The following is a 144179-nucleotide window of genomic DNA, read 5'->3' as shown; positions in this document are numbered from 1 at the left end:
CCATCTACGATAAAAGATCCCTAAGTTCTGTAGTATGGGAAATTTTCCAAGTGGCTGTTTATGTAGCCCTTTAATTACTAGGAATGTAGTTAGAAGCCCATTTTAAATTTAAATGTATGTTTTCTAATATTGATAGTTTCCGTTGGTAACTCTTTATCATCATAACAAAGTTGTCGACGCATGGTATCACAATGACGAGTCTGTTAATGACTTTCTAAGATAACTTAAATAAACTGGCAATTTCTCTTATGTTTACACTAAACAAACGTTTGCCCGCGTATATCATTTAAATCTGTTACTCTTATCAAACGAGGGCTGTACAAAATTTATTTGAAACAAAAAATACCGCCTATAGTCTAAATACAAGTTAACTACAATTATGTGCAGCATGTCCTTTGCAAGATAGACGTTATATCCAAGCCCAATTCACGAATAATTCTATTCTGAGTTCACCATACAAGCAACGAGGTAGCAAACTTGTATTTTAGTGGTAAAAATATTTTCTAAAACCGTTTGACTGCCACTCCAACATTCTAGCGATCAGATAGCTTTGAATGTAACTGATTGAAGCATTAATAGCATAAACCACTATCGCATAATTTATTTTATAATTTGGTGTTATTTTAGAGAAGTCCATAAGCTTCAAATCTATTCGAAAAGCTCTCTATAATGATTGGTAATCGGGGCTGCAATGGCCCCGCGGAGGATACATTACATGTGACCAACTTAGTATTTTATGTTACAAACTAAATACATCTACCTATACTTATATAATAAAGCGTAAACACACATTTCTTTATAACTCAAGATCGTAGCAATAATTATTTTTATAATAAAACTTACGACACATTTTACGCTATATCTTCACGCCATTACATTTAGAGGGTGAGTAAATTGAAACAGTTTGTTATGCGAGACAATAACTGCAAGCCAATAGGCTTCTACTGGCTTTGCTTAAAGATGGTCGCCATTGAAACTGGAATTCTTAGCTAATAACGTAGGCCTTCGTTGTCATTATAGAATTAAAATTTTGACATTTGTAATGGAAAGCTTTACGCTATTATACTAATGTTATGAATGTGAAAATTTAGAAGGATGGATGGATGTTTGTTTGAAGGTATCTCCGGAATGTATCAACGGATCTTGATGAAATGTGGCACAAATGTTTTAAGTTATTTTTTTTCAACGCAGACGGAGTCACGGGCAAAAGCTAGTGTTAACAATAATACAAAGTTTTTTCTGTGCAACAAAATGAATAGAATTTCATGCGGATAAGTCGCCCGGGAATAGCTAGTAAGAAAATATGAGTCTACACATTCTTACATAAGAGGTGAAAATTATTGAAACACGACCCTGCGTTTCCTTGCAGCAACATTGTAAGGCATGTAATAACAAAATTAGCTTCAGTTGAAACAGTTTATTCTGTGTGCAAATGTATGCGACAATAGTTTGTGTAGACAACGCGTTTGTTATATGACAGATGTATTTACAAAATACAGGATGTTATAAATTTATTTTTTCTAACTTGATAAGATACTTTTGAATACATAATGTAGAAAGCAAAGTAAACGAATACCTGGAAATGTAAGTATCTAACTTAGTTTTTTGTTTCTAAATATTACTGGTTAAAATTTGAAATTATTTCTCTTTATTCATTGAGCTTTTAAGACCCATTTTGATGATTTGGAATTCATACAAAATATTGACACAAATATTTACACATCATCAATATTTCATCATCAATTTCGCTATAAATGTACTCTGTAAAGAAAGGGCATCCTTATGGGTATTTTAATTATAAATAAACACTCTCTATAATAATACAAATTATCATTTTGATTAGCAGTTTAAGTTAGATATGATAATTTTCCTTACAATAATGTTACAATGTTTATGAATTACAACAGTTATCATGTCACTCGTTTGTTGTGTTGATTGTGCGCCTATTTTAAGATTTATTAATCAACCTGAAGCTGAAATTTTTTGATTTTTTTTTTAATAACAATAAACATTATTTGGCTTTTAATAATAATAAGAAACGACTTAAAGACCAATACGACCAGAATCTTACATCCAGACCGAACGTTATCATGTCTTATAAACAAATTCTGTGGTTACGACTTACTATAGCCAGTTATTTGCCTGTCAATTTTAAAATACTTTATAAAATTATCAACAAAACATGAACGAAAATAATGTAGTTCTTTAAAGAATCAGCGGAACGTCTAACTCAATGTCTGAATTTTGTGACTCCTAAATCGAGGGCGTGTAAATAATGTAATAAAAATGTGGTCACAATGCAATATCAGTTTATGCTCTACCTTTTGAATAAACAATACATTTAGTAATTTAAAGAAAACTAGAACAAGCAATGTTTACATATCCAAACGGCCCCGTCAATCTTACTCAAACAATCATAACATTTCGTCGCTGAGACAACAAGATATGGTGTTATTACGAAAAAAGGTTAACCCACAAGTCTACTAAAGGTATAGACTGACTTACTTATCTCACCCGGTGGAAAGTAACACTAATTGAAAATAACTCATTAGTGTCCCCGTAAATGTCAAAAAAGAGTGACAATATCCTTGTAGCTGTCTTTCTTTTCATTTATGTCATTACATACACCGAGAATGATTTCATATTTACTGACAGAAATAACCGCAATAGCGTCTTACCGGACCAGATTTGTTTGTCGGACTATATATGTGTACCGTGGGTTCATATCTCCAAAACATGCGTTTTAAAGCATATTGTTATTTCAGTTTTTGTAAAGGTGAGAGGGATGGGGGAATTCATCATCAGCTCACTATACATCTCCGTACAGAAAGACTCAGAGCCTACCCTAAGAAAATTGTGACTAGGCCATAGCCAACCACGCTGGCCCAGTGCGGGTTTATTGACTATAAACATAAGTTTAAATTTCTTCCCCGATATGATCTGGTTACATCATAATGTTTAACTTCATAGAAAGAACGTCGGATAAATGTTCTTATGAAATTCGGAAATCGAACAATGCATTGGAACATGGGATTGAACCTGGATGTATATAGTTAAGTAATAGTCCGGTTCGGTCAAGCTCTTAACAACTGCGCCACCGTTACTCTATGGGAATTCTGGTACAGAAAGTATGTGAGCGACGAAAAATAATATGATTACACTTAATATAGTGTTAAGGGTGTCGAGAGGTTGATTAAGGCACCTCTTACACAAACAACATAAATCTACGTTCCAGCGATTTTTGTCCCTAAGCGACTTACGGAATACAATGTCATAGAAGTTCGTACACAGGCACACTTCGCTAATATTTTGTTCTTTAGTCGCTTAATCCAGTCGCTCACTACCTATTTACCAAGATCGTCATAAGAAAAGTCGCTGCGATTTATACGACGCCGTCGCAAACCTTTACAGTTGACATATACTTGCTATTTCTGTAGTGACCGAATAGACGACTCGAGTCGACATTCAACGTTGTGTGTACGGAACACGCGCTACGCGATATTCGCGACGCAAGGATACAATATTGGTTTCGAAGATTTACTTTGTTTTGTAAATGAAGGGCGCTACTGATAGAGATAGTTTAAATTTATCTAAAACAAATAATCTTACTTATTGTAAATGTCTGTGAGCAATAGTCACTTCGCTTTTTTTTTCGTTATCAGCTGACTGCTGGATAGTTTGTTAACATTTTTAATTACAAAAAAAAATTAAAAACTATTCCGCTAAAAAATTGCTCATAAAATAATTTATCGTTATCTAATTCGCTTCTGAAATAAATGATAATAATTAAATATATCTTTTAACAGCAATCTAGTACGAATTGTGAAATGCAGCACATATTAGGGCAAAGCAAATATGTTTTTGTTGAGTCAATATTTATGAACTAATTACATCTTTTAACTGTAAAAATAATTTGAATTTTAAAAAACATTAATAGAATAAGTTATCTATCTATATTTAAATATAGAAACAGACACAAGATAACAAAAAATTCACAATACAAAAAAAAAACAAATACTAAAAAATTTATCTTCATTATTAACCAACTGACTCGAAAAGTTTTTCGTGCATATGCATGTTTTTATGCATGAAGGTTTATATATACATCAATCCATTGTGACCATCTGCGTAAAAGCCTAGCCTCAAACATATTTCACTTCAATAAAGAAGGACCTCTTCTTTATTCAATTTGGCTGTATTTGTAAACATTATATGAAACTTTGTCAGAGCTTTGGTTACATGCGTTAAGCACTAAACATCCAAAGACCACCCAAACCAAACCTGTGTGTGAGCTAGGAGTGACGTAATTCGCGTCACTTCACCTGATAAGCCCGCTCTAATCCCATAGCTTTTGTTGTCCGTCTCTGGATTCGTTTGTTCTAAACAGGGCTTCTTAAGTGTGTAAGAATTTGAAAACTAGTGGTTCATTATTAAATTAACTCTGTGTAATTTAACGATGTTTGAAAAAATATATGTGATATTAGAAATCAATATCCTAAATAAGCCTACCCTACCTACCCTATTTAAAATAAAAAAACTATACCTGTATATATATTAGAATCTAATGGAATTAGTAATAATTAGTATATTTTTAAAGATGTTTTAGAAGATGAAACAACATTTTGATATCTTAAGTTCGATGCTATGAGAAACATAAGTTATTGTTTATATTAAAACTAGCTGCCGTCCGCGACTCCGTCCGCGCGCATTTAATAAAAAACTTAATAGAGGTATATAAAGTAGATAGTAGCCGATTCTCAGACCTACTGAATATGCATACAAAATTTCATAAAAATCGGTCAAGCCGTTTCATAGGAGTATGATAACTAACATTGTGATAAGAGAATTTTATGTATAAGATACGAAACGTTGATATAGTGTAAATGCATGGTAATAAAGAATATGGGAGCATTTCGAACTTTAAAATCATATCTGTAAGATATTCTAATATTGCGGGCCGCGGTTGTGTACACCTGTCCGGACAGTATGCTGTCCCGCACACGTAGTAGCATGGTGGAGGTGCAGCTTTATTTTGTCAGTGTCTTAACTCAGATAATCCTAAAGAAATCTTCACACGTACAAGTGGATAAGATCAACAGCTATTGAACAAAATGGGTAATTAAGCTTCCTCAAAAATATAAAAATCATCTAAGAAAATACTTAGTTTAGCCAAAATTTGTAAAGATTATCAGCACGAAAAACCACGACCACACATAAGACAGACGTAATTCCGCGTTTCGTCTGATGAGTGTGGCTTAAATGGAGTCCCCTTCCCTTCCCACCCGTTTTCTTATCAGGGAAAGAATGGAAATAGGATGAGGATTTGTCGGAGGAGGGGACGCATAGTAAGGAGAAATTCTCTTTCTGTCCGTCTCCTCCTCCGTCGATGCGGTAGGCAACGCATCTGCAATTACGGATGTCCATGTTGCTTCGCTATCACAGCGAAACGGGTGGTCGCTTGCTCGGTTGCCATCTTATAATATAAAGAAAAGAGATTCTGATGTTTACTGTAGAATTGGTAAGCTTTAGTTACAATGAGCAGGACATAACTACTTATTGCTTATAGATAGAAATATATAAAAAACCTACAGAATTTACAACTAAGTACTATATTTAAAATTTGAGGTTAAATTCACCGAGCATCAAAGATTCAAATATTATACGCGCAATTGAATCACAACTGTCACCGCCTTGGTTAATTTATACAATACAAAGCTTCTTTTTTAAATTGTGCAAAGATTATGTAGCCAGTAAACTTTAAGTAAAATACTACGCATACATTGAATCTTCCACTATTCATACTAGGTAAATGCCAAAGTTACTGTTGGTTTTCCATCGTCGAAACAAACAACAAAATGTTTTAATACAAGTTTTAAGGCTGGAATTACAAGGTAAGAATTTACTCTTTATAAAAAACTTAACTAAGTATAAATTTTTCATAAGACTCTGAAACTATATTGGAAATAAACATTGTTCTTAGCAGTAAAATTGTAGTTGTCTCTGAGAGACAGGTAACACCAAGGTACAAAGTATTGTAGTTTAGAGATTCGGTGTACAACCCCCTGCTGGGTAGCCCCCATGGTTTTTCCATGACAATTAAACAATCTCAATGCGCAAATGTAACGTGTCCATATTATGACGGGTGCATTGGTGTTGAGTGGACGTACTCGAACACATGCGTCGACGATTCAATTCTTATTGAATTTGTTGAAGATGTTTTGTCGGTGTTTTTTTTCGAGAGTACTCACCCTTGTGTAATTGTATGCAATTTTATATTTGACATGTATAATAGAGTTCTTTTGCTTTGTAGTGGTTTTCGTAAACTATTCATAGTTATAGAGAAATTTTCATGTTTAAGATCGACTCAACCATGAAAATATTATGCTATTGAAGAATAAGTATATAGTAGTTGTTAACGTCTTATTTTTCATTAATAACGCCTGTCAATTCAACGGAATATTGCTGAGATTTATAAATAGAAAAAATTTGATTGTTCACACAATATAGTACCTACTTCTTTTTACGTATTTATAAATGAATGAAATAAATAATGAAAAAATAATAATGATATTCATTACCTTTCTTATTAAAGACCGTACTTAAGCATTGAATCAAAGTAGACTCTATAAGTACTTTGATTGAGAAAAAAAGTTAAGGAATTTCTTAGTCTAAGTCAAAATAACGCAGAGCAAGTGAATGGTATTCTAATAAGAAATTATTTAAAGGACTCCGAGCTTTAGGACGGAATCAAAGCCTTCTTAAATTGTTTTCCGAATGTCCGCCTTCGGGTTGGTTTATTAGATTCACAAAGGACAAGGGTCTTTGTGAGCCTTTATGTATTGTCTGTGTGTACCAACCGTCTTCATTTTGATTGGACTTCAATATTTTGATTTATTCGAAAAAATTCAAAATAAGAACACGAGCGAACAATGCAGGATCTATAGTTTTACACAGAGATTACAGATCCATATTTTTTGCTCTTACATTTATTATTAAACCTTTATTGCCGATACTAAATATTTTAGAAAACAGTTTTATTTTCTATCTTAAGTAGTCGGCGTGCCTCGTAGAACATAGGGATCTTCCATCTTGTTCTTTTTACAACAGATTACGCTTTGGAAATAGTTAATTTTGTCTGCATTAATACATTTACGTAAATATTTATCTTCAGATTTGTTTTTATGAAATGTTTTATAACAGTTTATTTAGTTACTATTTGCAGTAGAAGATTGTTGCCTCTCAAATATCTCCCTATGCTTCTACTTACATTTAGGCATGTTGAGACGTTACGTTAAATTACAATGAAAATTAAGAGTCCCTGTGACAATGCGAACGAATTAAATGAATCTCACTTACCCCTTATTCATTTTTACTATGCACAGATAACGTTATACGAAATGTAACTCTAGTCCCTTGTATTAAAATAGTTTTTCGTATTAAAATCATCATTGACAATGGACCTCCGTTTGATCGTGGCATTATCCTCACAATAGTGCTTCGCATTGAAGCCACGTTGACAAAACTTTGTTCATGGATTTTGTGCTTTAATTTAAAGTAGTAAAGATGATTTTTGTTTTGCTCGTGTAATAATATCACCACAGGGGTCGAAAAAATCCAGCCCTCGACAGCGACGCCCCGCGTCGAGTGCGCTATGATCTGTTTCTATACTGTCTCGTTGCAAGCAAATTTGAAACTCAGGCTATAGTGTAAATTACTATATACGTATGAAAATAGTTAATATATTATATAAAACGTGTATTCGCCACTTTCAAGTTTAACTTTTGTGACAAACTTATATCTTTCTCAAAATCCAATTTTTTGACATATATCAAAATAACTAAAGAGAAGTTGTGATGATATTTTGTTGTTATTCTATGGCTAATAGTCATCTTTGCAAAACGTGTTGTTCAATGATTTAATTTTCTGTTATTATAAATATTAACTAAAAAGAGATTACATTTATTAGGGATTTTTTATTTTACTCCAGTCCTCTCTGTTGCAGATGTGAGTGCTTCTACATCTTACTAATATTATAAATTAATGCATGCAAAATTCTGAAGTATAAAAAAACCATGTACAAAATTTCACATTAACTGCAACACAGATTAGTGCCCATGAATAGGAGTAATGAAATAAATATTTTGCCGGTGGGGTAAATTCGATAACGCCCGGCTGCGCAAACCCCCAATTTGTCGCAACCCGGCCATTTCGCACAACGGCTGAATTGTCTGCGGTAAAGCACCGTGAATGATTTCCACCGCATCACATTGGCCGGAAGAGAACTACTGCTTTTTAAAAAGTTAAAGGCAATTGTATGTGATTGATACATCCGAGCTTTATAAAAGTTACTGTTGCGTAAACACGTAGTCATCGTTATGGTGGCCTTTTTTATTCTTTTTTTAAAATTTCTTAACATAAGGTTAAAGTTCTATGTTATCATAACTTGTGAAATTTTAAAATAAAAGTTTTATTAAAAAATTTAAAGTTATAAAAATGTTATTAATTTTAAATCAGCTAAGTACTACGATAGAAGTGCTTACTTTGTTATGCTAATACATGCTTTATACCGAATATTTTATAATTCTTGGTCGTGTAAAATTATAGGCTGAAACTTCAAGGTTCATAAAACCTTGTGTGCCGACCCCACTTGAGTGGGAAAAGGCCACGGAGATGATGATATAAAATCATAGGCTGAATCTCTTTTTAATATTGCAGTTTTTACTTACTTAAACAAATTAGTGGCCCATCGACTGTATTTACGTCAACTGATCGCTCAACTGATTGCTCGAATAAACGTGACTGAATCACTTCGAATTGAAGAATAGAAACCGACCATTGTACTTCCCTAAATGACAATTTACAATCAAATCCCTAATTAATCTTAACCATTAAATGTTTATAATTTCAAATATTATGGTCATCGTGTGGTTATAATGTCACAGTAATTTATCGCTTTGTAATATTAAAAGTGCGCCCCCTAATCCTTTTCCAATACGGAGCTTAACCCCCAAATGACAGAGTATTTCCCATAGCCCTACGCCGCGGGCACTCATTTAAATCTTATTTGTAGTTTTTAGTTTACAAAGTCAACAGTTTAGGAGCACAGAGAGGGAGGCGTTCGAGCCAGAAATTAGACGGATACTGTGGGAAGCTACACATTGGGACGTAATTAAAATTTTAAAGGTCTTTGATTTATTTTCGACGAATAGGGTCACATTAATGTGATCGTTCTTTGTGTTGTGAAGGCACTGTCTCCCGAAACACAGTTTTTACTAGTTCAAGAGACACAGCCGCACCAATATTGTGAAAAATTGTTTTTTGTCCAATATAAAATTATTCTATACTCCATTTCACATAAACTAAACTAAACTTAAAACTAAACCTAAACTTTGCAAAGTATTATAGGTAGCTATGTAATTTATGATTATGTTAGAAATGTTGTAGTTAATTGTCGGAAAGACAGTGTAACTTAAAATATTATAAATTAAAGTTAGAGACTGGTATTTTGGAATTAACATATTTCATATTAATTGAAGTAACTTTTTTTATTTATAAGAGAAGGGGGCAAACGAGCGGCGGGAACACCAAAGTGATCATCGACGCCCATGGACATCCACAACACTAGGAGAATTGCAGATGCATTGCCGGCCTTTAAGAAAGATATACGCTCGCTTCAGTTTACAATACTTAAGTTCTGTTTTGTATCGATTTTTTTTTTTTTTAATTTAATTATTGTTTTAGGCCAGTGAACTATGTCGTACAATATTCTGAAGAAAAAAAAAACTCAAAGGGCTAGATTGAAAATCGGCTAAAGTAACAGCTAAAGAGAAGTTATCGCGTTGTTTGTCCATCTGATTTCCACCCCGCCGAGATCCACTGAGAACCGCCGCATCTGGAGTAAGCCTAACAGTAAACAGGTCTCTTGTCACAACCCCCTTTGAGGGGTGAGTGTTTTGTGCGAGGACATATAAACTTAAAAGATTATAGAATTCCTATACTGAAAACATTAAGTAAATAACCTGTCTTTACTTGATTTTGCTTAAAAACATTTTCGTAAACTTAATGCATATGTATTAATAAATTTGAGTGTCTGTATGTAATATCGAATAAAAAAATTTCGTACATGTATTTGCGTAACTGTTAACAAAAACATGATTTTTTAAATTTTTGTCTGTGTTTGTATGTCTGTTCGCAAGGACGGTTTGTTCCCGGTAATCTCTGGAACGACTGATTTTGATGGGACCTGGACGGGAAGGTGGCTGATGCACCCGGGCATATTATATCCTTTTTACTATCGTTACATATAAAAAAAACTTACTAATATTATAAATGCGAATGTTTGAAGGTATCTTCAGAATTGATCAACGGATCTTGATGAATCAAAGAATCAACGAATTTGGCACAGATATAGATCATAGTCTGGAAGAACAGATAGGCTACTTATTGTTTTATTTTCTTTAATTCCGCGCGGACGGAGTCGCGGTCGACAGTTAATATATCATATTTACTCTTTTAGGATATTCGCGGACGGAAAAATTGACATCGGCATCTTATACCTAGTAATTTGTACACATATAAATGGTGTAAAATCACCTTAAGAAATTAAATTATTTAAGTTATATCATAGCAATTGAACGCCTAAATTATATTAAACAATATACCTGCAGTATCTTAGATTTATTCGACAAATAAAATATCTTTATTCATATTCCATTTTATACGTAATATTTCATAAAGAGTACACAGGCGTACATAGAAAAGCTTCAGTCGTATATAAAGCAAAAATAAATATATACGCTGTGTTTGATACAGCGGAGGCAGACGGTGACATGATCCCTCTCAAGTATTGTGTCCACACAATATAAGCGCAAATAAACCGGATCTCTTCCCGCGCGGATATTCCGGCCTATAGTTGGCGCATTGCGAATTGACCCGTTTTAATTTTTTTCTGACGATAAGTAACCTGTCTCCCATTTCTGCTTTCGTATATTTCTAATTGATTATGTCATACAATTTGTCATTGTTGCAATATCGTGCCACGTCAGGTAAACAATCTATATAGCAATTGAATACTTGAATACATTGCTTTGTTATTTTTTAACACTGCACAATTTTCCATACATTTCAATGTTTAACAGTGGTAGATGACAGCAACATCAGTTGCACGAATGGGCAGGTTGGTCTGCTGCAATACCACGACCACGACGACAGGCGTCAAGTGGAAGTAATTCCGCGTTTCGCTTGATTTTATTCCTCTTTCCCTTCCTGTCATTCTCTTATAAGAAAAGGACGGGACACGGAAGTGGATTTAACGGAGGGGGAAATATTATCTTTCTGCTAGTTCCCTCCTCCGTCGATTAAAGGTAGCCAACGCATCTGCAATTGCGGATGTCTATAGGCTGCGGTCACTTCGCTATTTCGGCGAATTTAGGTGCACTTGCTCGTTTAAACCTTATGATATAAAAAACCTTTATTTCTTTTTGTATAGATCCGTTAACACCTTTTACATGACTCAGGATACTGCTTAACATTACTTTACTTAGTTTCAAATTGAAATGAAATAATGAAAAAAATTGAATTGAGCCAATATAAATGGTGAGTACTATACAAGTATGAAAATAGTGCCTTTCAGTCTGATGACACATTTTCAAGTAGACTTTGAGCTCAGTACAAGTGAGATTAAGCCAGGCAGCGGTTTCACGTTGTTGTCTGTGTTACTGTGTTCATATATACATGTATGACATATTTCTCTCTTCACACTTACCTAATGCTGCGAGATTGCGAGATTATTTGAGTAAAATGTTCTATTGCAAAATAGGATATAATTTTTTGCTTTATTTAATTTTGGTTTTAGACTACAATATCCGTAGTAATATAGGTTCTAGACTTTTGTATTCTCTTCTGATAATTTCCAGAAAGTCGATGCGTAGATAGGGCCTTAAGATTTATAGATAATCTGTTGAAATTGGGACAGTTTATATGATATCGTTTAATTGATCCTAACGTAGACATGTCTTTAATTTCAAGCGTTTCAACTGCCGAAACAATCAAATAAAAATATAGTGATGTCTCATTTATTATAAAAAGAGCTCTCGATAAAATATTTCGTAGTTATGATGACAATGAACCTTCAAAATATTTTTATTTATAGTATTGTGCTATTAGAAAAGTGACATTTGACAACTCTATCTCAATGAATATGAAAATATTAACATACAACCCTCCTTCGTGATTCGTTAACCACGTTACAAGTGTAAGTTGTATGTTCTCACTACAAGTGATCGAATCTAATCAGTGTTTCCAACAAAAGGCGTGAGGTGCGACGCGTGGCGCTAGTGTCGACATCAAACGTGCCACGCGCCCACTCTAAAAGTTTCACGCTCACTGGTCAGATCGTGTATTGATATTGCTATAGCAATAAAGTGTAAATTGTTTTATAAATCATTTATACACTACTGATCATTTTGTTTGTTTTTTATAACTGACAAGAGTGGCGATTCAAGCCAAAGTGGATCTTTGCCTCGAACGGTTATAGTCACTTTCGTGATAACACGCCACCTGAGTCCAGTTTAGGATTTGGAGCTTCATAAAATACCTAGAGTGGTCCAAGTATCGCGTTACACATGCACTGCTAAGACTCCGAATAACCTTTGTAATTTTTATTTTTTATTTTATCCAAGCATGGAGTCTAAATTTTGATGAAAAGTGAAAATGGATTGCTTGATCTGATCTTTGGACATATCACAATTGTTATTCAAGTAACTTTCGCAGGAAACGCGATATTACAAAAACGTACTAACGAAGTTTATACATTTATTTATATAATTACAACTCTCATAAATTAAGTTTACCTGTTCTGTGAAAATTTGCGCGTGTACAATCGCTTACAAAATTTGAGTAAAATACCTTTTCTATTTAAGTATACGTTAAATTGTAACAGTAAAAAAGTGAATATCCATTTATGGCGCTACAGACTACAAAACTGGCTCTATTAAGATTATTTCTATGTAAATTCAACAAAAAAATAGTGTAGATTTTTTATTTAATAGGTGTCAAATTTTACTTTTATATTTTAGAACAAAATACGATTGTAAATTTATTACGTAAGTAAATTTTACTTTCTTTTGATACAAAGTGTAGTTGATATTGTATTTTCTAAACGACTGTACTACAAACGTAAAGTACTCCGGTCAACTGAGATTGCAACAATTACAAGGGGTCGCTTGGCTTACTCCTGAGTTTGCTTGAGTATAATAATCGTATCTTACTGTACTATACAATTTAACATCATGAAATAAAATGTTTGCTAACTTTTCAATTATACCCTATTTAGAATGAAAGGGTAAATATGTTAGAATGAGACAGGGAGTATCAAACACGTGTCATTGTAGTGCGAAATTTAAACAACCCTGAGGCGCCACGCTTCTGGTTTAATGAAAGATATTTAATGTATTTCTATTTGTTAAATAATATGTCAATGTAATATTTCTAAACGTATACACAGATATTTCTTAAACGTGTTTTCTGTTACAATAATGATCGTGAAATAATAGCAGCTAAAGTGATTCTAAAATGTTATTAATTTACATTAAACAACTTCGAATCGAGACTATTGTACCTACTTATAAAGTAAAATAATATTTATTTCGCAGAATTTTCATATTAGCGTGAGTTTAATTCAGTCTTTGAAATGACAACACCTGTTTTAAAAGTGTGTGGACAGTTGAAGTCTACGGTCAGAAAGAATTTTAGTTTAGTTCATTAATTAAAAACGAAAAGATCATTTGTATACCAATATTAGTAAATATTTGTCTGTCTGACATCGTCTTATTCCGCTTACTTATCCGCGGTACGGTTTTTAATTAAATTACGAAGCCGGTGCAACATTACCGTTGGGAATAAATTAAGCTCCGTCGACGGGGAACTATTAAACGAGCCGCGCTGAGTGTTAACTCTCCAATAATGAATATTATTCGTCCCCCCAACCGCCTTATACCCGTCGCACACAGACAAATTATTTTTTAATTCGCAACTTTTTATGGTGAATGTTGCCAGGGTTAAATATATGGTTAAGAATTTTAATTCGTTGTTTAAAAAGATTTCTTTTGTGACTAATTTCTTTTTAAACCATATTCTAAAGTGACAAAAATAACAGCATTGTTTTAAAGACTTATTGTCTAGATTATTAATTATGAAGGACAACTTATTAATAAGGATTGGGGCAAATAAATAATCAACTATTGGTATGTTTTATTTGTACATAACATCTATACAAATAAAGATATCTGTTTAATTATTGTTAAAAACGTACAAATTTATTTAAAATTCAATGTTGTTTCCACAGCCAACCCACAAAGCACTAACAGGAATTTAAAAGTAAATTAACGCGGCAAATGAAGCAGTTTCTTCCCAGTTCTAAAATTGATATATTTATAATTGTACGTTTCACTGCGGGTTGTTCGTTGTCCGTGAAAAATTAAAATGGAGCGATGCCGCTGAAGCAATTATTGTTTGCGTTCCGACGCGAAGCTTTACACTGAAATGGCGGCATTTTAGCGCTCCCTAGTATATTTGTGTGTATAGTTTGTATTTTTAAGTAGCCATATATTTTATGAGAGAGTCGGTAGCTCAGGGGTTAAGCAATTTATTTGTAATCTACAGGTCCTAGGTTCCAGCCATGTACCAATATGTTTTTCAATTTTCGATTTATATATGTACATCTATCCGACGTTCTTACAGCGAAGTAAAACATTGTGATGCAACCTGCACATACCTGCAAAGAAATTTAAACATATGTGTGAAGTCAACCTGGCCTTGGCCAGTTGTTGAACCATATTTTACATTTTTCAACTAGTACGCTGTTAAAAGTAGCTTTAATTGAATTGCGAATGAGTAAAATACGACGAAATGTATGAGAATAAATAATTGGGCACGAACGATACGGATTGAATCCCGTCCGTCCGTTCGATAGCATTAATAATGCATTTGTTGCATCCGCTGCAGTTTTGAACTGCGATCAGATCGCGCTCTCTGACTATTAATTATTCTATGTATTTCTATTCAAAGCCCAATCAATTATTACGCGCATTAATAAAATATTTCTTCATCATTTCTACGTCGATGAATAGATAAAGATTAAAAAAATATAATATTTGAATCCATTTGACTTGTAATTGTAATTTAAACAAATTAAAAGAAATTAACAATTAAAAATTGGTGTAAAGATTTGTAGCTGTTAATTCTAATAACAGTTAAAATCCATATGGCCTCTGTATAAGGAAGTCCCTTTGATAAGGGCGACAAATATATATCGTAGAACCTTAGGCAATAACTTAATAAGGCTTGGAATAAACTTAGTTAGGATTCTAATCTATACTAATATTATAAAAAAAAGATTTGATTGCTTGTTTTTTTGTTTGCATTGAAAACGTTGCGAAATTAGTGAATCTCGTTACCGTTATTTTTAGTTCCACGCAGACGAAGTCTCGTGCAAATGCTATTGACAAAAAATATTTCATGCTGAAAATGAATTCAAATTATTTAACTTTCATGTAAGTATTATTTTTATTGTGGATAACTGGTGATATATAAAAGAGACAAAAAATATAAAAGATTGAAAACAAAAGGCGTTCGAAAGAAGTTCAGAAATGGACATTCTTCATTACAAAAGTGGACGGCGCCAAAGAATGTGAGCTCTTTTCTTTCAAGTGCGTCGCAGCCGCGAATAAAGACTTAATGAAATACCTTTTTGATGAACTCCGGATCGCTGTTTTTTTTTTTCTTTCATAAGGCGAAGGAAAAACGTGCGCGGTCCAGTGAAACAATTGACCTCTCTATATTGTCGTAATATTAAGCAAAGTGATATAATTAATTATTTTTCTTTATTATCTTAAAATTACGTTTAGATATATCAAAGATAGCTGAATTATATTTATTGCAATGAACTTTACAAATATAAAATAATTTTTACTTATCAACTTCAACAATGCAATCTTTTTTTCTATTGACTAATCGAAAAAGTATCCAAATAATTTGCCACTCTGAAGAGCAATATCCGACAAACACGAGGAACAAATGAACTACAAATATAATCGTACTAGAACGTTACTCAGATAATATTGAAAATCACCTTTAAGTCCATTGAAACAAGGTCTAGAACATCAAGTAATTTTGTTTCCAGAGTGTTAAAGTATATTTGAAATGTCGTATGTTGACAAGTTCACCGAGCGTTTAGGCAAATAAAAAACTAATATCCGCACGCGGCGCCACGTGCGCAGAGGTCCAATATTGATGGTGTCACCATAAATTGATGCTTAATTTTGTTACATTATAGAGGGTGTTTGTAATTGAAAAACAGTTTACAGGATAAAAATAAATATGGTGGTTCTCACTCCAATTTTCTTAAAGTTTGGCTTACTGCCTTCGTGCACAAGGCAACGTAAATCTTTAACTAATACCTTGCGTCGCGGGTATCATGTTGCACACTCCGTACACAATATCAGTAGAGGAATCAAGACTTCATGCTATATAGATTTGCTCCGTGAGCTTGAAAATAGCGGCGACTTTTACGCGAAAAACAGGTTGCGAACGACTTGCTTTGGTGTCTACGACGCGTGCCTGTGTAACCCACGCCTAATTTCAAATCCGTTGAGCCGTTCGTGATATACCAGCTAACAAACATTCACCCAACCATTTATACTTCTAAACATTCGTATTTATAATATTAGTAAGATAATAAGATGTTTTCTCTTGCCGAAATATTTGTATTATTTTACCACAGATATGAGAGGGGTAAAAAAATGTATGTATTCAATTGTTTCGAGAGTTGAAATCCACCTATAATATAATCATGTTTCGAACACTGAATATACATAAAAATATTTATGTTAGAAAACATACGAGTATTAAACACCTACTAAAGTATACTACAGTGTATACTTAATTTATTGCACACACTTTAAAAGTTATGTCAATGCTGCGAAAAAGACTCGACGTGACCTAGTTCGCTAGATCACAAAATTTAATTTCCAGCTTTTATTTAAGACATTTTATTAGTTTTATTTAGTTTTTAAAGATAATTGTTTTCATGATTTTACAGATTTAAAAAAAAAATGTTAATTAACTTTATTATTTTTGACAAAAAATAACAACACATTTAAGCTATGTATGTAGTACTCTACATTACCTTTTTTCAGGTAATTAACAAATAACCGTGTATATAAAGCATATTTTTATTGGATTATGATACTTTAGTGTAAAACACACATATAAAAATAACTAAGATATGATTGAACAACTTGGTTAATGTATTTGGGAAATGTAATATATAATCTTACCTATCTCATAGTACATAACTGACATGCACATTATGTACTATATAACAATAACGATCTGAATGGGGACAACACCCCGCTAAGTGTTTTGTCCGCTAGCTTGCATTATTGATGGCACGGTCGAGTCGAATCTCGTCTCACCCCAACTCTAGTATAAGGGTGTTCGAAATAATATCGTTTTTCTTATAATTAAATTTTCGCGGGAAATATAACCTCTTTTATACACCCCTATTAGGTTATGTACAACTATTTATTGTTGAAATACTATGTTTTAATCTGTAAAGCGTTAGATCTATCTTACTCCTTATTGATATTATGAATGCGAAAGTTCAGATGAATGGATGATGGATGTTTGTTAGAAGGTATCTCCAGAATGGCTAAAGAAATCTCAATGAAATTTGGCACATGTAATACATGGAAGAACACATGGGCTACTAGTTTTTTTTTTTTAATTCTGCCATACAGGTATAAAATATGTTGTTATTTCTTTAAATTTGTGGACAAACAAGGATAATATTTTGTTGTTACACAGGATTTCGGTGGTGGAAACTAACGGCAATATTCGAATTGGCACGTGATATATTTGCGTTGCTAACAACGAAAAAACTATTAACTAAAATTTTTGTAGGTCTGTCTGTGTGTCTGTCCGCAAGACCGCGTTTATTCCGGATAATCTCCGGAACGGCTGGATCGATTTTGACGGGACTTGGACGGGAAGCTGATGCAAGCGGGCATATCATAGGTATTTTTTTTTTAATTCAGCGCTGACGAAGTCGCGGTCGATTGCTAGTTCTGTATAAATTTCTACTTGACTCGGTACAATGGCTAATCCGCTCTTTCCGATCAGTAAATAGATCCTTATCCGACTTATCTAACAGATTGAATTGACTTAGTGCGCAGTGTTCCAAGTTAGCGGCAATGTCTTGCAACTTACCACATCCGCGCGCGGTTCAAGTCTTGCAACTCGATTCAATTTGAATCAGAAACAAGAGGGGGGTAGGCTGTGGGAGATTTAAGGGGTGCGACTGACGACGGAGCGCTGATGGCTAAATCGTGTTCGACTCGCACCTGAATGGCATTTGACGGTTATAAAAATGCTCTACTTTAAAGAAAAATGCTATTTTTATCGTTCGATCGCATTTGTGAGCTCTTGATTGATGTAAAAATATTTTGTTTGGAAGTGATAAACAACCTTACAAGTCATGTTTAGAATTAGAAACCAACTTAATTCAGAGAACTACATTAATTACTCTATATTTAGACGTTTAGCTGTAATGTAAAAACTTTACCTATATATATTTTATTAGTGATTTCCGAATTTTGTTATGCACATACAAATGAAAAGAACGTATTTTAAAAAGTGACGTCACTGGACGTTGATGATGCTTTTGATATGTATACCGGTACTAAAGTACAGAATTAATTATAAATACTAAAGGAAAGATTGAAAGACATTGCTAAAAGTTAAGTAGAGCCACATTAAGAGTGCGGGACGACGTCAGTCGACACGGCGGACCGCAAAATGTTCGTCTCGCGAACTCCACGCCGCCGCAACTCGCGCCAGCTGACTTGCCGGCGAACTCACACTTTTTGTTCCATTTCCAGGTCAATACTGATACTTTTCTCTGCATCTCTATACTATGCTAGAAGTTACCACCAGCTGTTCTGTGCATAACAGATTGATATTTTAAATTAGGTTATATTCGCATAAAGTAAAATGTTTGCTACAAGTGTGCTACAAAGTTCTACAAAGTGCTACAATTGCTACAAGCGTAGAAGAAATATTTACTGATAAAAAATATTACAATAATACACAGTGTTTCGTCTTAATTTTAATATAGTCAGAATAATTCTTTTGGGTGACATGTTTTGAATCGGAGGTTTAAAAAAGGCTAACAAAAAGTAAACATAATATTTTAGTAATCCATTTTCATATAACTTAAAGTGTACTTAAACTTGTATTTAAGTTATGATTACCTAAATTTTAAAGCTTTCATTTTTATGTACCTAAACAAAATATTAATTGTTCATCTTAATTGGTAGAAAAAGGTTGGAATTATTAAATAAAACATCAATAATTTATTACGCTGTTGTTGACTTGTATTCATGTATGAAAACCGAAGCCAGACAATGCATTCTGGTACTCTTTTACAACTTAATGGAAAGAACGAATTTTAAACAATTAAATTGTCATAGCATATTATTTTGCTCAAAAAGAAATCATTATCCGTTTACGCTTTCGCTGGCAATTATTTTAATCCTATAGCTGGCGCGGCCCGATGCGGAATGAAATAATTTAACAGCCCCCTCCAGCTACCCCGATTTCAAGATGGCGGCGGGGCGGGGCAGGGGGTGGGGCACGCCGCCTCATTTGAATTTCGAACGCGAGCCTTCCGAACGTGTGTTCAATTCCGAAACGGGTTTTCGGCCAATTAACTTCGGTTAACTGCATAATTCGGTTTCTACAGAACGCTGCACAATACACCATTGTTGTTTAATTGCTTATAATATGATGCGTTGTCTATAGAAAGGCCCTATAGTTTGTCGTCCTAATGAATTTAATGTTAGATTAATTTATTTATTTCGTCTAACCAAATATTATAGAAGAAAATATAATGTAAGAATTTACACTACTATCCTACGAAATGGTTTTAATTTTTAAATAAACTTTCAATAAGTCAATAAAATTTGTGACTTCTTATGTTTTTTTTGTAAAATTTGATATTTTTGGTTTTAATCCTAAACTAAATACAATGTTTCTGAGAACTCAAATTAAATATCTTTATGATTGATCGATCGATTGGAAACCGTCCACATTGATCATTGCTCCAAAATGAGCAACTGACAGTAAAGCATTTAAGATCGTTTTCTCAATACATTTATACTCAAAATTATAAATTATCATTCGAATACATTGGTATTGTATTACATTAGAATATATGTATTGACATAACAAAACCATGACCTCTCCATAAAAAAACAAGGTAGACATATACACAATAGTATGTTAAATTTATATTGAATTTGTATATCGAATAAACTCTTATGTTAATAACCTAAAGTTGTCACTCCTTCATTGTCTACAAAATAACTGAAGGCGTTATACAACTCGAAACAAAGTACAAAGCAAACACGAAACAGCCGTCATTTAAACTTCACAAAACTAATCAGCAGCCGACGCCGCGAGCTCAAAGATTGCCAAGTCTATTTCCCTATAAAAAGAAGAGAAGAGCCGTAATACCTACGCGGAGGCAAACAGTGTATTGTGAGAACTTTCACAATATTATGTAGAGTGGTGTAATGCCGTCACAAAGGAAGCCCCCGCCACCGCCCCCCGTGCCCCGCACCCCTCGCACTCGGTAAATAACGCTTTGTTCTACGAAGCCAAATTTTGACAATCACTAGCTCACTCCTCTGTAGACACGCAGACAGGGTGGATGTCAAAGATTATAACCAGACGAGACATTGTTAAAAAAAGAACGATTTTTACCTAAGATTACAACTTATGGACTACTTTTAGAACTTGTACTATTTAAATTTTTAATATCTTTATTTGCCCTCCACTTAGGCATATTAGTTTATAAACTCTTATAAAGACTTTACTTAACATATTATTGCTATTAGTAAAGCTAAAAAATAATATTAAAGTAGCATTCTTTATACGTATAAAAAAACCTCCAAAAATTACCATCGTCTGTTTAATCTCTGACGCATTTCTTTGTGTGTGTGAGGGGGAGCTCCCTTTGAGGGTAGCGGAGTGGGGACGCCAGTCCAATGTTGACAATTGATGGATGTCTCTTGTCTTGTGAAGGCAGGATTAATGGCTCACTGCAACAATGGTGTCGACTCCTGAAGGATTACGCACTCGTAGTACTGAAGATGCGTCGCTTTCGATGAATAGAATTTCCTACGGACATTGACTGACGGTATTTTGAAATTTTCGGGTCTTTAAGTAAAAAGACATCGGAGAAGAAATGAATTTACGTAGTTTAGAAGATTTTTGGTCTTCGCTACGCGTGATGGAGGATTTCGTAGACGAGCGTAGATATCGTAGCTATTCGCTACGAGTCTTAGGATGCAGAAACGCGAACTTAGTGGTTATGATTTCCAAAGTCATAAGTGTAAAATCATTAAACTAAGTCAATTAATAAGCAAGCATACCGATAATTTGGTTTATAGAGATAGTCAAATGCCTAGTCTAATTGGGTGTTGCTAACTAAGTTTTATAGTTAGTCAAAGAAAACTATTTTCTAGTAAAAATGCAAATTATGTCATTTATAACTCTTTAAATATATGTCCAACGCATTTCTATTGCTATCATTTATGGTACTCCTAAGACATCTAACGTAAAATGTTCCCATCAGCATACCAACAACGCAATAAGCGCAGAAAGTCCGCAAATCACGCAATTCGGCCATCGAGCTGCGAGCCAACATTATGGTTGACACCGTTTATGGCCATCCACGATATATACACAAATATTCTGTTGTCCGGCCTCGGTCCGTACAACTGAACATTATTGACTCGTCCAATAAACGTGCGAGGGCCGCGCGCCTTTTGTCGGCTCCTTGCGCAATAAGTATGGAGAAGGATCCCAATTTAAGGTGTTATTTAGACGATTCTAAAGTGCACTTATTTATTATTATTTGTAAAACTTAAATAAAATACTACCTAAAAGAGTTGCTAAAGAAGGCAAAAGGGCCAGTAGCCTCCCAAGAGAGACGAAAAAATATAAAATCAACATAAAAATCATTACAAATCTCTACAATTCCTAGAATCAAATTGATAACTCAAAATTAATTGACAATATTTCACTAAAAAAAAATAGAAAAAAATAGACCTAAATTTGATAATCGTTACGTAACGCCTGTTGATACTACCCTTAATATTTAGTTACAATATCATCGATATATGTATGAGACATGAGACGGAATATCTGTCTCTAGGAAGTTGTACCATTTTGTTCTCTGGGCAAAATTAACCAAAATTAGAGATTCTCATTAAATTTCTAGACAAATTGTCTGGAATGTAAACAACTAAATAAATATCTGTCACATATATTTTTAACACAAATAAAGTTATTTTTAAAAATCCATCTCCATAGTTTGAAACGTTAACGACCTCTATACCGGCACATTCCGTCGCGTGATTAAATGAGCCGGCGGGCATCGCTATATTGCCGACAATCTCTCCGCGTGAGGATTGCCTTACGCTGTCCTACACTGCCCTAAACCACCCTATACGCTGCCCTTAACCAGTGTATACTGCCCTACGCCCAGCCCATTCACAAAATCGATAACACGCAGTTTGTCTTTATATATTGTCCTAGAAAACATCTCCAACTATATTTAATTATCGAATTTTAATCCGGATATTGCCTTTTCGAAGTTTCCGTGTCCAAAATGTAAAAAAACCTTATTGTTTAGAGAGAAAACTGATCAGAGTTTTAAATAAATACATATATTTTGTAGTTCTCGAAATCTATATGAATTCGAATTATTATAAATGTAATATTTTGAAATAACATAATAAGAACCTCAGTTTAAGCTTTCAGCTACATGAATATATAAAGATTTATTTATTATAAAGGCAAACATTTGAGAGTACAAAGTAGAAGACGCGACGCGGCCGAGGGAACATTTTTCCGAGTAACAAAGCGAATATTGGAGAGCTCACCGCAAAAGCCACCCGCCGGCGAACGCACACTAGTGATGCGATTTACAATAATTATGCTATCGATACAAACGATAAAATTCTACCATCGGCATAATTGATAAAGATTTTCACTAATATATGTTAAAAATATTAAATAGAGAGTATTGTATCTCATAAACTTCAAATATAGTAGACCACGTTACAGCGGGAGTCAGTCTCGAGTTATTAAAAAATGAATTGAAATCATGTATTATCTAGAAAGAAAGAGTAAAAAAATCTTATATCTCATAGGGTATTTAATTTAATTTCTATTACCAATAAATTTGTATTTGTTTTAGTATATTTATAACTAAATAACATTCAGTAAGTTGTAGATGAGGCGTGGAATTTAATCTTAAAATAATTTTATCGATACTTAACATGCACATCTCTAGAAACTGACTCAGCGGTAGCAAGTGCCTCATAGTTACATACGTAGGTGTAATTGTCTGTAAGTACATTTTTCTTTGAGGTTACTCTCTATTAAACGCTCAAAGTCAAATGAGACGCAATGGGCTCAAACCACAAAGGTGTACGGGATGAAAGGGGACGTTAATTGTTCCTCAAATTATTATGAATTTGATACACGACGGAGTCAAAGGGCTGACGGCTATTACACGGCCGAGTTTTCACTACTTGTGGACTCTACACGCTTGTTGCGCTCCGTTAAACTTTGAGAAGCACGCCCACTCACTCGCTGGGAATTTGATACTTTGTGTAAATGAGTCTTTGATGTTTTCATTTCTTTTTGATATAAAATTAAAATATGAGCAACTACAGTTATCTACACCGCTTTGAGGGGTTGACTTAATTAAACTAAAGACTCTAGAAACTTCGAAGTCTTGGCATCACCCCTATTAACGTAGCTATAACCATAATTTTTTTCATCTTTCATGCTAGGTCCTAATTTGTGAAGTAATAATGAATTCAACGATAAAAGTAAGTATGAAGAATGCAATATCCTGCTAAAGAGTTGTAAATTTAATATCATCACTCTAAAAAACTGAGGGAACTAACCTAACCTAACATGCGTACATACTTACGACTTATTAATTTTTATGTTTGTTTATATGCCGTCGAATATAACCCCTCATTTGTAAGCTAGTGATGAGAGAGTTTCTCACAATAAAACTCCGGTAATCTCCGCTAAGACGAGGACGGATTACGGCCATTGTAAATATTTACAGAACGTCATCTGTCTACGGATATCTTGAGAGATTATGGATTTAGTCGATTCTGGAGCAACTGTCCGTTTAGAAATTATGTAAATCCAGTATCAATTTCTAATACTAACATGGATATTCCTGTGCAAAAATATTTCATACTATGTAAAATGCTTCTTAGATAATTGCGTTTTGACTTACCGTTGGTCTCTGAGACCAAAATCTATGTATAAAATATATCGACATCCCTCTCATTTTCTTTAACGAAATAGAGATAACAATATATTTTAAACGGGGATTTTAGTCTTAGAAACCCACGATATATCGAACATATTATAACAGTTCTAAACACCATGGCTAAGGAAAGAAAAGATTCGTTGAAGTAATAATTACTTACTTAGAAATATAATTACATACACATTAAGAACAAAATATGTAAGAAATAAGCTTTTAACGCTCTCATATTAAGATTTCCCATAAGATTCCCATATGGGTAATAACGCAGTCAAATATCGGGTCAATTATAAAACAAACAAAATTTTATTGCTCATAAAGTATACTTGTGTATACATCGATTTGAATTCACTGCCGATATTCATAGGGCATTAGAGTGTGGTATTATCCAGCCCGCGCCATCTGTCGACAAAACATGGAAATATTATTTACATGAAATTTATGCTGTTCGGAAAGCATGAATTACTTAAAAGTGAACTTTATCATGGTGCAGTAAGAGTCATCTGAAACTTGTATAATGGTATAAAAAATTGGTTATATTTTAAAGTCAAATAGTAGGGCCAGGAGCTTCAGCCTCGCGGGTGGCCATTACCAGCTGCGGAGACAACAAGATGAGCTCTAAAATGTTCTATGCACTATTGAGAGTTTTTATTTTTAAGCAGATCCTTACTGAAATTTTGAAGATGTTATTTTTTTTAATATAAGCCTTACGCACAATGATTCAAGAACTGTGTATAAATTTTATATTAATTTAGGTTTTGAATTAGTAAAATATTACGAAGTTCTTGTTGATAGAAATTGAAGTTGTAAACCGATTTTTATTGTGGACTAAGTTAAAGCGTAAGTGAGATGTTTAAGATTCAGTAAATTGAAGTACACTCTCAAAACTGAATTCTAAAACCGTTGCAACGATCACACAAAAATTATTTGAAAGCTATAAATTTGGTATTAATTAAGATTAACGTAAAAACATTTATCTTACTTTATAACGAATTATCCTTATTACCGCAAATGCCGTGCAACATTTTAGCGCTCCCCGAAAACGTTAACTACAGGAATCGAATAGATCGTTATAATCTGATTCATTAAACACTTGCACAGACAAGTGTTCAGCCTCGCAATAGCTTATAGGATTAGCTGTTTTGTCGAAGCAGATTCACTGATACTGTGACTTCTGCATCATTTGTTACAGAGGCAGGCAAAATAAGATAATATCTCTGTTTATAATCTACTCTGTGACAGTTAATTTTTAATTTGTAAAATAAAAAAATCGAGTTTACGATGTTCTATTTTCAATGACTTTCGATTCTTATTAAAGGATGTCCGGAAAAGATGTGTCTAACCGAAAGTTACAAATTCTATGGCCAAAAATCTTCTTGAATCTGTTGTCTTCGGTTATTCAAGTCCAAGTCTTTTCTTAACATCCCGTATAAAAGTGTTAAAATTAATTTTAAAAAATCTTTTTTTTTTTATTCAAATAGGTACTTAAAGTCCGACAACTCGTTAACAGTGTTAAAATTAATTTTAAAAAATCTTTTTTTTTTTTATTCAAATAGGTACTTAAAGTCCGACAACTCGTTAACAGTGTTAAAATTAATTTAAAAAAATCTTTTTTTTTTTAAATACTTAAAGTCCGACAACGCATTTACTGTTTTACAGTCTACAGGATTTTTTTATTCATTATCTGCAAAACAACTAACAGAACAAATTAAAAGTGAGTTTCTTTTAGATAAAAATATAATTAAAAGACAAAACGATAATTTTCCGTATTAATTCAACTGACTTTTGAATAAGCAATAAAAATCATAATAATCCCCTAACATTCTGTATTATCACGCCCTAACCATTTGGTGACAGACAATTCGTGGCGAATTAAACGCTTGCATATTTCGATGTCACCGCAAACCATAAATCATAGTATTAGGTGATATCCATCGTTATTGGTACGCATTTGAATTTGTACCACTGCTGGTGTCTGTGACATATGGCTTAATAGTTAATTTTATGGTCACTATGGATTTTGAATTAATTTCCAATAGATATAATACTTAAATATTTGACTTATGATGTTTAGTAATAAAATTTAATAAATATAAATAAATACAGAAGCGATATATTCAGTGTAACTAAAATATTTTAGGTTAGGTATGTATATCGTCATGGTTGTCGTCAGGGGGGAGTAGGGAGCCCTTCCCCTCTAGAGAGTTTAAAAATGTGAAATAGACCTACTTCCTACCTATTATAAAACTACTTCGAATAAGACTATATCAATGTTACCTACCCATCCCTAGATCTAGATCAGCTGGTGACATACATGATGTCCGTCTATGTAATATGTTAGAATTTTTTGTAACTACATACGAATTGCATTTTTGAATAAAATAAATCGAATTCTAAATAATTCTGACTATTTCTTTGTAATCCATTTAGTAATAAATTTATGGCTACTCATTGTGGTCAGTGTGAGAAAGATGATATAGTCATTATGTTCCCCTCGTGATTTTAGATTCTTACGATCGTTTTGCAATAATAACTTTAGCAAAAGAGATGATCAGCGTTTTCTTCAACGCTGGTTAACTTTGGAAGATATTATGTAGATTATGGTCAGTTGACATATTAATTATCCAATATTAGACACTTCACTTAAATTCACAAGTATATGGCATTTAACATTCCTCTGTTTAGACATAGTAAGATCCAAAGATTACTTAGGCTTTCAATGAGAATGAAACAAAGTAATTCATTGAAAAAATCAATATATCTACATCTAAGAAGTGCTTTAGAAAATCTTCACCGCCCTAATAGAACTTTAAATGGCATAAAATCAAATATAAAACTGGCATATACAAATAATTGCGTAATGCTCGCGCCACTTGAGTTAAACAATGGGTAGTATTGGCGCGAAATCGGGGCCCGCACTCCACTCGGCCATCTGTTTGATTTTCGAATAAAAACCGACCAAGGAGTATTTAAGTTTTCGTAGTATATTGTTATGGAAATTAGAAATTGTACCGCGGTTGAGTTTTCTACATTTAATTGTTAAAAAACTTACGTCCATGTGCCCAAAGAATGTAGTTATTGTGCTGTATATATTCCTGCATATTCCATTCCATGATAAACAATAACATTATTAGCCATCTTGAATAGAAAATAACAATAAAATGTAGAATAGTCGTGAGCGTGAATGTGTCTATAGGTTTAGAACTAAAGTAAAATGATCATGTGTGTGTGGTTTAATGAGCTTAATAAAATAAAGCGGAATTTAATAAATCCATCAAATCAAAGTAATCTATAAATCAGAAACCACCGACGGCTACACATTTATCGGTCTGTTTTGTTTTGCAGTTTAATAGTATTGTATGGCCATCTAGCGGCCAATGTGATATACTAACAATTTTAAATAATTTTTGGCAATGTTGTTGTTTGCTATAAAATGAACCAACAATTTTTATTTGATTCAGGAGAATCAAGTGGAAGAAAAAACAAGAAAAGAAGATTGCTATAGTTTTAGGTAGGAAGAATTTGTTTAAATTATTTGTGAAACATTTTCACCGTTTTTGCATATTCTTTGACTTTAAATTTCCTTCAAGTGTCAAATTGATACCGACAGTTTGACATTTGACAGAAAACAGTTAGTTGACGTTTACCTTTGCTGTACGATTAATTTCATTTATTTTTTTGTATTTCCATGAAAAATTAAGTGAAGTTATGTGTAAAGAGAAAGTATGAAATACGCCGATTGTTGATATATTTAAAATATGTGGCAATTACTTCAAACACCTTGTACTCAGTTATTACGACAAAGGTAAAAACTTAACCAATGCCATACTAATTCGGTGTTATTTAACATAGTAATGAGAAAAATTGACATAACTAATTTATTTTCAGGCATCTTTTAGTGAAAAGCAATGGATACTTTATCAATATAGTAAAAAATAAACCGGGTTTTACAACAAAACATTTGTTTACTTCTGCCCAAAAGAGTACAGAGAAAGCAAACACTTTTTTAATTTTTAGCCCTTGGAAATTGTGTACAGGCATAAGTTTAGGGTTGGGAGCACGCTTATTATATAATAATACTGCATTTTGTAAAGCTAATGTTACAAGGACTATCCAAAGAAGACCAAACCTACATGATGACAGTGCAAAGTTTGATTGGAAGAGGTTTTTCGAGTATTTATTGCCACATAAATGGTTATTAGCGGCTGCTGTTGCAGTAAGAATCGATTATTTTTTTCTTCACCACTTTATAAATATAAGTCAGTTATGTTTGTCCCCTTTTAGTTCTTAAAGAACTCTACAAATTTATATGTAGGACCAGAAGAATCTATTATGTGTACAAGTACTAAATATGTCATAGCAAAATTTCCTAATAAAATATTGTTTAGGTAGACATTAATAACAAATAAATAAAATCCTGATTTTGTTTTTCTTTAATGTATAATTTCTTTTCAGTCAGCATTGGCAGTTGCATTTCTAAATGTATATATACCAGCCATGCTGGGTGTCATAGTGAATATCTTAGCCAGTATGAAACATAACCCTAGTACAGATTTTATTGATGAGATTAAAATGCCTGCATTAAAAATGATATCATTATATATTGGACAGGTAAGGTTTATTTTTTTATTAGCTTTGGCCAGTGACTTCATCTGCATAGAATAAAAAAGTGAAAAGTATCTAATGTGTTATTGAGACTATGTTCTTTATCTGTGATATATCAAGTAAATAAAGTTTCATTATTTACTTTTAAATATTGTATGTGTTTTTTGACCATGAAATCTAAGCTGCGCTTTAGTAATACTTCCTGTTAGTAGTATACATTTAAGGTAAATAACAATCTGAAATGTTTTCATATGCTTATTCCAGGCTATTTTTACATTTTTCTATATACATCTGCTGGCCCAAGTTGGGGAGCGTGTCGCAGCACAAATGAAACAAGATCTGTTTGTGTCAATTCTTAATCAGGATATGGCATTCTTTGATAGAGAGAGAACTGGGGAATTAGTAAATAGGTATTTTTGCTAATTGTTAGTTTTTTTTTTTTATTTAACAAACCTAGATGATGTATACTAAATATATAACTTTCTAGAACATCTTTCAAAAAGTACATCTTTACTGTCGCCCATGACTCCGTCCACGTGGAATTAATAAAAAAAAAATTATGTGTTCTAGACTATGTTCTACATCTGTGCCAAATTTATTCAAAATCCTTTGAGTCGTTCTGGAGATACCTTCTAAAAAACATGTATTCATCCATCCATCTATTAAAACCTTTATAGTATTAGTAAGATTAAAATTTGTCTTAATTTTTAAGGATAACAGTAGATGTTCAAGATTTTAAAAGCTCATTCAAACAAACTATCTCCGGAGGATTGAGAGCCATTACACAAGTAAGTACCACGTTTGTAGACATAGAATTTTTACAATTTATTGTATGACCATGTTATTTCTCCAGATATAATTATTTATATGTCTAGGTAGTGGGTTCAGCTGTCAGTCTGCTAGTTATATCTCCACATTTAACTGGGCTAACGTTGATATGTATACCTTCTGTTGTCATCGGAGGTACTTTCATTGGATCCTTATTGAGGAAGTTGTCAAGAGAAGCTCAAGCTCAGGTAAGTTGATAAGATTAAGTTGATAATGGTAATGAAATGTTTTCAAATGGATTCTGTAAAAATTATATTTAACGTATGTTGGAGGTTATTTAAAAGTGGTGATAAATCTTAATTTTTACTATGGTGCATGTTTGGATGGATGGATATATGTTTGTTACATGTTATCTTCAGAACAGCTTCACGGATCTGGATGAAATTTAGTATAAATTTAGAACAGTTTCTGAAAGATAGATACCGTCTAACAGACATCCATCCAAACTTACGTATTTGTAATATACTAGTTGTCACCCGCTACTCCATCCGCGCGGATTAAATAAAAACATAATAAGTAGCCTATGTGTTCTTCCAGACTATGTTCTACATCTATGCTAAAATTTAATCAAGATCTGTTGATTCCGGAGATACCTTCTAACATCCATCCATTCATGTAAACTTTCGAATTTACAATCTTAGTAAGATTGTAATTTGGCAGAGATGTAGAAATTCTAATATATTTTTTTTTAAATTTCAGATAGAGAAGACAACTTTGGTAGCTGAAGAGGCGATATCAAATATGCGAACAGTGCGTGCGTTCGCTGGTGAGGCTGAAGAAGCGCGGGCGTTCGCGAACGAATGCGAGACCGCTGCAGAGCTCAGTATGGAGCTCGGCCTAGGTGTTGGCATGTTCCAAGCTGGTACCAATCTATTCCTCAATGGGTAAGACTCTCACATATGTACAAATATCATTCCGATGAATGCACAATGTTTTGAACGAGTATAATATTCAAATAAAGCCCAGTTTCACAATGTGCGATTAAATCCTAAATAAGTTATTTGGAACTTATTTGTCTAATAGAATAGGATTATTATGACATTCTTATGTATTAGTTAATTTACTTGTTAGTTTTTCTGATCCATTGAAGTCAATTGATTTGAACAATACAGAGAGATAAACGGAGGCTATGATTTTTCACGACGTGATATTAGCTAACTTCTCTTTCATTACAAATCTAGATAATTTTTATATGAATTTTAGACTTTTTTATATATTAAATGGTGGGAAACGAGCAAACGGCCATCTGCCGAAATGGCGTTGCTGGCGAATCATCCGTAATTACAAATGCGTTGTCTACCTTTAATCAACATTTATGTCTTATCAAAGCCACTTTCCCTTCCCATCCTTTACATATAAGAAAAGGGAAAGAGGATTAAAATAAGTCCTCTGGTACCCGCACTCATCAGACAACACCTGAAATTACTTACACTTGACACATGTCTTATACATTGCCGGTGTATGATGTTGCTTGAATAATGCCACAAATACTATCGATAGAGTAATTTTATAACTCTCGGCCAACTGTATTAAGTTTTAAAAAAATAGAAAGCATGTTATATCGAGGGGTGAAAGGCTATTTGTTTTAAGCGACATTTTTTGCGATATTGACTTATATATATATTCAGAATCAGGGAATTTTTCTGTTATATATATATATATAATATAAGTAAATATCGCAAAAAATATCGCTTAAAACAAATTTCACCCCTCGATATGTTCAGTATGGTGCTGGCGACGATGTTCCTTGGCGGGCACTTGATGTCCACTGGTCAGATGTCTGCTGGTGATGTGATGGCGTTCCTGGTGAACGCGCAGACAGTGCAGCGCTCCGTAGCGCAGCTCTCTTTGCTCTTCGGCTCAGTGGTGAAGGGGCTCAGTGCGGGGGGACGCGTGTTTGAGGTTGGTGATGACACTAGACAAGCAAATGGCAAATAAGAAAGTAACAAAAAATGTTTTTTTTCCTGTTGAATCAACTTTAGGTTGTCGGTGGAGAGATTTAAAAAAATGGGATTTTTTTTTAACATAAAAATCTACATATTAAATCTTTTTGATGGTTATTTTTTTATTAGTTAATTAATTTTGTTTTCCTATATCCAGTATATTAATAAAGAGCCTCAAATGGACACATCGGGTAATAAAGTGATCAAGTACCATGAGTTTCACGGAGATATTGAGTTCAAAGATGTCGCCTTCGCGTATCCAACACGACCTGAAGCTGTAAGTTAACTCCTTATATATAAAAGTAATTCACCTAATTAATATATAAATATACCGGTATATAAGCATAGAAAACTAATACAAATAAACTAATACAAAAACTAGTGATCGCCCGCGACTTCGTTAGCATAGAGAAAATAGTTACCTTTTAATCATAGTTCCGTCAAAATTGGACCAGTCGTTTCTAATATCACCTAGATTATTACCAGAATTGAGGACAGACAGACAAAAATAAAAAAGTAGTTTTTAGTTGTAAGCAACACAAATACATCATTTGTATCGCGAAATGTGTTTTTTTTATATTACTTACAGACACAATTGCAAATTATGTTATGGAATTCATTACTGTTTGAATGTTGTTAAAACATTTTTATTGTTGAAAACAAAAGTTAACTTTTTATTAATTAAAATAATTTATCTAATATCACACAAATCTTGTTAAATCTATGTTTTTATTTATTAGGTTGTTTTAAAGAATTTCAATTTGAAGATACCAGCTGGTAAGACGGTGGCCATTGTTGGTACATCGGGTAATGGGAAGTCAACTATAGCTGCTTTACTAGAAAGGTATGTTAAAACAACATTACAACTATAAGTTTCCACTAACTGTAAAAAGTAGGGGGGTGGGGGGAGGTACACTGCAATTCAAAGCTGACTTTGAGTCAGAGACAAGTATCTTTGTCATTTTTTATATAACCATGAGGGGCGCTAGTGTGCTATAATAGTTACACATTTGTCCGCTGAGTCTGAAGTTTATTGGTTTATAAATGTTTTTTGCAGGTTTTATGATGTTAATGAAGGCTCGGTGACAATAGATGGCGTTGATGTGAGAGAGATGGACTGCAAATGGCTGCGGGGCAGAGCGCTAGGGCTCATCAGTCAGGAGCCCGTGCTCTTTGCCACTACTGTTAAGGAAAATATAAGATATGGGAAACCTGATGCTACTGATGATGAGGTAAGTTGTACAGTATTATTTTCTCTAACCGATTTTGAAATTTAACAAATATTAGAAACTAGCTTTTCCCGCGACTCCGTCCGCGCGGAATAAAAAAAAAAAAGAAAGAAAACCGGGTAAAAATTATCCTATGTCCTATTCCTGGTTCTAAGCTACCTGCCCACCAATTTTCAGTCAAATCGATTCAGCCGTTCTTGAGTTATAAATGGCGTAACTAACACAACTTTCTTTTATATATATAGATTAATAACAAGTTAGCTTATTACGGTATTGAAGACCATATACAATGTTCTAGTAAGTCATGGAGACATGAAAATATACTTCTGTAGTGCGCAAATATACTAAAAGATGGCGTTTTATAATAAATGAGTTCAGTTAACGTTCAAGAAGAAAATAAAAAAAAAGCCTTAAGAAGAAAATTAAAAGAAAGTTAACTCAATATGTTTTATCTGATAAAGTTTAAAGTAAATAAAATATACTTTAGGTCTATCAAGCTGCTATGACGTCCAATGCTCATGACTTTATCACGGGCTTTCCTGAAGGTTATAACACTTTGGTAGGAGAGAGAGGAATGGCGTTATCTGGAGGACAGAAACAAAGAATTGCTATCGCACGAGCTGTACTGAAAAACCCACCAATTATGATACTAGATGAAGCTACAAGGTTATTAGAAATAGTAGTTATTATTAACATTAATATTACTATTTTAACAGTGGAAAATTCCAGCCACAACATCTGTTGCACTAATTGGCCTCGTCTCTGAAATACCACGACCACACAGAAGACAGACGTCAAGTGGAAGTAATTCCAAGTACAGTCTGATGAGTGTGGTACCGGAGGACTAATTTTAGTCCTCTTCACACTCTTTTCTTATTAGGAAAGGATGAGAAGGGTAGCGGATTTGGTGTAAGACGGGATGCATAGGAAGGGGAAATATTCTCTTTCTGTGTGTCCCTTTCACCGTTGATTAAATGTTGATTCCGGAGAAAATGCAGATGCATTGCCTACCTGTCTATCTGCCTGTCTACTTGTCTGTACCTTTTGCGTTGTCTATGGGCAACGGTCGTCTCGCTATTTTGGCGAATCCAGGTTCAAAAACTCTATAATGACTTACAGGTTTCTAGTTTTTTGTAGTAGATAATAAATATTTAGATTTAGCGCCATCTATTGTGTACTTTAAAATCTTATTTTTATGTTACAGTGCTTTAGACTCTGCCAGTGAGAAGGTTGTACAAAGTGCACTAGAGGGCGTGTCGCGCGGCCGCACCGTACTTGTTATTGCACATCGTCTCTCTACCATCATGAACGCTGATATTATTGTTGTACTCAACAAAGGAAATATTGTAGAGGTACGTAGTCTGTGTTCTCTTTTTCCATTAGTCAGTGGTAAATCAACTGAAATTGGTGACCTGCAAATCAACTCATGGTGAATCGATTCATAGTTCAGCTCAATTTGTACTTGGATAGAGTTATGATATGCGTTTCGAATTGTGAGCCACCAGGCGGTTCATGATTTCTTCACAAAGTACATTGCGATGAGCCGTGAGCTGTTAATTTAGTTGTTGAGTCGCAGCTCAACGGTTCAAATCTATGTAACCTGAACTTTTGAACCGGTTCAGAGCTGATTTACACACGTCTCTTTCTTCATACTGGTCTAAATAAAGCGTCGTATTTTTTGTAATGCTTTTAAGTTATTATTTTATATTTCAACTGTCTAGTGTGTGTTTTAAATGCAGCAACGGCGTCATTTAAAATATTTGAATAATAGTGTTAAAAGTGACGTATAGATGGCGCTGATATTTTTTTTAAAATTGGAAGATAGATGGCGCTGTTTTACATTTTTGAAATTACAGATGGGTACACACGAACAGTTAAAGAAACAAAAGGGCTTCTACTGGAATCTTATAAAACAGCAAGATCAAGATCCAGAAGGAACCAGAACTCTATAAATATAGAACTAGTTAGTTAAATATTTTATTTATTTGTGACGTGTTTAATTCCAGAATTGTACATTTTTTTTATTAAATGTTCCTGTAGTTGTGAAATATTCACAATGGCTTTTAGACTACCTCACAATTTCGTTACACAGCCATCAAATTTTTATTAAAAAGTACAGATGACAAAAAAATCTTAAACTTTTATCTCGGCGATCCAAATTCAAAAATGTGTTTTATTTAAAAATCTGTTTTGCTGACCATACTTTTTATCTACGATGTAGGACTTAGTATGTACTAAAGCTATACAATAGTAGTCAATTTAAAAAAAAAAAACGCTTTATCATTGTTTTACAAAATAAAGAAATATCTATGGTTGAATTAAAAAAAAATCGGAGTTTATTAGTATTAATTGGTGTTCTAGGGTTTGTCCTTTGTCTTATGTGATGGTATATATTTGTTTTAAAATGTTTTGTCTTTATTGTTACTATATCATATCTGTGATCCATTAATAAATCAATGTAGAGACCAAATAAATGACATATGTTTAGTAAATTCACATAGTACATAAGTAAAGGTATAATAAATTAATTTATTTATATTCTTTGTTTATTTTAATAATTATAATTTACCAGTGGACCTAGTACGAATATTTGTGATATCATTGTAACATTACGAGAAAATTTGTGTAAACCAAAGATCTCATACTTACTAATATTATAATCTAGCTTTTACCCGCGACTCCGTCCGCGCGGAATAAAAAATAGAAAACGGGGTAAAAATTATCCTATGTCCGTTTCCTGGTTCTAAGCTACTTGCCCACCAATTTTCAGTCAAATCGATTCAGCCGTTCTCGAGTTATAAATAGTGTAACTAACACGACTTTCTTTTATATATATAGATGCGAAAGTTTAGATCAGTGTTTCCCAAAGTGGTCGATATCAAATTTAAAGCATTGCTAATTCTCACTCTTCTATTCTATTGACTTAAGTCAGAATGAATTAATAATAATAATTGATCTTAAAAGTAGATAATTAGGCCAAGGGGTTCCTTGTCCAAAATAGTTTGGGAATCCCTGGTTTAGATGGATGGATGTTTGTTTGAAGGTATCTTTGGAACGGCTCATCTCATCTTGATGAAATTTGGCACAGATGTAGAACATAGTCTGGAAGAACACATAGGCTACTTATTAAGTTTTTTTTTTTTAATTCCGCTCGGTCGGAGTCGCGAGCGACAGCTAGTTTTGACCTAATTGACGAATTGACTGGGTCAGCGTGGTGCTTATCACCCCTAACTTGGGGTAGGCTCCGGGTTGGGGACGTATAGTGAGAATAAATTATAATAAAATAGTATAAATAAGTGTTTTTTTTAAAGGATAATAATTAGGTTAGTAACGGTTTAAACTAACATTTAAAATTTAACAATGACTGTTTTATTGTTGAATCTGAAGATTTCTACTCTATGGCTAGATAAAATTGGACTTTAATAACTAAGGAAACTTTTAAAAATAAAATTACAATCATCCGAAGAAGTATTTATTGCATATTAGGATCACCAAAATTATTTGTACAGTATGTAATTTTTGAACAACACTGACAAGTTATTTACAATACCTAGCGGCAGATACATTCTACCTTTTGAATTTAGTTACAATTTATATTTACATAGAATAACAAATTTTTTAGAATTAGACAATATTTATCTTAGAATTCAAGTATACTGATCGTACATTACTGTAGCTTTACTTAATCTATGTTTTACCATCGACTACAATCTATGATCTTGTCATAGACTAAATGATTCACAGAGCTGACTTGTCTTTGATCTTTGTCATAAAATGTTTTTAAAAACACTCTGCGTAACAAGTTCAACCTTTTTAAATTCTATTGATAACTTTGGGCCTCATTAAATGCTTATAAAGGGAAGATTCCAGATTATAGCTGTTAAATGTTTACCTCAGGGTCCCTTAGCAAGGAATTTCCTCCGACTCAGCGGTTGTAAATATTAGATCCAGCACATTATAGCGCGGCAGTTGTCAAGTCAGCTTTGTTGTATTAAAATTCCAAGAAATCTAATTTTAATTCCTCAGAATTTATTACATAATTATTTCATTATTTCAACACACACATTAACAATAATTATGATTTGAACTAAAAGGAAATAGTGAATTTACATTAACTAGATATTTGAGCTATTTTTTCTTAGTATTTATATGAATTTATATGCAAGTGTAACGAAAACACAATAAATTGGAGATATTTTTTATATGTTCCAATTAAACACATAAAAATAGTCTATGCTATCATTGGTCTAATATCTGCTTTGGGCTGTGTATTATATACGACATTGTAAAAACATTGTTCTACACTCATATATATAATTGACACTACGGCATAATAAGAATGCACTGAATTAACACTGAAAACGTAATTTTCACATTTCCAGCAATAAAGAAATTGTAATGAACTGAAAATAATTTTAAAAAGATTGTCGTATCTGTCATAACTTAGTCTTTGACATAATATTATGACATTTTATTCTTATTATAATTGATAATAATTTTATACTTTTACCTAAAATCTTAGACAAGGACAGCAAGATGTTTTTTTAATGAATTGTTTAGAATATTTCTTTACTATGACATCAATAATTATGTTTTTAATGATTTCAAAGTTTACTTTAACCTACTACATCGATATTAATACGAGTATATTAAATATTAACTATACAGTACACATGTATCAAACTATAATTATATAGTGCGACAACATTATCTGACCCGGTGTTAGTTTTGGCAGAAAATATATATAATATATGAAAATATAAACAGCTACAGTACAATTTTGTGACAGTTTTTTGACGTTGACAGAGGGCTATAAAGAGCTATTGTATTTCCCACCGGGTCAGATAAGTTCGTCGGTCTATACTTAATAACAATGAAGACAATGGAATTAATATAGATAAAAGAAACTGTGAAATTATTTACAAATTCATCTTCTAGAATTCTTGGATCCCTGAACTGTCTATTGATATTTATGATCTGTGACATTTGCGTTTATTAAATTGTTGCCTTTAGAAATAATGTAAAATAATGCTTGGGCCGTGGAAAACCCAAGGTTAAATTATAAAGAAAATGTGACTAATAACTATAAACATAAAAAGCACACCCTGTTTTACAGTTTTGGTGCTCTCAAAAAAAAGTCTTTTAACCAATTAATTATAATTTAAAAAGTGACAAAGATTAAGAATAGACTTCTCAATTTTAAGTAGTTACTCTATGTTATTTACGAACCAACTTACGAAGCTTATTATAACTCGACTAGAATGAAATGGTATGTAAATATTGTATTTGGTACTGTATAATCAAGTTTATAAATCCTTATCATTCCTATTATAAATTTGTACGGTTATACGTATATCAGCTTCAAGTCTTACTGTTAATTAAATAAAGGTAAAACGACTTTGGTGTTCTCTCACAAGGATAATTTGAAAAACCTCGCCGGTTTTGTTGGGTTGGAGGTAGATGAGGGGAGGGTAGTTGGTTGCAATCTCTTACCAGTTTCGGAACCGCTCCGAAGTTTTTGGATTGACTTGGATTGGATAACAAGGTCGCTTTGATTACCCTGAATAACCCTCTGTATGTATGTATCCTTATCTGTTCATTTAAGTAGATAATACATCGATTACTAGTTGGAAATATCTACAGGCTACAGGGCCGACGTCAGGGTAGGATGCTGTATAAATTCTGTGAATTACACACTCTCACATTACCCTGTCACCCCCTTCCCCTCTCCCCAAGGAAATCTTGCCCAGGTCGTCAGTACAGTTAAAATCGTTACTGATGGGCTGCGTGCGGTTCGCTATTATAGCTATTTTGACAGATGCCACCCTACATTACAAAAATAAAAACAGAGAGCATCGCTCGTGACTAGTAATAACTGTGACATCGGCTGGTAAGTCAGGTTTTTGATTATTTAACATGAAGTAACAATGCGATAAACTTGTTTACAGTACCAAATCCTTAACTATCTTGATCTTAATATCACCGTCATCGTAGGCCGAAATGAACCATCACTGAGGAGAGTAGCAATAGGCAGGTGACGCTCGACGTGATGCCGTGTATCGCACTGGTGTTGCGACGCAGGATCGCCGCCATCTTGTTGCCTGGAATTACGCAAAATGGCGGCTGAATTTTTACCCTCCACTGAATGATAATATAACATTTACGCATTTAAATAGTAATTAACAGATAGAATTCTTTTCAAGTAATAATATCGAAATAAAAGTAGTAATGTAAATTCATTTTTTAGCAGACTTCAAAATGTAGGAGGTTGTCAATTCGACTGTTTTTTCTTAATGTGTGTTACCGCGAAGCTCCACCTCTGGTGCTCCGAATTTGATGAAAATTATTTTAATCGAATGAAAGTGCTTGCAGATGGGTCCCATTTTTTTTAAAATAACTAGTAGATTTTATCTTAGCTTCAAAATGTGTTGCGAAAATTAGGGACATTTTTGCTTTCAGCGCTTACGTAGGCTAAACTATAGGACCTACATAAAAATGATGTATTGAAGAAATGTATCTCTTTAAATGTGCTAAATAAAAGTTCGAGATAGCATATATCTATCTTTTATAGTTTTCTCACAATAACCTTTTTTTTCTTTAGAAACATCAATTAAATATATGCTCTATTTTTAAAAATATAGTCATTTAAAAAGGAATTTAAAAGGTTGCTCTCCCAATATCGATTCATGTACTACCAATAATTTAATTTGAAATAAACAAACTGTTTAAATTTTCTTTTGAATATTGTACAATACTTTAATTTCATTGATGCAAATTATTTTCAACAACAAACGGATAAAATGAAATTATTGGAATTAACAGTCGCATTATACATTCGATTGGTTTCGTCTTTCAATTTAACAATTAAAAATATATGAATGTAAACCAATCTGTACAGCTTTCCATTGTTTGCAATTCATGTTCATGTCTCTGTGGTATTGTTATCTGTATATTTAATTAATTTATTTTATTTATTTATAATAAACTTATTTTTTTCATGTTTCACACGTTTCGGAGAAGTTCTACGACACGTTATTCTGCTACAATTTGATTCTTTCGCAAAAAAAAGTACTTTCTGCTTTTAGAGATAAACATTACTGAACAGACTTAATGCTTTTAGAGACGAATACATGTATAGAGATAAAAAAATAAATATCTTCAGAGAAGAATACATGCATGGAGACCAAAACTTACTGCCTTGTGTGAGAACTACATGTATAGAATTGGAAAATTTACTGACTTAGAGATGATTTGTGGGTAACTTACTGCCTTCAGAGACGAACACGTGTATGGATGCGGGCTCGGTGTTGCTTGCGCTGCACGTGTAGTTGCCGGAATCTTTTAGTGTAGCGCCTCGTACTGTGAGCCGTGACTGCGTGCGCGCACCCGGCTCCGTTTCCACCGTGATGCCGCCGCGCGTCGCATCGTAGTTTATCATGCGGTCGTTGTGGTACCAAAATACGTATTGCGGCGGCGTCGGACTCTGGGAATTGTGAAATAGTTACATAATACTGAAAATATTTAGAGCTAAGTAGAAATTGGGTGTGTTAATTTAATTTCAAAAATATCCGTTTTATTGGTAGAATGTAAGAGTGGTACTTTTAACTTAATTCCATTGTTTTACAGCTTTTTAAGGCTACAATTTCAATAAGCCGATCGACAGTAACATCGCCTAAAACGTCGCGCAGAAATCAAAAGTCTTTAACTCATTTCTACTTTATCGATAATAATTCTGTCTCAGTCAACAAATATATCATAAAAACATATCAACGTGTGTGTTCTGTTTTAGAATAGAAACAAAATTTTACCGCGGTATTTACAGCAGTCGTATATTGTATCGTTAGGGCTGCTACCTATCAATAAACGTAGACCCGAACACTGGCGGAAAAAAAACACGACGTGCATTAAGAAACAAAAAAAGATGGGGTAACCTTGCTCGCTCGAGGACGATGAAAAAATTATATATCTAGTGACTTGTTTCACACACTCTTGACGTCGTCTCATCTGTAGCCTGACTATGCACCATGCACCCCTAATACTTCGAGTTTGACCTGTGGTGGCAGCCCTAGGTACCGTTGGTCAGCGAGCCAGCGAATTTACGGCCACCATAGCGATAGTCGTTAACCCGTAACAGTGAGAATACCATTAGTGACCAATAAAAGTTAGGAATGATCTCATCGCTATAACAATAGTAGCTTTTACGCGTCCAATTCCCGAATATATATGTATACGCATGTACATGGAGGGATATATCCGCGGCATTAAATGGAAGATATTGTCTGGGGATTACGAAATTTAGTTCGCAACTAATGTACCTACAATTTTGTTTGAATGTTGGACAACGAAAATAACTGAACGGTTAATTTGATGTTATAGCAGTTCTAAATGTTGAGCTATTTATATAAATTGACTTTATTATATTCAACATTACAACTACAATCTCCATTAAGAAAAGTAAGTTAATGATTTCTCATATTGTTAGCTATAACCAGTCTGACCGTGATTTCCGCAGCCAAAACACCAGAAACAAATCCATGATCACAAAGAACACACACACAACTCACGGACCTCTATTTGGTGTGGCCAAATGAACCTCCGCAATCCACTTTTTGCCATTTCGGGAGAGGGAACGTGACGGGTGGCGAGCAGAGTCGCCGTCTTTCTCTTCCGGGAATTCACACATATGTGCGGGTTGCATCAAGATGTTTTCCTTCACCGTACGAACGTCGGATAAATGTACATACATATGTTAATCGAAAAGCACATTGGTACATGACGGGATTCGAACCCAGGACCTGCAGATTGCAAGTCAAGTGCTTAACCCTTGAGCCACCGACGCTCATTACATTGTATACGAAGAAGTTGCAAATTAAATCTATTTAAACATATTGACTGTCACTTTCTCAACAATACAGAATTGGCTATGTTACTTACTTTCTCAACAATGCAGATGAGATGTATGACGCTGCCGAGGTCGACGTGGTGCTCGCCGGAGCCCAGGATAAAGGCTTCGGGCACCACTATCTGTAGCCGCACGTAGTGTGACACGATACCAGTGCGAGTTGATACCTGAAGATATAAACATATTTAAGATTGAATCTTGGAAATGTAACGAGTTTTAATATTATATCTTGGAAATGAGATTCTAATCTCACGCAGACACAGACTCTCGTCTTAGAGATTAGTGTCATATTTCTCCTTGTATAATATATTATGTATGCAGGCGTTACGATGTCTTGGGTGTACATTAATAAAACTGTAATTTCTACATAAGACACACAACTAAACAGTCTCATTGGGCGTACGTAAGGTACACTATTAGCACCAGAGCTGGGCATTAACTCGTTAATCCGTTAATCGTTAATTAACGAAGTTAACATTTTGCTTAACGGATTAACTTTTAAGTTAACTTCAAAAAGTGTTAACGCTTTTGTTAACTTCCGTTAAACTCAACTTCCGTTAATAAAAGTCCGTTAATCGTTAAATTAGAAACTTGGAGACGTGCTGTCATTTTGTTTAAATAACGTGCCACGCCACGCTCGTAAGTTCAACTATGTTGGGCGACTGTCGGCGACTCGAATGGTGAACCAACGAGTTGATAATTGATATATGTGAAGTTCGCGTGCAAGTGTGATGCATCAGAGCATCCGGGAAAGACGTGACCAACAGGACCAAAACAAAAGAAGGTTCGAAATAGTATATTTCATTACGAGTATATAAAAGCATGAGTATGTAATAGCCCACATTCCGAACGCTCTTCGCCCCTGCAATACGCCACTTTTTGAGCAACTGTATTAAAACACTTTTTACTCGCGCCTTCTCTTTCCCAACTGTAAAAATGATGTCTATTAAAAAGAAAAAACCAACCACGAAGTTTTTACAAAAAAAAAAAAACATTGAAGTTTTTATGATTCATGCAAATATTTCTAAAAAGAAGCTCCTAATTTGTTACAATATCAGATTTAATGATTTGATTCAATGAATTAGGTTAGGTTTCATTTTATTTCATCTCATTAAATTTCATTTTCATTTCATATCAATAAAAATAATCTACTGAAATCTTTGTTTGTATTCTTTTACGGTTTGCGCCATTTTTCAAACATTTTAGTTAGTTGAGTTTATTGTGTTTTTAGCCGACTTCAAAAAGAAGGAGGTTATCAATTCGACTGTATTTTTTTTTATTATTCTAATAAATTGCTGAATTTTTTCGCAACCGTATTAAAACAGTTGTTTAGTACACGTGCGGAACTGTCATTACAACTGGTTCCTACTGTCAACCCTCACCTTCGGCTGCGCCTCGGCTCGGGTAGACATTTGTCGGAACTCTTTGCAATGACAGGCTTTCCGCACTCGTAATGAAATATACTATAATGCATTCATACTTGTCTCTAATACTAATGTGTTATAGAATGTACAGTCAAATTACTATTTTAAACAAGTGTCGCCACAATAAGTGCGAAATTAGTATGTATAATTTTGGTATGGTTAACTGTTAACGATTAACTTTAACTTGCGTTAAATTTTCGAGAATTTAACGCTTTAACGATTAACGAAGTTAATTTTTTAATTAACGGATTAACGATTAACGAAGTTAACTTTTCGATTAACTGTGCCCACCTGTGATTAGCACTTTAAAACGCCAGTTCATTAATTCATACAATTTTAAATTTATTTCAACCAAAATTTGCGTTAGTTAATTCAGATTTAGGCCTTTTAAAAACGCTATGTCTAAAAGCATTCTATCACGTTTTTGTACGTCATTCCGCGAACGCATTTGCAGTTTAATGAAACGTTTGAGTGCCTGCAGCGCGTGGAATTAGCTGCTTAATCAGAGCTCTGTAGCTAGCACTGACGCGGAGGTCTTTTGTTTCCAGCACCAAACCACCGGTGAAATGTTTTACTTGCTCGAATATCTTTTGTATTGCGTTTACATAGCTCTCTTTGACTTTAGATTTTGAGATTGTATTGTGTTTAAATTGAAATATGAAATAATTTTTTACGATTTTGTAGTTTTGAAGTACAAAGACAAATTGTAATTGAACCTAGTTTTAAATGACTAGAGTAAAGTAAATTGATTTACTTTAATATTGAACCTTTTCATCGCGTTCATAAAAATGAAATCGTTTTTATATTAAATGAATAAAATATGAATTGTTCAATCAAAACTAACAGACGAATCCAGTTTTAAAAATTTATCAAAAGAAAATTAAATTAAAGTAGATCAATTTAAGCGAATCATTTTATTTTTTTATTTAATCAAAGGGCAAAGAAATATAAATAAACATTTTTAAAACTCTTATTGAAGTAACTTTTGACATCAATTTAAATCGTTGAATGTACAGAGATAAATTAAATTACATTTTTCAATGCTCCAAAATAATTATTTTACTGTTAATATAATTTTGAAATGAATAACCAAACTATTAAGTCTTTTTGAGTTTTATATTTAAAATATTCTTTTTAAAGCCTTGAGTAATATTATGATTAAAACAAATAAATTGGTTGTAGTGCATAGTCTGGAAGAACACATAGGCAATTATGTTTTTTTTTAATCCGTGCGGACAGAGTCGCAGGCGACAGCTAGTAATATTAAATCAGAATCATTGGTATCATTAAATCAGAATAATTCTCATAATTATATTATATTATAAGAAACGTGCTTCTTTAAGAAGCTGTACTTGTGATCGTAAAACGTTATGACGTCATAAAATAAGAACATCAACTAAATAAGATTTAATATTCGGTACTCGGCTTATTTATTTTATCGTATATTTTTATATCGCCTGTTATTGACACATGAAGCTTCATCTCAATTCTCGTTAACGTAACATCTCGAACAGATGCTCCCAGATAAATAGCTAATCTTAATAATACATAATCTTTTCGTTTTTAAAATAATCTTACTAATATTAAAAATGCGAATGCTTGGATGGATGGATGGATGGATGTTTGAAAGCATCTTCAGAACGGATCAACGGATCTCGAAGAAATTTGGCACAGAGGAAGATAGATGAAGAAGATAGAAGAGAAGAAATGAAGTCTAGAACAACACATAGGCTACTTATTGTGTATTTATAAATGTATTATAAATTGTGTATTTATAGTTAACCGACTGACAGATGGATTTCTTTTGGGAATTTGTACTTAGTATGAAGTACTAGCTATGCCCGCGACTTCGTCCGCCTGAAATACTGTCTTCGGGTAGCATTTATTCGCGTTAGAAGTAGCCTATGTCCTTTCTCAGGGTCTAGACTATCTGTGTACCAAATGCCATTTAAATCGGTTCAGTAGTTTTGCCGTGAAAGCGAGACAGATAGACAGAGTTGCTTTCGCAATTATAATATTAGTAAGGATTGTGTATGTTTTATTGTTACCTGTAGCTTAAGGTTTACTATTTTGAAGTGTTACAAGTGCACTCCGATAAAAAATTATTTCATATCTAATAATATAGGTTAGTGTGTAATTGTGACTACCAAATTTATACTTAAAAGCGTGAGTGTTTACTTCCTACAATTTAGGTAATAACATGTTATCCATAATTTAGATTATTAATTTGGCTGGAAGTTAGAATTGCTAAAATAACATTTAACTGGAATTTAGTTCCGCATTCGATGTGGGTATTATTAATTCAAAGCTTAGCATTTATCGACATCAGCCCGTATGCATCTGTCAGTATTAGGTTTATATAAGGCCGTTATGTATTTAAGTTATTGGAATTTCCTGAATATTGAATAGTAAATTATTTTTGCATTTGAAATTAGAATTTCGTTGTTATTTAATTAGTCTTGTGATTGTTTAATTTAGTAGAGTTTATCTTACTGTTGGTTTCTAATGTCGAGACATTTTTATCGACTCATATTGTTGTTTTTGTTTTTTCAAAGAGATTGTGAGGGATAACGCTATGTATCTATGCAAGTTACTGTAGTCGAAGACCACAGTAAGTGTTTTTCTATACTTACAAAGTTTAATTATAACATCGTAAGCCTATCGGTTATAGCATTTGTTAGCTGCCTCGTCTGCGCCGAATTAAAAAATATACTATCGAATATAACCTATGTTACTCAGTGAAAATGTAGCTTTCTAATGATGTAAAAATTAGTGAAATCAGTCCAGCAGTTAGTAAATTTTTTACAACTCTTTGTATTGTTAAAACTATTATTGTAAAATTCATATGTCGAAATCTCGTAGCTTTGTAACTTATTCATGTTACACTGTAACTGTTTCAAAAGCCTTAGCGATGATTAAGTTACGTACCGGAAGATCACGTCTTTTACCTTTCATCTCCGTCCATTCTTAAGTTGAAAAGTGCTCTACATAAAGTTACATCTGTAGAATATTATTACGACAGGATACTATTGTGTAACTAAAATACTTACGACCCTCTTCCGGTTGTGTTTTGACTTTTAAAAGGTACGAGTTCTTACTTTTCGATCAAACCTAATGCCTTTTTATAAAGCTTCCTCCCATACGAATAATAATATCTCTACAAAAAGTTGGTAACTAATTCACATATTTTATTTATTAATCAAAACACATATGGCCTAGCCAAAAAAAAACTTAGACCGTGTTTCAAATACATTTTAGTTTAAACATACGTCAACCCTTTTATATTGTGACTCTAGTGCCCGATGGAACAGATTTTTGATAAAATTTGCGCTTCGTCGCCTCCACGATGAATTCTGCCGTGCCGAATTCGGACCGCTGCAAATTTGCCTGCAGGGTCCGATAGAAGGCATATAATCACATTGACCTCGAGTTAAAAAACGTTTTTAACCAAATAGTGTCTAATTAAATTTATTGTGGTAATACAGAAAAAAATATTTCACGGCTTAATTAATAATTTCTAAAGTCAGTCGCAATGATAAAAAAATCATTCATTAAGGGATATGTGTCGGGAATGTGTCCTGCCGCTTAGTTCATATGTTATATTTGAGCTAATACATTTATATATAACAGTATTGTTTCCGTTTGTATGACCTCACTGTGAATATAAAATAAACAGTACTTTCATAAAAGTTAATGAACTGTCACAGAAAATATTTAAATATGACAAAATATAAAAAGAAAGTTTTGTCACGAGATATCTTGGAATATTTTAAGGCATGTTGTCACTTCCTTGTGTTTGTGTTTGTTCGTTATTATAAAGGATTGTTGTCTTTTACAACGCTACAATGATGACGTGCGTCAGATCACGCGAACATCCAATTTGTTTATAACAAAACAAATTGTTACCACCCTTTGTTTTTGTCTTCCGACAAGTTATTCTTTTAAAGCCGTATTTTCATTATAAATGTGCTTTTGTTTCGTACGCGAATGCTAAGTCATTACAAGTTCTATGTAAAAGCATTTTGTTTACGATGCGTTACTATTCACAGACATGGGATATACGTATGTATGTACTTGTAATTTGTAGGTATAATACTCTACGATTATATTCTAATTACCTAACCTAACCTGAACTCGACGTAATGGTGAAGCGACTGTAGCCTATAGACCGTAATTGCAGGTGCGTTGCTTACCTTTAATCAGAAAAAGGGACTGACAAATAGAGAATGTTTCCCCTTTCTATGCGCGCCCTCCACCATAAAATCCATTTCCTTTCCGTCCTTTCTTTATAAAAAGAAAGAGGACTAAAATTAGGCGTCCGGAACGCACAATCATGCGAAGAAACGCGGAATTTCTTCCACTTCACTCCTGTCTTCTGTGTGGTCGTGATATTGCACTAGGCGTGCAACATATGTTGTTGTTGCTGGAGTTTACCTCTGTTAAACTCTTAATAAATTTGCACAAAGGGAGTTTGGTAGCCACTGATCTACTAGAATTAGTGATTTGAAGATTAAATGTCAGAGTTGAAACTAAGCTTTCTAGATATTTCGTCGGTTGAAAAGGATTACTTCGAAAACAATATCTGTTAATTTATTCCATCAGCTGGCAACCTTAGCGCCATCTCGTGCCGAGAACTCGATACACGAATCATTTTCTTTATGTAAATGAAAAGATTCCATTTGCATACAACTTTGCCCTTTTCTTTTAAAGATTCAGCACCCATTCCCGTTTCTTTCCCTTTGTCTCGAGTAGAGGACGATAGACTTAATGAACCAAATACGCTTTTTTTATTACACGTATACTTCAAATATTTACCAATATTCAATTTCTTTTTTCCATATAAGCGCTTTGTCGAAACTTATTTGATGACCTTTTTATTAACATCATTATTAAAAAGGATTTCGGGCAGCTCCTCGCATGAAAAGACTATTAGTGAGAAAGTTCTCGTAGCGTTATTGACAAAAATTGTGTTAGAATTTGTGCACTGGGCGTAAAGTACACCAACAAATCTGATACAAAATTTGTCGATGACGTTACGAATACGTCAACGCAATAGTTACCCAAATATTCATGTTAGACCCTTAAGTCACCATAGAATTGATCCAACATATTAACTGCAAGAATGTTATCTTCCTGTCAATCGAAAAATGGTCAGAATAAAATAAATATTTTTGCCATGTCTGTACCCGACACATCTGTGTTACGTATAAAGGCTTTGACTATGAGCAAACACGCTTCTGACCTGTTCAATAGTCGTCTTTTCGCCAAGATATGTGCCGACATAAAAATGTAACGTGAGAATAGAAGCGAATTGCTATCTCGCACAACGAGTTGTTAAAGCAAATAGTCTTTTATAACAACGTGAAAATATAAGTGATATTTTATGCTATGAATACTTCTTATGTGTTTATAATAAATATATTTATATTTAAATTATATTTACATAGCTGCTTGATAGCTATGTAAATATCACTGATCATTGATACGAATGCATTAAAATAAATACTCAAAACCCTAAGATCAGGAATTATGAAAAATTTTAAATTTCAGTGACGAAGACTGGTTTTTTACTTTATTAAGCTTTTTTCGTAGTCTCGGAGCAATGTTTTCTGTAGCACATTGCTACGCGTTGTGTTTCCTCCGTTGTACTGTATCATGAAGAACATAGCAATGTTTATTCGTAGCAAAAAAGCTACGTATCTTCATACCTATGTATCCCTGTAGCAATGTTGCGTGACCTCCACGGTAAAACCATTGAACCGTAGCTACGTAGCTCCAACAATCGTAGCTATTCCTTGTTACGAGCAGCGCTATATAGCCCACTTTTCATATAATAATATTTCTCTCAAATATAATGCTTGCCACTTGTCGCCTCCAGATGCTTATGACGTATGTAGCCTTATGGAAATGAAACTTAAAAATGGGAGTGATATATTTTCTTAAAAATAAATCAATTTTGTAATGTTGTTTAAATAATGAATATTGGTGTTTTCTAAAACCCATCAAACTTACTTTACGTTGGTGAAAAATTGATCAATTGATTGGTTATTTCACAAAAACAATGCGAAAAATTAAATTAACAGCAAAATGAAAAACACACCTTATTCAATTTGATTATAACAAAGCTGTGAACCGTCGGATAAAGGATTTGTTCGAGATTTATTGAAATGTAAAACAATCAACGTTGATAATTTAACGCCAGTTGATGACTCTTGATATAAAATTTATAATTTAAATTGATGTAGATAAAGCTCTTTAAGAATATTTTCATTTAATTTTCCTACTTTACAGTTCTTGAGAACCAGTATTAAAATGTTTGTCTTAATGTCTGAGTTTCCAGGCTTTTATTTCAGGTTATTATTACATACAATTAGGGCTTTGAAAAGGAATTGTGGGGAACCCAGCGTGTTCTGGTAACAATCCATTAATCTATTCATCCGTTTGCCTCCTTGTAAAACAAAAAAAAAAAACTATTAACTGGCGTATTTTCACATAGCTTATTAGTAGGTTATATGTGGAATGAACTCAAAATGAATACACTATGTAGATCATTAACAGTGCTATTTCAGTTCAAAGTAATTGAGCACATGGTTGCGCCCAGTGAAATGGAAATCCGACAGTTTCAATTTCGTATAAAGACATTCAGAGCATCCGTAGTACTCAATAAACGCCAAAACAACGCCGACGTGTTCAGACCATTAAGTTTCCCATTTCCCGAATTCGACACGAAACGAAAAGTAGAAAAAGGTTAAACGTTGAATTTTTAAGCGCGTTAAGAACATTGTATGCAGATGAAATCGTTGTGAATAGAACGAAAATGATTTTGTGTACAAACTATATTTTTGTGTACACAACCCATAAGTTGTATGAAAAACTCTTATGCCTGTCTTTCGGGATTATCGGGTTATTATGATTTATTACTGTGTACTAACTTAGGTAGAGATTTAATCTAATACGAGACATTACACAGAAGAAAAATTATTTCGTAATAGGTATATGAAATATTAGAAACAGCTAGAAGTTAAATAACTTCACAATTTATTGTTTATACTTCAGCAGTTACATTTTGCTATGAAAAATCCTTAATAAATACCTTAATTATCAAAGTAACTTACAAAAGAAAAACACTTTTAATAATTGTTGAACTGTTTTTAATAGAAACGTAGGAAACAAAAGCCGCAAATGTAGGTAATATATTACTCTCAGAAGCCAAAGTTTTACGGAACTTGGAGTGCGTTCTTTTTTAACCTGATGGAGCGTAAAATGCTCTAAGCCAGCTGAATTTCACCGCAACTTTCTCACAGAGGCTATTTTATTTAAGCCGTTTTAACAGCCTTTATTTCTCGTTCTATTTTTATTATTCCTTAGTAGAGTGGTTTGAAAAATCTTGAGTTATTTTTTTTTTGTAAACGTTGATCCACTGGAGCTGGATTCAAGAAGTTGTGTACTAAAGAAAATTCTTATGTCGAATGTACAATTTAAATTCAATAATCCTAACAGATTTAACTATAGGTTGATTTCCTTCTATTAAGTTGCGATTATATTTGTTTATAAATTTTGTCACATAAATTAGACTCTGCTCGCTGTCAGATTTTTCTCAATTTTGGTGCACACATTAGCCTTTTTTATATTTAGAGTCATTGTAAATCCAAGATAGGATAAAGATACGACATATTTTTGCAGAGCGCCCCCGACATGGCATGGGTATCAAATAAAAAGATTTAACTAGTAGAAATGAATAAAAATAATTTGATAAAAGTATTACTTGGCTTAAAATATCTTTTAACATTACTAGCTTTTGTTAAATACAAAAGATAAAGAACTAGAATTTATGTCTCTGTTGTTGTTACGTATCTGTTTTATTGAGTCGGAATCCTTGTGTTTAATTTTTAAATAATTTCTAAGAAATAATAATACGAAATTCGTTTGTTCTTTATGTTTAAAGTATACAGTAATTTGTATTACGATTTTTAACTATTTTTTTTTACTTTTATAGTAAAGGAAGGCTTAAAAAATGTCTTTGTGAAAGGTTTTTATTTAATTTTGACGTTATATAATCCCCTCGAGAAGTCCGGAGTTTACAAAGTGTCAGCGCCTTAAAAATGTTAAATTTAACTTCGAGTTTTATTCCATTTAAAAGTTGGGACTTTAACTCGGGTTTTTTTAACTTCTAGTTTTTTTTAGCTTGGTTATAAAATTTTTGTAAATTTATTATAGAAAATCTAGTAATTTCATTTTTTAGGTACATCATTAAAAATATTATATTGCAAAACGTTTTTAATAATTTTTTCATTGTCTTTAGTTTTTATTTATTTAAATAAACATTTTGTTGAATTAAGTAAATATTAAAATGTATAATTAAAAAGAAAAAACAAACCAATGTATCTTCTAAAGAAGCGAAGAATCCATTAATGATTTCTCATGTTTTACAAACATTTTAAGTGAAAATTTTCAGTAGAGTTTCACTTGGTTGCAGCGTGCACTCTGACAGCTTAATGGCTATCGTTCATTAACTCCTTAATTATAAAGCGCACTTTAATTAAACACGTCAGTTCACTCGCCAATTAAATGCTTAATTAAACAAAATTAATAATCTAAACAACAACTATGTAGGGATAATCTAATTAAATAAAACATATAAATTTTGGGAGAACTTAATTGTAAAAAAAATTATACTTTTATTTATTTCTAATTACAAAAATAGAATTGATTAATATTAATAAAAGAATATAAGAAAAAGGCCCTTATTTAATTTGATATTAAAACTCGTCATTTATAAGACGACTTAAGTCTAGAAAAATCTTAAATCTGATAGTATACCGGAGGCATGAAAACTTCAGCATTAAAAATAATAGCATCTACTGCGCGCAGACGTTCTGGCTTTCATAACTCTGGCCCATCGACTTAAACGGCACTTAACATTACTAGCAGCTAGAAGTTGCTAGGATACGAGATTTACGAGATTTTTCCGACCTCCTAGGCAATGCTTGGAGCTATTTTTACTCTTTTATTGTGACGTCATAAGATATATATAAAGGAAGTTTAATTTGTATGTAATAAAAGAAGCATTTATAATTATTACGTCATTTATAATATATCTACTGCGTATTTTTTTTATTACTTGATCATATAGTAAAAAGAACAGATTTAATTATTTGTTCACGGTGAATAAACTTCTGAATAAAACTTATAGGGAGTGTTAAGTCAATAATTTAGAAGATTATTTGTTAACGGTTAGACTCTAACCTATATAGGAAAATATTTTACCTTCAACCCTATCTATATTATTTGGGATAAGTACCTATGTTGAGGTTAGTAATATACTTTAAGTGGAGTTTGTAAGTTATTTAGTATATAAGGCGGTTAAGGTATTAATAAACCTTGTTTATAATAAACATGAATCATAGTTCAGACGCCATTAGAGTGTTACTAACTAGATCTTGGGCAAGTTTATCCTTTAGGGAACGTAATCCAAGCTTCATAACTTATCAAACAAAACTTTCAACGATGGCTGAAGCCTATAACTTTATTAAAGCGAGAATAAATTGTATTATAACTTGTTGAGTAACTTTCGATTGGTAATTGATGTAATATTGTATCAAATTCGAAAATTGAACACAATATTGCTATTAATCTGTTGTTTAGTAACTATTATTAAACTTAGTAACTATTGTTAAGTTTAGTAATTTCTATTATTAAATTAAGTAACAGAATTTTATTGAATTTTCATTTTATATGCTTTTAAAAGTAAATGAAAATCTTATTTTTCTGTAATCGTTTGTAATTTGTATAATATCTCGGCATTTATTTTTCCGCTACATTCATTTGTCTTTTTTTGTAAACTAGCTTTTGCTTGCGACTTCGGCCGCGGGAAAAATAAAAATCGTAGCAAGTTAGTTCTTCCAGATTATGTTCTACATCTTAGCCAAATTTCATCGAAATCCGTTTAACCGTTTTGGAGATCGTAACAAACATCCATCCAAATTTTCTGATTTATTATATTAGTAACAAGTTCTGATGCTCTATGTATGTTCTAAATGAAAATTCGAATTTCACTATTAGCAAATACTTGGAAACACGTACGGAACGTCTGGATGGGTCTTAAAGGCATCCGTTCTTTCGACAATAGCTTTAACATAGTACTAAGAGTCGTAGCTGAGGCAACGGTCCGCTGGGCAATAATAAGCGGCTTACAACGCTTGTGTGCACAGAACTTAACAATGGAGTAGAATAGACGCTTCTAATAGAAAATAACGACTGAATTTGAATAGTAAAATTGAATATGAGCATACCTTAAATGTAAAGAAAACGTGTGCAGGTATTGTGTTTAAATAAATATATATGTTCGATAATAATTGCGGCACTCAGAGTTTTATAAGGGTTATTTAAACAGTCGCTAAGTGTAAGGACGGAAACACATCTATGGCTCTTCTGGTGGAAGTACATGGGCGGCGGATCAATTAATATTACTAGAAAGCTGCTCTTTATTCCTTTTTTCCTATAAAAGTCTCATGTTAAATTTTAGATACTTAATTACCTCTTGATGATTCTGAGTACGAATTATGAGTTTTTGTTTCCCGTCATATATTAAGGGATAGCAGAAAAAAAATTAGGATAAGTGACATTAAATTTAATGTATTATATATACGTAGAAATATCCATATTAATGCTCTGCTTCATTGCCACGTAAAACTTTTTCAATTTATTTTCGATAGCTGACATCATCTCCATGTTCTAAAATAATAAACATTTTAAATAAGTTATGAGATTTTCTAAGTAAGTTGATGTTTGTACACGGAAAGAGTCGCTTGGAGATTCGCGAAGGTAAGTTTACAACTTTAATTAGATTTAGATCGATGTTATTCCTGGTGAGGGTGTAATTTAACTTTGAAATTTAAATTATTAGTATCGTGATGAAATATTTAGGCATATGATCTAGTTAGCAGTTTTAGGAAACTGTAAAAGAGTATAAATTGGTAATCAGGCAAATTGTCTCACTGAACACCACGATGCTACTAGCTCCATCTATATTCTGTGAACAGACACTGTCTTAGCCAAGTCGTCATGTGTAGTGTGTAAATATTATTTTTAAAGAATATGAATGACTATTTAATACCAACTATTTTAATATTTTTATTTGTTGACGTAAATATAAAAAACTTTAATTTTTTTATAACATTTCTTAGTGCTTAGCAATTTGTATTAAACTAAAAATAAATTAAATAAGTGTTAGGTGATTATGTCGGTAAACAAATCTTGTCTGGCTCGAATAAAAAAACGGTGACGGCGAGACATGAATACAACATGAAAGTGCAGAGGGTGTGCCTCAACCGCCCTCCGCGTCTCAAGTGCCAAATAATTTAGTTCGACGCCAGCAGGAAATGTAATGAATATTTCAGAGTATACAGGGGGATACAAAATATGTTTAACATATATAGATTAAAATTACATGTTAATCAGACGTTTATTCCGCTTTAAATAACTTACTCTTAATAAAGAGCTATTTTATAATTGATTTATGTTATATTAGCTGAAGTCGCAATGCCAAGGCGGAAAAATAAAGTCGAAAATATGTGAAAAGTTCAAATATACCCGATAGATATTTTATTTTATTAAATATTTTTAGGGCACAGTCTTGCTAGTGGATTAGTCCCAGTCCTATTAGAAAAATATTGTCTTTTATTTATATAGAAGATTAAGATAATATATGGTACTACTAAATATTTGAAAACACAATATTTATTTAATTCTAAGTCACTATTAAAATGTTAAAATTGTATTCATTTCAGTTTGTACAGAGTCTGCAGAAAGCTGCCGCCATTTCCATCTATATTTCAGTACACAAAGAAGGCTTTGTTGATCATAGCGCTGCAGGCTTTACGCTTCAGGAGGATTACCTGCTGCCTTTCTTCAAAAATTCTTTTCGCCAAGGAAGGTAAACTTTACAAGAAAATTTATACAACTTTTAAGTCCCTTTAAATTGTAAATATGACAAGAATAAGATTTATACTAACTGTAACGTTTAAAAGACATTAAAATGTTACTGCAATTGACAATTCTAGACTGGTTTTGCAAGATAAATTTATGTTTACTAGTTTTATATTAAAAGACCTATACTTCTTCTTGATTAATAAACATGAGTTACGTAGCAGTGTGTTCACACAACTAAGACCATGTTTGTCTTCCGTAGCGCTGCTACGTGTTAACGCTACGGAAGCTGCGGCGCTCGGCGCTTTGTTTAATTTGTTACGCGAACTTCTGAAAGCTTAAAGCTCTTTTATTACACAACCTACTTTATGAGAATTATATTTAAACGAAATTTGAATGAATTTTTAAGTACGACGGATTTTTTGCGAATATATTTGGTTAGAAAAACTTTGATCATTATAAAAGTACAGCCGGTTTATTAAAGATTTTTTTTTAATATAATATATGGTCATTTCTAATTTGTTTCCTTGTAATGACGTCCATGTTATGAAACGCCTATAATGAAGTACTGATTGATGTTGTGGCTCTATCTATCGGTGGATTAATGCATTTCAATTATATGCAAATGCATTCGAGCAAATTTATTCGTATGCTTGCAATAGAATATGTATGTATTGTTACGTATGTCATAACATTAGTTCTAAGAACCTTTTTCCACTTGCGCGTCTAATATCTATTTGGCTAAGATGTTGCCTACTTTTATCAATTAATAACATCAATAACCGTAGGTTAAATAGAGATAAATACAAAGATAACTTTATACTTTAAATGGTGATCTTGGTCTCAGAAACTCACGATTACGTAGTTATTTAAACTGTAATTGTTTTTTTATGTCGAAAGTCGACAAACGTGCAAACGGCTACCTGAGGTGACCGTTGCCCATAAATAAAATTGTAAAATGCTATCAGCTCCATCAAGGGGCATGAGTCTACCTACATGCACTTACAATGCTTTTTTTTTATTCCACGCGGACGAAGTCGCGGACGACAGCTACGAGATTAATAAAACATCGTTGGATTTTTTTTATAATCTTTAGTATATGTACATATTGTTAGGACTGTTGAGGGTAGTCTCAAAAAAGGTTTTATAAGGAAGCGTGCGCTGCTGCTCGAGGCAGTCTCTTTCCATTCGTCATTGCGGAACGTCTGACATTTTTGTTAATTTACGTTCGGTTTGAGTTTATACTACAGCGAGGATTATTATGAAGTAGAGTTAAATTCACTGTTTCGCTGTTAGTTTAATTCTTTTAAAATACTTTTGCATCAAATATCTTACATCAGAAGTGGGATAGGATCCACGTGATTCTATCCACTTTTGCTCACTCTGTGTTTGTGTTTGCATTTTCGTGAAAATAAATGCAAAGAGAAAAATGTCAGATCGTTACCGTGATAATTGTTGTAGTCGTAGCAAGTTGAGTCGATATCAAAGTCGTACCAGTGTTCGCGAAACATGGGTAGCGTGGACCAAGCCGTTTATTCTGCATGGGAATATGTGAGTAGTGAGGCTCACGCGCTGTCTGTGTATTTCACAGCAGACAGGATTGTGGACGCGATCTATTCAATTTGTACTGCGGTAAGATTGAACCAATATTTTTATATTTCAAGTTTTGATGCCAAATAAGTCAACATCAGACTTTTTCAATTAATTTAAATATGTGTTCTTTACTAAAGACTGAAATTGAATACCTCGATCAGTTTATTAGTGAGGGTCAGGTAAAGCCGAGTCGTGGCAAGATTTAACACATTACATGTCAACATGATTTTTTCATTTTAAAGTGAACTTGTAAGGCTAGTCGGTTGCGCTGAGCGTGTTAAGTCCTACCTGAGTCAGACGTATGTCATTATGTCATAATAGTCATTGATGCCCTTTATTAGTTCAGTTTGCTTTGTCCATGTATTGTCGAGATGCTCTGCGTTGCGTAGACTGCGGGATACCCAACTGCAGAAGTGAGATTGTGAACGGAATGTAAGACGTTCTGTATCAGGAGATGCTTCTAGGGTATTTTCAGGACTGACAAACTGCGGGTTGCCATTAATATCATGTAGAGGACGGACTGCGGGACGCTTGCCCTACATGGTGCCACGGTGAGGGGAGTGGACTCCCGAGACATGCTCTGCTTTTTTTTTTAACGGTGAGACATCTTATGTTCGTATGACACGCAAACGTCGTGCCTATGTTATACGAACGATTGTGTGATACTACTTGCGTATAAAAAGCGAACGTCGTGCCTATGTTATACGAGTAGTTATGTATCTGACATGTGTGTAATAAGCGAACGTCGTGCCTATGTTATGCACATGTAGATGACACATGATATGCGAACGTCGTGCCTATGTCATGTGCTGAAGTCATTTGTGTAGATGAACTATGCAAACGTCGTGCCTATGGTTCACTATGTTGTTGTAAACGAACTATGCAAACGTCGTGCCTATGGTTCACTATGTTGTTGTAAACGAACTATGCAAACGTCGTGCCTATGGTTCGCAAAGTTGCAAAGAAGTACAGGAGGACGAGGACGTCCTCCAGTCAGGAGAGGCCGTGTTAGGACTGTTGAGGGTAGTCTCAAAAAAGGTTTTATAAGGAAGCGTGCGCTGCTGCTCGAGGCAGTCTCTTTCCATTCGTCATTGCGGAACGTCTGACATTTTTGTTAATTTACGTTCGGTTTGAGTTTATACTACAGCGAGGATTATTATGAAGTAGAGTTAAATTCACTGTTTCGCTGTTAGTTTAATTCTTTTAAAATACTTTTGCATCAAATATCTTACAATATACTATTACGTATTGTAGTGCAATTTTATTTAATTCAGGCAAAATCCGCACCTGCGTAGTGTTGCCGCTTGTATAAATAATAGCTGTTTAAACATTCGTTAATCAAAACAAATTCGTATTCGCGTATTACTGTTTTAGTGTTCATAAATCATTATCATTATACCCTATTTTAAATTCATGTTAAATTTATGTCTTACTAATATTATGAATGTGGGAATTTAGGTGGATGTTCATTAGTATCTCCGGAACAGCTCAATAAAGAAATTGGGCACAAGTGTAGAACATAGTCTAGAACACATAGGCTACTATTTTTTTTTTTTAATTCCGCGCGAACGGAGTCGTGTTTGACAGCTAGTTTAATATAAAACTTAATAGAATACAGCACTTACCTGACACTCGTATGTGCCGTTGTCTCTTTTCTGCACAAACTTGATCTGTAAAGTCCAATCCTCTGAGCCCTCACCGTGTAGGACCTGGAAGGAGATATTATTTACGTTATACAACTTAAAACCATTTCTTTATAAGTTCAAATTATTTATACCATTGAAAATTCTTTGGGCAGGAATAACTCTCGGCCCTCCTTAGATGAACAGTTTTATCATACTTTGAACATTAATTTACGCATGTATCGATAATAATCAAACGTTGATTATCGATTGTATTACTTTTTAACAAATAGTGGACCTCTGGATATCGAATAGTTGCCAATAAAGTAAATGAAATCGTTGTTTAATCGCCGGCCATTAGAGCTACGGAAGCATCTCTATCGATGAGCAAAAACGTAGCAAATCGTTCTCGCGGCGATTTCATTTTAAACTATCTTAAAGCAAGCACGCGGATGTTGAATCAAATAGTTTCCCGATCAATTGACCAGTCGTTAGCTAGCGTCGACAATTTCTCGTCTAAATTAGACCGCATTAAATTACATATTCATTAGCTTTGGTCCAATGTTCATTTAAACTGTAACATTTGTAACAAACTGCCCATCCGTAATTATGTTTATTGACGTCGTTTTAATTAATACTAAAAAGTGGTTAACGCAATGCAAATTTACTGGTCCGCTATGATAAACATTGGTGTGTCAGCACCCGTACCAAACATTATTTTGTTTCGATAGGTTTAAATTTTTTTCTTTTCTTTCGAATTTAATAGAAATGAGATATTATGAAAATAACTACATAACCCGGAATGGTAGGCAGAGACTATGATCCTCCATTTGGTGAGGTTCTGACACACCTCTTGTACTTCTTCTTCATACAAACCTATCTAAACAACTTTACTTTTATAATTCTTTAATCAAAGACTTATTATAAATATATATGTTTGTATCATGAATTTAAACTTTGTAGCATTCCAAAATAAATCCATATAAAATAAATGACATTGTCAGCCAGTGACATGTATATATGGCATTTCTTATTTCTATTGAATTCTACTATAGTCGTATTTGCGTGCTGTTTTGATTTATTTCCTGATGATAACTGTCGTTGTAAATAAGGGATTGTTATTTACATGCATTTTTGTAATACTGTTATATATAAAATAATGGTCTACATAGACGATTAAACGTAGTTGTTAAAATTAAACTTTATTTACCTGGAATCGTTCGTCGTTTGTGTATGTAAATTTTCCGGAACTGAGAATGTGCCAGTCGCGTTTTCTAATCCACGACACTTGCTGGAAAAACAACACAACCTTACAATTACATTATACCGCTGTAACAACACCGATAAGCTATGCTATGAATTTTTTTTTCAATATTTGCTGTTTCATAACATAGCAGACGTTAAATAACTCTATGAAATCTATTAAATTGTAACAAGTAAATGTAAACTATAAATGCATCTCTTAAATCTCAAAAATATAATAGACGGCGAGTAGAGTACGATTGCCTTCTTGGGCTCACTCAAAGCAGGGATAACAGTCAAATAGTGAAATCTGATAAAAGTTAAAAAAAAAACTAATTCCAGATACAAAAAATACTTACCCCTCGTTCGTTCAAGTGACCGACGAGACAATGCAAGTAGGCTGTGCCACCAAGTTGCGCAGTGACATTGCTCACTGAGTTGTTGGCTGTCACATCTGACGACGGCTGCGCTCGCCAGCCGCGCGACCGTGACGTGCCGTGGTGTCCTGAAACATGTTCATTTTACTAGAAATTGAAAGAAAGGAAAATGGCAACTAATGGCCGATAATAATCCATCTAGATCAATTATTCTTGTCTAAGGCATTTTTTAAGGCTTTCAATCGATTTGATTCGGATTTAACCGGTGTCTGGATCGCAACAGTGACAGAAATACTTGAGTGCAATCCATTTTTGTATACCTTCCTATACAAAGTAAATGAATAATCGTCAGATCCATATAAAGTCTAGATTTTTGGATTCGGCCGTTAATGTCTTACATATAACTCCGTCACTGGTGATTTCATCGTTTTGTAAAAATATTAAAGTCATTTTAAAATTCCATATTCGTTTTAAACAATACAAACAATTGTCGCGCCAAAAGCCTTTCTAAAACTCCGGTTAGATTAATATGTGTGGGCGTGTAGAAAATATAATCAAGCTTTACATACAGGGTGTTGCTAAGAGCGTAATACGCGCCTAGATTAAGGCTGCGGGCTGCGGTCAGCGGTTAGTTTACGGTCTCTTGTCGCCGCGATTACGAGCGCGTCTGATATTTGCTCGAACTCCAAATTACATGTACATTTTCCTTTTTTATACAACTGATATTGCTCGGGTCCGGGGTAATATGGATAATGTTGGGAATAAAATTATTTTGTTTGTTTAGGTTATATTTCATAGTTTCTTTTGTTTTTACAAAGGTTTACAAGACCAGGGGCATAGCACGAAAATTCTCGTGTTAGGTCTCAGTTTTTTTTAGGACGATTGAATGGAGGCCAGAAACTTCTATTGTTTTTCTTACGTTGATTTACTCAACTTTATTATAGTAATTTTATTGAGAATGAGTTTACAAAAATGTGGTATCTATTTTAAATTTTCTTAAAGTTTATAGTTACATAGTCAAATATTTTCTTTATTTCTCCCGTGTATAGATCGTGGCTCGTAAAAATGCAAATAAGGGTTGTATTTCCTCGCATAATACAAATTTATACTCTCCAACGATACAGTATAGAGTCCCGCAATGCGTACGTTATGTGTGTATTAACGTTACGTAAATTCTTATTTATATAAATCGTTAAAGTTTTTTTCTGATACAAGAAAACAAATGAATGTGTATCCCTGATCATAACTAAATGACGTTACTGACATTCACTGCAATCAAAAGAGTTACATCGCTACGTATATTATCAGATATCTATAGATAAGGAATAAGAGAAGGCGAATAATCTGGGAGCGGGGGGAGGATTAGAAATAATTTGTAGTAATTGTAAATTTTAGAGCATCGGTAGCTCAGGGGTTAAGCACTTGACTTGCAATCAGCAGGTCGTGGGTTCGAATCCCGCCATGTACCAACCAATGTGTTTTTCGATTTTCGATTTACATATGTACATTCGACGTTCGTACGGTGAAGGAAAACATCCTGATGCAATCCACACATATGTGTGAATTCCCAGGAGAAAATGATGGCGACAGAACCACCCGTCACGTTCCGTCTCCTGATATGGCGAAAAGTGGATTGCGTAGGTTTATTTGGCCACACCAATTGGAGGTCCGTGATCTCTGCCTACCCCTCTGAGTTACAAGCGTGAGTTGTGTGTGTAAATTTGAACACACTTCATCTCTATGTTCTGTAAGGACTATGAATTTCTAAAGGCTGTTTTTGTTTGTGATATGTTGTGAGGTACTCTATCCAGTTGCTGATTCATTTCAAATACTACTTAATAAAAAAATATATTATGTGTGAACGCAGCAAATCTTTAACATTAACATTTTTGAAATATATAATACATCAAGCACATAATTATTGTTTTAAACCATCTTCATAGTACGAGCGTAGTAATTTCAAATGTAACGTGCATCTAGATTAGGGGTGCGGTAAAGCTTGGCTTTAGTGGCACTTGTCGGCGCGTTTACGACCGCGGCAAGGCTTTGGCTCGCTGCGGCGGTGTGTTTGTCTTTTTCAATTGTAATTATCTAAAGCGTATACTCTTCGCTTTAATTAAATATCTAATATAAGGAATATACTCAGTTTGTAAGAATAGAAAATAGAAACATACGAAAATTTTATGAAAAAAACGTTATCCTTTGTTGTTGAAAACATGATTAAATTCATCAATAGACAGATAGGTGTTATTTAAAGTGTTTTTTATATATGAAAAAATAAAATTATTTTCACAGTAAAGAATGTTGAGAATTAATAAAATTTTTCGACATTACTATACTATGATTTGACCGTCGGTTTCTGAGACCAAAATATCTGTCTAAAACATATTGTTATGTTTGTTTTGTCAAAGATAAAGACAAGGATGGTGATATGTTTTATACAGATATTTTGGTCTCAGAAACCAACGATAAGTCATAGTTTTAAAAATAATCTTCTATGTATAAATCTAGGTGAACTTACAATGAAAATCCTGTTTTATTTATTTGAACGTTATTTCGTTCTTTGCTCGATAATTTGGTTAAATTACCTTTGCTTCAATCCACTTTTTACAGAGCTTTATGAACGAAAAGAGTTTCTAAAATATAGTTGATCTGACAGTATACTTGTGGATTTATGATTAAGGATTTTTCTTTTCCCAATGTTAAGTTTTTTAAAATGTTTATATGGCTTGTGTAAAAAGATTATTTAAAGAAGAATTATAAATCATTCGTCATTTTCGTCATAGAGAAAAACAAAACAAACAAACATACTTATTTCAATGTTTTGTTTTATATGTCAAAAGATGGTTTATGTTAAAAATTATTGAAGAAATCGAACCAAAAACCTTTATATTAAGTTTTATAATTTAATAAAATACATATATCAATAAATACGAATAACACTGAGCGATATTATATTATTTTTAAGATCTTATCACATTACTTTATACATTTTATCTGGAATAAAATGTTTACGGCAAAATGTTTGATTTAATATTCTTATCGTAAGTATTCTTATGCAGAGGCCGCGATGCGCACTTCAGACGTACGAGTACAAAGTACGGATTTACTTTTTACGTCACCCTGTTTAGATTGGCTGAGACTTTGACGATAATAAAATTGTCTAGAGTTGTTTTTTAAGAAATCTGAAAAAAACTACAACATTAAATTTAAAATAAGATACAGTGAAACTTGGTTAAGTGGGACCTGGATAAGTGAGAAACCTCCATAACTGGAACTCATGCTGAGGTCCCAACACTTTGGCACTGAATTACCTCTGTTAGTGGGACGAGGTAAACCTCTATATCTGAGATTTGTTCTTTCGATTTATCATCATAGTTACCTCTATAACTGAGACAGCGAGTAAATTTTATATGCATAAACCTCTGTAACTGAGATAACATTGTTTGTTTACTCATTCTTATTCTACCCACAATTTCCACACGTAATTCCAAGTACGTAAGTACAAATTTTGAGCTTCGATTACCTTCAGTTTTAGTTTCGCTTTACTATCATACAGATGTTTATTTGAAAAATGTCAAACTGAAATAACTGAAATAACCTGTATTCTCACCTCTATTAATGGAACCCTATGTAAATGAGACAGATATTTATTTATACCTGTATATCTGAGACACTGGGTAAGTGGAATATCTCTATAAGTGAAACGACATCGCAGGTCCCTTGATGTCTCACTTAACCAGGTTTCACTGTACATACAATTTAAAATATATTTTCACAATTTTTTAAATAAATGTCTGTGTTCAATTGAAACAGATATTTTTTGAATTTTATAATGAATTCTAGGATTTAAATAGAGGCTTAAATTATTTTAATGAATTCAAAATTCGGCTATTGAAAGTTACGTAGAATTTTCAATTAAAATTTTACTGAGACATAATTTTGTCAGTCAAATTCAAGACTCGTTAATAAGAATTTGTTTACATTAAACTTATTATTATGTGCAGTCATAGAAATCTAATAAAAGTAGAAAATAAATATTCACGTATTAAAAATTCTGTGTGCGGTTAATTTTAATTATAATCTTTCAAATGAAAGATGCCATCTCTTAACAAGCAATCTAATGTAGCGAGCGTATATTTAAATTAGTCGCAGCAATTTGTTATTACGATAGTAGAAAATACCCGCCGCATAAATCGTAATTGACTTATGCACCAACTTAAATGGAATTTGTATTTGCTCTAAAAGAAAGCGGGCCTAAGAAATTTAGGAAATGTTTCATTTTTTATGAGAAAAGTTTAAATTCGAGGTGAATCTTGCGAGTGGCCAGACAAATAAAAGTAATATTGGTCTGAGAAAACATAGTTTTTTAACACTGTAATGTGAAATAAAATATGTCAAACTTAGCTATATTTTTAGTTTACATCAGATTTCGTTCGATGAATAAATACGATTCCATTCTAAATCTTCATTTCTATTTGGCTAAAGTCTATACAAAGTTTGTCTATGTATCTAGAGTACACTAAAGATTTAATTGTATTAAAGAAATAGAGAATCAACGATGTAGGTGTGTTGCCACATTACTACAAAACATCATGAGGTATTGTTCTTAAGCGTGTGTGAGAAAATACTATAAAAAAATATATGGATATAACTTCATGCAACCGAAGTCATCTTTATCAATGAATTTTTCAATATCTAATAGTATATAGTTTATATGTTTATTCTAACATTTTACTCTTACAATAAAATACAGATAAAATGGGTTACAATTAAAAAACAACAACGTTTTCTGTAGCTTTATTGTTTTTGTAAATTACTCGTACGTATTCTCAAAGCGGTGAATACTACATTTTAATTGAGTTCTGTTTGTATTAACTAGGTCTTTGTTGATATAGAATGGATACAAACAGATATATTATGAAAAAATATATCTAATTATTTAAAAACATTGAGTAATGTATAAGTTCTGTAAAAGTTCTGTAATAAGTAAGCTCTTGAATATTACCTTGCTTGTGTATACAAATAAAGGATCCACTGACTTTTTTTATTTAATTTTATTTGTTGTTAAAAATACTTTTTGTATTTCAGATGTCAATAATTCCAAATACACATGTTTTTATAACATCTGGTGAAAAACAAAAAAACGGAACGTTTTCTATAAACTCCCTAAGAAGTTGTAACGGCCTACCTTTTCTAGAATTTATAGGAACAAAAACATCCCACGCTAACCTTTAGTTTCAGCGTACGGTGTCATAAGTTAACCCCTTGTCACATTTGGCACTTTAGGCTTACATGAAATATGGAAACCAATATCCATTATCCCTGTTTACCCTATTTTATGTAAAGAAACTAGATTGAAGGTGAAATTCAAGATTATAAAATGACCCAATACTTTATTTTGAAAATATAAATATTCTAATAGTTTAAAGTATAGATGTAATTTCTTTAATACAGATAAAAAAAACTACGTATATAAAAGTATTTAGTAGGAAAAGCTGGAATGTAGTAATTACCAACAAACTTCCTAACATTCGTAAAACTGGAAAAAAAATTAATCAAAGGTTTGAATTGTTTCGTAATAAAAGCAGGGGCCGTAGTTCAGTTTTAATCCAGGATTTTCGATTGAACAAACAAATTGCTGTATAGTAACGGACAGATTGTGTTTTTCGTTTGGCAGGTTATTAATTATTTAAACTGCTACATTATTTAAAGCCAACAACGTTTTTAAACGACGGCTTTTATTTGATACGATGTTATTTTTTTATATAATCGCTCAACTCATGACCACAATTGTATTTATAGATGTTTGTAAAATTTCATCTAAATCCCTTTTGGAGGAGCACCACCCTGCCTATATTACTCGTAAGTAAGTGCGAAAGTGTTCTACATTTGCTTTATAAGTAACTTGACGCAGACCTAATCCAAATTAGATGGAATTCTGACTCAAATTGCGTTTCGAATACGACCGCACATGCTCCGCGGTTTAGGGGTACTAAGTACTTTATATATTTCATTAATCTTGAAGATTTTTATTTATAAACGGGACTAGCTGTCGCCCGCGACTCCGTCCGAGCGGAATTAAAAAATCTTAATTAGCCTATGTGTTCTTCCAGACTGTGTTTTACATCTATACCAAATTCCATCAAAATCTATGCAGCTATGATGGAGATACCTTGTAAAATATATACATTCATCTAAAGTTTGAACATTCGCATTTATAATATTATTAAGAAGTAAGATTAACTTATATAGGAACGGCTAAAACACTCACGTATATATATCCGGTGTCGTCACCGACTAGTTTCGAGCCCATCGGGGGCCCTTCAGTCACATTTCACCTTCAGGGCTCTAAACTAGTCGGTGCCGACACCGGATATATACACGTGAGTGTTTTAGCCGTTTCTATATAAGTTAATGATAATGTCTCACGAAAGGTTGAATAATTTAAGTAAGTTTAATTACTAGCTTTCATTTAGTTTAACTTGTCCCGATGTTTGTCATCAAATAATACAAATTAAATTTGAAGCACTTCCCGGTTACACAATGCAATATTATAATGACAGAGTGCTGATCTGATGATGGATTTAAAAGATGGCCACAGTAACTTTGCAATGAAGCAACACATCATCGAGTTTGGGCTCGTTTAAATCATCATGACGAATAGTTCTTCTGTTGAATTTTGATTTATTTTAATTACTTACTAATTATTATAAACATGTTTGAAGGCATCTGCACAAGAGCTCAACAGATCTCGATGAAGTTTGGCATAGACGTACAACATGGTTAGTAAGAACACATAGGCAAAGTCTCTGGCCACAGCTAGTGTTTCTATAAATTTAGGTAAACCTCTGTGTCAATCAGACTCAATGTAAAATAAAAGAAGATTACATTTTGTTTAACTTATAACTTTTTGTCACGTGGTATGAAAAAAATCACCGTATTCGAGAGAGAATTAGCGGATTCGTAGGAGCGTAAAATTAAAATTGTACCCGCTATTTGTTTGTGTAATGTTTGATATTCATTTCCACAAATAATTCGAATTTCGAATATTAAAAAAATAAATCTAATAAAAATGTTGATGAGAACGCAAAAATGTATCTTAGAATATATACGTACAACAACGTACAAACGAACGTGTATTAGATGTAATATTGAAAGCATAATTTTATAATTTTAGGTACAGAAAAATGTTATTAAATATACTTCACGTTCAAACAGTGATTTGAAACTTATTTTAGTGTTAATGAAATTTGTCCGCGTCTTTGTCCATCTGGAATTAAAAAAAAAAAACTAACAAATATAGCCTATGTTACTCAGTGATGTAATGGCAAAGGAATTATTTTAATCAGTCCATTAGTTTCTGAGTTAATTCGTTACATACAAAAATACAAATCTTTTCTCTTTATAATATTAGTAAAAAAGTATACATATAAACTTTATTTAACCCTATTTGTACGTGTGTGTTGTCAGCCATGCATTGCCGGTCTGCAAGAATTACGTACGCTCGTCCATGAACTAACCCGTTCATGGAGCGAGCGTATGTATTTCTTTTAGAGCAAGCAAGTTTATTTTTGATTCAAAAAGATGATTTCTTGGAAACGTCTTGGAAACGATGTCTAGCATGTGCATAATATCATTATCCGGCAGAAACCGCTTTAATAAACGGAGGAAGAGCTGGCATCGAGGGGGCACAGCTGCATCTAATGATTATGTATAAATTGAGTCGTGTTTTCTGTTTTTATTGGTACGTAATAAAGCTTAAATATTTTTGGAAGTAAAACATGTGCGTGTAAATAACGGTTTAAATTAAGGTTCGGTTTACGTGGACATTATCGTCCGTTTACGATTTGCGAAGCAAACATTGTATGTTTGTTTTTTTTTTCGAGTTTTATAACCATATCCTATTTGCTTAGGTTACGAGATTTTGTTTTATGTTTATATTTTTTTGTTTTCGGAGCTTATTACAATTTTTTACTGTCTTACTTTTGTTCTTACATTACGAGTATTGTGCTTAGTTCAGGATGTTAGTTTGTTCCTGACAATTATAACGGTAAAGGTTAAACTTTTCAGATATAGTAAAAACAACTCAGTTTATTTTCAGAAGACAGGTTTTATGAAACGATATATTACGTATCGGTTACACATTAAATTATTGGATAAACCTTTTAAAAGTTTCGAAGTTCTTTGGTACTTTTAAAAAACTCATTTCGTTCAACGCTTCAAAGACGCTGCTTCTGTTTTTTCTCTGACGTCATAAATGAGAATCGCCTCTTTTTGTTACGAAAAGTTTAAGTCATTACGGATTCATGCTGGTTAAGTTGAAGTTGCGTACGGGGCAGCATTACGTATATTACTTAGAAATGTGATTTTTATTTGTCGTACTTTTTCTCTCTTCAAGTGACAGGGGTAGCTTTACTTTAATTGTTACTTATAAAAAGTCCATTAAGGAATATAAATTAGCGTCGAATTTGTGAAAGTATTGATTTTGAATCTTGAAAGAAGTCAAGTAAAGAATGTATAATTTCAATGTGGCAACCCCCTAGGGTTTTGCAGAGTGCGATACTCTTTGTTTTTAATCTGTGTTTTAAGAGTAGAAAAATGATTATTATATAAGTGGGTATCTTAGGAGAAAAGTTTTGTATTAAAGTAGTTAAATATTAATTGACTTTTATTTAGTAGTTAGTTAGTAGTTGGGGCTCAGTATTCCGCAACTCCATGACAAGCGCGTATTTTGCGTGACGGCAGGCTGTGGGTTACTCCAGCCAGCCCAGCTCGCCAAAGAACCCCAGCAGTCCCTTAATGTTGCTGGTGATCTCTGGCGGCAACCTCGGCGGACCGAGGTATCTGGCCCAAATTATTTAGTAAAATAAAGATAACATTCGAAACAGTACAGGTTACTACATCTAATTCCCCTGAAAATAACACTATGAAAGTTCTAACATTCTTGTTAGTTTTGTACAATCGCGCCGAAAACAATAGCGTTCACTGTTTTCCTTCACCGTAAGAACGTCGGATAAATGTACATATGGAAATCGAAAATCGAAACACACACAGTACATGGCGGAATTCTAACCCAGGACCTGCGATTTCAAATCAAGTGCTTAACCCCTGAGCCGCCGACGCCTTAAAGATTTGTTGGTGTGAAAATATTTTTTGACCTGCAAACATTACGATATAATCAATCACTTTAACTTTGCTGGCTTGACCGTCCGGAAATGTGGATAGATTTCAAAGGCAAGGAAGCATATCTAGGTCGTACGATCGTGCGATGGCCGCTCGGGTGCCCTAGATTTAGTCAAATGTGCATAAAAGGCAAGCGATCGGACTAACGGACCTACTCTGAATGAATTGAAAGAATGAAAATAGAAAGATTAATGATAGAAAATTTATTCTCTTAAATATTACATTGAAATTCTGCATTTCAGTAAACGAATGCTTTTTTAAACAGCTAAAGTTTGAGTATTCATTTGTTTTGGACAAGATTTAATTTCGAAAATTAATTTAAGCTAAATTAATTACTTTTCTTAAGTACAGTTATTTGGTTTCTTAGTTTGTTTGTCTATTAGTGTGGTAACATTTTAATATCGAATCTCTCGATCTAATTGTATACCTTGTTAGAAGCCGTAATACGTGTTAGGTAACAAATTAATTAAATCAGATTAAGCCACGATTAAAGAGGCATCGGACGAAGCGTTGGGATCTGAATAATAAACAAGAAGTACGCCTTTTATATAAAGAAATATATGGACATAAGAAATTGTAAATAAATTGAATAGTTAAGTTGTTGTACATATGATGTAATATTTTATGTTACGTTCAAAAAAATCAATTAAAAGTTTGATTTATTGTTTTTGTTAAACAACGTATTATACATTAAAAATATAAATTCAAACATCACAATCTTAAAAAATAAACACCTCTCACCTTTACCTTTGTTGTACAAAATATTTAATTACTCGATTGTCAAAGTGAATACATAAGTGGAACTTACTGATATCCCCAGTGGACGAGGTGATGAGTGGCAGCATGAAGAAGATGGCAGCGGCGAGCGGCGCGCCCACGCCACCCGCGACACGCCATCTCATCTGGAACAATAGGATTTATTACTAGCTGTTTCCTGGGGCTTTACTCAAATATATCCGAGCCAGTGTCACTTACGAAGGTTAACAATATTTATTGGGTGCACGAATCCGTATCGACCAGTGTAGTACCACGTCCACACAGAAAACAGGCGTAAAGTGGAAGTAGTTCCGCGTTTCGTCTGATAAGTGTGGTGCGGGATGCCTAATTTGAGTCCCCTTTCCCTTCCCACCCTTTTCTTATTAGGAAAGGATGGGAAGGGGAAGTGGATTTGGCGGAAGAAGGGACGCATAGGAAGGGTAAATATTCTCTTTCTGTGCGTCCTCTTCTCTGTTGATTAAAGGTATGCAACGCTTCTGCATTCTGCATTCTGCAGCAACGGTCGCCGCTATTTCGGCAAATTTAGGTGGCCGTTTGCTTGTTTTATATAAAAAAAAAATACAAATTCACAGACTCAGCTTTCAGTTCAGGGCATCTATAAAGTTAAAGTTGGTCGCATAATTATCCTCTATCACGTCCGGACCCTCATTATTGTTATTGTAAATGTTTTAAACTTTTATAATAACCGTATTGCTATTAACGCAACCTCGCAGTTTCCTGCGAAAAATTATACAAATCCCGAGCATTTAGTTCAACTTTGTAATTAGTTTTTATTTTACTGTTATTACTGTTTGTAACGTTCAAGAAGCAGTTTGTGTAGCTTTTGACTTAGTAATTTGATGTTTAATAAGAATTCTAAGGTATTAAACTTCTTGCAAAAATAGCAGAATTATAAAAATTTATTCTTCATCTAAATTTTAAAGACTAACTGTCAGTGACCTTGTCTGCACGAAATTAAAAAAGTTATATTACTATACTATTATAAAGTAGTCACATTTTAAACCTGTGCCAAATTTCAATACTTAATTGAATTAATTTAATCCATTGCAGAGGAAGCTGTTTAATATGTAAAAAACAAAACAAACATATACTACGGTAACTTTACATATTTTCAGGATCATAGAAAGTGTTTTTTTTTTCAGATAATGTTCTATATTTATACCAAATTTAAACCAGATCCATGAAGCCGTTCTGGAGATATGCCGTAACAAACATCCATCCATCTAACCAAACATTCGCATTTATAATATTACTAAGATAGTTAGTAGAAAGGTTATTTATGTCAATTGGTTTTTCAAAGTTAAGAGTTAACAAAGTTAAGGGAATAATCTTCTTCAACAAATCAAAAGTTATAACTTGTAACAAGCACAAAGTATACTGGAATGTAAACTTTTCAACTGATCCCTGGGAATAATGGGACGGCAACTGATCCCTGGGAATAATGGGACGGCAACTGATTTCGGAGTCAGTTACAGATGTTCTACTCAAGGGAAATATTGCGTCGACTGTGTAACTCAGCTGTCAAAACTGTGTTGAATGAAGTCAGTACTTCATTTGGCAGTGATGTAGAGACGTGATCTATCTAGAGTACTGTTATCATTCACTAACAAGTGTGATTATAAACTGTCGCACTCTGAATCGTTTAGCGGTCTCCCTTAGTGAGGATTTAAAGAATCTACACTTTGATTAGTTATGGACTATGTTGTAGTAGTGTTGTGTAACACTCGATAATTAACAAGAATATCGCCACAGCTTCGTCTGGGAAGACGAATAGACGAACGATGTTAAAACATATTTTTACTTGTAGATCTTTCTGCGGGAAACAACTTTATAATTTTCTATTATTGTGTAATACTTAAAGTAGACAATTAATTCAATTTTTTTCTGTAAAAATCACCCAACTTGGATAAGCGAGAAGCCTCCATAAGCGAAAGTTCCGACTGACGGTTTCCTTAAGCGAGAAACTCTGATTAGATACCTCTTTATGTAAGAATAATATCGCGGTCATTTAGACTCTCACTTTCCACTGGTTCGACTGCATTAGGGTTGATTTTAAAAGACCTCTTCATATGTGTATATTTAGAAATAACATTTGCAAAGATTAATCATAACCGACTAAAATGAATATGCATTTAGAATTAAAAGATTTTTAAGATAGTGACTACTTTTCAAGAAAGATAAGATGCAGATTGTGTAATATTTTATTCAGTAGCTAGCTACTTTAAAAAGAAACTTCAAACAAGTTTCGTAACCATCTCCCGTGTTTTAGATTGTGACCTAGTTGAACTTGGAACACTTGCTTAGGCAAATTTCTTAAAACTACATTCGTATTCAGCAAGCCGCTTCAAATTCTAACAATCTAAGTTCGCACTTTACAATTTCATATTCATGTTAATTTCTCTCATTCGAAGAAGAATAACTTTGCACATTAATTAAAAATAAATGGATTAAGATTAAAGGATTAAATAAAGATATTAAAATTATAAATATAAAAGTTTGGGTGAATGTTATCACTTAACTTAGGAATGACTGAACGGATTTAGATGAAATTTGGTACAGAGATAGATTACAGAATGGGATAGCGTTACTGAGCGTTTTTATATTCCATGCAGACGAATCCGCAATCGTCGACTAGTGAAAATGTAAAGGTTACACCGTTTTAGATTATGTCCTTATCATTAGTGAATCACTTGGTTTATTTTGATTATCTCTAGAACGGATCAACGGATCTCGATGAATTGGCACAGATGTAGAACATAGTATGGAAGAGCATACAGACCTATTATCCTGGAAATGTAATTAGTTTCCGTGGGATATGTTTGATTAACATGTTTACTCGATAATTCAGCAATGTTTCGACATATTGAAATATGGCACTGGTATAGAAAATAGTCTTAAATAGCACATAGTACTATTACTCATCCTGTTTTTTTTTTAATTCCAGGCGGAATTCGAACTACAGTAACTTGAGTGAATGAATGAACAGCTCTAATATTGTGGTTTTACTTCAAATGTTTAGTTCAAATATCTTGGATAATTGTGAGTTTTAAAGTGTACTTAGGGGAAATATAAATGGCACTGCAACCTTACTAAAGGATTTTATACGTATTTCTCTTGAGAACTGATGGAACTTGTAGTTAAGAGATGAGTTATATTTATGTTTCACATAATCGTGTTACGAAATATTAGATTCCTGGGCAAATAATCGTATATTTGAAATGCAAACTTTAATTACGCCGCATGTAATAGCTTTTTACTATAGACAACAGAACTCTACGATTATTACATTTTTACTAGGTGTCGCCCGCGACTCCGTCCGCGCGCAGTTAAAAAAAAACTTAATAGCGGTATGAAAAATAGATGTTGGCCGATTCTCAGACCTACTCAATATGCTCACAAAATTTCATGAGAATCGGTCGAGCCGTTTCGGAGGAGTACGGGAACGAAAACTGTGACACGAGAATTTTATATATTAGATTTTACTTTACAGATTTAAAAATAATTATAAAAAAAATTGTGCAAATGACAAAATTATGGTATAAGACTATATGCGTAATCACTATTTGTTTTTTTCCAATTATCTCGTTTCAATAAATTACTTTTTGTATTAATATGAACAAAGATTTTTTTGTTTTTTGTCTAGTTTTTATATATTACTAGCTTTCACCCGTGACTCCGTCTATGCGAAATTAAAAAAAAAATATTAGTAGCCTTTGTATTCCATACTATGTTTTTCATCTAAATCCGTTTAGCCGATCTGAAAATGTCTTCTAACAAATTCCCATCGATATTTTCACATTAATAATATTAGTAAGAAGTAAGATAATTGTAGCACTATTGTATTCATAGTTTAATTACTCAACTGTTATATTGTTTGAGAGACAGAGGGAAGATCGATAGACGTCCGTCGACTTGTCACCGTTGACAAACAGGCCACTTACTGCCGGCGCGACACTTGGACATTTCCTTATAAATGTAATGAACAAAGCCAATAGTTACTTTGTCGTTGGATCATTGTTTAATAACTTAAAGTAATTGGCATTTACTTTACTTATATTAACTTATATCCTTGCCAAATTTCAGGGACATCCGTTGATCCATTCTGGAGATATGTAATAATAAAATATCCATCCATAAAACTTTCGCATTTATCAATTTTTTAAATGAAAGGGGGCATAATACATATTTTTAGGGTTTATAAAAGGTTTTTACTATCCATCAAAATTAGTACACAAGCGAAAATATTTTCTTTGTAGGTAAATTAAATATAAAAACATCAGTTTTTAACTATTTTTATTTACCGTAAACGTTGCTCAAATAACTTACAGTTCCAAAACCGGGTCACTTTGTAAACTTAACAAGTCTTTTTTCAACAGATTCGTAATTTATTCTTTGTAACAGTAAAAACTTTTAACCGAGCTCCGTTCCTAATAATAAGCATTTCAAGCATCGTACCGGAGTTTCTTTTCAACGGCGGACGTTTGTTGGAGGTCAGTTTTTAACTCCCGAGTTCTATTATAGTCCCGCTAGCATTCATCGACCACTTCAAGTACTGACAATAGTTCCTATTGAGTTTAGTTAAGCGTTGCATTCAGTGTTCGGTGAGATTGTTGGGTGGATCTTTTATCTATTTATTTCAATAATTGAGATACAATATATAAAAAAAAACTGCCTAATCAAAACTACTAGACTTGATATATTTCATAGAGATTTCTGTTGTGTCTAAGAATGGTTTGAAAATTCTGATACGGACGGAGCCGCGGGCGTTAGCCAGTTGTTCTGAAAAGTCTTTATAACTTTGTAGGCTAAATTAGCTTCATTAATATACCCAAAGGACATGTGTAAAAACAAATTTATTCCTTTTACCAAAACTTTTTCAATATGTTTACTCATTTGAAAGGTTCAATTCCCTAGTTCCTAGATATAATATAAGAAGAAATTCAGAGAATTTTATTTTAAATACGACAAATAAACATATTTAAGTCAACACTTCGCGAGCAGTGATCGTTAATGGGGCATCAAATTGAAAGTTATTTTTCCCCCGAGTAAGTGATGGGAATACTATGAGAGGTTTTCAGTTAAAAATACACTGGGAGTGTTTCCAAACAATTTTTACGTGAAATATTATTGAAATGTTTACATAAGCTTTTCACGTTTTGGCATCGCATAGATTATAAAATATCTATATATATAACATGATCTTTATAACTGGGTAAGTCATTACTTGAAAATGACAGCATTTGTTTTGTTAGAACTTAAACGCGTCTGTTGATGTTATTGACAGTTAATTCAATCCTTATTATTAGTTCGAATTCTCACCACCGCTATATACTGCTGCCGTCAGCGCCAAAATGGCGAATATGAAATATAGGCATAAAATAGCATGTCTAATATCCTGTCTATTTGTATGTAATGTAAGATATTTGAAAACATATTCATAATTATAACACACTAGCTGTCACCCGCGACTCCGTCCGCGTACAATAAAAGCTAATTAGTTATCTAGCCTTCCAAACTATGTTCTATATCTATGCCAAATTTCCATATCTTCAAATATCCATCCATCCAAACATTTGCATTTATAATATTAGTAAGATTTGTTTTTCGGACCTGGTATCTTTTGATAAATTATGTGTGAAAAAACACAGACGTGTAGCGAACCTTCTTCTTTGTCAGTTAATATGTCTGGGTATATATTTAAAATCTAGATAATGTTGATTTCTAAACTGTACAAACAAACAAATTGATTTTCTTTATATTCAAATGAATATTCAATTTAGATTTAAGCTTCAATTCCTCTTAACCTATTGGGATATTACGCTACACTTAGCTCCTAAAGTCAATAACTTACTTGCGATTCACTTAAGATCCAGTTAATGTTTATGCAAATATATGTAGAAATTTCGATAGCTTGATTACATATTTAATATAGCTACAAATATTGTTCACAGACTAGCTGTGCCATACGGTTTCACTCGTCTTGCGGTATTAACAGCAATCTATTATTAATTTGGAGTCTTAAAATGGAACGTCAGATTCTTTGTCTAAATAAACTTTTAAAGAATAATATTTTTTTATTTTGATCGTGTTTGTGGCTCTAGTCCTCTTCCTCTTAGCAAAATATTCGAGTAAGCACATGATTAGAATGGGACGTGGAATGGCAGGTACGAAGATGGATAAGAAGAGGAAATACTCGTACGTTCTCTTCTGTTCCCAGATTGGTATGTATGTACTCGTAATCTACTTATTTTTAATATAAAAAAAATTGATTGGGCAGTACATTAAATGTGGTTTTGTAAACTATTACCTGGCTAAATTTTGTATAAAAGGTCATGATTATGGTGCAGAAGTTTAAAAGATGTTGGTTAACGACGACCATGAGAGTTAAAAGTGTATACTTATCTTCAAGATCTTTGTAGTTAAGTAAACATGTTTTAAAGTTTCGACCAGAATCTTATTTAAAACCGGGCTTCTCTTGAAAGAGTAGTGAATAAAATATCATTTTTCTATTTATATTTTAAGTAGAAATTTCTTAATGCAAATAAATGAAAATAGTCAATTCTTTATGTTTCTACAATTACTTAACGTAACAGTAGATTTCTTCTGTATTTAAATTACAATATTTTGCGCTAAGTCTTTCTCTCATATTAGTTACACTTGTTATAAAAAAACAATGCCTACAGCGATGTTAAATCAAACCAGCGACATTTCATCCTCACACAATGAGTCAATAGGTGTGCTACCGGTGGCGTTCAAAGTAAAACAAATTTGTAACATAAATTGTCGCGACTAAAGTTTACCGGACGACCCAATAGTTTTGCTCGGTCGCTACGTGGTCAATTCATTAAAATAACCGGACTCGAAAACGATCAAAACTTTTACTTACAGTAATTAAGAAGTTATTTAAACATATAAAATATCATAAATTTCCATTGGTAAATTTTTAACATTATAATTGGCCATGTTTGGCAATGTATGGATGGATGTTCCTTATCAGGTAACTACGAAAGGACTTCAAGGATCAGTGGTCCTAAGAGGAATATTTATGAAAATCACCTTCGTCAATTATGTCAAAATTAGTATGAGATTTTTGGTGTACTTTATGCGCGACAGGGGGCGCTGTACAGATTTTAATATTTATTTTATCGATTATGGCGATTGTCATGTTCGTGCTAGGCCCACAGAAGCTCAAGCAGGTGACATGCTGACAGGAATTACGCTGAATTTCTACAAATTTGTCGATACAACTTATCGACAAATTTGTATGAGATTTGTGCAGCGCCTCAATCGGGCGTAAAAGTAACCAAGAAACTTACGACCAAAACACGTATACATGTTTCGAAAGTTGCGAATTTCATATTTCGAAAGTTTTACATTTATCGAAAAATGGATAGTAGCCGCCAGAATTTGCTTTAACGTACATCATTATGGGGTAATTGTCACTCTTTTTTATTTAATTCTGCGCAAACAAAGTCGCTGGCAAAAGCTAGTAATTAATTAAAAATTACTTTGTAAAAGACAAAGAAATCGATTCGTTTTATTCCGTAACAATAAGAGCTCAGTTAAAAATACAGTAGAATTATAATGGAACAAAGCGCAAAGGAACCCGGATGGAAGATATAGAAATTCCAGAATTTCCTTTTAACACAACCTTCGTCTTGTTCTCAGCAAATACCTTTTTAATGTAAATACCTGAGTGTTTAAGAAAAGCGAGAAACATTACAATGTTTGCTTTTGAAAATTAACCTTTTTAAGACTACCCTATTGTTTTACTGTATTCATAAGGATTCATTATAAAAATAACACAATGTTTTCTTTGTATAATTAATAACAATCGCTTAATTTCGAAAACAATTTCAATGTTAGTCCAAACCATACAGTTATACACTATTTTGATAAACACGTTAACCCTTTGACTACCGATGATTGATATTTTGGACGTCAACGTAGATAATGAGTATTTTTTACTTTAAAAAAAAACTTTGTTATTTATTTATCACTAGCGACCCGCCCCGGCTTCGCACGGGTGCAATGCAAAATATACCTACTACAGAATAAATGCACAATTTATTTAAGGTACTTAAATGGATAAGGATTAATGCTGTATTGTTTAAAATCACTTCGTAAAAGAATAAAAATGGTTATGCTGGGTTATCCCTAAGAGATAGACTTATACCATCGCGGACTTTTTTGTTGAACTTTTTAAGGTGAACAATACTGTAGTACATTATTTTGGTCTATCTCGTAGGGTTCAGCCAGCGTTTGCAATATAAGCGCAAAAAAACGTGCTTATTTACGACATCACATTAGAAAACTTTAAATTTATCAGTGTTTCTCTACTATATTATGAATTTATTATACATACAAACCTTCCTTAAGAATCACTCTATCTATTAAAAAAAACCGCGTCAAAATCCGTTGCGTAGTTTTAAAGATCTAAGCATACATACGGACATACAGCGAAAGCGACTTTGTTTTATACTATGTATTGAAGATCGCATTTCAGAAGCCTACTTAAACATATTTGAATAATCATGATTTCTAATATTGTCTAATGTCAGCGTTAGATAAAGGGATCGATGATTGATGATTGATATATGTTTAAACTAAGGTGTAATTGAAATACTGTCTACTATTTCATGATGAGGCCTTTTAAAGCCGTTTTTAAGTTAACAGTTTCATTTTCTTAGTACTGGAAATTATTTTTACTACAACACAAATATGAACTTGTTTAATAAATATACTTAATAATATACTTAAAAAACATTTTCATCAACCATGGTGACATGATTAAGGTGAGAGAGACGACTGAAATCACGAAAGAAATTATAGTTCTTAGTCTTCTTGGAGGCTCTCTAGAGAATTTCGGGCGAGTGCAGAACACAATTTTAAGTTTAGTTTAGCTTAGCAGGATTCTGGGGGAAGGCATTCAGCGATCCCATGTCCTTTGGCCACTAAAATATATAACAAGAAATTTCCCCGATTTGAAGGACTAGAATCTGATGATCAGTGTACCTTATTCGAATGCAATAAGGAGAAGAATATGATGACTGTGTCACTGCTACGCTCAAAATTCAACTTTTAAGTTAAACAACTCAATCCATTCTGAACCAATGAGATGTAATTTAATATACAAAGCCCTAGAGCAGTGATTGTCAAACTTATTTTCTTTCACCGCCCCCTTTGGAAATCAATTATATTTCAGAGCCCCCTAATTTTTAATCAGCCCTAAAACTTAAAAACCTTAATTTCATTACTTTAATTAATTTCAGTGCCCCCCATTTTTTGAGCCCCTTATCGCCCCCTCCTAGGTTTCAAACGCCTCCAAGGGGGCGTTTTCTCCCACTTTGGGAAACACTGCCCTAGAGGATAATAACGTTTATTGATAAATGCGGATAAGTTAACAAGTTATAATTCTATTACTGTGGGTTTGATCCCCCGCACACTATCTAAGCTGCTAAGACGATCTTACAAATTCGACAAACTTTTAGCTTTGAACTATCTTCCTTTATTGTCTTCGATGTCGCTTGTTCTTAACTTGCGGTCAAACCCAATAATCGATCTCGAACCGTTTTTACTTAACTAACACTATAAACGTCCTTGCAGGGACATTCGTATTAATACATATTGTCATTTCTTTGATTCTCTTTACCGGAGACCACAATATGTGTCACAAGTGTCATTGTAGTCATAACCTACATTTTATAACATTTTCTGAAGTTTTTAAGCAAATTTAACGAAATGAATGATCAGAGCAACCGAAGACTTAATTCATCATTTAGATGGCGATCGATCCATTGTAGTACTGCCTCATAAACCTTTTAATTAAAATTACCTTCTGATCTAATTAGTTATTCGAGCGTTCATTTAAGATTTCGCTAATAATACTTACTAAGACCATGACAAAGGTTTTTGACAGGATTTTGATTTGCCATCGGAGAATTATTTAATACTAGCTGTTGCCCGTAACTTCGTCTGCGCGGTGTTTAAAAATTTAAAAAACGTAAATAAGTAGCCTATATGTTCTTCCAGACTATGTTCTACATCTGTGCCAAATTTCATCAAGATACTTTGAGCCGTTTCGGAGATACCTTCAATTAAACATCCATCCATCTATCTTAACTTTCGCATTTATAATATAAGTAAGATAGTCAGGTGGATTAAAGGTTTTTAAAATAATCATTACTTATTTAAAAGTAAAATTATCTGTTTCAAAGAAAAGAAAACACTTTAAAAAGCATTCCATGCGCTTTTTTAGCAAGACCATTTATTACTTGGAACCTCTATAAGTTTTAAAATGTTTTCGAGTCTCAAGTTTTTCTCGAACTGAGATCGTTTGTAAAGGTCACTCTCAAAGTTAAGGTTGCATTCAGTGAACACTTGAATTATCGTCATTACGTCTCTTTAACTTTTTTTAGATTACAAATGTTTATTTTATAATTAAATATCTTTTGTGTTCAATTGATTTCACTTTTAGGTTTGAAAAAATAAGTTAATTACTAGCTTGGGTCCAATGATAGAAGAGAAATAGTCTATTCTCTATCTCGTATAGTATTGACCTTTCTACATCATCATCATTACCATCATCATTATCATCATTATCATCAACAGCCTTTATCTGCCCACTGCTGAGCATAGGCCTTTCCCAATGCCTTCCATAGTAAGTAATAATTTCTACATAGTTTGTTTATTTAAGACGCTCAGTGTAATATAATTATTGAAATTACACTACTTGTTGATTGATTGATCAGTTTGGTACATTTTTACATCTAAGAACAGTAGAATATTACATAAATACTTTTTGATTTTTAAAATAAGAAAGAATAATTGCAACTCAGAAACGTTATTTTAGTAAAGACACATTCGTGAAATATATGATTTTTATTAGGATGTACAGTCAACTGCATAAATATGTATACATTCTTTAAAATTCATAAATTTATACTGCCTTCAGTTTCAAAAATCTGTATGCTCCATTCGTATGCTTTCATCTATGAATACATATAATACGTGTATGCGTATTTTTAAAACGAAAAGCCTACACGAGTTTCTAAAGTTTTTTAAATGTAAATATATATTTCTGCAGATGATTGTACAATTCTTAAAACTTAACATACTCACATTATAAAGTTTGTTTTAAAATTTTGTATAAAGTTTGGATATTGCTTCAACAATTTATATCAATTACACAATGTAACGGTTAAATATTTTAATGTAATTAAAAAATTAAAATAACTGCTCGTACGTTTTCAGTACACTCTTTTTCACTGAGCTTTTATTTTTCTCACTTTTAATTTGTTATTGTTTATTCAAGCTGCCAGTTATTTCTTTCGCTTTGATAGAGAGGAAAAATATTAATGCTCTAAATTTTTCCTACAAAACATTTTTTTTTTTACATAAAGTGAGTGGAATTTTTAATTCCAAATTTGAATAATGTTTGTGTTGAATGCTCGAATAGTAAATAAATAACTCAAATAGATAAGTCATCTTCTAATTAAATGAATGTTTTCATTTAATTTATTACAACTCGTATCAATTTAAATTTAATTAGTAATGGAAAACTGAATCGTAAGTAAGTTAATTTTGTGTTCTCGCCGTGAAAATTATGAATTAATGAAACTCTAAAACTTCATCAATTAAATTAGATTTCAAAATGTGAAATCGAAATTATGAAATTCATATGTCTCTCATTATATATTAGGCAAGTTATATGCTAAGTCTAAGTAGTATTCACACCTTAGGTTAAGGCCTTTCGTACACAAGGTAACGTGAACCTTCGAAATTAATATTGTATGGTTGCATACCGAGAAAGGCGATACGTGAAACAAAAGATGAAAGACAATAGTGAATCGTCGACGTAAGTCGTCTATTCGATTAGTACAGGATACGACTACATGTCATATAGATTTGTTCCGCCATCTTGAAAATCGTAGCGACTTTTCTCACGACGATCTTGACAAACGGGTTGCGAGCGACTGGCTTGGTGATGACAGATGATTCGAAGATTTGCGTTGTCTTGTGTACGAAGGCGTTAGTATATTTTTCAAAGAACATATCTGTGAGCGAATACTGTTAATGATAAAATAAAATTGTGCTTGTCACACACACTCTAATTATGAAAAATGGAATGTAATTAATATAATTATTCAAGTAAATTAGTACAACAATTTCACGGTTATGAGAGCAATGATTTACAGAAGCGGCCCTCTTAAATCACAGCCTCTTAGTAATTTACAGCGAACGTCTTTCCAGACCAAGTCTATATGAAGGTAATTTATTTCAATGATTTTCTTACCTCTATTAAACGAGTGATTTACTTTTACGAGAGATATGCTTGTTGTTCACAGTTTCGAAAGCGAAACTAAAGCGATGAAACGCAATGAATTAAATCAGAACGTAGAGTTTCTTTTCATATAAGATTCGTTTCCACGTTGTGAAACTCTAATTGGAACTAAATTCTTGCCAGTTACATACCAGTTCGTTTTGGTTTCGCTTCGCTTCGCCTTCATAGCTGTGTATAACAGGCATTAACGATGTATTGCTGTCACGTAGGTGGTCGTAATGAGTTTGGGAGTATACTAAACCGTCTTTAAATATGTACTAAATTGAGATTTCGTTCCGTACAAGCGTTATTTAAGTGCCTTTTAATTATTTCCACCACGACATATTATTTACTAATTAGGTTAGTATGGGTCTGAATTAATTTATAATCGATAATTTTTCAAGGATATATTATGCTGTAGTGTCATGACTCTAATATTTATGATGTTTAAAAAAATGTCTAGTAATTATAGGAATTAGAGCGTCGGTGGCTCAGGAGAACGTCGGTGACTCAGGGGTTAAGCACTTGACTTGCAATCTGCAGGTCCTGGGTTCGAATCCCGCCATATGCCCAATGTGTTTTTCGATTTTCGATTTACATATGTACATTTGTCCGACGTTCTTTCGGTTAAGGAAAACATTGTGATGCAACTTGCACATATCAGAGAAGAAATTCAATGATATATGTGAAGTCAACCAACCTGCCTAGTCACTCCTAACTTGAGGTAGGCTCCTAGCCACTACAGAAAAACACATTGGTAAATGGCGGGATTCGAACCCAGAACCTGCAGATTGCAAGTCATGTGCTTAACCCCTGAGCCACCGACGCTCTAGCTGATGATACTGACAGAAATTAAGTTTTAGTAGACTGAAAACTGAAATCCATGTCTCTATAATTCCATTTAAAAAGACGTCAAAACTTAAAATACGATTTTGTCTATTATCTATTCATGAATGGAAGTCTGACTTAAATTGCAAGCTTAATGACACCAAAAGCTTCCGACACGTGCTCTATTCATAAAACTACTTCGTGGAAAATGACCGAAAGTTCAACTGGATAATTAACGTCGAGGTATCGATTTTCCTTGTTTCAACATTTGTAACACGTGATATTTAGTTTGTAATTATTGAGGTGAGCTTTTGAAACCTAATGTAAAATGCCGTGAAGTATATTTGATGTGTGTTAGCTTTATTGATTGACGTTTTCCTTTTCAATTTGGTACATTAATGATAATAATTGTCGTTTTACTTTTGTTTTGGTATTTCATCATCATCATCATCATCATCAGCTCACTATACGTCCCCACCGAGGGGCTCGGAGCCTACCCCAATTTAGGGGTGACTAGGCCATAGTCAACCACGCTGGCCAAGTGCGTCTTGGTTGACTTCACACATATCATTGAATTTCTTCTCAGATATGTGCAGGTTGCATCACGATGTTTTCCTTCACCGTAAGAACGTCGGATAAATGTACATATGTAAATCGAAAATCGAAAAACACATTGGTACATGGCGGGATTCGAACCCAGGACCTGCAGATTGCAAGTCCAGTGCTTAACCCCTGAGCCACCGACGCCCCGACGTTTTGGTATTTGAATGGGATTTATATTTGAAATTAGAATTATTTAATTGTAATTACTTAACTAGTTTGTTTTACAATATAAATAAAATACCTATTTAATAATATCAAGGTATACTATGAGTTTCAAGTAAGAATGTAATTGATCTTTCAATAATATCTAGTTATATAAATATAGTTTTTAAATAAAAAAAAAATTGCGCAAATACTTTTTTGAAAAGTTTAGAAATCCAGATTAAAAAAATCTTTAGTATTTTTAGTAATACCGTTTTTTTATTTTTTTATATATTGTCGTATACCGCACCGCACATTCTTATTTTAAATGTGTTATTACATTAATTTTATAATTTTACCCTGGGCATAGAGTTTTAAATTACGAATTAATTTGAAATAAACATCTTATTGAATTTCGGGTTGCGAAGCTTTAAGGAGAAAGTCGAAAGTGAAAGTAACTCGTTGGAGTTATATAAAATATTAATTAAACACGAATTCAACCTCAAATCGACGACGAAAGTAATTTCGTGTTCAAATAGAAGCTGCAGTTCATGTTAATAAGGAATCGTCGTCTTTACTTTGATTTGGATACGTGAGCAGCCATCAAACAATGAGTTACACGAAGCGTATTTTGACTCTATACGTAAGTACACTAGACAATATAGCATTATGGATACTATAGAGTATTCTATTTCTGTACCATAGAGATATTTGAAGTATAGAAATTGTACCCAGCATTTGAATTGACACTGCGCGCAGAAGACTACTTTTGTTTCATTTCACATGGCACATCGGGAACCAGAGTAATCTTCTGTACAATGTGTCAACTCAAATGCTGGATAATTTAACTTTTATTTATTTAGTTTATAATACTAAGTAATTACCTAAGACCCAGATAATGAGTTAAATAAGCGTTGTATTGAGGCATTTCGTATACTAGTATTATAGTAAAATTTCTAACTCCTGGTATTTTCAAGCACAAATGCTCGTTAATCCGATATCACCAATACTGTCAATTTTTACGTTGTAATAAATCTGTTCGCTGTCACTTGCTTCGTTATCGGGGGCATTACAGAGCCGGAAGATAAACAGCGAATATTTTATTAAATTTATTGCTGAAAATCTGCAGCGGCATTATTTTGTCTCGCTCGAGTTTACAAGATTTATGGCTGCTTACGTTTTAATATTATTAATGAAATTCGATCGTCGTTTTCGGCTTCATTAGATCCGTTTGTATACCCTCGAATTTTGTGCTTTGTTTCAATAAATTGTAAATGAAGAAAATGCAAATGATGGGACGGGAAAAAATACGCTACTTAATAATTCACAGGTTTTGGTAGCTAGGATTTCACAGTCAATTTTAATTTAAGCTTGAATTTAATTGGTCAGTATCGACTGTTTGAAGTTGTCTATGTAATTCGATCGTTAGATTTATCAAAGTTGTAAGAATCTAAGATACTTTGATCGCTTCTTGTATTTATTTTGTTAGTAAATAGATTTCGATAAAGTGAGGTAACTGAGGTAATTCAAACAAATCAAAAGTTTGTTGAGTTCCTTAGATCCGCTTATCAGCTTAAGCAAAGCCTCTATGCCGCGTCAAACAAATTGATTGAAACCACAACTTAAGCAATCGTTACGAACAAAATGTTATGAAAGTGATAGAGAGTGTTCCAATTTTAACGAATGTTTAATCAATAAAAAATCTATTACTAAACTAAATTAAATAATTGATAACTGTTGTTGTAAAAAAAAAGGAATGAGAAAAGAGAAAAGGAGTTTTACAACAATGGTAGAGTCAGCAATAAGATCTGTTGAACGATAGATGAAATACCACGACCACACAGAAGACAAGCATGAAGCGAATTCCGCGTTTTTTTCGATGAGGCTTAAATTAGGTCTCATCCTTTCCCCCCCTTTACTCTTAAATAAGATATGGGAAAGGGGAGAATTTTGAATAGGACGTTAGGGAGAAGAAATATTATGTTTCTGTGAGTCCCGTCCTCTGTCGGCTGTAGGGACGCAACGCATCTGTGAATGTAGATGTCTATGCAGCGGTCAACTCGGTATTTTGTCCAATTTAGGTAGCCGCTTACTCGTTTGCCACTATAAAAAATCAGACTAGTCATAATTTTGGGAAACATTTTAACATATTGTATTTTTAGAGCTGGTGGAACTTTACCTTGAACATATTGTAGTTAGTCTTTGTTTTTAAAGAATTAAAGGATAATAACATGTTTTTTTAAACTGTTCCAATACGGTGAATAAACAGTTGGATAAAAAAATCTAGCTTGTATTACCTCCTTTTGTAATATTCTGAACAAATATTTTAACATTCAATTTGATGTTTGTATTCGAATAATAAAAGGCTGGCGTTAGAGAAATACGTTCATACATCAGCTGTCACTTGAATGTCGGTGGTATTTAGGGCGCCGTTCTTCTTCAAATTGTATGCTCGCGTGTAGTGTTACAGTGAGATGAAAATGTGTCAATATTTCTTTGTAGACTAGCAGTCGCCCGCTACTCGGATAAAAAAATAGTTCCTTATGTGTTCTTCCAGGCTATGATTTACAAATATGCCAAATTTAAGCGGAATCGATGCAGCTGTTCTGGAGATACCTTCTAACAGACATCCAACCATCCATCTAAATATTAGTTTTATAGTATACTAGCTGTCACTAGTTAAAACAAAAATTAATAAGTAGTTATTTCAATCGGTGATCTCAATATGATGAAACGTGATCTAAAGATGCTACATTTCATCTAAAAAAAAAAACAAATTTCGCTGGAAAATAGATCAAGACAAAATTAGGAAATTGTCAATAAAAATAAATACTTTTATATTGAAACGGATATTCTCTAAAACACTATGATGTATAAAATATTTGGTTTCTTTGTTCAATTTACGAGTAAATAAAAAACGCTGCATGTTGATATTTCCATTCAGTCAACAAGGGAGAAGGTTTCGTTTTATAGGTTAATTGAACGCATCGACCTAACCTTCGCCTCGCTATCGACTCTGTTAATGGTAATTTTCAACAATTTAAATAACACGAATCATCTTTTGTGCAATAACCCGGTTATTTGCGTCACTTGTTGACCTTCTAATGCTAAGGTTGGTAGAACGTATTGTTACTTTTTTGGAAAGTTAATGAGATGTTGCATAAATACTAGCTGTCGCCCGCAATTCCGTACGGACATTAGAAAACTTAATTGGTAGCCTATGTGTTGTTTCAAACTATGTTCTACGTCCATGCAAAATTTCAGCTAGATCCGTTTAGCGGTTCTGTAGATACTTTCTAACAACACAAACAAACATCCATCCATCCATTTATCTATCTAAATATTCGCACTTATAATATTAGTATGATTGCAGAAACGATAGTCATGTCATTCCTTTGATTTTCTTCGAAAAAAAACAGAAATAAAAATATGTTTTGATACATGTACTTGAAGGGGCAGGAGGGCTTCATCAGAACTCATCTTGTGCGGGTAGAAAAGCAGGTATATCGGCAGGTGGGCGTGAGTAGAAAAATCACAAGTCCTTTAGTTGTTTAATAAGGGTTAAGTAATCAAAAATACACAGTGGAATGAACACTGTAGTGTCTAATCACTGCGACACCAACTTAATTACGCACTAGATTTAATTGTTAATTAGATGCTAAGCGATTCGTCGCAAGCGTGGTGCGCGGGCGCCGTCTCGAACAACACGGTGTCAAGATGGCCGCCCTCACAACCATGGACAATGACGCTTGGCTAGGCTGACTTTTGACAGCTAAAAGTCAACCTGTTGTTTGACTTTGACGGGGGCGCCGTCAAACTATAGCAGTTGAATCAAACAGTTACGAATACACAGTACTGATTATGTATTTATTATTTCTTACAATATAAACTTTGTGAAAGTTTCGTGAAAATACTATTAATTAAAATAATTTTGTTGATATCAACAACAATAGTTTCGGTGGCTAGACTGTTTAAAATTCCCAAGAGGTCCTAAAACAACATCTCAACACACTAAAATAATACCAAAGAACCCCAAGATAATATGATATTCTGTTACGTGCAGTAAAACTTAAGTTTACACTCCGTTAACTTTGTTTAGGTCGTTTTATTGTCATAGTTTCATAACTTGTTAAAGAATCTTTCTTACTAACTTTTGATATTAAAGTTTTTAGTACTAAGAACCAAAGACTCTGCCACAGCTAATACAAATTCTCAAGAAAGCAAATGTAATATACCTTTATATTTTAAAGTTATAATAAGATTGATTCATTATCTTTCGAGGAACAACTTCTTCACACTCATTCATACCTATACATAATGAGCTGAAGTTCACCAAACAAAGCAGCGCAGTTTGCCGTCATCAAAAAATGCTGGCAACTTGTATGCTGATTACTTGAAACTGTCGATAAGTCCTGATCGTCTGTCGAAGCGTTCTCTTTGAAACAAACAAAGACAACATTATGTGACAAAACGGTGACACTATATATAGTAGAGTTTCGCGGTAAGGCTTACTTTGTGCTATGTCGATATTAAAAATACATAAGTGTAACATCTTATATACGCGTGTATGTAAATATATATTTACATAATATGTAAATATATACTCGTTGAATATAATGTATATTAAGAAACCTTTATGCCTCAAGGCGATGCTCCTTTATCAAGATTTCGCTTTGAGTCTTGAAATTGTAAACATGTTAGGAACATTTACTACGTTAAACCCTCTACTGTTCGTAAATTATATTCCGTATACGAAAATTAAATTGCACAATTAGACCGTAGCTTTAGAAGTATTTAGTATCTGTTTTGTAATACATTAAAATTAAAAATAAGTGGCATTTAACCTAAATTGAAATTATTTACAATTTAAAGCGACTAGCATCTAACTTTTGGCAATAAGATTATTTTATTCTAGCAATAGTGTTGAAAAACAAACATTTTGTGATAACGAATGACGATAAATTAGTAGTCATAACTTCGGTCTACTATTTCGCAGTACATAGGAAATTAGAAACAAGTGTCCCAGGCACGTTTTTGTCTTTATTAAGTTTAATTAAAAGTAATTTCTATTAGAACAGTTGACGCGTTCACAGACTTCGTACAGTAACGATAAAATCCTTTGCAACAAAATGGGTTTTAGTATTATTATTATGTTACATTAGAGAAGTTTCTTAGGTTTCATTTTTTTCATTAATTTTTCATTAAAATATCAATTAAACGCTATTTACGATTTTTTGTCGTTTTGATTTTTATAAAAACATAACATTTATATTTGTTATTTTTAAATCCGTTTATTTCAAACTACGAAATTATTTCTCATTTTTCATGAAAAAAAGATAAAAATGAGTCGTGGAAACGGTATCTAATTTTAAATCAATTTTCAATATTGCATTTTATTAATCAAATCATAGTTGGTTATGTTAATTGTAGAAAATGCTTCAGCGTCAAAAAACAGTTGAATTCGGTACAAAGGTTTAAGACAAAAAAAAATCAATTTATGACAAGGTATAGCTTTTTGTTAAGTACTCTATTAAATAAACTATAGAGATGATTGACTTTTATTTTAAAACGTTTGGTTGAATTTAAAAATTATTGAAAATAATTATTTATGTTATGAAAAAAAATCCTTAGGTTTAAAAATTGCTTCTAAATGACGCTAATAAAAGAAATGAGAATTCAACTTCAGTAATGTTGTTTAGGTTTCGTAAAGGGCTCTAAAGAATTGGCCTTGGCCAGAATTTTGCCGTAAACATTTAGTATTCGAAATAACAAAAGTGAATAATGAAAATAATACGCCTGTTTTACATTAAATTAATTCCACAACAAAGGCCTGAATATCATCGACTGATTTTAACACAATCGTGGGTATCGGTTTCTTACTAACTAAATAAAAACTTGTCAGTTGTAATAATACGCCAATATGACAATATTATGATATGTACAATTATATTTATTACTAACTTTTACCCCCGACTCCGTCCGCGCGGAATAAAAAAAATGCACACAAGATAAAAAAGTTCCTATGTCCGTCTCCTAGTTCTAAGCTACCTCCCCATCAATTTTCAGTCAAATCGATTCAGCCGTTCTTGAGTTATAAATTGTGTAACTAACACGACTTTCTTTTATATACATAGATATAGATATAGACGTGAATGTTTGGATGAACGGATGGATGGATGGTTGTTAGAAGGTATCTCAAGAACGGTTCAACAGATCTCGATGAAATTTAACATATATGTAGAACATAGTCTGGAAGAACATATAGGCCACTTATTATGTTTTTTTAATTCCGCGCAGACGGAGTCGCTGGCGATAGCTAGTATGAATTATATTTGTAAGATAAGATATGAATTATATTTGTAATCTGGTAGAACAAAGACCCATTTGGGATATAAATAACGCTAATCGTATTTAATGTCGCGGTTCACGAGGCCTAGCAATTTCTTTTTATGTTTTATTTTATTTGCTTTATAAACAGCAATATTAATGTTATTATCACATGTTTTTACAAGATTTGTTCTTTATAGAGATATATTGTAATACGTGGATATAAAAATGTAAGGAAAAGAAAAAGACTGGGAAAAGAAATGAAATTACATGAAAGACAGGACAAAGGGTTTTTTGTAACGCCGAATTCGAGAATAAGGAGTTATTGTGTAACTAGCAGGTCTAATATTTAAGTTATCTATTTCACGTATTTCGTTGGCACCTACGAAAACGGGCCAATGTGCAAATCGACAACTTTACAGGAGAGGCTCTCAAAGTTTCAACCATGAAGTTAAGATGCCGCATAGACCCTTTTATTTCAGAAACCTGTAAATGTATATTTGTGTTTAGTGCATGTTGTTTACTGGACTAAGACGTAGATTTTAACTTAATTAAAAATAATCAATTTGTTACATTGGCCTTTATACATAGGACCCATCGATTTGTTTATTTTATTTTTACTGTGGGTTTACACAGACTCTCTCTGCGCATCGTTTCCTTACTCCTGAGGGTCGCGACCTCTCCTCTTGACCATCTCGCGAAGGGTAGTTCTCCATTCTGTGCGGTTCTTGGCGCTGTGGATGGCATTATGTATGCTGGAGTCGGTGCATAATTGGTCAGTCCAGCGCATTGGGCGGCGCCCTCTGGGTCTCTTTCCCTCTATTTTTCCAGTAATGATATTTTTTCTAGATCTTTCACAGACTAGATACCCGTAAAACACATTTTCATCCCTCTTATTTTATTTCGAAATATTGAGATAATATTTTTACTGTGGGTTCCTGAGAATAAAATCTCTGTATAAAACATATCCATGTCATTATCTTTAACAAAACTGAGATAACAATATGTTTTAAACTGGGATTTAGGTCTCAGAAAATTACTGTTAGGGTTGTAATTTCGAGTCAACCGAAACGTACTTTAAATACAGACGAATTCCAAATATCTATAATGAATTATTAGTAATGAAAATCGTATAAATTATGTAAATATTTCTTATTTATTCTCCCGTTGGTAAGATCTACAGCTCGATATAGCAATGGAGGTGAGGTAAAGTGATTTATTGCATTAGGGAATAATTGGAGTGTTTCCTGTACCGCATTATTAATACAAATTTTACGGTTCCCTTTGCATGAACACCTCGATAAAACTGGGTCAGAGGTTCATTTTTATTTAATTGTGTTATAATTTCAAATATTATCTTATAGGTAAGTTTTAAATTCATTTAACTATGATTTAGTTATAATGTTGCAGGTTTGAAATTAGTAGAATTTAACAAATCTTACTAACAATCTTACTGAACTTACTAATGTTATAAATGCGAATGTTTGGATTTGGAATATATATAGATTATTGGAAGAACACATAGAGTACTAATTTTTTTTTAATTCCGCGTGAACCGAGTCGCGGGTCGCGGGCGACATCTAGTATGTTATTAACCCTTAATTAAGTTTAATCTTACTAATATTATAAATGCTGATGTTTGGATGGATGGATGTTTGTAGGTATCTCCGGAACGGCTCAACAGATCTCGATGAAATTTGGCATAGATGTATATCATAGTTTGGAAGAAAACAAAGGATACTTATAATGATTTTTTTTTAATTCCGCGCGGACTGAATCGTGGGCAACAGCTAGTTAATAATTTAAAAACTCTAACGTTGTGCAACTATGTGTTGCCATTATCGAAACACAATATCATTATCTCTCACATTATCTTTGCAAAACGGTATTTTTTTTTTGGTTTTCACAAAAAAATGCAAGTAGACTATAAAAAAATAAACCTATTATTTTACTTTTTTTAATAAAGAAATATTAGAAAGTAAAAGACAACATCTAAAGTTTTAGTGTTAGTGTAGTCACAGTTCATGCACAGTCACATTTAAAGTACACTTTGTCCTTTCTAAAACATATTGAAGCTATGTTTCAAATTATATTATAAATAACAATGCTCATGCAGAGCTGGTATATAATTGCGTTTTCCGTGAGGTTCTAGTATATTGTTAGAAAAACATTTATTAGAAAATTGTATTATTTGTTGCAATGATGTTTGGTAAATAAGTATGTTATTAACTAAGTATATAGTTAAGGAGCTAGGATATAATTTTTAAAAAGAATATTCCAGTATTTTCTTTTTTAATGTCATGTAATTAATTGTTACTTTAATATAAGGTATATCAGAACTGAATTGTAGGATTTTATTTTATTTTTTTTCTTATTTTATACCCTTTTTTGCATAAAGAAATTATATTTTCGTAAAAAGCACATGTGAACTTTACGTGACAAAGTTTTATAAATGCCTAATAGCTTTTACTTTATAAAAAGAAAACTCAATAAAACTGGGCACATTTTGTAAACTTTAATGTCAGACGAAAACTTTTCAAAAGCTCGCGTGGATTTTAAAACTTTGTTCTGTATTAGCTTTGCACGTAGACTCGATTTCAATTTAACTTAATATAAAAAATGTGAGACATTTTGTTATTAAAAAATGTAGAAAATCCAAGATTTTTTTAACTTAGAATTCATCGTTAACGACTTCATTAAAAGAACATTTCACAAGTTACTTCGTCAGCGTTAAAAAAAAAAAAAAACAAGTTTTGAATAAAAATCCAAGTAAACCGAATATCTCGTTATCTTTAATTTGGAAATATTTATATCTCCATTTAGTAAAAAAAAGAATAAACAGTTTGTACGAAGCATATGCCAAAATACACACTGAAATTATCATCTTATAATTTAGATAGATAGATAAACACTATTGTTTATATTACAACAAACAATTGGATAACATAAAACACAATCAAGGATTCGCATGGGCGATTTTTTAACGCCGCTTTTCGCCGTTGGCGGCTTTCGAGCGATGAACGCTTTATAATCACTCTCGAACGCTCAAAATGACCCATGAAGAAGCGTCGTATTTTAAAAGCGCTGCCGAATAAACAGATACATGGAAATGCAATTGTTTTACTTCAACAATTTTTAACGCACGATAAAAAGCGGTTTGGCGAATGGAGGTTAAAGCTAATATGTAAATGTGAGCAAAGGTCTCATCGCAATGAGCAATTTCTACCAGACAACCCTGTATGACAGAAGTGGTTCTTAACTTCAACTTGTATTGATGTTTTCGTTGTTGATTGAAAGTCACATTTAGTTAAATATAAACGTATAGTTTAAAATTTATTCATAGTCGTAGAAGATTGCAACGAAGTCGTTTGTTGCGGTTATTCTACAAGTTAAGGTTGTATTTACAATTTGAAGTAGTACCATTTATTTCCGCAAGCGCTGTATGCAACCAAGAGTTATTGGTTAACACAAATCTTGCGCTACATCTGACTTGTGTACATTTTTCAAAGTTACGTTTGTTTCATTGCATATAAATAACAAACTATATTGTTATTTATAAATTATAATCTGAGAAGTATCGTTAATGTTAAAGCTTAAACTAATATATATACAATCCATGAATAGACATAGATTAAAAATATTATTTTAAAAGAGTAGTCTATAACATCAGCCCGCGTGCCGTCAATCCCGTTTAAATCGATCCAGCCAAACGGATATTACCTGGAACAAACGCGGTCTTGTGAACAGACATACCGACTGACAAAAAATTTAAAAATTGATCTTTCGTTATTAGCATCGCAGATACATCATGAGTATGATATATTACTTTTTTTTATTTTTAAACTAGCTTTTACCCGCGACTCCGTCCGCGCGGAATAAAAAATAGAAAACGGGGTAAAAATTATCCTATGTCCTTTTCCTGGTCCTAAGCTACGTGCCCACCAATTTTCAGTCAAATCGATTCAGCCGTTCTTGAGTTATAAATGGTGTAACTAACACAACTTTCTTTTATATATATAGATATAGATTTCATTATTATGTATAGAGGATAACCGTACTTAGAATCACTTAAATGTTACTCAAGTGTTCTATAAGAATCTTACACTATGTTGCTGCTACCATTAATTACATTGGTTACTTGTCATTGAATGAGTCTGAGTGAGAGTTAATTATTATTAATTAATTGTTCCGTACCAATGTTAAAAGCAAACATAATATCTTTCGATAATCCCTAGTTCATATAACTATTGAATCGGTTACAGAGCAAAGTTCGCTGCAGTGTAGCAATTAACATAGAGATGAGTTTAGGAAACTTAATTATAACCTGAATCAGAATTTCTGCAGGGAGCCGGACTCCGCAACGTTTCCAAACTACAATATATTAATCAAATTTCACCTAGTTCTGTTCGTGATTGATAAATTTTATTACTCTACTGTATATTAGAATTAAGGATGACTTGTTAATTTGCGGAGGAGGTGGTGTATAGGAAGAGGAAATGTTCTCTTTCCCTGCGTCCCTTCCTCCATCAAACAAAGGTAGGCAATGCATCTGCAATTTCGAATGTCGATGGACAGCAGACACTTAGCTATTTCGGCAAATTCAAGTGGTCGCTCGTTTCCCACCTTATGATATAAAAATATGATAATCTTATGAAATTGCAGCATTAAAATTTTTTACAATCATAAAAGTAATTATCAAAATAATATAAATGTCGTAAAAGTATTTTACTGTACTAAATAATAAACGCTTTCACTTTATTTTTCTTATTTGTTTTTTAGTAAAATTTTCTAGAGAGCGTTGGTCTGCCTGTAAGTTAAAATTGTTACTATTCTGAGAGCATCTTGAAAATAATTGGAGCATTTTTCTCACGGAGTTTGTTCGTTATTCTTTGTACCAGTAAAATAATTTTTAACAAGTTTTATGCTTAACAATACGAGTTTCGAACTTTAAACTCGGAACCTTGTTCAACTGTGCTCTTTTGTTATATTCGCGTTAGTTGAGGTTACGTTTGAAGATGATTCGAAGCGGTAATAAACTTTGCTATTAATTTCAAGGTTCGTATCAGATATCGCGATACGCAAGAATAATCGTTGATAATATAGAGATAGTAGCTTTTAGATTAACGCTACAAAGTTCGAAAGAAACGAGTTTTTTTATCACGGTTGGGCTTTTTCAGTTCCCAAAGTCTAACAGTGGTAAGAAGCGTGTTTCAAATTATAAATCTTAAGCGAAAGTTAAAAAGAAATTATTAAAATCGATCCGTATTATTCATTACACATTTTCATGGAATAGAGTTGTCGAATCTGTATTTTCTTTGACCTATTTGTAAGTACAAAAGACACGATATACGTGTAATATTAAAGCTTTTGCCTCGCGGCAAAACTACCCTCCTGTTTAAGATAATTACTTCTGAGACAGGCATTGTGTTCACGCTGCGAACATTTGCGGCGTTAAGATTTTGAACGGAGTAATTTTCCATATAGAGGTACATTCGACGATGTTATGTGAGATTAGGTAATTTTTGTAGAAATTGAATGAAGTTATTGTTAATTGGTTAATTTAATTTTAACGAATAATATCGAAGTATTTATATCCCCTTTGTAAGTTTAAATTTCGTGTAGGATCGTTCTACACAGTTTAGTTTGAGTTATACATAAGGATAGGTTACAACTTATCTGGAGCGAGAAAATCGAAACTGGCTCCCCTATGTTCCCAAAACAAATATATCCGTAAAATAAAATTGAACACTTTATTTCACAGCGACTGAACCGTTAGTTAATTTATGTGCGTAGTTTTTTATCCCACTTTAATTTAAAAATCTTATTACGAGTATGTTTTTAGAATCATTTGTATTTTTGTTTATTTGAAAACGATGTTGTTTTGTTTTTCGATTTTATATCAATGACGTCACAATGTACACCATATTGTGTTCTTATTTCAAATGCAGTATAATTTTTATCTTGTTGCAACAATTTAAATGTATAGCAAAACTATCTCCTGAAATTACTTTTAAAAAACCACTTCATACAAAGTACTTAGCTTGTCTTAAGAAAGTACCCTAAGGTAATAGCACGGCCCATTAACGAGAAAAAGTAAAACTTGCTACAAGGCAATTGCTATTAAAAGTTGAATCACCATTTCGTAGTTTTAATGCACTTAAATAAATTAACTAGACGAGATTATGTCTTCTATATAATAATAAGGTCACAGTAATTGAATATTAAGGTAAGATTTCACTGCCTACGTAAAGGTAAAGACTTAGGTTATGTTACTACGATTACTAAGGTCACTTATAAGAAAACGAGAGACATTAAGTAAAGAACTTTAAGGTCTTTGGTGCAATGAGTTATCATCACAACTTTCAGAGCTATCGGAATTAAGTTACGTTGTCAATTATTCTGTGATTTTCATAAGATTTAGTTAATCAAAGCGTTTATACGTAATGATTGTTATACATTGCTTGTTACATTCTAAATTAATTATGATATTTATTACAATTTAGCCATCAATGACTGCGATGTACTTGTATGTGGAACAACTGTCATGGAAAAGAGCAGCCAAGAACAAAGATTGAAAATTGTACTTGATACTCGTAAATGCATGGAAGCAAATCTGTTTCAGAAGCTGTTCTAAATACGTTAACGAAAATAGAATACTGTTGAATAAATATTAATATATGAAATAAATTAAAAGTGAAATTAATCCAAGCGGTGTATATTTAAAAATCTGAGAATTAATTTTTAATTAGCACTCATTTTTATACTTGCTTAAGTCATCAACATTTTTGTATCTGCCCGTGAATTTTAATGCTTTGAATGTAATTTCGACTGTTAAGGTAAAGGCAATTAAGACCATGTTTTAGGTTTCGTAAATATTTAATTAGTCATTAGTGTTTTTTTCTAATAATAAAATATATAGTTGTGTAGGATGACAATATAGAATCAGTATCAAGTTGTTTTATTATTTTTTACTTTCGAAAGTCCTATAAAATTATTAATTTTTCAAGTCAAAATTCTATGTATCATCTTCCGTAGAATGTTGCACTTAAATCTCGAAATAGGATCGACTCTGCCATCTCGGAATCAAATAAAAGCGACAAATAGAATTCCGCACTTTATTCGACGTATAGGTCGTCCCAACGGATATTGTATCACTGATCCTCGACTCGTATTTCTCTCCCAGATCTCGAACCCTAGCGGGTAAGCTCTAAAAATTGAATATAACATTCAATTTTATTGAATTAGACATTTTATTACTCTGCAACATTTATCTGGTCACTTTAGAGGTTGTCGTTTGCTTACTTATTGATGCCGGGTGTATGAAATAAATAAAGAAGATTTAGAAGAAGTACAGAGATAATAATCTGTGTCTGCTTGTGTTTTATTTTGCTTTGCAATCATTAATGTCTGTTTTCATTTCTTCTGTTGTTTATTAATTAATTCTTACCACTTTAATTACAAGTTTAACATTAAATTTTACAAGTGACAATTTCAAAGAAGGTATTAACAAAAAAAAAAAAAAAAAAATTTCAAGGAAGGTGTTAACAAAAAAAAATTGATATGAAGTAAGGGACTTAATTTTTTTTTTAAAATGCTTAAGTTTTTTTATACTGTTGAACATTAAAAATTAGGTAGATACCTTAGTTGAAGCCCAATTAATAGCTCTATTCAACTATATTAGAACAAAAGTTGAATTCTCGACATATTAGAGAATACGTACATAAAATCATGGGAATTTAATTCTGGAATTGAAACTAAAAGGTCAATCTATCTAAACGGTACCACAATATCTTTTCAATCGTACTCGGTACCCGACAAGTATCGATAAAGCTACCTAACAGAATATCAAGTCGAGAATCGAGAGACAATTCTGTAAATTCAAGGCTCTTCGTTCGAGATATAATAAATTTGTACGTGTCTACTATCGATATATACTTTTTATCTTAAACCTACAAAAAAAAACTCATAAGAGCATATTTTAAAATTGAAGGAATATTTTAGAGGTACTAAATTTATAATTAAAAGTATATATTAAAAAAAAGGAAAATTGCGAATAATTAACGATTTAATAGACTAACCGTAGGTTTCTGAAACCAAAATATATGTATAAAACATATATACAAAAAACAGAGATATCAATATTTTTTTAAACGGATATTTTGGTCTTAGAAACCCACAGTAAAACGCTAGATGACGATGCCCGTTTTTTTCTCATGACCAAATTAAGATGACCTATATTAAAAGTCTTTTGATCTTACTTTATAATGCCATAGATGTGTACTTAAATTAACGTGAAAGACACATATCTTTCCTAATCCTTTAGAAAGAAAACTTATTGTAATACTCATTATGTTCATTGTTATTTTAGTTGTCTTACAAAAGGGAGACGTTGATAGACAGTGACGTTACAAAGACAAGGGAACGCGATAATAGGTCGAGTAAGACATTTATTTATTTCTCTCCTCATAAATACACAAATGTCTGGAGTCTAGACAGTACTAGAAACAATTATGACGATTTATTTACTAGCTTTGTCAGCCTTTATTGTTGAGTGATTCTGTTTACATAGTATATTGCCTTGTGTAATTATTCTATGTAAACTGTAGATTAGGTAGATAAGGGGACGGATGCCCGACTACAAATTAAATGAAACAAAAGAAAGACTAGACAGGTACGAGTATAATAGATGTTAGACTAAAAATAACAATAAAAAATCGTGGAAAGTAAAGTTGTAAAAGTCTTATATTTTGTTGGTATTTTTATTGGCGTGATAGTAGACTTATCTGTCCTATTAGTGTCATTAACTTCACTTCATGCACAATAACATATGTGTAAGAGCTCTGTTTATCATTTCATTAATACGTGAAGCGGAAACTTTCTACATACTTTTAAGGAAAATCCTAAAAAGGAAAAACGTGAAATTTGACACAGTTAAAATTTATGTGGCGAAGTGTACAAAGTTATTCTTATTTTATTTTTTTCATTCTATAAATTGTGAGTTATGATCGAAGCATGGGCGATCATTATTTTGTATAAATCTTTTGCAATTTAAAAAAAAAATCAAATTTTCACTACTGATTAAATTCTATCAAAGATAATATTTAAGACTTGACTGTATGCAGTCTTTTTAATTAATCTATTGTAAAAATACCACTCAAACAATTTCTAAGAGCACTAAAAACTAATTAAACACATTTTAAATGTTTTAAATAAGTATAACAAAGAAGATGTCCAACACTTGCTGTTGGAGTGTGAGCGAAACAGACGGGATCGTGAGCTGCTGTTCGCAGATCTAAAAGTTAATCCAATTGATGTTGGTTTAATTTTTACAATATTTTAATGCCATGCCTTTGATTATGCCAGTTCGTCTATTAAAAGGTAAAGAAAGGCACTATGGGGTTGGCATGTCCGATAAGGACGGAAATCACAAAAAAAAAGATTAAAAAAGTGTGACGAGAATGTATCATTGACTGAGATTTCTAGAATGAACAAATTCCCTTTCTTGATTTCTGACCTTTTATTAAGTCCTCCTCTGCGTTCCCTTGAAAGTTGTTTATGTCTTTGACCGTACTAGAGTTTTATATCGCAAGCGGTTCCCAGTTTACGTCTTCCTTACGGGAATACTGTGGAAAAGAATAATTTTATGGTGGATGTAGGATTCATATCAGCGGACAAAATTTCATATTTTTTGTCAAGAAGTTTTAACGAGAAATTAATATTTGGCGCTCTAACATAAAGTGTATCTTAAAAGGAAGCGATTCTTAAAATTTCAGTTACTACGAAACCGTTTGAGAAGCGAAGTATTTGTTTGAATGATAGATTCTAAGTTTGATTATTTTTGGCTCTAGAATTTATAATTCTTTTCTTGTGTCCCTCATTCAATGTGTCTTAACTATTTGTACATACGTAATATTAATCTTTAGACGGATTTTTCCTCTGGAACATTACCTCTTTGGTATTTTGTTTAAAAGAATAGTACCTATTTTCGTAGATCCCTCAGAATGGCTCCTCTACACACTTTGAGAAACGCTGGTATAAGGTTTACTCGTAAATATGAATATTAAGCAATGCCAGACCAGATTAAAAGTAACACTTGTTGTTCATGCTTATCACATCTTCTATATATATAAAAAAAGACGTGTTAGTTACACTATTTATAACTCAAGAACGGCTGAATCGATTTGACTGAAAATTGGTGGGCAGGTAGCTTAGAACCAGGAAACGGACATAGGATAATTTTTACCCCGTTTTCTATTTTTCATTCCGCGCGGACGGAGTCGCGGGTAAAAGCTAGTCTTTCATATTTTTATTTGAAAGGTATAAGTACAGATAGTTCTTTGTCGATTTTTTATCGCATGTGAGTGGAGGATTATATTTTTGTCGAAGTCTTATAAAATGTTGTTATTTTAATTTGGCCTTTAAAATGTTTGTACTTAAAGATCGTATTGTACTATCACGACCATTTTGAAAACAAAATAAAGGCTACAAATACTTTGTATTCGACAAATCCGACATTCCACCGGATATTGTATCGTATGATCCGTGCCTCGCATTACGTTCTACTGTGTTGCACTGGAATCAGACTCTTTGCAATTTTTATAAGCTTTAAACCTCATACGCACGGGCGCTTTTATATAACGCGTGAATATATTAATTTCCATGTTTTTGTTCATATGGCAGCGCTTTTAAAACGCGACGCTTTTTAATCGCGTTATGTTGCGTTTCGAGCGCTGGGCCAATGGAACAAGAGTAATTTTAAAGCGTTCATCGCTTGAGGGGTACGCTAATGTCAGCGGCTGCCAACGCTGAGTTGTAATGCGGCGTCAAAAAAGCGCACGTATGAATGAGGGTTTAAGCTTTTGTTGCATTTAGACGATAGAGTGAAATATAATTCTCTCTAATCTAATGTAATCCAACTCATTTGTTTGAAATATAAAATGTTAAAAATGAAGTAAAATGCAGGAAAGTAGAACAAATATAAGCATACTCTACCCGAGCGAAACAGGCGCGTTCACTTGTGCAATGACGACACTTCGGTGCTCTGACGACTACCCGAGAGATAAAGGCTAACTTAAACCTTTGCCATGCATCGTAATCGTCTTATTCATTAAACCCAAAATTCATACCCTTGTTTCCGTTTGTACTTTACCCCTAAATTCCACTAAATTTTATTCACATTATTTTTTCTCCTAACATTACATTTAGAGAGGACAATGGTCGCACTACAGCATTTCAATTTATGTGTGCAATAAAATGCAAACTGTCCTTTAGATTTTCGATTTATGAAAGCAGTGAATTCCAAATATGTATAATCAAATTTTAAAATAACTTAGCAAACTTAAGGTGCTTTATTTTGCTTCTTTATCTTATGCCGAAGCTTTTCAGTAATTTAATAACAGATTTTAAGCGCGCTCGCCTACGCTCCGTTGATCAAAGGGGGTCTCTTTGTTTTCATAGATTGCCTGTCAACCGCGTTGTACACCCCAATTTCGCGACGAAAATTTAACTCGATATTTTCAAGTTTAATGTACTCTTTGTACAACATCATGTAAATTATTGGTTGATACATGAATGCCACAAGCCATTAACTGATTTCAATCCATTTTTAGGGTTCTATATCTCGGAAGGAAAAAACGGAACCCTTATAAGATTACCTTATTGTCCGTCCGTCTGTCTGTATGTCAAGACCCTTTTTCTCAAGTGCGCGTGGAGGTATCAAGGTGGAATTTATATCAAATAATCAGGTCTACTGTCACTTACAGCTGTGAAAACATCAAACTTCTAGGCCAATGCAATCAAAAGATACAGCGGATTATGTCGCAAATTACCGACACTCGCAAAGGAATCAAAACCTTTGAATCTTTGAATTTGATAAAAAGTATAGCACAGATAAAGGAAAAAAGGCCTAATTTAAGTCCCCTTTTTGTATAGAAGGTGAAAAATCCTTCTTCTGTGCATCCCCTCTTCTGTCGATTAAAGGTAGTCAACGCATCTACAATTTCGAATGTCTATGAGTCGGCTGCCCCGCTATTTCGGTGGATTCAGATGACCGCTTGCTCGTTTGATACCGTATGGTATACAAAATAATACTAGGAAAAGCATACGTCACGAAAAGCAAATTGAAAGTTCAGTTTTCAAGCAACGAGAAGTAGAGTTTGCCATTTACTTACAAAATAATCACGAAAATATTCCTTGATCGAACTGGGATTTAACCTCAAACATGCTCTACGATCAGTGATCCAAAGCTTAATTACTTAGAGATTACTTCCTAATTCACGGTGGTGTAATTAATTCATAGTAAAAAAAAAACAATAGTTCATTTTAAAATGTGTATGGGAGATCTTAATTCTCTTTTCAGTCTTGTTACACGCTATTGGTGATTGCTGAAGTACGTACATATATGTTTCAAGTCCCCAACGGCACCGCATTCTCGTTGACCTAGAAACCTATAAATATGCGTGTTTGTGTGAAAGAAAGCGTTAATAATGTTTGTTTTACACTATATTTCATTTGTTTACGAAAACACCTCTATAGTTATTTTCGAAGTCAAGCTAATAGTTCTCGTATTTATATTTCGAAATACAATTTCATCTATTGTTTTTGATTATTATACATTGAATAACCTAAGTTGATCAAGTTAACCAGCTAGTTTAACAATCATAACTAATTACAATTTAGTAAACTAAAGTCATACCTAAAGTAAAGTGTGTAAAATCAAAACTAAAGTGTCGGTGGCATAGTTGTTAAGCATTTGACCAAACCGAACTGAAATCTATACGTCCTGGTTCGATCTCTAATATGTTCCAATGTATTTTTTGATTTTCGAATTTCTTATGTAGGTTTTCCGTCGTTGTTACGGTGAAGGAAAAAATTGTGAAATATCTGCGAAGAAATCCAGAAATATGTGTGACGTCAACCAACCTGCACTGCAAGCCAGTGTGTTTGTGTGTGTTTAGCCTAGTCACCTTAAATTGTGCTCATCTTAAATTGAGCTGGATAGGCTATTGCTACGTTTGCGCTGCTAACCATTATCATTATAGCGTCTACAAGAAAATGTTTCTAATGTCCATTCTATTATTGATATATTTGAATGTGTAAAAATAATGCAACGTACAGACAATAATCTACTTGCAACAAATAAGCTTACTCAAGAGGTAAGAAGCGTAGCACTATATTAAGCACTATAGTATAGCAAAAACATATTTTTGTATTTACATTAGTAACAAATAAACAAATGTAATTATATTTAGTATCTATGATGTATTTATTTAAATAAATTTCTAATATCTAAACAGTACTCGAAGTCGGAAAACAACGATCACTTTGTTTCACATTAATCTTATGATAAGGTCCGGCGCTGTATTTCCCTAATGTCTCTTCCAAAAGAGTATTTAAGGAGCCTTGATTAACGTGTCCATAGTACAATGCTAAACATAATTGTGTTATTGTAGGATTGTAACTTGTTTAATTAATATAAAAACCCTACTTATACAAAATACTATTCAAAGTCAATAAAGCTTAGGTTTAGATATTGCATTATAACGTTTGCGAAGATCAGTAGGATCCATTACTTTATTCAGACTTTCAAACCAAAATATACTTTTCGTAAAGACAGTACATCTATCATACAGACATCTATTTAGTTTCAAGTAGCATAATGTAAACACTGACTGGCGCCAGTGAGCCCATATAATTCATTCCAGGCCAGCGCTACTGTCCTACTGTACTGGCATAATAAAAACCATAAGTGATTATGATTATTTAGTTTCTAGCTTCTGGCATTAGCAATAGACTAGCGGTTGTTCCTTTTGTTATTTTTTGCAGTTTATTTAACTCAGTTTATTGTCAATTTCCACGTTGTCTAAATAATAGTCTTGGTTCTCTGTTGATTAATACAAAACGTGTATTTGCACAGCTTAGATAATCCAATGGTTAATTGCACACGTTACCGGAATTCTGATTGGGAAGTCTATTCGACTAGAAAATACCTAAACCACATTGTTAATTTTGATTGTTAATACAGATCCTAACCAGATTTAGCATTTCAATTACGATAAATGTATATATAAATAATTGCCCTCAGAGTCGTTAAGTGGGCACTAAGAGTGCCTTATTTTAGTATAAAAATAAAGACTAAGTGACTGATTCATGATTTCGGAAGTAAGTTTGTGTCTCTTGTAATTTTAGAAACGGGATTTACTCTTGTCTATTTTATTTATGTTAATACATTTATTATTATCGTATACAGAGTTAATTGAATTAATAAAGCATAGCTATTAGATATTAGATTGAACTTACTATGAATTGGTTCAGAAGACCAAACTAGTATATCCAATTTTTAAGATTCTGTTTTCAATATAAAGAACATTAATAAAAAAAGACTTTAGTAAAGGACACTGAAGGTTAAACTCAGGTACCACAATAACAACCTATTATATAAGGAAAATTTAATGTCACCTTCGTTCTATTGAACGACGAAAATCTTTTCATATATCTTTTCTATGCTGTAAAGAAAAAAGTAATTTAATATTATAATATTTGATTAGTCAACTGGCAACACTGAAAATAAAAGATAGATAGAAAAAGATTAATAAAATCTATTATAACTGTTAGAATACAGAATCATAAAGAAACCTAACAAGAAACAATTGTATAAAGTCTGACGTAAACATAGTCTTATGACCTAGATCATTATCAAACGATGGAGTGACTTCTATTATTCTACAAACAAAGCAGGAACTTGCAGCAAGAGTGGAAATGACACGATCTGTTTATATTACAACAATCTACCTTGGATACCAAAGCAATGTAAGCATGAAACAGTAGTATCAAGAATCTATATATATAAAAGAAAGTCGTGTTAGTTACACTATTTATACGAGTAACTCAAGATCAGTCGAACTGATTTAGCTGAAAATTGATGGGGAGGTAGCTTAGAACTAGGAGACGGACATAGGAACTTTTTTATCTTGTGTGCATTTTTTATACCGTGCGGACGGAGTCGCGGGTTAAAGCTAGTAAGTTTATATTTGTACGTACTATTATAATATTAGGTCCTTACATATGAAATTGGCGTTTTGTATGGGAGGAACAAAAAGTCGAATATTTTTTAATATAATATATTTAATTAATCAAAGTATGAACCATTATTTTCTATGCACTTTTGCCATCTCATAGGTAGTTCATTGATCCCTTTACTAAAAAAACCAGTCGGACGGGAATCAATAAAATCTTTGAAGGCGATTTGGACTGCTCCATCGGAGTTGAATTTTTTCCCTTGCAAGAAGTTATCCAAATTTCGAAAAAAATGGTAATCTGTTGGAGCAAGGTCCGGGGAGTACGGAGGATGTCTTAGACTTTCCAATTGAAGCTCTTCTAATTTAGTAGCCGACTGTTGCGCAGTGTGTGGTCTAGCGTTGTCGTGAAGCAGCAGTGGCGTGGAGCGATTGACCAGCCTAGGTTGTTTAGCCGCTAGCTTTTCCATCATGGTTTGCAATTGCTGACAGTAGACATCAGCCGTAATAGTCTGGCCAGATTTGAGAAAACTGTAATGAACAATACCGGCACTAGTCCACCAAACGCTTACAAGTAACTTTTTTGGGGTTAATTTTCGCTTGGGGCAGGATTTGGCTGGCTGGCCAGGATCCAACCATTGCGCTGAGCGCTTCCGATTATCGTAAAGAACCCATTTTTCATCACAGGTAATGATTCGGTTTAAAATACCTTCATTATTGTGCCGGTTTAGTAATGTAACGCAACAGTCTACGCGCGTTTGCCGGTTTGCTTCAGTCAATTCGTGAGGTACCCACCTTTCAAGCTTTTTAATCTTCCCAATTTGCTTCAAGTGAATTAAAACAGTTTTATCACTAACATCGCAGCCTGTAGATAACTCGGACGTTGTTTGCGATGGATCCGCTTCCACAATAGCCTTCAACTCTTCATTATCAACTTGAGTCTCAGGCCGTCCACGGGGCTTGTTCTGCAGATCGAAATTTCCAGAACGAAAACTTTGGAACCAAAAACGAACTGTGTTTTCTTTTGCAACACGACCGCCATACACATCATTCACCCTTCGAGTCGTTTCCGCAGCACTAGTGCCACGGCGGAACTCGTACTCGTAAATAATGCGATATTTTAAGTTTTCCATTTTGTAAAATGAGTGACGCAAACAGAAAAAAACAGAAGAAAAAAAACAAATGAATGACGGTCATCGAACCACAAATACATGAGTCTATAGCTGTACAAATTTGAATTTGGAATTCCTTACCAAAGAGGAGAAATTCGTGATTAAAGTGGCCAGTACGAAAAACGCCAATTTCATATGTAAGGACCTAATATTTGTTAATATTTTTACTTGACTGAAATTATTGCATTGTCCCACTGGACCAGTTCTGACTCACAGAATCCAGTGGGTCCCATTGACCCACTGGATTCAGTGAGTATTCAAAAATGATCACAATTCCAGACAAATTTCAAAGTTACTCTATCAAACTTACTGTCTAAGATCTCTCACTTTATTAATTTGTCTCTTTTTCCTATTAAAATATATATTGCATATAATTTTATATTAAGCAATGAAAATAACTTAATACGTGAAAAACTACTGACAACAAGCTAGTATATAAACGTTGTCTTTGTCAAATAGTTTAGTCTCAACTCTTAACAATGTAATATAATAACAGGTCGGTTAACACACAAGCTTCATACGACAACAATTAATGGCGTAAGTTTATCGCAACTGGACTGATTTACGAGCGTTAACTACAAACTTTTGATAACCAAGTGGCTAGGACTAAAGTCAGGATCTTGTATGACGCCATTGTTGTCTCTCACTGACAAGTTTTAATGCTATAAGATCATTGAATATCAAACAGAAGTTTGTTGGAAGGAAAATTCGTGCCCAGAGAAACAAATTTAGACTACATAAATCGGCTCTGTAAGTACATATAAGGTTTCATTTAAAGATTGGAGGAAAATATCAACTTGCTATGAAACTGTAGTATAAACAAAGAACCTGATACAATAAGAAAAACAACCCTTTCACTGTGTTACACGCCAGCAACGCCGTCAGTTTTACGCATCAGCCGGCTCGCCCGGTGAAATAACACGACCACACAGAAGACAGACGTCAAGTGGAAGCAATTCCGCGTTTTGTCTTATGAGTGTGCATATCGAAGCCCTAATTTTAGTTACCTTTCCCTTCCCACCCTTTACTCATAAGGAAAAGATGGGCTGGGAAAGTGACTTTGACAGAGGAAGTGAAGCATAGGTAGGGGAAATATCCTCTGTCTGTGCATTTCCTTCTTCGTCGATTAATTTGAGGAAATTGCGGATGTCTATGGGTGACGGTAGCTTTGCTATTTCAGCGAATTCAGGTGGCCAATCGCTCGTTGCCACCTTATGATATAAAAAAAAACTAAGTGACGTCACGGAATAGAAACTTCTAGAAAACATTGTAAAGGCGAATGTACAGAAACTTAAGCATAGCCTCTTCATTAGCAGCGCAATTTGCATCTGAATACTATGTAAGATAAACCGTTAATTATTCAGAGTGGATGCTTTGAACGCCGTTTGGCTTCACTAATTGTCTCTAAGCGCTCATGCAAGTACGATGCCGCAGCCACAAATCACGTGTACGATTGCAATCCAAAGCCGGGGACGCTCAAAGACATTGGCTATGAATTATTTAGGTAACGTAAGCTTTTCCTGCCAGTTTCATACTATTAAACTACTTTAATCGATTGTATAACCGTTTTAGTTAGGATTTTAGTTAGTTCATAGAAAATTGTCTTACTTTGATGTTGTTATAACAAAAAAAGAATGCTGGTAGTAGTAAACAGACTTTTGATTTGGTGTTTTAATATCATTATTATGCTACTCCAGTTTTTTTTTTGTTTTTTATGAACCAGGTAGTTATCTGCTAAAACAAATTTCAATATACTATCCACTAACATTGGTAACAATTAAAGGAATTTAAAGTTATTTAACAGTTTTCATAACAGAATGAGTAACAGTATTAATGTTATTTTTTGCTAAATTAGTCTTCAATTACTTTAGTATATAACCATATATAAATAAAACGTTTAAGTCGTCTTAAACGACAAACTGTAAAGGTCAAAGGATAAATCACCTTGCAACCTCTATATCTCTCTGTACGTAACCGATCCCAAAGCAAACAACAATAAAGCTGTATCAGAGTATCAAAATGGTGGATAGAGCGCTGTAAATTCTTAGTCCCTCGTTCTGGGATAATAAATGTGTACGCATCTTTAGATCGATGGGACTCCCTTAAGATACTCAAGCCTAAGCTAAGAAAACGGAATTGTTTGTGCCTTTATCTTGCAATAAAAACCGAATCAGTGAGAGATCGGTACTTTATTAGGTGTTGGATCTGTGGGCATTATTTCGCTCTTCTAACATTAGTTTATACTGGCTACAACGAAAACATATCATCATCCCTTTTCTTCTCCTTGAAAAAAGTGAGAAAACAATATGTTGTTGTAATTGTATTTCAGAAGTGTAAACTTACTAACGATTGTGCGATGGCTGTGATAGAAACAAACAGCTATTATTTGAAGATATTTCTTTCGTTCGTCATTTCTTTTTCTAATTCATGAAGATTCTTCATACATTAGAAACTGCAAATTTAAGTCCATGTTATCAATTTAAATTAAAGCTAGCTCAATACATTTTAGATGACATTTTACATTTTGTAAAAAAGTATTATGTATAGTGTACGATATTGTTCTCATGTAAGTGACTTTTTGTTTGTCTTTTTGAGAATAAATTCTTTAAACCTAAACCTAAATTTAGCACACAAAATTTAAAGTTAAACCTTTAATACAGTAAAGCGAAAAGCTATTGTATAATGTTTTTGGGAACAAATATAAACCGGTCTCGTAAAAAAAAAGAGACTTTTATTCACATTTTGGAAATTTTAGAACGATATTTAAGTAACATGCAAAAAGCTCACAGACAATGGATGTACAAACATTTCTACAAAAAAAATCTAACCTACACAACGTTGCAAAAGTTTTATTTACAAAAAACGTTTTACTTTGTTCAGAAAATGTATTCTTTGAAGTAAACAATGTTGAAAGTGATTCAAAAGAAAGAGTATCCCACACACAGAGATTTATATATAAATAAAAAGAAAGTTTTTACACAGACATATGTACATGCAAGACTTAATAAAACGGTCTACAACAAAGAGCTACAAGTATGGCCTTTAAAAGAACCGCAATTGATAGTAAATTCAGATACATTTTATCGCAGACCCTTTTCAATGTCCGAGTACATTTAGTATGATTTTTATTAGAAATTCTTCAAATCCTATTATATATTAAAAGAATTATATAAAATATAAATATTATATACATACATAGAGGTACAATAATTCTTCACATCACTACAATTTTCATTAAATATATCGTTAGATTATAGGTTTTTGTCAGTGAAAATATTTATTCATCCCATCTTACTAATATAATATATGCGAATGTTTGGGTGTATGGATGAATAGATGTTTGTTAGAATGTATCTCCAGAACGGCTGCATCTCGATGTAGAACATAGTCTGGAAGAAGACAAAGGCTACTAATTATGATGTCTTAATGCCGCGCGTATGGAGTTGCGGGAAACAGTTAGTCTTACATAAAAATGTAGTGTAAATAAATTTTGAAAATCAACGAAAATGTAAACTATAAAGAGAGTATACGTAAAAAATAAATATAGGCACTCGATGCGTCGGCACACAAGGCTTTGATCAAGAGCCGCCATCTTTGTTATCATAGAACCTATCGACTTCAGTGTATTGTGGTTTTTGTTGCGTGTATTTTTCGTTTCGCAGCGCAATTTTCCTGGGAAATAGATTTTCTGAATACAGGTTAAGATGACACGGCGTAAAGGTGAAGCGCTGTCACTTTTCAAAAATATAACTATGAGTGTCATATAAATAAAAAACAAAAGTTTATTTAATTTTTTATTCTAAATATCTTTGTGACAAGATTACGGTATTTCAGAAGCCTTTAATGTTGTCATTATGTTTGTAGTACTCTATAATTTTGAATAAGTTCGAATAAGTCACTGAATAATTTAATTTTTAAATTAGTTATTTTAAAATAAACTTATTTAATTTCATTTAATAATAAAAAACGTAGTGAACCAAGTAAAATCAAATGAGTTTTATCTCGAACAGATTTAAAATACAATGCAGTGAGTCTTAATTGTTTGTGAATATTTAAGAAACATTTTATTATTCATTGACTTATAAAACTTTGGATCGAGAATGTCTATTATTAAAATACTTTAATGACCGCTCTGTTATTAATAAGCGGTAAAAAAAAACAGAAACATTTTCTACAAAGAATTTAAAAAGTTCGTAAAATAATCAAGCATATTAAAAAAAAAATGAACGGTATTTCATTAGAGGTCTTATTATATATTCAGGTCTGATTTATTTTGCTGTGGGTTTTCATTGACTAAAATACTTGTCTAAAACATATTGTCAATGTCATTATTTACATTTTCTTTCAAAACCAGATAAAATGATATGTTTTAATACATGTTTTACGGCAATGCAAATTCACAGCTGAACAAAATATGGAGTGTACTAATTAGGTTTTAATGTAAGTACGATAGCGCGATCATAAATTAATTGAGATTGTAATCTACAGGCTCGACGTTCAAACACATTTGAAATTAATTGTTTACGTTAATTAAGATAGCAAGTCATTCACTAAAGAGATCTTTAGTGAATTACTTGGTCAATCTTTAACTCCTCTTGATTTTATTGAAATGAGTGTGTTCTTTTACAAGATGTCAACATGTCAATGGATGGGGCAACACGTACCTAATCCACAGGACACATTTTCATCCACGACTTGTTACTTCTAGGTAAATCTAATTTGATGCGCTCGTAAACGCGACGTTGACGACGATCATCATTAAATTGTTCGTAGTGAAATTTTTTAAATGTCTATTCTAAAGCTAGTGTTATCTTTCAAGGTATCAATGAGATTTCGTGTTGCCTAAACGGATTTTTTTATGTTGATGGTTGAGTGTTTGTGTTTGTGTTGTATTTTTGCCTTCTAAATGTCTTAAATCAGTCGCGATTGTTGTTTGTTTTAATGAAAACTAATTAATATACTGCTAATAATAATTCATACGAAACTTATAATTACAATAAATAGCCAAAATTTCACAAGTAATGGTTTGGTATTTCTACGGTCAAAGTTCAAGAGTACTTTAATTAAATTAGATTGAAAACTCCTAATAAGATCGCCCTCGCTGTTCGAAACTCGAGTTGTGACGTAACCTGAAATTCTGGGGTGGTTCAACAAGTTAGAGGATCTATATTTATGAGGTTTATTCACGACAAAAAAATCTGAAAATCGCAAGGCAATTTATTTTTACTGTATATTTGTTACCACTGAGTTTCAACTGCCGTGTCAATTGTAAAATATTATTATCTCTATGTTTTCAAAGGTAATGTGAACAGTGACTATATGTGTCAATTAAAGCGTCATTAAAGTCGAAATCCATAGTAAAGCTCTTCGTACACAAGGCGATGTAAGTTTTCTAAGACTGGTTATTTGAGTCATTAAGCGTTGCGCGCACACGTTGTCGACATTTCTGTCATCGAAAAAACCAGTCGCTCGCAACCTATTTGTCAAAGAAAAAAGTCGCCGCGATTTTGAATGGCGAAGCAAAGTTGTCACCTATAAATACACGACTCGCGACGACGATTTAACGTTGTGCGTACGGAGCGCTCGCAATACTCGCGACGTAAGGATACATTATTAGTTTCGAACTTTTCTATTCTGTTTTTTACATCGCGTATATTTATTACTAAAAAAATATTCGACTAAAATGGAAACGTAAATCTACGCTGTTTGTTCTTAAATTACAGAAAAGGTTGAGATTATATTTTTTCACTGTTAATTTTAATTTATTATTTATTTATATAAGTACTTATTTTTACGATGTTAAATGTATAACTTCATAAACCGTGAAATAACACATGTATATGTTTGCCATATATACGATGACGTTTTACAATAATGTGTAGGAAATAAACGTTCTCAACAATATTAAATGTCACCAAGCCTGATAGAGATCAGGTGCGAAACTTCAGTCGGCCACAAACACGTCCCGTTTGCCTAGAAAGCTGAAACTTTGCATAGTGATTATGTAATGCAATGTTGGTAGAACTAACAGCGCAGACAATTTCGTAATTTCGCTCCGAAGCGGCGAACATTTCCGATGAAAGCTCACTCTATTATGTACAACATTAGAGATAATGTTAGGCTCTATGCTATTTTGGTGCCTCGTAATTGCTACACATTTGGTATATTAAAAATATAATGTGCGAGCGTAGGGGAACATGCTCTACTCAATTATATTTATTTGACAAATTGTTTTATTTAGTACTAGATGTTGCCCGCGACTCCGTCAGCGCGGGTTTAAAACAAAAAAACTTAAGACTATGTTTTACTTCTGTGCCAAATTTCATTAAGATTCGTTGAGACGTTTCGGAGATGCCTTAAAATAAGCATCAATCTGAACATTGGCATTTATAATATTAAAAAGTAAGATTATATTAGTTTTATTCACAGAACATTCGAATTAGTGTCATACTATCAAAATATACGTTACTTAAGTAATACCGAACTAGAATAATTTTAATATAAGTTCAGTGGCCTTTAAAATTATTTAGATTAAGCGAATAATTCTGTGCTGTTATAAAATATATTGTATGAATAAGTTATTGTTTTAGATATAAGTTATTACTAAAAAAGTTTTTAAGTAAAACACTATTCTAACAATTAATGGATGTTTATCTGAAATAAATAAATATAATTATTATTATTACAATTAAGTGTTTGTGGTTGGTATTTTGTTCAAAAATAAATGTTCTTTATATATCTTCCTTCTATTTCAGTATCACAGCAAAGTAATGCAGTTTCCTCACAAGAGTACTTCATTCGAAACATGACACGAACATATTCCACTGGCCTAGAATTTGCCTAGAAGTTAAACTTAACATAGTTAGCTATGTAACAGCTGGACGCGACACTATCCATGGGTTTTAAGAGCAAAATCCTCGTTAAAAACATATTGTGATCAATGTTTTGTAAAAGATATTGACAGGGGAGACGATATATTAATACAGAGTTTTTTAAATCAGAAACCAACGGTATATGGAGAGTATTTTATTATTATCTCTTTTTGTTACTACGACTAATACTAGGACTTTAAACTGTAATAATACTCACGTATGAGAAAAGAGTTCAATGTTTGTTCTCAAAAAAACACTAAAACTAAGTAACCAATTATAAATATCATTCATAAATAGAAATCTCTTTTGTATAAATCAATCTAGCCTATATTTTTGTTTATTTGCCTAAGCGAAACTGGGTCGGGTTTCTTTATAAGGTTTATTACCTTTCTACTATATTTTGTAGTTTTTTTATTTAGTTTTTCTAATATATTAAAATGTTGTTTATAAAATTTATCCATAATTTTCAATTTAATTGTGTCTAAAACATATTTATCATGTTAAAAAGAGAATAATACCCTGCTGAGAGTAATCCGATTGAAAGCAAGTAAAAGTTGAACACATATCAGTTGAAAGTTCAACGATCCTCCAATAGGATTGAATTGAAAAATCTTTAGAGGATTGCCTGGACCATTGCGAAATCGAATAACGCCTTCAAATAGAATTTCGCACTTTATTCGACCAGTTCAACATTCTTTCGGATATCGTACGTCTAATTTTGGTGCAAACAATTTTTATGCAGTCTAATGCTATTTGTTGGGTTTGAAATTGATTACTAAGTGTGGTGAAGGGCATTGGACTTGTTTGGGGGGGGGGGGAATTATAAGAAGAGGAAATATCCATTTTTTGTATGTCTCCTCCTCTATCTATTTAAGATAGCGGTCTCTTCGCTATTTTGTTCGAAATGAGGTGACAGCTTGCTCGTTTCCTACCTTATATAATATAACTTAAAAAAAACTATTTTATTGCCATCTATTATATCTAGAAACGATGAGTGTATAGCTTTGATGTTTATTGAATTTTCTATAACCTAACCTAACTGCAGTAATAATGCCAAAGTAAGCTCAACCATTCATTATTCTGTATTGACGTTTGAACGCTATTTGCCTTCACAAATTGCTTCAGAGCCATGCTCCGGCAATTACCTGGCGATTACCACAAATTACGTGGCCCGTTGCAATGGTGAGCTGGGATTTGGAAAGTTATCAAATGCGGTTTGACGTAATTTGAAATTTTAAAAAGTTTTTGTTTATATTTCAATGTCTGATGACATCTGACCTATGATGATAAAAGACTATAACGATGATCAATTTGTCAGATCATCTGTACCCAGACTCTATTATTTAGAAAAAATAAATTTCTGAGTTACATTGAAGCTGAAAACTGATTGGCGTTCAAAATGTTTTACAGTGTTAATATTATATTTTGATAAACCAAAATTCAAGTATATTTGATATAGTAGTCGCATGCGACTCCGTTTGCGCTGAAATAAAAAAAACTTCACTAATAGCCTATGTGTTGTTTCAAACTATGTTTTACATTTATGCTAAATATTATCAAGATCTGTTGAGCCGTTCCGAGCTACCTTCAAAGAAACATCCATCCATCCAAACATTCGCATTTATAATATTAGTAAGATTGATGTGCTCTATTACTTAATTACATTATGCCAGTACAGTAAGAAAGTAGCGATGACCTGCCATGAACAGTTATCGCTCACTGGCATCAGTTAGTGTTTACAATAAACTAGTTATATGCCAGTGTTCATTTTGAGCGCTACTGTCCTAATGTACTAGCTTAATCTAAACCAGGCAAAAGTTTCTAAGCTCGGACAAATTAAGGTGTTGTATAAAACTATAATTTTCACTTACAAACAAGTCAATGGTCTCTTAAATACGTATTCAAACTGAGTTTGGAAATCTGATCTCAATACGAGATCTACTTGTGATGAATTGGACATAAAGTGGACTTCTGACGAGATACAATAGACGCCTGTTCAGATTTTCTTTACATTTTGTATTTCAGTGTTGACAAAAAATATTTATTACATTTGAATTTGGATTTTGGTAAATATCGTGTGATTTAGCGTTACATAAATGTGAGAAAATAAAGACACTTTTTTATTTTATACAAAACTTTCTCAAAACTGAACATGTTACGAAGAAAAAAATACCATTAGAATAAAATAAGTAAAAGTCTGTCGTATATTACCTTCCCTTTTTCGTAAACAAATTTTACGATTCGTTTCTACGCCGTGAAATAAGCCTTAAAACGTCCCATTTATGAGAGCTTAACTTAGTCATTGGCAACCGTATCGAAATTATTTACAGGCAATAAATTTTAGATTTATTTAACGACAGCCAAACTCTTCCCTTAAAGACTCGCTGACATCAGACTTCGAATTTATTTCTCGGTATCGAGAAAACGTTATACCAAGTTTTGTGATCCGAAGACTTGTTCTATTAAATGTTTACTTCGAAACAATCAAACATTTTCAGTTAATGTTTTTTTTTACTACGATCTAAAGTAATCATAGAAATCTTGTCGTATATAGGTTTTAAGTTTAGTATGGTCTTTAACGGTGATTTTATCAATATCTTTGGCCTCTACGACACATCTGCGAATACAAAAGGAAACCTATGTGAACCAAAATTTGATCCAAGCGTAGATATGTACATTTCGTGTTTTTAAAGATTTAAGACACTGACGACTTAGTGCAGATGGCTGGAAGTCGTTGTATGCGGTAGGCGGAGAACCACATTACTGTGGAAGGCATTGAAGAAAGCCTACGTCCAGCAACGGCCAAAGGTGGATGATGACGATGATAATGAAAGCTCATATTTTACTTCCTCCAGATAGGTAGCGGTAGGATATTTTAATACAGACACTTTATAGTTTGCCACTTATGTTTATGAAATATATTTATTCAGTAGCCTAATAACGATATTTCATTTCCACGATACCAATCAAAAAGCACTAAACGTTAACCAGCTAAATTAAAATGTAACTGTTGCACAAAATAGAGGTATCATTAATAGAGGGATTTATTGAAAACCAGTCGACAGTGTAACGGTTTCAACGTTACATTAAACTTTAGTCGCATTATTAATGTACAATTAAACTTTTCCGAGTTGGAAGATACGACAGTAACTTTAGCAGACCGCTTACTTTATGGTCCTGTTTCTGTAATGGAATATGTACATTGCTTGTGGTTGAGTTGGCAAACACAGAACAGAAATTAGAAAACTTTATACGAATTTAATTCAATGAAATGTAAGCAACACATATATTGAAAATTTCCTTCTCAATAATGTAATCTGACTGAGCATCATTGAAATGTTGTTTTAGTTCTCAATTGATTATAAAATAAAATAAATAAATTAAAGGTGTAATTTAAAGAGTAAAGTCTATAAATAATTGGGATCATAAATGTTTACTCTCTCATACCAAATGGTTCTATGACCCAAAAGGGGGCGATAAGTCGTCGATTTGGTGGCACAACCTTATGCGTGATGTGAAAACAACACTTCCCAAATATACATTTTCCTCTTAAAGCAAACTTGCTTCTTTCTTTATAGCTAGTTCAAACGGCGTTGAGAATGTACGTGAGCGTCGGTGATCACTCAACGTGTAAATTAAATTGAACGTTAATAGCGCATCTTCAGTTAATCTAGTGTTGTGGTGTCCATGGGCTTTGCTGATGCCTTCAGTGTTCCCACCGCTCGTTTGCCTTTTTCACATAAAAAAAACGTGACAGATCCTACAGTTCTTTGCCTATTTGAAGGTAGCGTTCATTAAACTATAGTAAGCTTAAAAGGTTTGTTTTTAGTTCATGTAAAATTATTTGTCTAAAAACGTCAAGGTGTCGTTATTGGTCCGGTTTATCGATATTTACATGAGAGTTCTTTACAATATTTGTTTCTTTTTCATCTTGTGAAGTGTGATTTGTTTTCTTATCTCTTTCAAAATGTCTAGATATAATTTATATTCAAAGCTAGCCGATCTGAATATTCCAGACGCTTGTCTTGTCTGCCCTTGAACACGAAGTTTTACGAAACGATAATTTGACTTCAATATGCATTGCTCTCATAATATGTATCATTTGTGTAAATATTTTCACAAAAGTTGAAATCGTTGTTCGAGATTTTTGCAGTGTAATAATAATTTCAAGGTTTTTTTCTGGAAGATGAAAGTATTTTTAACAATTTATAAAAACCTCTTTAAACATTATGGAACAAAATAAGACTAATAAAAGTTAACATTTTCGGTCAAAGCAATAACTGAAGCGAATAATATGCATCTACTTGGAAAGAAAATTACTTTTGTAAGCTTCAATAGATGTTTAAATTCCATCAACACGTGTACTTAATTTTAATAGCGTTCTCTAAATTTAAAATTAAATAATTATAATTTATTAAAGAAAATATGTTGTAAAAATTTAAAAGGAAAAATTAACTGATAATATAAACGCATCAAGGTTTTTGATTTTACGCGTAAACATTAAGAATCGATTTGCCAATCAAAATTCATCTCGTAAAGGTTTATTAAAATGTTAATGAAATATGAAATTTTGGATAGAATTTTGGATAGTATATTGTATTGCAATTCATTCAAAATTGGAAAAAACAGATTACAATATTAGTAATTGAGTACTTACCTATACTGTTTTTTAAAATACAGCTTTACTGTTATCATATAAGAAAGTTATCGAATAAAAGTAAAAGAATATCGTACATGAAAGTTTTAAACATTAATAACTAGCTTTTACCCGCGACTCCGTCCGCGCGGAATAAAAAAAAAAAGAAAACGGGGTAAAAATTATCCTATGTCCTATTCCTGGTTCTAAGCTACCTGTCGTGAACTACTTCTCTGTATGCTGTAGTCACGAATTGTCTACTGTGAATATACGTACCTACACACGCATGTGCACACGTATCTGAATCGAAGTACCTACGTACTTCGTCGATCTAACTCTAAATCGGGCTGCACCCGTCACTTAATCGAGATACCTACGTATCCCGTCGATAATAACTCTAAATCGGAACGCATCCATCACTGAATCGAGATACCTACGTATCTCGTCGATCTCTATGTAAGATGAACATTCTCAAGCAGGGGTTTAAAACCCCGCCAATGGCCTCCACCACCCCTTACAGCCATCCCTGTCCACACGGTCTGAATAACTCTGATTAATATGAACAAACAACTCACCGCAGTGATACTTACACGACGCAGTAACATCGCATATAAACTGTACTTCTGATATTAATGGCAATTGTTTAATCGCTTACCAACTGGTTTTCTAAATCATCGCTTACCAACTGTATCTCTGAATCTGAATCAAAACTGAATCTCAATCTCTGTGTGCCCTTTTATATTATTCAGCCAAAGCGAGTAAAACATTACCCTCCATAATTAAAATATTCTGCAGTTGACAGGAGCAAAATGTTGCTAGTTCAAATACTTAGTTTTTTACCGAACTAATTCGCGTGCGTTCGCGACACTCCCGCCCCTAGGCAAGGGACAACAACATGAATTAATGTTAAAGCGTAATAAAACAATGTTTACAATCACAGGAGTTTCTTACTGACTTTCTAATTTGACTACTAACTTTGTTCATCAAGAACCAATTCTATTAAAATGCTTACACAACAGCTCACCCTCATGGCTGTTGTGAAATTAATTCCACAAAAAATGTCCATACAACAGCACACTATGTCTTGAATTAACCAACACTTGTCAAGATTTGACCTTTGAACTTTGAATTCTTGTCTAACATTTTTGAACATACAACTATTCAACATTATTGTTCTGACATCTTAATGGATTTACTAGATTTTACATTTGTGCTAAATCTACTGGCCTGGTAAACATGCTTTTCAATATCAACATAAAGTAGCAAATGATAAAGAAACAAAATTCTAGAAATAAACATACTTCTTGAAATCATCTCTATAGTCATAATAATGGCAAGGTTATCCCTGAAACCCTTTTATCAAGCAACCAATATTATGGGTACTGGCAACAAGTGTAACAACATAAATAATTATGTAAATCTTGATATTTATTCTCCAGTGCAAGGTGTGCAACTGCACATTAAATGTAATATAAACTACATTCTATAACCACACAGTTGACTTAACAACAGATTGATATAAAGCAATACAAATTACCAAAGAATGTAATTTTGTCTGATGATAATTTCAATGTACCTGAAAAGCTTTCATTACTTATAGGAGCTGATGTATATTTTACCATACTTTTGAATGGTAATATTAATTGTATAATGGTCCTGTCTTACAAAATACACTCTTGGATATGTGGTGGGAGACACTGTCTCTAATAACTCATCAAGTAAAATGAAGTTTAGTGTCAAATTTTGCTATTTGTAATCCTGAAAAACTAGAAAACATTACAATTACAATTTTATTGTTAATATATAAATTACATGTCATACAAGTAAAAGCTATAATATCTATTATACAACAGTTTTGGTGGAATGAAAAAGTGCCAGAGGTATCAATGTGTAATCTGGAATAAATACCAGCAAAAGATATTTCTTTTAAACACAAACTAAAACATCATCATTAGGTGACTATACTCATTACACATGTACATTAAACTGTGACCTGTATCTTTACAAATTGGTTAAAGATATTCATTTGTACTTTAAGGCTATGATTTCCTAATAAGTAGTTATAGGTATAAAAATGGATTGAGCTCACCATGTTTTCTATGTTATAGTCATCGTCTGATAGTCATCAACATGATTTCTGGTTTCCTGCTTATTAAGGAGACTTACATGACAGGAGCATCGTTTCAAGTTCAGTTGCTATTTACTCACAATTCTTCAACCAAAGGTATTTCCTTGGAGTCGCTCAACATCTTTAAACATGTCTCTCATGTTTAGGGGTAACTAAAACCTGTACAACTGAGTTGAATATTACAACAATGCCAATCTTAAGGAAACAACTATATTAGATTGAGATAGAAACCACAAGGTCCTCCCCATTTCTGATTTACAATGAAATTCCAGAAGTATTCAAAAAATACAATCTGACAGCGGAACATCTTTAACAACTTCACAAAATTTTACACAAAAGCACATCTTCATGGCTTATTAAACTAATTCTAAAATTGTCATATAGTAGCACATCTACATGATTGTTGGAAGGTCTGTTCCTTGGTCCTGTTTGGTCTGTCTGTTCTGAAATTGTTCATATGAAAGGTCACCTATATGACTGTTAACTGTCTATACAATGGCACACCTACATGGCTGTTAACTGTCTGTCTAACAGCACATCTACATGGCTGATAACTGTCCATCCAACAGTACACTTACATGGTTGTTGTGACATTAAATTAAAACAATATCAAGGATAACCAACTCTGTTAATGATTATTTCAAACTGATTGAATTGATATCTGTAAATTAAAACAATATAATAGATAGCTAACTCTGTAAATGATTATATCAAACTGATTTAATTGACATCTGTTCCTGGGTTCCATCTGAAAGATATCGATACCCGGCGCCTCCACCATGTCGTGAACTACTTCTCTGTATGCTGTAGTCACGAATTGTCTACTGTGAATATACGTACCTACACACGCATGTGCACACGTATCTGAATCGAAGTACCTACGTACTTCGTCGATCTAACTCTAAATCGGGCTGCACCCGTCACTTAATCGAGATACCTACGTATCCCGTCGATAATAACTCTAAATCGGAACGCATCCATCACTGAATCGAGATACCTACGTATCTCGTCGATCTCTATGTAAGATGAACATTCTCAAGCAGGGGTTTAAAACCCCGCCAATGGCCTCCACCACCCCTTACAGCCATCCCTGTCCACACGGTCTGAATAACTCTGATTAATATGAACAAACAACTCACCGCAGTGATACTTACACGACGCAGTAACATCGCATATAAACTGTACTTCTGATATTAATGGCAATTGTTTAATCGCTTACCAACTGGTTTTCTAAATCATCGCTTACCAACTGTATCTCTGAATCTGAATCAAAACTGAATCTCAATCTCTGTGTGCCCTTTTATATTATTCAGCCAAAGCGAGTAAAACATTACCCTCCATAATTAAAATATTCTGCAGTTGACAGGAGCAAAATGTTGCTAGTTCAAATACTTAGTTTTTTACCGAACTAATTCGCGTGCGTTCGCGACACTACCTGCACACCATTTTTCAGTCAAATCGATTCAGCCGTTCTTGAGTTATAAATGGTGTAACTAACACAACTTTCTTTTATATATATAGACTAGCTTTAACCCGCGACTCCGTCCGCGCGGAATAAAAAAAAAATAGAAAACGGGGTAAAGATTATCCTATGTCCTTTTCCTGGTCCTAAGCTACCTGCCCACCAATTTTCAGTCAAATCGATTCAGCCGTTCTTGAGTTATAAATAGCGTAACTAACACAACTTTCTTTTATATATATAGATTGACACCATTTGACTTAAATGAAATCGCTGGAACCAGTTTATTAATATAATATTTAAATATTTCTTTGTAAAAATTAATTCCTTATGGAAATTATCCTATTGCTTTATTTTCCATGAAAAAAGATCTGACCCAAATTCGTTACTGAAGTACAGTCAGCATCAAAATATGATGGATTAATTGAGAAGGTAAAAAAAGTTGACTTAGGTTTAACGTTCGATAAAGTTTGTTCAAGTAATTTAAAAAATTAATTAATAATAACTTACTGGTGAAATAAATTTGTAATAAAATCACCGTACCTATAAGTATGTCTCTTGTGGATCTATATTTATTACTAGCCGAGACATCGTGAAAAGATAGTGTCTGTCTACCCCTCTAACGGTACTGGCATAAGTTATTTTTATGAAGTACTTTATCCGTGTATTTTAAATTTCTTCATGGTTATGCTACCTAAAAAAAGGTTAAACTTATTAAGTTTTGACGCTGAATGTACTCTGTAAGATTCTTTTGTTTCTTAATTTAATATTCAGGGCATGTGACAAACCATAAGATACGCGGCACGAATGTAAATATAAATTAAAGACACATTTTATAAATCCCTCCTTTTCCATAAAACGCTTCAAAAAAGAAACGTAATAACGTACACAATAAAAACCCATGATATTATATATTTTAAATTTACACGCTTAACTTCTCTCCCTATCTCTTATTATTGTAAGGTAAATATTACTCAGAGCGAAAGAGATGGGATCTTAATATTACATGAAGAAATATTGTATTATATGAAGAAATATTAAGCGAAAAACTTGTGTACTGTGTGTCGTATGGCTCAATAATATTATTTTTTATACATTACGAAAATTTTCTTGATTAAAATTGTGCGAAAAAGCATATGCGTAAGAGGGGAGTAAATACATATACGTCTGATACAGTATGGAAGTAGTATATACTGTGCCTACCAGTAATGATGAATAAGAAGATGCTCTATGCAAAAAAATCACAAGACAATCATAAAGAATAAGTTTTTGTTAATCTGAAATTAGAAAGCGAATTCTAGAGCGCACATTTTAAATCAATTTTATAAAACTTGACTATCTAGGCGCTTTTGCGTTTGTGATCAAGAATTTGTAGATAGATTTTGGCTAGGTTGATCAACAATTAGTTTTCCAGTATCTGTGTCTATTTCTGTTGATCCGTGATACGGTTATTTGTGGAAATGATTTCAAATACACAGAGAAATTTACGCTGCCATTCACTGGTCGTTGGACCTTGACTCCATTATTCATTTCATTATAGTTATGAAATATAGTTATATTAAAGTGCATAAAAAATCTGGCTTTGTGATAATATTACGTCTGAATAAAAAAAAGGATTGTCTTATAGAATAATAGAAGGAGTTATCCGCAACACCACCATTTTGTGTAGATTTCTAGACCTTAGGTTTGTAAACCTAAAAAACAATCTAAGTTTTTTTTTAAATTAAATGACACAAATAAAATTATGTACCGCAGTGTAAAATGTGTAGTTTAAGTAAGTGAATTTAATATAATATTAATTCGCTTGATTCTGTAACTTGTACCACATGCTCTGGGCCCTTCGATCATCAGTTTTATATCCCCGAGCGATGTCCACTGATTGAACTTAATAAATAGATATTGGAGAGCAAAATAGGTTTTGATGGCAGTTATCTCTATTTATGTTACTTCGGGCATAATTGCAATGAATATATTGCTTTCCTTTTCAATCGTCCGTGAGAACTAATTTTTGTTTTGAAATTGCTTCCGATTTATTTCGTGAAAGTAATAAGCTTTCTTGATTTTATTCCGGAAATCTAGAGATCTTGTTTCATGATACCAAATTTTTATTTTTCTTTTCTTAGAGACTTATATGTGCTTTATATTGTGTCTTTTAAAAGTCTTGCATGATCAATTAAGAAAAAATTCGCAAACAACTTGGTTATGTTAACTACTAGTAATAAGTGTCAGCTGCGTGTTGGCATATGGCGTTTGTCATAAAAAAACATAATGTCAATATATATCACGAAGTAAAAACAAAACGTAATAATATTGTGCAAATAAAAAACGTGCTTACTTCAAGTACGTTTAGGTTCGAGTCGAAAACGAACGCTGGATTTCCTGTGTTCTTCGTTATCATAAATTTCTTCTGGGGCGGAAGTTGCCTTCCTCCGATAGCTGTTTGTGAGGAAAACGTAAACGAAAATATTTTTCTATCGGTTCATCGTAAAGTAAAATTATAGGATATATTTAAAGGTTGGAAAAGCAATGTTTCTTTTTTTATTTGTTTCAAATAATACAAACAGATCTTTGTATTTAGGTTAATCAAGTAAAAAAGAGGTTTATTTATTTGTCTAATTTATCACTTACTAGAGTGACGCAATGGCCCAATGCTTCCTCGATCCCACGTCATTTCGACCCAGTCCTGGACTTAGAGCTCCCTTAGCTTCCAACTCGTTTATCCACCTAGTAATCTTTAGAGTGTTAGTATGTTTCTCAAATGAAACGTAACGCTAAAATAATGTATAATCTTAATGCAACGTTAGTTTAACCAATACTTAGTACTTGGACATTTCCCAGTGAAAACTATGCTTAAACTCCAAAGCACATCAGATATTATTGCATTGCATCAAACTGTAGCTGGTTAATGTCGCATAGTTCCGAGTGACAATTATGCGCGGTATTAAAGCCATATCATAATTGGAATTCTTTCAAATTTCAAAGCGGATAATCAGTACCCGAGTTATTTAGCCTTTAAAATAGATATTTGGGAATCATTTAAATAAATTTAGATTACGTCTAATCCATTTATTTTCAGAACCTAACATAGCTAAGATAACTGAAGTTTTTTTTTTACAATTTTAAACCGGTAACTTAATGAATCTTGGCTACCTCTATCTGTGAGTGAAATAAAATAAAGTGTTACTAATACATAGCAGTTTTTGTGCAGACAAAAAAGAGCTAAGAATTTTTAAATCTCTACAAAGATCCTCTGTCCTATCGTTCTGCTTTTCTAGTACGATTCAAACGGTAAGGTAGCGAAACATTTTTTTTAAAACTATGACCAGAATAAATATAATACATAGAGTATATAGTTATAGTCATAGTTTGTAGCTAGACCTGCTGGAGCTACAAGCGATGGACTGGCAGGAGAAGGCACAGGACAGAGAAGTCTGGCGATCTCTTGTGTCGGAGGCCAAGACCCACTTTGGGTCGCTACGCCAGCGGAGTGAGTGTGTGTGTGTGAGTTTTAAAATAAAAAAAAACATTTAAATGTAACTTTTTAAATTATAATATTAATTAGTATATGTCATCGCAAATTGTTTTCTTAGCATATATTAAAAGTTTAAGCTTTGATTAATTTTAATTGCACCGCAAATTTATACGATTTTCGGTGTAAAAATTCCCTCCATGCGGAAAGTTGTCTTCCGCTCTGATGCTTTCAGGCGAAATCGTTAACGAAATATTTTAGATTTAAAACCGGAAAATACGTGTATATTAAGTTTTAATGAGCGTAGAACAGTAACCTAAATCACTAATGTATGTTTTTTTTGTTTTAATTAAATATGATTCCTTTCAAAAAATAAAAATTATTAAACAGTAATAAGATGAACAGTTACAATTGATAATACAGTGTAAAACCCAGGAAAAATACGTATATTTCGGTTGAAAAATGTGTGCCAGTGGTATACTCATAATAGGAGAAAAAGTTCTCTATTCAGAGAAGCTGTGTCGAAAGTTCAATTTGCCATGATGGTCGCCAACCTACTTTAAGATATGGCATCTAAAGAAGAAGAAACTTATCTTCTCTCTTCAACTTTATTTACAACTAGCTCTCGCCCGTGACTTCGTCCGCCCGGAATTGAAAAAAACTTAATAAGTAGCCTATGTGTTCTTCTACATCTACATCTATGCCAAATTTCATCGATATTCATTGAAGTAAGTCCAAACATCCATTCATCCATCCATTCATCCAAACACTCGCATTTATAATATTAGTATGAAGTATGATTTATTTAATATTTAATTAACTATACATAAATATATAATACATATAGTAATAACAACACGAACGGTAGTTATTTCTACAATATTAATAATAAATTATCATATTTCTTCCCCTTCAATATAATTAATGTGTCAATGTAGTCTGTGAAAGTTATTATTTTTCATTATAAATGTAATTAAACGCCAGTACCAATTAATGTCGTTCACATTTTACTACCGAAAAAAACGTGAGTTGAAAAGAATTTAAATTAGTTTATTATTATAGAATTATCAAACAAAATGGAAAACTATGGTTAACTCGTACTTACCTAGTGCTTGGGTTCTTATTACTTTTTTTTTTAATTTTTAGGCTAAAACAAAATAGTTACAACTTCTAACAGTCATACAATACGTAATACTAATTTTATTCACATAGATTTTGGCACTCTATCTGTCTATCTGTGTATATAATGCCGTTCCATTTTCATATATGTATAGCCTCGAGAACCTTAACGAATTCACACTCACGCACCTCATCAGAATAATTTATTTGAAACAGATCCCTGGGTTTTATAAAATACGAGTGAAAATTTCATGCTATTATACAGTATTTAAGGAAGTGGGTCATTTTATTTAATAATTATTACTTTAAATGTTATAATTTAATGAACAATTAATTAAGAATGATGTTTTCTCAGAAAAACTGAAATGGTATTTTATACGATCACAACAACATAACTCACACCCGTAACCCAGAGGTGTAGACAGAGACTACAGACCTCAATTTGGCGCGTTCCTGATATCACTCTCGCTTCTAGATACATTCATACATCTATACGTATACATGCTGGTCGATTTCGGGTGCTTTTAATAAATAAAATAAATAAAATAAAAATCATTTAATTCAGACCATTATAAGTCCATACATTGTTAGTAAAATAATACTTATAACTATGTTAGTAAAGTTAAGATTACAAATTAAATTAAATTAAAAGTGAAAATTGACAAAATTATTAAATAAATACAAATTAAAATTAACAAACTTAATAAAACATTTAATTCATAAATCTGCGTCGTTTCGAGGCACCAGGTACATGGGTATGTATATGTACCCAGTGTCTCAAAACAACACATGCGGGCTTATTACCTATAACCATCAGGATATTGTTAGTGCTCGCACGAACCCTACGCATCAGTGAGGCTGTCCGTTTGCGGATGACTGATGAAAAGTCATCCACGTGTGCATCCGCAAACATACCTGATGCGCTACAGTACCGCGGGAGCCCTAACAACATCCTGAAAGCATTATTATATTGCACTCGGAGAGCATTGTATGCCCGCCGCGTATATCCAACCCACAGGGCACAGGTACTCCGTAACCCTCTTCAGTGGAACACCTCCGAGCGTTACAGGTGGCACATAATTAGGTTTTTTCTTTGCTGCCTTAAAGACGAGCAGTTCACTTTTTTTAACATTATATCGGAGCCCGTGAGATTCAGCGTACCTCTCACAGATGGACAACAACCGCCGGAGAGCAGCGATCGATGGGCTCAATAGCACCATGTCGTCAGCGTAACTGATGCTGTTCACACAGTGACCATCAATCGAGCAGCCGACACGTGTACTACCGAGTGCCTCGATCAGCTCATTAATATACAGGTTGAAAAGCGCCGGTGAGGTTAAACCCCCCTGCCTCACCCCGCATTCCAACCTGTATTCCTCCGACAGTGTGTTTGACCATCTTACCTGGTTGGTCTGGTGCTGGTACCAATGGGAGAACAAGTCCACGTAAGGTCTCGGTACGCCCGACTGCCTCATCTTACCCCACAACAAGTCGTATCTGACCAGGTCGAAGGCCTTCGAAAGACCAAGAAACACTGCATAGACAGGCGTATTCCTCTCCGTGTAGTATCCTACCACATGCTTTAGCGACAGGATTGCACACTCGGTAGATAACATCGGCCTAAAACCGAACTGAGCATCACTAAATTTCAGATGATTACTCACCTGCCGCTCGAGCACTGCATCGAGTACCTTCGCAGTTATGGTTGCCAAGGAGATCGGCCGATAGTTATTACAATCCGATACGTCGCCTGTTTTGTTCTTTAAAATCGGGACAACGACCGTTCTCATTAACGCCCCGGGCAGATACGAATGTCTGATACAGAAGGTATACAAGAGCGCCAGCAACCTAGGCAAATGCGGACCAGCGTGCTGAAGGTGTTCAATGCTGAGGTGGTCATGACCGGGAGACTTGCCCTTAGTCATATTCTTTATGATTTTAGTTATTTCCTTCGCTGTTATCCGGGGTGGTACTTGTAATGGTCGACTCGGGTCCGCCACCCCAGCATCAACACCCACACTTAACTGTCCAAGTGATTGTACCCTGAAATGGTTCTTGAACAGATTAGCAATCCTCACCGGCTCACACTCGCCATCAATGCTCACTGGGATACCAGCTTTAGGACTCAATTTCTTTGTTTGTTTCCAGAAACCTCGGAAGTCTTTTTGCTCATGTTTTGTAGCAAGAATATTCATTTTTATTTGCTCCTGATGGTTTTGACAAAATTTAACCTTATTTTTGAATAGTTTCCTCGATTCTACCATATCCCTGTAAATAGTTCCTTTCCGAGGTATATACCGCCCTTCTTGAGTATTAATTTTATTTAATCATTTTATATGAAAACCATAATCTTAATATATATAAATCTCGTGTCACAATGTTTGTCCTCAATGGACTTCTAAACCACTTAACCGATTATAATAAAATTCGCACACCATGTGCAGTTCGATCCAACTTGAGAGATAGGATAGTTTAAATCTCAAATTATAGTCGCAATTTTAATTTATTGCTAATTATTTGTATGTTATTATTTGACAGTTACAATTATCTGTTAACTCCAAATGATTCTAACAGATGTCGATACCTTTCGACTGGGTTGAGTAAGTAATCAATAGATGGCGCTGCTATGGTAAATCTACGAACGTGTCATATAAGCTTATTAACTGCGCGCGGACGGAGTCGCGGGCGACAGCTAGTAAAAATTTAAGTTTAGTTTATCACTCAGTAAATAATCAAATAATATAGCTGACATGTTGTATGATGTTCCATTATTTAATATAATAAATGTGAGAAACAAGTCACGATATAAACGGAACAAAGAACAACGCAACTAATATAGAGGAAAAGTTGAAGTAAACGCCGCAATCAGTGACAAAAAGAAATTCGACAAACTTTTAGTGTGTAGTGAACACTTACGTTGAAATATTGCATTACTGTATCGTTTAGGTTTTCTAATATTTGTTTTTATATTGAAAAAGTTAGCACTTGACCATGATCCCACCCATGAGGTGATGATGTGGTCTAAAGATGGTACGCGCTAGCTTTGTAACTGAAAAATTGACGCCGGCAACTTATTCCAGTCCTTAGCAGTACGCACACGCATTACTTTGAATAGATAAAATGACCTTAATGAATATGCACTCTTAGAGACAACAAGAAGAGGTAGGCAGAGGCACTGCACATTCTTTTGTTTAACAAAAATCTTAGGCCCTTAGGCTGAAATTTATAGTCGGTACTCGGACTTAGCTCCGACTTGACTTAGGTTTATCTTATGGCAAACTCATCTAAGCATTTGCTTAAAGTTATCTCAGATGCGAATTTATAGTCGTTCTGGGCTGAGATTTTGTCAGTGTTGCCAATTTAGCATATTTTATGCAAAATTTGGCAGAATTTTAGTACGTTTAGCACATTTTTCTTCATTTAGCATCATTATTTTTATTACCATATTAACTTATATAGATATAAATGAAATTTAAAAATGAACATGATGCATTTTAGACGTATTCAAGAAATCACAAAGTAATCATTATATATTTTTTAATATAATTTAGTTCGGCATTCATAACAACGAGTATAGCAGATCCACTTTAATAGGCCACATTTAATACTTGGAGGACTATTTGAAAAGATAGTATATTTAGTCATATTATAACAGGTCTTTAAGCACATTTTGAAGTTGCCGAGGTGGCAACAGTGATTTTGCTAAGCAACAGAGTTTTACAAAGTTTCTATTGGCACAATATCTTCTTGGTACTTCTCAGTATTTAGAAAAAATATATTTAAAATACATGATCCATATATCATTTAAATTATTAATTTAATCGAATAGTTGTATTCATTTATAATTTGCTATCGAAATTATAAGCAAAACGACGAAATTAACATTTTTAAATTAACACTTTTGTAAAATTATGATTAGGTATACGGTAGAACGGAACGAGATTATTTGACTTGTCAAAGTAAATGACAACGTCAAACCCATAACCTATTTAATTTTGTTATTGTTGAGGTTACTAGAGATCCATTTTATGCATTTCTTCTGGATTTTGGCTCATCTACCTGGACATAAAAAGATTCTATCCTTTGACGTTTACCCTGGGCTCGTATTCTTACGGACTTTCCATACTTTATCTTTCATTCGGATTTGGCTAACGAACTAACAAAGATTTTCGAATGGATTTTATTGAACGGACAAATTGGATATTGTCTCGAATAGATAAAATTAACAAGCTTGGAACATCGCATCAACAGGTAAATATGATCAGTACCGACAATAAGTAATACTATATTTATTTTTCTGTTAATAAAAATAATCATGTATACTTTAGAAGAAACCTTTTTCTTTGGTATTATTTTTTGTACTAATTTTCTTCTTTCTGTTGTAGACTGTTTGTGGAGATTTACCAGGCTTAAGCCAACCTACACTGTACATCATCATAAATAAAGTTTCAAGAAAATTGAGTCAACTTCTACCGCAATTTATACGTTTCCCTATCCACCTATATACGCAAATTGGAATAATCGGGTAGCACTAACAACCTGCATGTCCTGAACAATATTCTTAATAAATATATATGTATATTAATAAATATATTTCTTCTTAAATATTCAGAATATGGTTTTTGTTTGTTTATTTTATTGTAGCAATCCATGTCGTAAGCAAAATTGAAATCCTTTGAAGCGAGAAAGAAGTATTTGTAAGAGTAGGCAGGTACAAAATCCTTGGAAACGGAGTGGTCATCAGGTGAATCCAAAATATATAAAAAAGGTTCAATTCAGGTATCTGCAATTACGGATGCATATATTATACGAATTTAAAAGTAGTCGAGAAACGTGTCAGATTTCGCTAAGTCAACGATTTTGGTGACTTAGCATTTGCTAAGCAAACGTCTAAGCTAAGCTTAGCATGTGATTATAAATTCCAAACTCGTAAGATAAGTCTAAGCAAAGTCCAAGTACCGACTATAAATTTCAGCCTTAGTACACAAGCAACGTAAATCTTTGAATTTAATATTGCGCGCTTCGGACATAACGTTGAATCGTTGACGCGAATCGACTATTTGGTCGGCTGTTTAGATTTCCTCTGCTATCCTGATAATTGCAGGGACTTTTGTCAAGACGATTTTGACAAGCGATTGCGAGCGACTGGTTTTGACGACTAATATCGGCGATGCGTTCCAATGTACGAACCTCTATCAAATTGTATTACGTAAGTCGCTTAACTACTTAAATCGCCGAGTTTTAATAAAGGGCCTTAGGAGTTTTTCTAGCACAAGAACTACCAACATTGTCGTCACTGACTTGTTGTTTGTGTGTTTTACCGTGGGTTTACACTGCCAAAAAATTGTTCAAAATTTTAACTGTAATGCTTAATTTTCTATAGTCTATATTAATTAATATTTAGTTTCGCTATATTAATTAATAAACTAAAAGTAATAAAAAAGCTAAGACCTCATTAAGCTACTGGATTATAAAAAAATATAATGAAGGCGAAAGTATTTATTACCAAGTTCAACGAAATAGGGATTTTAGGAAAACATATTTAGTATAAAAAATGTTCAGAACAAATAATATCGCTGTGTTCTTTTCTGTTAAAATATGGAAATATTTACTCTTGTACTCATACTCATTAGCAAATAAATTTCGGTACTACGAGTATTATTCCGTAAGTTGAATTTGTAATTAAAATTAAACATATTTTATTATTAATATAATGTAATAATATACGTAATTAACGAACATTTAATTTCGACTTTTATGAAAATTGAAATTATTAACAAGTTACATTGTATTTGTAGCAAGCTTAATGAGGTATGAGAACATTGCGATGAGCAAGCAAATGTTTTTAGTACGAAATATCATTTCATCAATTTTTTAACTTATTTTCTTTTGCAAATATTTGAAATATGAGTTTAACAAACTATGTTTTCGAATATTTGTTAAATAACCGTCATATATTGGCAAACAAGATTTGGCAAACTAACCCTGAGGTGATATAATATTGTCATAGTTACCTCTTTGACAATGGTGATAAACATATACTTTTGAGTTTTTTATGCAAATGTGATCTTTCTATTGTTTTTTTATAAATGTTAAATTCAATATTAACCAGATGGTTATGCGTATAGATGCGCATAGATATGCGTAATAATAAAATTGGTCTGTATCTAAAAAATGTCATATTTCGTATACATAATATATTTGCTAATAACGAAAAACAATTTTTTATCTGTCTGTCTGGTCTGTCCGTGAGGACGCGTTTGTTTCAAATAATCTCCGAAACGGTTAGATCGAATTTGACGGGACTTTGATGAGAAAGTAACTGACACATGCGAGCATATTATAGGCTAGTTTTTAAAATTCTGCACTGACTAAATAAAACAAATCATCAAATCCAAAATAATGAATAAGGTAAACAGTGTAATAAACAGATTTACTATGTGCTTAGCTTCGAGTTTCTTATCAATCTTACATTAAAGGCACTAAATCGGTGCTATACGCCGACGAATGGCGCCGCAAATTGAGCTATTAAATTCTTAAGTTGACAGTTTTAAGTTACGCCTTGATAAACGAGTCATGAATTTCGACTTTGCTTACTGATAACTAAAACGGAAAGCTTTTAATATATCTAAGTTGCGGTTGCTGATAACTTCTACAAATAATGTTAAAAGACCGTATCAAATGGTTTTTACTCTTACGGTGAAGGAAAAGATCGTGATGCAACTTGCACATATCTGAGAAGAATTTCAATGATATGTGTGAAGTCAACCAACCCGCACTTGGCCAGCGTGGTTGACTATGGCCTAGTCACCTCCTAACTTGGGGTAGACTCCGAGCCCCTCAGTGGGGACGTATAGTGAGGTGATGATGGTGATGAAATGGTTTATAGGTGATTTAGGAACCAATATAAATCGAATGACAACTACGCTTGAAAATCAAACTTTTACAATAGGTCATGAAGCAATAGGTTTCAGACGAAAGAATGCTGTATGTAGCTGAGATGCTTATGCTAAGATGGACGTGTGGTATGACAAGAAAAGGTAAAGTTAAGAATGTGTATATCAGAGGAAATTTGAAAGTAGCGCCAGTTATCTAGAAATTCAGGTACAGAAGGTCATCGTGCATTGGACAGCTATAAAGGTAGAGGAAGGCCAAAGAAAGTATGGATAGATTGTGGGAAAGAGGATATGCGTAAGAAGATGGTGAATCCAGATATGACGGCTGATAGGGATGTATACAGGAGTAGTACATACTGTGCCGACCCTCTATAGGGATATGGGTAGGTTGATGATGAGGTCATGAAGCAAAGCTTTTGTAAATTGTTAGTTTGAATACCGTAACACAGTCGAAAATTTCATAGCTTATCGTTTTCACTGCCGAAATATTTCTACGAATACATATTGCATTCAATATAATTCTCTATTGAAAAATTAATATAAGAAATATTTTCAATAATGAAAAAAATCAAATAATTAAATCAACGTACGCAAACGAATCAAATATGTGTCACAAATTCTTCAGTTTTACATTCGTTTTTCTTTTGTTTTCTCGTTAATGTTAGTATTTTTTTCTCGTGCGCGAGGAATTTCAATTAACGTATTGTTATTTTGATTTTGCTTCTTTCGTTTTCATTCTTTTCATCTTTGTATTAATACTTTGTAATATTAAATAACAGTATTGAAATTCATATTATTTTTTCGGGGATGAATGAGGATTACAGAAGCCAACATGATGCCAATATTATCTTTTATTAAGATTTTCAAAGATAATGACGCATTTCGGTGAAAATTTCGAAAACAAATACTAGAGAAAAAGTTTTAAATATTTAAAAGCAATTATACCGAAAAGATGGCCAAGGGATTACGAAATTAATTAAAAACGAAGTTAAATCTCCATTATCTTTTTATTAATTTTCAGTAAAATATTCATAAAAATATATTAGCTGTGTAACAAAAGAAAGAAGTTTTATACGGTTTTTTTTTTTAATTCTTTAGAAAACAAGATATTTTTACTAAGGAAATTAGATAGTTATGGTTCTTTTAGTTAACGATCCTAAAACATTTTAATTTTACATGAGTATTAATTTCTTTAGGTCGGTGTACAATGCAAGAATCTGCAAGAGTAATCAAATACATATAGAATCGCAATACGTTCAACTTAGGAAGAAATATAGAGAAATAATAAAAATAAAGGTTTATAAGTCCTTGTACATAATCGACATATGTTTGAAATTTCTCGACCGCCTCGCCCACCCCACGAATTCGTTGAGGTTGAGAACAAGCACTAACACTTGAAAGTAACAAAAGTAAGTAGTAATATTTACTTATTTTCGGATTGCTACGAATTTAACAGTCTTTTGTTCGCAGAAATTTGCCATCTTTTTTATTAGAGTCATAGACTTGTAATCAAACTTTGGTTATGTCTAATAGTTTATAGATGTAATTTTTATTTGTATTGCGTGAAATATATGTTAGGTGACATTATGATTATGTAAGAGATGTTCTTATTATCAACAACGAACGCTAGAATGCCAGCAATTTACGTCGATTGTTGGATTGTAGCCAAAATAAATGATCCGTGATGCACTCTCGGGAAAAATAGGAGAACTTACGTCTGTTCTTATTTCAATTTATTTTTATGTCGGTTTATTTTCTTGGTTTAAAAGCTACATTTTTGATTATTTTAATTGTTTAAGCTTTCTCGAGACATTATTATAGACTAATTAAAAACAGCTACCCTTACGTACCAGTATTACCAGGTACAATCCACACCATCTCGATGACTAGCAATCTTCAACCATGCAGTACTCGTGTGACTCTTCCACGCACTACCGCGTTATGAAACAGACTGTCCTACACGTATTTGCAAACAGCCACGACTTAGGGATCCTTCAAGAAGCGATATTATCTACTGAAATTAAACTAGACATAGAACATATGTATATATTATAGAAGATAGTCTGGAAGATTACATAGACTATAAATTAAGTTTTTTTTTTAAATTCCGCGCAGAGAGAGTTGCGACAGCCAGACTTTTATAATTTTAATTTTACGGTAACTGCTTCTTGTCTTTAGCTGTTTTTAATTTAAATAATATTATTCAAACAATTCTTACAAGTTATAAATATTAATTTAAATTTATATTTGGTTTGTCAAGTGGAATTAAATTGTTGAGAAGTGACTCGAAACATTTATAATAATCACTCGATATCAGTATGTTTCGCAGAAATGTATCATTATTTATAAAACAAAATAATTTCGAACTTTGTTGCTCATCAATGCGACATAAGTTTGTTTATTTTTGACTTGCATATAGTTTTTTTTAACCCGACTGAATGTAGACACTTCAAAACGCATGATATCTCACTCTTCATTTTTTTGTGACAGTCTAGCCATTGTTTGCCTTGAAGAGGCATTTACAGTTCCGAACGCAGATGGCGCTTAGCCTTAATCTCGTTTATGAGTAACTAAGCTCAAGGTCTCCCTAAGGAGCCTCGGCTCTTCTCACTCTTCAAAATCGGTTAAGGCATTTATACCACAGCAGGTCATACAGGATTTGATATACAGTCATACATATATTACACTTTTGTCAGTCTAATAATAATACCACAGATAAAACATGAAATAGAAATGAAATTGAATGGGTAACTTACTGGCCTTCAACGATCTAAATTCACATAACTCTACAAAAAATAAAATAAATGATTCAATATTCTCGAGAATGGAATTTTTTTACTGCAACGCCATACCCTATCTAATGCTCTTGAATCTGCCGATACGTGCAAAGAAGTGATGGTCGATAACCTATTTGTAATCCGATCCCACATCTTAAGCGCTATCGATTCAGTTATATCAGAGAGTCCTTTATATCTTACCTAGTCTTTTAACGTTTATTATGGTTCATATATTAAATAAAGTTAAGAAATACGAAGAAAGAAGACATAGTTTTATAATTTTAATTTGAACAAGTCTATATCATTTAGTAAAACTTGCTTTACTTTAATTTATTGTTAAAATCTTGATTCAATGTTACTAAATAATTTGATAATATCTGAACCTACCCTTTATCAAAAAAGTTATCTTATAAAAATGTCTTCTAAAATAACTTGTCTTTGGTATTTTAGAATCAACACGACATCTTAGATATCTCCAGGAGAAGAACTATGAGATATTATGTCATAAAAAGACTTGAACACCGTTAATGGCAAAAAAGGTAATAATATTAGAACAATTAATTTCGAATTTATTGCTCTTAATAGTTGTAAAATGTGTTTTACTAGCTATTTCCGCTAGAAATCTTAATGGGCATAAGCCAGCGCTTTTTGGTGCGGAATGACGCTGCAAATTGGATCATTTAAAGCTTAAGGAGTCGTTTCAAAGTTTGATCGTGAGAAATGAGCCGCGTAGCTCGGCCGAACTGATAACAGTTTAAGTAACTTGGTTTTGTTTTTTTTTTTATTAAAAGGCAAATGTTTAACTGATTAATTTATCAAGTGACCATGGCTACCTAACAGTTCTACAATAATCAGTCTGTAAATGGCCACTTATTTGTTTGCCACCTTATACCTAATATTAAAAAAAAATACTTGGCTCTGGATATCTTTATCTTATAAATTAATATGAAAAAGGATACTGGAATGTATCAGACATTCCTCGCAAAGGTTTTATGTCGCGTTGCCTTTTTTGACGAATGGCATGTACAATTTTATTCTCCGTCTAAAAAGAATATATCGGACGGAATTTTAATAAACGGATTATGATACATTCCTTTGTTGGTTATATGAATCAAATTTTTCCAAGTCGACGAATAATCAAATTATGTTAACTTTCATCATAATAACTTACTTTCAAAATGAAACTCGGGTTACTAAAACAAAAAAAGATCATTTTCAGGTTCGGCTTCGTTCGTGTGTGATCAAACACAAGAAAGCTAATCACCTATACGCTATTCCGGATTGTAATTTATCTCAGTTCCAAATTTCATCTTAGTTAAAAGGTAATACAATCTCTCAAACAATATTTTCAAACTTTCACATCTATATATATATATATATATATATATAATAAAGTCGTGTTAATTACACTATTTATAACTCAAGATCGGTCAAACTGATTTAGCTGAAAATTTATGGGGAGGTAGCTTAGAACTAGGAGACGGACATAGGAACTTTTTTATCTTGTGTGCATTCTTTTAATTCCGCGCGGACGGAGTCGCGGGTAAAAGCTAGTTTAGAATATTAGTAAGAAGGAATATTTGGATGATTTGCATAAAATAATTAAAGTAATAAATTAAAAAAAATGAAGCGGCCGATAATCCGATGAATCTAGTGATGTTATCGCGTTGGCTTAATGTCCTACTATGACATTTGCGTAATCCAAGTTATTGAGTCATCAATCATTCTCTGAGGGGCCGCGATCAATAAGATGAAAAAATAAGTAAAAAAAACCTCTTGCGGACGTTCCTACCTAATGAGATGGTGTGGGGTAAAAACTCATGTCGTTTAAACTTATTTCAAGTTATACAACTACGTATTAAATTTATTTTTGGAACGAAGTTCCTTATCGCGCGTTGTGAAAGGGGGCTAGACGGAAAAAATTCTTACGAAAAGTTGTCACGACACTTTTAACGTCTACTTCACCATGGCAACAACGTGACAATATATAACGAAAATTCATAGAAATAAAATGTATTTCTTGTGAAGACTTAAGTTTTTTATTCATAGAATAAACATTGGTACCTTCACTAATTAATCGAAAGGAACTTCGTTCCATCCGGGTGTCCCTTGACACCTCTCAAGTTTTTTTATTTTTATTAATTTATATTTATTATTTAAAAGTGCTACCACAGTGTCAACTTTTCTTTCTTTTCTCAACTTTTTACTCCCACCCTTTTCTTTTAAGGAAATGATGGGAAGGTGAAGTGAATTTTGTGAGAGAATTTATGAATAAGAAGAGGAAATATCACTTTCTTATTTGGTCTTTTTGTACACAACTTTGTAGGAAAACATAAAAAAAACATTTCTCGCACAAAAAGAACATTCTCGCGTAAGAATTTCAAGCTATCAAATCAGTGGTCAGAAATATCAGTCGCTTGGAAAAGTTGACGTCCGACCGGCTAAGTAATAAATAAAGAAGATGAAAACTGTCCGTCCAAATATCATATCAAATATTTTGTAAAAGTATGTACTCGAACATTCGGCTTGTCCAATTTGAACGATGCTTACTACCAAATACTGTTAATAAAGTTCATACTTCTCTGACAATGGAAGTTTACTAAAGTAACTAAAGTTTGAAAAAATGAAGATTGTGTACATATATTTGTATCCTGTGGCTTATCGTATGAGTGCTTTGCATATAGTATTTTAAATTTCTTTTAACCGTAAGTATAAGTTTAGATGCAATTATGACAAGTTTTAAAGTACATATAGATACATCTTGTTCGATATCGTTAAGTTATAATTTATAGTCATTTTGTTTTTAAGAGGATTACTTATTAAAAGCTTAATATCAGCAGAATTTTCAATTTCGAAGATCTTCACCTTCTAATTTGCCTCTTTACAAGCTTTTTTTTAGGTTCACCTGTCCTGATGTTTGTCCAAATATCTTACGAATAAAATTTGATCCACTTCTCGATTACTTATTGCTCAATAATTTTGCATTCAATTTGCATTGGAATTTCAGTTCATCGATTTATATTGCATTGGAACTTCGAAATAAAACGACACAACCCCATTAAGTTTGGCCTCTTTACGAGTAGTTTGTCTGTTTTCATTATTTTATTATTTTTCAGAAAAAAAGTTCAGACGAATTTAATTTATGAAAATCTTATTGACGTGTAAAGGTTCTTATTGGATTTGCTAGATTTGTAAAAGTCCGAGCTTAAAGCTAAAGCTGATATATTTTAACCTCTTTAACAAAATGTAAAACTATTTATGTTACTCCGAAATATATTTTTGAGGGTAGTCGTATAAAGCTACTTATTTACTCATCAATCATACGACCCTTTCAACGAAGCACTGCTTACAATCGTAAGCATTAAGTGTAAGCAGTGAAAAGTAAATTCAATATTTTCCAGCAAAATAAAATCTACAATACAAATTGTTTAAAAAAATTTAATTATTTGTTTGAAGGTTTATTTTTATCAATATTGTCACTCCTAGAAAATGAACATTCATCATTATATTTCAAGGGCCTCAACCGAAGCGTAGAAAGCAAGCACTAACGAAATAAAACTTTCTTTGAACATCGCAATCAATGGCGAAAAGAAAATTGAGAAAGTTCTATTGGAATCGAACATTTTCTTTATCTTCAAAATTATTTCTTCGCTCTGAAAAAGGCTTCTAACAACTTTAAGATATCTGTCGTTATCGGAGGACGCGCTAAGAGTAGTTTAAAGTATCCAAAAGGAATAAAAATGGTGTCAACAATTCCACGTTAAAAATACGCTATGAAAATAAGAATAGCCTTACATGATCGATTTCATCATAACTAGCAGTTGCCCGCGAATTCGTCCGCGAGAAATAAAAAAAAGACAAATAAATAGCCTGTAGCACCCGGGGATAGTATAGAAACAGTGAAATAGTGAAACCACCAAACAGTGAAAGATTTTTTTAAATCAGTTCTGTAGTTGGAGTATATTCAATGAACAAACAAACAATCAAATCTATCATGTTGTATTATTAATATAGACGTAATAAATGTATTCTTACTTAACGTTTAAGGAAAAGTAATAATTTAAGATGGTAAAGGGAGGTGACAGGGCTTGGAACATTTAGGAAGAGGAAATGTCCCTTTTTTGCTTGTCCTATCTACTGTCCATTTAAGGCAACGTCTCAGCAACATAAAGCCGCTTTTGTCCATATGATTTTGAAATAAGTAGATTTTGTTTTAAAATGACTTTTTATCTGAACACAAATTCTCATACTTGCTAATTCAAACACAAAATAAAAAAAAAACAACTGAAGACATTTCCATTGCGTTAGTATGACACTGAAAAAAAGATAGAAGCTGAAATGATACGAAAACAATTTTTCTTAGTCAAGATAGCCTACGTCTCGGACGATAAACAAAGTCTAGACCTGTTATCGCTTCCCTTAATGTTTCGCGACATTTGCGTAATCCAACTTGTTGTGTCATTAATCATTCCATTCTTGAAAGTCTGAAGCTATCCTTGGATATCCAAACTTCGTGTTACATGTATCCAATCCATGAGCACAATCCATAACAGTTGATAAATAGAATACAAATTTGTACGATACAGTTTTTCGAGTTAGAACATACGTATAAACATTTATTTTTCGATATTATTAGAGAATTGAGATAATTAAACGTCTATTAACTACTTACATTGAGAAAACTTTGAATTATCATCTAAGAATAATTATAAAACTTTAAATTAAACCATACAGAAGACAGGCGTGAATTGGAAACAATTTCGCGTTTCGTCTGATGAATGTGGTGCCGGAGACCTAATTTTAGTCGACTTTTCCTACCCACTCTTTTCTTATTAGGAAAGTATGGGAAGGAAAAGTGAATTTCATGGAGGAAGGAACGCATAGCTAGTGTATATAACCTCTTTCTGTGGATCCCCTCCTCTGTCGATTAAAGGGAGGCAACGCATCTGCAATTGCGAATGTCTATAGGCAGCGGTCGCTTCGCTATTTCAGGGAATCAGGAGGTCGCTTGTTCGTTTACCACCTTATGATATAAAAAAAATTACAGCCTACGATGAATGGTGATCATATTTAAAATGAGACTAATTCAGAAATAATTCTTGATACTTTTTATTTGTTGTATAAAACAAATTAAATAAATAATTTATTATTATTATCAATATCAGGCGATCTTTATTAAGCTTCAATTATTATTGGGCCCTTTACAAAAGGTTCCTGAATCGAGTTTCACTCTCGAGCGAGCAATGAACAAAGTAAAAGGGCTCGATTCTACAAATACTTGGAAATATTTCTCAGAAAATTGTTGGACTAGATACTTCATGCGAGTGGCTTCTTACCAGTTCCCGGTTTTATTATGAAGTACCTATTGAATGTAAGACAAAATATTATAATATCTTAATAAAATAAATTATGTAATAAAATTAACCAAGATGTTAAGATACATTTGCTCGATTTCAAAAATATGGAGGTTCCTAATTCGTTTGTAATTTTTTTTTATGTTGATAATTTGTTGTTTATTTACTTTTATATAATTTTAAGAATTTACCTTTGATTAACTGGTTATTAGACTGGAACCTGTAAATAAATAAAACTAAGTTAGTGATTTTTTTTCAATTTTCATACTTAACGTATACCGGCGGTATACTTGTAGTAGTCAACAAAAACATATAGTTATCTCATTGATTCGGCTTGAAAAAACAGAGATGACTATATGTACGAGTATTTGCATAAATATATCGGTAAAGAGAACTCAGGGACTGGCTGGAATTATTTTATTAATAAGTGTAGAAACTTTTTTAATTAAATTGTGCGAACGAATGAACGTAAAATTTGACACAAATAAAGTAAATAATATTGTTTATGAAATCACTAGCTGTTGCCAGCGACTCCGTCCGCGTGGAATTAAAAAAAAAACTTAAGTAGCCTATGTGTTCTTCCAGACTATGTTCTATATGTGCCAAATTTCATCAAGATCCATTGAGCCGTTCCGAAGGTACTATCAAACAAACATCTATCCAACTAAAAATTCACATTTATAATATTAGTAAGATGGTATTCGAATTTCGACCAATGGGCGAATAACAAGTCTATAAAAAGCATTAGAAACAAAAACAAGGCATTTATTTAGTTTTCCCATCCATTTGTCGCGTTCGCTATTTATTAAAGTTTATTGTTTGGCTCACGTGAATGCAACAAACAATAAGTATATTGTGTTACCAAAAGATAAATGCACTGTCTAGGGATATGAAACGCTTTAAAGTAGAAACACTTTGAAATATTGCTACTGAAATTGGCTTTTATTGTATTTGAAAGAACTTAATTGCTTTGAATATTATTTCAGTTGAAATAATGGCATGTTTAGACTTGATTTATGACCGTTGAGATATGTATAAAATGTTTCATTCACATTTTCACATTAATCGTGAATTTCTGAGACCTAAATCCTTCTTTAAAACATACCTACCGTTATCTCTGTTTTTGTCAAAGATAATAACAGGGATGACGAAATGTTTTATACAGAGATGTTGGTTTCAGAAACCAACAGTTAGTTGGTTTTTGTTATATATTATTGCTTACATAGTGAGTAGAAAAAAGAGGTTTTCTTACAACTCTTTTTTATGTTTGTCCACTATTTTTTAATCTCATAAATAAAAATATTGTTATTTCTACTGATAAAAGTTATGGTGGCAATTTATACACTAAAGGTGGACGTAAAGAGCTATTTAAATACATACAAAGTACACTATTGTATTCTTGTAAAAAGTAATCAGAAATAATCAATAAAGGAAAATTCAATAAGTAAATAATATATTTTTATTCTAAGAATTACAGAAAGTTAATTTTCGAAATTTCTGAAACCGAGTTTTTTTCTTCAATCACGACGCTGAATGTTGCAGACATCTTGAACGTCAGCTCGAGAGAGGTTGGGTTAATTTATTCCCTATCTGTTGACCCGTGCAGTCAACGAACTAACTTCCAATAACCTTGTGATGGTATTAGTTATGCATTCCATTTAAGGTTTGTCTTGAATATAAACAGTTATTCAAAAAAATAAAAACTTTTTGTATCGCGTCAATAAAATAGTACAAATAGAAGAATAACACGTCCATAGGATCCATTTAGCTTACAGAACTTCAAGCTTAGATCAGGTTACACAGAACTCGTCGAGTTATTTTATTCTTGTCTCACAACGGTACAGAATAAAGTAATTTTTCTCCGAAATGAACTGTTTAGGAATTATTAAAGATGGATCCATATTTCTTAGAAATGATAATCTCGAATTAAAATGAACGAAAGCATGTTTTTTTGTGAACGAGGAGAAAAAAAAGTGTTTCAATCATTTTGATATAAATTTAAATAAAATAGTTTCTTGAAAGTTCTAAGACGGATTTATCCCAGTCAATGTTTTCCATTTTTCTTTAACTTAAGTGATATTTTTCGTAAGATTTTTTTACTAACTCTTACTATAACGGTTACGATTCTTTATATATCTTACAAATTACGTCATATCGGATTCGGATAAAAATTAGTATTTAGGAAGCTACGAAAAATAAAAATAATGCTGGCAATTGAAACGTTTTCTTTGTAGTAGAAGACTATCGAACTGTATGATTTATGTAAAAAGTTCATTAATTATAAGGTTTTGACCTGCGTCTATTACTTATTTTCTCATCTTTACTTATAACTATATTTCTTTCCTTCTCTATAAATAAAAATTAATGTTTGTATGTAAGTCCTTTATGCTTAAACATCTTTGTAGATTAAGGTTATAATTTCCCATTAGAGGGTCAGATATAATCTTGTTAAAACGTCTTTATCCTGTACATGAACTTTACCCTTTTCTAACGACGTCGCAAACATTGGGCGAATTATGAAATTCTTATGAAATAATCACATCGGTCTTGTATTCATAAGATTAACTAAAAAAATATAACTACCTACTATAGTAAAGTAACAATGGATGTGCCAAATGTACAATACATCTGGTTTAGACTATGAATAAAAAATTATCAAAATTTTCAGGAATCATCTTACAGAAGATTTTTCTTAACGGCATAAATATATAAATCTTATCGTCATCCAGCTCACTTTATTAACGTAGGGTTCACATAGTGGGTGGAGGCCCTGATTGCCTTACTAAACGATCTCGAGAAGACGGCAACAAGGTGTGGTCATAAGTTACCGTAATTGAGGGCACGAGTTGGGGCGCCGTCCCCTTGGTCGTGCAGAAGCCCTGTACAGAGAGTGCCGGTGCGTTCCTTGGAGATCATCACTGAGGGGGGGTTTCCTGAGTCGAATCTCACATAACCCTGTCTTACCCCCAGTAAGCTATCAAG

General features: G+C 32.9%; 2 protein-coding genes across 4 annotated transcripts; one reads left to right on the top strand and one right to left on the bottom strand.

Annotated features, from left to right (window-relative positions):
- Nucleotides 1-28053: 28053 nt before the first annotated feature.
- Nucleotides 28054-35110, top strand: LOC106715774 (mitochondrial potassium channel ATP-binding subunit). The gene is made up of 14 exons (XM_045681484.1): nt 28054-28229; nt 28313-28640; nt 28880-29035; nt 29294-29439; nt 29742-29817; nt 29905-30045; nt 30557-30741; nt 31582-31759; nt 31958-32077; nt 32541-32644; nt 32858-33032; nt 33517-33695; nt 34234-34381; nt 34886-35110. The coding sequence occupies exons 1-14, from the start codon at nt 28183-28185 to the stop codon at nt 34979-34981; spliced, it is 2079 nt and encodes a 692-aa protein (XP_045537440.1). The 5' UTR covers nt 28054-28182; the 3' UTR covers nt 34982-35110.
- Nucleotides 35111-38894: 3784 nt separating this feature from the next.
- LOC106715819 (hemicentin-2) lies at nt 38895-141419 on the bottom strand. Of its 3 annotated transcripts, none has more exons than XM_045681507.1 (8): nt 141389-141419; nt 70112-70205; nt 60100-60245; nt 59709-59789; nt 58502-58585; nt 41964-42098; nt 40296-40512; nt 38895-39130 (listed from the first exon to the last, which is right to left on the bottom strand). In XM_045681507.1, the coding sequence occupies exons 2-8, from the start codon at nt 70203-70205 to the stop codon at nt 39015-39017; spliced, it is 873 nt and encodes a 290-aa protein (XP_045537463.1). In that variant the 5' UTR covers nt 141389-141419; the 3' UTR covers nt 38895-39014. The 3 variants fall into 3 exon arrangements, with proteins under 3 accessions (XP_045537463.1, XP_014364662.1, XP_045537462.1); XM_014509176.2 differs by lacking the exon at nt 141389-141419 and adding an exon at nt 87416-87669; XM_045681506.1 differs by lacking the exon at nt 141389-141419 and adding an exon at nt 87422-87669.
- Between the last annotated feature and the right edge of the window lie 2760 nt (nt 141420-144179).

The sequence above is a fragment of the Papilio machaon genome, chromosome 16, assembly GCF_912999745.1.
Source record: "Papilio machaon chromosome 16, ilPapMach1.1, whole genome shotgun sequence".
Taxonomy (NCBI): domain Eukaryota; kingdom Metazoa; phylum Arthropoda; class Insecta; order Lepidoptera; family Papilionidae; genus Papilio; species Papilio machaon.
Note: the sequence above shows the minus strand (reverse complement) of the source record. Positions and strands in the feature narration are given on the sequence as shown.

Excerpts from the sequence above, each read along its gene's own strand:
- LOC106715819 (XM_014509176.2), bottom strand. The coding sequence starts at position 87,454 with ATGAGTTCTGATGAAGCCCTCCTGCCCCTTCAAGTACAT. Across the intron at positions 60,246-70,111 it reads CTCGTCCACTGGGGATATCA|GACACCACGGCACGTCACGG; the intron begins GTAAGTTCCACT and ends AACATGTTTCAG. Across the intron at positions 58,586-59,708 it reads CAAACGACGAACGATTCCAG|GTCCTACACGGTGAGGGCTC; the intron begins GTAAATAAAGTT and ends ATCTCCTTCCAG.
- LOC106715774 (XM_045681484.1), top strand. The coding sequence starts at position 28,183 with ATGTGGCAATTACTTCAAACACCTTGTACTCAGTTATTACGACAAAG. Across the intron at positions 29,440-29,741 it reads ACTGGGGAATTAGTAAATAG|GATAACAGTAGATGTTCAAG; the intron begins GTATTTTTGCTA and ends TTAATTTTTAAG. Across the intron at positions 29,818-29,904 it reads GATTGAGAGCCATTACACAA|GTAGTGGGTTCAGCTGTCAG; the intron begins GTAAGTACCACG and ends TTATATGTCTAG.